The 144,179-nt window shown below is 44.4% G+C and overlaps 2 protein-coding genes and 1 long non-coding RNA gene across 11 annotated transcripts; 1 reads left to right on the forward strand and 2 right to left on the reverse strand.

Annotated features, from left to right (window-relative positions):
• Nucleotides 1-25,103: 25,103 nt before the first annotated feature.
• LOC308555823 lies at nt 25,104-83,050 on the reverse strand. Of its 4 annotated transcripts, none has more exons than XR_013998606.1 (5): nt 82,607-83,050; nt 38,335-38,409; nt 36,400-36,503; nt 30,761-30,901; nt 30,374-30,640 (listed from the first exon to the last, which is right to left on the reverse strand). It is a non-coding gene; the product is annotated as an uncharacterized lncRNA (long non-coding RNA). The 4 variants fall into 4 exon arrangements; XR_013998608.1 differs by having other exon boundaries at nt 38,335-38,413; XR_013998605.1 differs by lacking the exons at nt 30,374-30,640; nt 30,761-30,901 and adding an exon at nt 25,104-25,982 and having other exon boundaries at nt 38,335-38,413.
• Nucleotides 83,051-90,394: 7,344 nt separating this feature from the next.
• On the reverse strand, nt 90,395-93,149 carry HAND2 (heart and neural crest derivatives expressed 2). Its single transcript, XM_081136038.1, has 2 exons — nt 92,504-93,149; nt 90,395-91,175 (listed from the first exon to the last, which is right to left on the reverse strand). The coding sequence occupies exons 1-2, from the start codon at nt 93,056-93,058 to the stop codon at nt 91,077-91,079; spliced, it is 654 nt and encodes a 217-aa protein (XP_080992164.1). The 5' UTR covers nt 93,059-93,149; the 3' UTR covers nt 90,395-91,076.
• Nucleotides 93,150-94,308: 1,159 nt separating this feature from the next.
• LOC308556223 (uncharacterized protein) lies at nt 94,309-102,326 on the forward strand. 6 transcript variants are annotated; one of them, XR_013998695.1, is made up of 5 exons: nt 94,846-95,080; nt 95,762-95,845; nt 97,695-97,868; nt 101,052-101,091; nt 101,663-102,326. XR_013998695.1 is itself a non-coding variant. In XM_081135408.1 (4 exons), exons 1-4 carry the CDS (start codon nt 95,015-95,017, stop codon nt 101,833-101,835), a joined length of 363 nt encoding a protein of 120 aa, XP_080991534.1. In that variant the 5' UTR covers nt 94,846-95,014; the 3' UTR covers nt 101,836-102,326. The 6 variants fall into 6 exon arrangements, 2 of the variants coding, with proteins under 2 accessions (XP_080991534.1, XP_080991533.1); XR_013998693.1 differs by lacking the exons at nt 94,846-95,080; nt 97,695-97,868 and adding an exon at nt 94,309-94,825; XM_081135408.1 differs by lacking the exon at nt 97,695-97,868.
• Nucleotides 102,327-144,179: the final 41,853 nt, after the last annotated feature.

A 144,179-nucleotide genomic window follows, 5' to 3' on the forward strand; every position in this document is an offset into this window, starting at 1 on the left:
GACGCTCAACCACTGAGCCACGCCGGCTGGGCTGTGCCTCTCTTTAAATTGAACACAAAACCATCCCCAAAAGTCATCTCCCTACTTGTTTGTTTAAAATCAGCCCAGGGTAATACTAAATTATCTTCTCTATAATGCATTCGGTGTCTCAGAGCCCCAAAACTTAGGAGACATTGTATTATCTGTAATCTTACTGTGACCATAAGGTTTCACCAAGTGGCAGACTTACAGCTTCTTGTGGTCCCTCTTGTCATCTTTATCTTGAGAGGGTGGGCTGTGGTGAGACCACACAACGTTGTACCAAGGGTCCTGCAGCAAGGGGTGGGAAAGGAAGGGCTATGCCGCCGGGCACAGTTCCTACCCAGACCCCTCCGCACCCCCTGAGCAAGGAGCTTAAGCGGGGAGTGATCTGAGTTCAGTGAGGAAAGGGTGGCGTGTTCTCAGCCACGCGGACAGGACTCAAATGGAGCTTCTCCTTGTCAGCTGCGCCACCGTAGCTCCGGGGGGGTGTAGAGCTGGCCCGAGCCCCACCGGAGGGGGGCAGGCTTCCAGGGCTCGCGGTGGCAGGCAGGTGGACCCCCGCCGCTACAAAGGGGCACACCATCGGCTACTCTTTCTTCGTTGTTTCCTTCCCAGGGAGTAATTAGTGGACACCTCTCGGTGGATGCCTCACACTTGTTTGCTGTAGGACATTTGTTCGTCGGTGTTTTGGTGACTAATAGTTTTTGCCCACATTCAGAATGAGATGGAAGCAGCAATGACCCAACTGTGGAAATTATCTGTCTCCCTTGAAAAGAGCAAACTATCTTCCCTTTAAGTGCGAAATAGAAAAATTAACATTGCATGTGAATTTCTTCTTCCCCCAATTTGGAAAGTTGGCCAAAGGATTATTAATGACAACTATTGTAAAAATTCTCTCAGAATAGCCATTCCATAAATAAAATAAAAGACACATCCTCTGCAACTGAGGTTTATAAGAGTTCTGGGAAATGGCAAAGTGGGGTTTGCAATTCGGTATGTTTACTGCTCTCAGGGGCTGTGGCTGATCCCTCATGAAGCAAGGGCGCAGCTGGGTGGAGACTGAGTAATGGGGACATTGTGTAGCTCCTTCTTCCCCTGCGCTCGTTGTGGACCAGTGAATGTCCTGTCTCAGGCTATAGGCCAGCTTACTGGATTTAACTTTTGAGTGTCTCACATCATGAGAGCTCAGCATTTCTTGCAAAAAGTGGCCATAGATCACCAAGGCCATCATATCTGTCTCTGCGCTGATGTCGAGCTTGTCTGACAGATTCACATAAGGGCATTTTGATAGCCTTTTCTTTAAAGGGAAGAGAATTGACATTTACCGATTACTTACTCGATAGCCACACTGCCTTTATTTCTCACGGCAAATCTGTGAGGTTGATGTTATTTCCCCAAGGTTATGGATTGAATTGGGACTCAGAGACATTAAGTAACTTGCTCAAGGCAATAGAGTACCTTAGAAACCTAACACAAACATGCTCTCTTCTGATCAGGTTTATACAGGAGAAGTGAGGTGAAGGTTTAAACAGGAGAAGTGAGGTGATAGTGCTGTACGGCTGGATTTTAGGATTTAGACCTCGGCCTATCGGGCCCCCAACCCCGCTGCTCCTTCTGCTGTACCCTGTAACAACATTGCTGCAATTAACTTGCAAGAGGCTAGAGAAATGTCAGGGGAATTTTTCTTTTCTTTTTTAGTTTTGCTGCTGTGTATTTTGTTCATTTTTTAAAAATGTTATAAAAAACACATAACATACAATTTACTACCTTAACCATTTTTAAAGGTACAGTTCAGTGGTTTTAAATACATTCATAATGCTGTGCAATGATCACCACCATCCATCTCCAACTTTTTTCATCTTGAAAAACGGAAACTCTATTCCTAGAGAGTGCATTTTAAAAAATATATATATATCTTTATTGATTTCAGAGAGAGGAAGAGAGAGAGATAGAAACATCAATGATGAGAGAGAGTTGTCATTGATCGGCTGCCTCCTGCTGAGCCACGCCTGGCCGGGCTGCAACTCTATTCCTATTAAACAATAACGCTTATTCCTCCCTCCTCCCAGTCCCTAGCAACCACCATTCTACTTTCTGTCTCCATGAATTTGACTACTCTAAGCACCTCATGTAAGTGGCCTTACACAGTATTTGTACTTTTGTGACTGCCTTATTTTACCATAATGTCCTCAAGGCTCATGCGTGTTGTACTATATTGTCAATTTTCTACATTTTTAAGACTGAGTAATAATAGCCCGTGTATGTTATGGACCACATCTTGCTTATCCTTTCATTTGTCAGTGGACACTTGGGTTGCTCCCATGTTTCACCTGTTGTGACTGCTGCTGCTATGGGCATGGGTGTACTGGTATCTCATTGAGGCCCTGCTTTCAATTCTTTTGGGTATATACCCAAAAGTAGAATTGCTGGATCATCTGGAAATTCAATTTTTAATTATTTGAGCACCTCCATTACTGTTTTTTTTTAAAATAGTGGCTATACCATTTTACATTCCCGCCAACAGTACACAGGGGTACCAATTTCTCTACATCATCTCCAGCTATTATTTTAATTTTTTGATAGAAACCATCTGAATGGGTGTGAGGTTGTATTTCATTGTAGTTTTAATTTGTGTTTCCCTAATAATTAATGATGTTGAGCATTCTTTCATGTGCTTATTGGCCATTTGTATCTTTTTTGGAGAAATGTCTATTTTAGTCCCTTGCCCATTTTTGACTGGGTTGTTTATTTGTTGTATCATTGAGTTTTAGAAGTTTACTATATATTATGGATATTAATCTAGATATTAATTGATATATGATTTGCAAATATTTTCTTTCATTCTATGGGTTGCCTTTTCATTCTGCTGATGTTTTTTGAAGCAGAAAATTTTTTAGTTTTCATCATGTCTAATATGGTGTCACATCCAAAGAATTATTTGCCAAATCCAATGCTATAAAGCTTTGACTTATGTTTTCTTCAAAGAGTTTTATTATTTTAGGTTTCACATTTCGGTCTTTGATTTATTTTGAGTTAATTTTTATATATGGTGTTACATGAGGGTCCGACTTCATTCTTTTCATGTGGATACCCAGTTTTCCCAGCACCACTTGTTGAAAAGACTCCTTTCCCCCAATGAATGGTCTTGGCATCCTTGTCAAAAAATTAGTTGACCACATATGCAAGGGTTTATTTCTGAACTCTCTATTCTATTTCATGGGTATATATGTCTGTTTTTTTTGCCAGCACCACACTGTTTTTGATTAGTGTAGCTTCGTAGTTAGCTTTGAAATCAGGAAGTGTGAGTCCTTCAGTTTTGTTCCTTTTTTTTTTTTTTTTAAAGATTGTTTTGTTATTCAAGGTCCCTTGAGATTCTGTATATATTTTGAGACTTTTTTTCTGCAAAAAAAATGTCATTGAGATTTTGATATGGATTGCATTTAATCTGTAGATTGCTTTGGGTAGTATTGACATTTTGAAAATATTAGGTCTTCCAATCCACAAACATGGGATGCATTCCATTTATTATGTCTTCTTTAATTTCCTTCATCAGTGTTTTATAGTTTTCATTGTATAAGTCCTTCACCTTCCTGATTAAGTTTATCCCAAAGTATTTTATTCCTTTCGTGCTATTATAAATGGGATTGTTTTGTGATTTCCTTTTCAGATTGCCACTCATTTTTGTGTGTTGACTTTGTATCCTGCTACTTTGCTGAATTCATTTATGTTTTTGGATGCCATTTCAGCAAAGTAGTGCTTTCTGAGTAACTATCCTATGCAAGAATTCTGTTTTATGATGATCTATAAGAAAATATTAGCCTAGAACTCTCCCGTTTGCACAACGGAGAAGAAAAAAAAAAAAAATTCTTTTCCTTTAAGTTGTTTTCTTGCGCCACCTGGTGTTAAAACTAAGCAGAGCCTTTAGAGAAGTAGCAAGAACATACTGTAAATGTTTTATCCCTAAACTGAGGCTCTTTAGCACTGGAAAGGAACCTTAGGGATCATTTATACAGCTCCCTCATTTTGTGGATTAGTAATTTATCCAGTATTTACAGGACGAATGGCATCTAGATTTCTTGAATCCTAGCCTCCTCGGTTTTCCAACACATACCCATAGGCTCTTAAGTAAGCCTTCAAAAGAATCGGGCCAGAGTGATGATACCCCTTTGGAAGGAGACAACAAAGGGAATCTAACATTTACTGATTCCTTTTTTTTTTTAAATATATCTTTATTGATTTCAGAGAGAGGAAAGGAGAGGGAGAGAGAGAGATGGAAACATCAATGATGAGAGAGTCATTGATTTAGCCCGCATCCTGGGCATGTGCCCTGACCGGGAATCGAACCCCGATCGCCTAGATCCTAGGTCGATGCTCAACTGCTGAGCCATGCCCGGCCGGGCTACTGATTCCTTATTATGAGCCAGTTGTGCTAAATACACTGACAAACATTTCCTTTATTCTTCGCGGGTACTTTGTTCTTATTTCTGTTTCACAAATTGACAAGTAAGATTCAGACACATTAGGTAACTCCTTAAAGTTGTAATGTATTATCTGTTCACAATGATTTATTCCCTCCCTGCCCTTGCCACACTTCTGTGTATGGGCCAGATATATGCCCACCCGCAGTGACTCTGGGCTTGGCCAAGTTAACTTTCTTTGCTCGGTGAAATGTGAATGGGCCTGATGTGTGCCACACGTGAGGGAAGCTTTAAATTTTGTGGTTTGATTAGGCTCCTTCCTCCTCCCCTCCCCCTGAGAACAGCACGCCTTGGACAGTGCTTGTTCCTTCAGCCCTGGCCCCTGGAGTGAGAGGATGCCTGGATCTGAGCGGAAGCGGCTGAGCTGCGCCCATCAGAGCCACCTGGCCCGCACCTAACCTGCAGCCTTGACGAAATGTGAGCAAATAGTAAGTAGTTTTTTGAGCCGCTGAGAATTGGGGGTTGTTTGTTGTTCTAGCAAGAGCTGGCCAGTACAAGGTTTGAACGAAAGTCTGACTCCAAAATCTCTCTGGGACCTCGCTGCGAAAAGAGCCTTGCTCCCAGGATGGTGTCTAATTTCATTTCAGAGCCTATGTGTTGGGCCTTAAGTGGCTGACGTTCTTACCTACTTCAAGTCTTTGCTTAATTCTACTCTCTGGTGGATATTTGTCTTGAGCACCCATTTTAATTATGCAGCCTGCTTCTCCGGCTCTGCCTGCTCAGTAACTTTTGATTTCTTTTACCTTGGTTTATTTTTTTCTCTTTTTAAAAGCACTTATTACCTCCCAATATACTCTACAATTAACTTATTTATGATGCATATAGTTTAAATGTCTCCCCGGCTGAATTTTAAAAAGGAACATTTTGGGGGGTCTATTTTGTTTTTTATCATTACTTAAACAGTGCTTGGCACATAGCAGGTGCTAAAAAGTTTTTGCTGAATGAATGAATGAAAATAAGAAAACACTTCTGAGTGGAAACTTGTATTTTAATAACATGACCAGTAGAGGTCATAGATGAGTTCTTTAAATGTCTTGGACCTGCATGGCTCAGATTGTTTCTCCTCCATATGTGACCTAGTCTTAGGAGCTAAGCCCAAAAGAAAGAACAAATAGAAATAAAAATAGGATGCGAAATGGGGCAGAAATTATTGGCTTTAATGTTGTATCTACTTCTATAAATTTATAAGTTGCTTATAAGTAAAAGTTAAATTAAGTCAAACAATCAGAAAAGATAGTAAATGCTTATTTTTAATTGCAAAACTATTTGCCTGGATTAACAACACAACCTCCCAAAAGTGTGTGCGTGTGTGCGTGCGCGTGTGTGTGTGGTGTGTGTGTGTGTGTACAGATACAGTCTGTTACTATTAGGACTCTTCACTGACCTTTTCCTCTCCTCTTTTACAACAAAAAATGGCAAGTCAAGAATCACAAACCGTGATTCTGCCTGAGTGCGGATTCTACACCCTGGCTCCACAGCTCATGGCTAAGTGTCGTAGTATATAGCCGCATAGAGGGAGGGTATAAAGGAATGCTGACACCGGGTTGGAAGCAAATAATTGTCTTTAGATTGAATATTGGTTTTGATTGATTAGTTCAAGCATAAAAATTTTGAGAAGATACAAAATTTAATTTTATCGATTGTCTCCCACAGCATCAGGCACTGTGGTAAGTAATTTTACATGTTATCTCACTCCCTCCCTGCAGTGAACAATATCAAGGTTGAAACCTGGAACTTAGTAGAAGCTCAATAATCACTGAATAATGAATGAATGAATGAGTGAGTAAATATGTGTTAGGAAAAGGATCTGTTTCTTTGTTTTGGTTTGTTTGAGAGGGTTGATTTTATTTCCTTGATAGAACTAGCTTCAATTTAAACCTGAAATGTGGGTACATAGATATTCGATGTTCTTTATTTATTTCATGTGTCCATTTATTGGTCACTGGAAAGTATACATAGAATATGGGTCCCATCACCAGGCACTGGAAGGTAGGCATGGCTGGAGAGAGAGCCAGGATGAGCAGATGTTAATTCTGGTTCTGCTATGAAACTGACCTTTCCTTCAGTGAAAATAATAATTACATAAATCTTACCTTTTCTTCTTTACAACACGTCGCGAGATAAACATGGGATGCCATGTCTGGAAAGTTTTAGAGTGACTACATAGGAAAGTTGGGCAATAGTTGGAAGGTTAATAAAATTTTTTCCATGATGCCTCTTGGAGAGGAAGTGTGACTGAGTCACAAATTCCATCCTGTTACACTTGTTGCTCTGGCTCTTTGTCTAAATGAGTGGAGGAACGAAACTGGACAATAGTCTAAATATCATATACTCCTGACACCCGTTCTGCCTCCATGGTGGTGTGGATTTCCAGACTGAAGAGCTCCCATGTGTTGGAATATTAGTGATGATGATTTTCCTGAGCTTTGCGTTGGTCAACAGTCAGATGACACAGTTTTGTTCTGTTATGAGGCCTGTAGCGAGAGAACTGCAAGGGTAGATTCTCTCACGTGATGATATGAAAGCGACTATGCAAACTACTCAAAAATATTTTCAGTGTGGAGCGTGTTGGGTAGGGGGATGGGGAGGAGCAGACATTGGGAGAGTGTCCTCTGTGAGTTTACGGAGGTTCATTTTCACTCCAGCAGGAGGAAAGCAGGACTTCTTTCTCCCCCCTCTTTCCTCTCCTGCACTGCTAGGCATGTAATATATTCACTGCAAGCAAAGTCACCACACAGGACGTAAAGATGCCAAGTGTGCATGAACAAATTAGAGGTTCTTAGTCAAATCCAAACAAATATATACCTGATAATGGCTTTGGCTGAAATATATTTTTATATTTTATAGCATGTTCACATTTGCCAGTGGTTAGCGAAGATTAAGCTTGCCAAACCTTAATGTGGTACAAATGCCATGTTCAAGGCAAAGTAAGTGGACTGTTACAGGATCTGGCAAATCAAAAGCATTATCAACAGCTGTGGTTTTCAAATGCTTTGTGAGGCTGAATAATAAAGCACATGTGCATTTAGAGTCGGCATTACTTCTCCCATTAATTTTTTTAAATATAACTTATGATCACTGGTAGTTTCAGATGGCTTTATGGTTACAATCAACTTCCCATTAGATGTGATAATGGCCAGAAGGTAAAAATTGATCAAGTCCCTAATTAATTAAGAACTTATTGAGAGGCTGCTATGTTCAGAGTCATACACTTGGTGCTCATTGTGGCCAATGGCTTCACACCCCTCCCCATCCTCGCTTTTGCCAGGATTGTCATGAGTACAAGTGTTCACTTGAATTTCACCTCTTTCCATGGATCATCATTAGAGGACACATCTTTAGAAATGAGAAGGTCAAAAGGGAGAAGAATTGCCATAGAGATAATGAAGAAAAACAGTGATTCTAAATTGTCAAATAACTGGCCTCTACAGAGTAAAATTCTGTATATGTTCCAACCACCTGATTCCAAAAAACATTAGAAAAGTAACAGGATGACATTTTGCTTTATCTAGTGATTTGAATTGATAGTTTCATCATAAATATGACCATACATGGCACAGATCATTATTTATGAATATCTTCGCTTTTTATTTTATATTTTAAAAGTCCACTCACCATAATTACAACTCTGTACAATCAATTTAAAATGGCCTGTCAGAGATGATCTGAAGACTGGAATGTCTGCATAGGGCCAGAATTCACTGTTTTATGCAGAACAGGCTCAGAGGACCCTGTTTCTCCTTCAGTGCCACCTGCAAGAAGATCTGAGTGATCCTGGTTTACTGCCATGAACCTCATGACATTAGACGAGTTGGAAAAAAATCTAAATTATTGAAGTACTAATTGTGACTTTATTTTTTAAAAGTGATTTTATTAATTTCAAATATTTTTAACAACACACTTGATAGTTACCAAGTTGGTTTAATCACCAACATTGTTGCCTAGTAAAAGTAATTTGCTGATATTTTAATGCAAAGATAAGACTTGATCCAAGACTTGCAAATCTAAGCTCCTACAGGGTCTCGAAGCCCAAGTCAGCATCACTCTCCTAGAGGGCAATAACCTACCCAGGCTCGTCAGGTCTTTTTAATTGTAATAAAACAATGTTCCCAAGACGAGTTGGTTAATCTTTCCAGTACTTTAACCAGTCTTCCCTAATCAGTGTAGCACATTAACTTATATAGTTGATGAAAAAATTCTTTGCTAAAAAAGTTAAATTTTAGGCAGTCTGGGGAAATTATTCTAAATTTGAGAAACGGTTCAAATTATTCACAAGAAAACCTTATGTTTGTATTCCCCTTGAATGTGAATAAATATTTTCACGTCGTGTAATTTATTTCTCTTCTGGCAGCACTTTGCTTATAGTATTTCGCTGTGACTGTAATCTCTCTGATGAAAACCTGGCACACAGTCAGTCTATCCTGAGGGAGGCTCTGAGGGACCACGAAACCGTGAGCCCTCTGAGCACAGCGGGAATGGCTTCCTTAGCTGTGCTTATGGGGTTCCATACTGTTAGTGTTAACTATTTGGCTTTATGTCTCATTTCTTAGCAAAAATCAAATTTGTATCTTTTTCTTTAAAAGTCAAAACAGCCCGGCTTGTGTGGCTCAGCGGTTGAGCATCGACCTAGGATCCAGGAGACTGAGGTTCGGTTCCCGGTCAGGGCACAGGCCCGGGTTGCGGGCCCCAGCAGGAGGCAGCCGATCAATGACTCTCTCTTCATTGATGTTTCTGTCTCTCTCTCTCCCTCTCCCTTCCTCTCTCTGAAATCAGTAAAGGTACATTTTTTAAAAAAAGTCAAAACTGTAACAATTCAGTCTACTGCAAAGAAATACCTCCATTTTGTGTCAACATGTCACACAAAAAATATTAGCTGCTGCTTCTACTAACCTACAGTAGTGTCACTAAAGCAAAGAATGTAAACTTTGGATATGTCAGGTCAGGATGCATCTGATCGGCATAAAACATTGCTCTGAAAAGTAACTGAGGTAGGATTAATCTTCTGGCTCATCGATACGCAAGGCCACTTTCTATACACGCTGAGCCTAAGAAATGTGTGGAGCTCATCACATTGAGTGATTTTACAAACCAAAGCAGACAAGATGCTATGTAGAAATTGTCAGTTCATCATCTATTTCTGCCAATTTTCCACCTTCCTGTGCCAATCATGAGAAAGAAAATTATATAGACACGTTACGACTTCTCAGCTGACAAGAATTTACTGCTGTGAAAATACTTTCATGGTTCTGTAACATCATTTGAAAATTTTGAGGCTGAATAAACCCAGAAGTGAAAGTATATTTTAAAGGAAGGGAAAAAAAAAAGCAGAGTTATCAGTAAGTTTCCAATTTCATGACCATCCTTTTGGCTTACTTTTTTTTGGTCTTAAGACTTTTTTTTTTTTTCATTTTCCAAAAGAGTTCTGATTACTAATTAGGAGGGTTTAGCCATAAACACAGACTGCAAAACTGTTCAGAAAGATTGCTTTTCTTGAGTTTCATTCAACAGCAAGGAATTTTCTGGTTGTTTCCATCGGTAGCTGGCTTTCCAGCAGTTTTCCAATACAGTAATCCTGTCTCACTCCACATAATGTAAGACATCCGTTTCTGTGTCTCTCGCCCATCTCCTGGACCTCTGCTTGTTTCCCCTAAGGGAAGCATGCTGGGCTACTGAATTTCCCAGCCTGTACAGTGGTTGGTGCTGTTAGAGCTCTGTGTTCTGCATCCATTGGCTCAAGGCCCACTGAGGCTCCCAAGAGGCCTGGATTCAGAACGTTCATTCCTTAAGGCAGCACGCCTCCCTAGCTGTTACCTCACATAAACCTTTCCAATGCCATGCACCCCGGAATAATAGTGCTAGCCCCATTTTCTCTCTTCTCCCCTGCTGCATTCCCCGACCCTGCATCTTCTCCAGGGACCTAAGAAGGTGTTTGTTACACAATCGCTCTAATGATAATACAGTAATAGGTAAATTGATATTGGTCACATCTAAGAACAAGATTCCTTCCTTAGGCCCAGCTATCGACACTCCTGCTGACACTTCTACTCCATCGTTCCCATGCCATTGGGGGCTGGGGCCCCAAGGTAAAGGTTCCCCTAGGCCAGAGTTGCCCGATTTAGGAAATAAAACTACAGGAAGCCCAGTTAAATTTGAATGACAGATAAACAATAGAAAAAATAGTATAAGTATGTCCCAAATATTGCACGGGAGGTTACCTATATGTCAAAAATTCTTTGTTGTTTATCCGAAATACAAGCTTAATCGGGCTTTCTGTAGTTTATCTGACAGCCCTCTCTGGGAGCCTCGCTGTGTTGCGCAAGGATGTGAACCCCAACCCTGATGTCCTGCTCGCCCATCTGGGTGTTTGAGGTTGGGCCCTAAGAAATGGGGCAGAGAACAAAAAGACTAGTGTCTGACTCCCTCTTCTCCTTCCTTCCCCCACTTCTTGGTTTTTACCTTCTTCCACTTCATATCCTACTTTCTGTTCCAGGTATGCTTGAAACTCTATGATCTTTAGTTTTACTCATTTAAGTTGCTGCCATGAATGAAACCACTGCAGTTTCTCACACTAGTAGAACTATGAGTAATTAAGAATAGTTAGCATAGACCAGTCACATAAACATTTTGTCAAATATGAAGACAAAATTGAATGTATGTTTTTCCAGCTTCATAATGGAAGTATAGAAACTAAAATTCCACATTGGTTAATTCACACTTATTTTCTTACAAATTGCACTTGTTACAAGAATTATCTATACTTATGTCTTTATAAATTAACTATTTTGACATATATTCATATTTCAAATATCAGATATAAATGTAAACACAATAAAAACTAATTATAAAGAAAAAAACCTGTGATCTATTCAGTCAGTCCTCTTCATAGGGTTTGCTCAAAAAAACTTAGATTTCAAGGATTACTATCTTACTGTTGACTTGGAAATCCTATTTGGATGTCAACAACTAAATATTAAATCTTTAAATCATTTTGCATTCCTATTGCATTACTGTATCCCTTCCCCATTCCTTGGCAGATAGATGGATCTGGCTAAGAAGGATACCAAGAAATGCAAAAGAGAAACACCTATTGATATATTTGTGGGGTGAGAGATTTCATTCATTAAATTATACATATATATTTTTTCGCTTATTGTCTGTCTTTTCCCTTTCCTCTCACCCTAATCTAGAATTTAATCTCCATGAGAACACGGCCCTTGCCCTGGAAATAATACCAGGCACATAGTAGCCACCTAGTAAATATTTGTTGAATGAATGAACAAGCTCTTATTTTACAGTGAGGCAAACGAGACTGAGGAAGTTAATTTGCCTGATTGGCACAGCAGAGCTGGGCCTCATATGTAGATCTCACTAACAGGGGAGCCCCAGCACTTCATTACTGCCTATTTCTGCCTGTCTGCTGTCTAGCAGCTCATATAGCCCTCCTGGTGTGTTTCTTCTCTTGAAACTTTGGTTCCAATGTGAAAAAAGTAAAAACGCAAATTGCATTTCTTTACTTTGTTAGTTCAATAAAAAGGACTTCCAGACAATAGCAACAAAATTAAAGAAAAACTTTTTAAGAGAAAAAAAATCTCAAAAGCATAAAACCATCATGTTTATAAAGTACTACTTTCTGATCCTACAATAACAAACTCTGTTGTATTCCACAGAACAGAGGGCTGATCTGAGGGTGCCACATAAATGCCCCAATCTTGAGGTAATGATTTCTTGGTCAGGGCCACCGGTAGCCTATGAGATACCTTTGTGTGAATTAGAAAAAGGTGCACCTTTGCTGGCGGGGTACAGAGAGCTCCCCGGCACCCAGCTTGGCGGGCAATGCAGGCTGAACTTCAGCCCCCAGTGGCCGCTGTGGCCAAGGACCTCCAGGGAGTGAGGGAACGAACAGTCCACACCTCTGGAGGTGATGGCTCCTTTCTTGGCATAGCTGGCCCTGGGACTAGAGTTTGGTTAAAAGTTGGTAAATCTTTCTTTCCTCCTAGGTATTTGTCCGTCTGTTTGTTTGTTTGCTTGGTTGTCATTACCTGTGCTGTGGGTATCTCAGTGCCTTCCTCCCAACTTAAGCTGGGACACTCTCCCAGAAAAATCACTCAGAGATTTCCTTCTATTTCCCATGTCCAACCTCAATCAGGCAGGCAAATGCAGTCTTCCTAAGCACCCCCCCCCCATGTCTGGTTTCACCTCTCCAATGCTCCACTGATGTCCAGGGCAAGGCAACTCTTGCCTTTGGCACCAGTGAATAAATAACTTTATCTTTCCAATGGCTCTACTTAAAACTCTTGAACTTTCTGTGCTAACTCATTCCCAAAACAGAGAAGTGGTCTTCAAAAAGTTTTCCTCGGAGTAAACCATGTAAAAATACCTTGATTGTACAATTCTAGGTATACTGTGTAAGCCCATGTGCAATGTATGTTTTCTTAGACATATAGATAAAAGTAACAGCTTAAGTTTGGAGGCACCATGCATGATATAGTGGGAAGCACACAGGCTTTAGAACAAAACGGACCTGTGTTAAATGACGGTCCTACCACTTCCTACCCTTATGACTCTGGTTAAGGTTTTCAATGCCTCAGTTTCCTTGTTTATAAAAAGAGAATGAGACTTAAATTGTAGAGTTGTGCATTGATTTGCTAGGGCTTCCTAACAAATACCACAAACTGGGTGGCTTGAACACAAAAATTTATTACCTCACAGGGTGGAAGTGTGAAATCAAGGTGTCGACACAGTTGGTTCCTTCTGCGGGCTGTTGGTTCCTTCTAAGGCCTGTGAGGCCTCTCCCTGTATGTGTGTCTTTGTACTTGAATTTCCCCTTTTCATAAGGACACCAGTCCTTTTAGAGTAGGGCCCACAATTTAGCCTAAATACCCCTGTAAAAACCTTCTCTCCAAATAAGGTCATGCTTTGAGGTACTGAGAGGTAGGACTCCAACATTTCTTTTTGGGAGAAACTCATAACAGATTGCTACAAGAATTAAATCTATTAATGTATGTAAAGCACCTAATAGAAATCCTGTGTAATGAGAAGTGCTTAATAAAGAATAGCCGTTATAGTTATTAATTTCATCTTCTGTAATGATCTCATAAATACATGGTAACTCTCTGGGGTTAACAGACATATATACAGAGAGAGGGTCTATGTGAGGAAATGTGTAAATATCCAGAAAAGTCAGACATGAGAATCAGTTACTGAGAATAAAAAACCCTTCTGTTTATGTGTGTGCTTGGGGTGGAGGGGAGGGGAAGAGCAGGATGAATGGCGAATAGAGGTGATGGAATTTAATTACGCAGATTGGCTGCTTTTGAATTCATTAACACTCCACGTTACTTCACTTTGAAAACAGAGTCAAAGAGAGATAAAGATGGAATCAAAGTCTACCCATGGACAATATAATTTGTGCCAGAAAGTTAAAATCATCATGTTTTTCAGAGCAAAAAATTCTTCTTATTACACAGGACTTCTATTAGGTGCTTTAGATTAGAGAATCGGTCACTTGATTCCGATGACAGAAAAACTCAGACTCTAATTGTTGCACAAACAGGATTACTTGGAAAATGTTTACTGCAGTAACATCTTCAGGCCTTTCTGGGAGTTAAAAGTGATGCATTTCCTGTGGCACCTTTGGCTTCAGTGTGCTATTTGAAGAGAAATCCTCATTGGTAATAAAACTAGAAAGGAGGAAGTTATATTTGTTAGTTTATGAAGGGAGAGACGTCTCGTTTGATCTTGAACTTTTCCCGTCAGGACATCCGCCAGGGCGCTGGGTAACTAAGACAATGCAGCGGAATGCGCGGCTGAGCGGGTGGGTCCTCAGGAAGATGAAAGGTTATTGTGTAAGAATCTGGTCTCCATTAGGAGCACAACAAGAGGAAATATGTTTGATTTGCAGAAGGAAGAATTTAGGCTAGATCCAAATACTCTCTGTATTGATAATCAGTAAAATAGAGGCTCAAGAGAGGTGAAGTAATACCTAGGAATATCTGTAAAATTATGATAGAAATTGCATTGCTTATATATAGCTTTCAAAAATCATAAGGCCTTATGAATATTTTATCCAGTGTATGAGATTTGCATTACTCTATCCAATTTTCCAATATCACTCTCTTTTCTATTAATCCCTCTTATTACTATTATTCAATTCAGTAAAATATATATTTTTAAAACTGGATGGTTCAGTTTGAGTAAATTGATCAAGTTGAAAATGAATTTTGATGTTATAAATGCATGGCCTTATAATTTCCCCAAAGATTTCCGTTAAAGTCAAGCCAAAGAAAAATTGAATATGAAAAGGATTTTAAATATTAGATGTAAGGCCTAAATCTTGATTTTCCCAGGAAAAGCCTAGATTTCTTTAAGAATGTTTTATTTTTTTTCTTTTCTTTCCTCTACTTTTCTTTTTTGCCTTTCCTTTTCTTTCCTTTTCTCCTTCCTTCCTTCCTTCCTTCCTTCCTTCCTTCCTTCCTTCCTTCCTTCCCTCCTTCCCTCCTTCCCTCCTTCCTTCCAGCTGATTCCAAACAGCCTTCCCGTAAGGAAACATGTTTTGTTTTGGAGAGTACCAGAAAACTTCTGAACTATGGTTGTGAAAGATGAATAGCAGAAGGTGCTGCACTCTCCATATTGATTGTTTCTGTTGATTGAGGCCAGCAGATAACTGCACAAATCTTCTTTTCACTTTGCCTGAGAAGGTATTTTCAAAGTAAGTCTATAAGGAATCAAAGTGGTTATCAAGCAAGTCTATTTTCAGAAGTGATTTCACACACAAAGAAATCTTGGCAGATAACAAGAACAAGTGTGTTAGAAGTATAAATACATAAAAATAACAACATAGGACTTTCGTTTCTAGCAATATTATTGACCAGATAATCTGAAAACTCTCCTACTAAAAAGCACTTAGGTATACTGGATAAAAAGATAACAAGTATGCTTTTAAGTGCTAATAAGAAGTAAAGGAAGTACTTCAGAACCTGATCTTTTGACTGCTCTGGGTTTATTTTTTGCTAGTTGGGTTAAATATGGGTTTGGGTTTTAATGGTATGAAAATATAGGTGACAAATTTTGGGGTCCATGAAGGGCAGAAATTTGGATCTAAGACCCTCAAATAAAGAACACTTAAATACATCTGTGAAAGGGGGAGCTGAAATGCTTATACCATCCTAAAGGGAGGCTTAAAGAAAACTTTTGGTTAGCCTAATCTACTGGAGAAGGGGGAAGGGGGAAGGGAAGAAAAAAAACCCAAGAATCTGAAAAAAGCCTGAGAACCTCAAGCTGCCCTCACTCAAGTTTAGAGCTTGAATTCACACTGTTTGGATGGCCTAAATTATCCAACAAAACAGCCTAAAAACAGTCTGAGTCAGATAACAATACTAGTGCCCTCAATAAAAGTAATTAAAAAGCCTTCTCTAGAAAGACATATTTTTCAGCCCTGCCCAGGATTCCTATATATAAAGTCCCACCAAACATGAACTCACAATTCTAAATTACAAAATACCTGAAGAAATGATCCAGAATCATCAACAAAAACAACCAGTATAATTAGACCCGAAGAATTTCAGAAATAGGTTATAAAGTAAATTTATTTTAAATTGTTAAAGAGAAAAAGCAAATATTGCTGAAATATTTTCTAAGAGTAATTTTTCAGGTCTGTGAAGGGGTTAATTTGTGTGCTCTCCCATAGGTCCTTTTACCTCTGAAACAACTCAGGGCCACAGTTCTGCTTATGGGCAAGAGCGCACTCCATGTTATTTTCAGACAAGCCTCCCAAAGATGGGTTCAGTGAGCAGAACGGCTGGCCTTCAATTGTGGGACACAAGCGAAGGGACGTTTGTCTCTGTATTCTAGCTGAAGTCAAGCTCAGAAAGCAGACTGATTAATTCCAAAAGGGTGGAAAGAGGGAGAACCAAATGAAAGAAGCAAGACAAAGCCAGTGAATTTAGAAGGCAGAGGATGTGGTGTTCCTTAAGGCAAAAGAATGCAAATGGAAGCAGCCCTTATAGGTCGCCTTCAAAGGAGGCTGTGGTTGGCAGCTGGCTTGGGCAATATTCAGAAGTGTTTTGACTGTGAAGTGAAGCCAGATCCAGTGAAAGAAATCTAATTTCAGAAGGAGGCTGTGTCTGCTAGGATGTTAACAGAAGATTTTAATCCCTGTATAGTACATATTGGACTGCACTTGGTTTCTCCTGCCTTTGTCCCAGGAACTTCTGTCCTTTGCTATGTGGGTGTTGGAGACGAAATCACCAGAGTCTCTGCCTATATTCATCAGCTCCTGAATAAATGGGACAGAAAATGTTCTCGGAACTAGATTGGGCCTTTGTGTTTTAATATAAATTTAGGGTTCTGTCAGGTCTGCAGCTACGTCATGATGGAAGGACTTGTGCTGAAATCATGTGATGGTTACTTTCATCTATGATCAATTGTCTGGGACTTTTTGGTACCTGTTTTTGTGATTAGGAACGGAACAGACAAATAAGGAAAATCAATTCAAACTGTTTTTGCTTAAGAAATTTCCCAGTTTCTAAATAGGAATCAGCTTGTTTTTGTGAATGAAAACCAACTCAAAGGTAGAAGCCAGGTGAGCATAACATGATGGGAACACTTTATGATTGGATGCTGTGGCCTTATCAAATGAAACGTTAACTAGGAATAAAATAGATCCAGTCCCCAACCGAGCTGGGAAATCATCCGGCAGGTTTATTTCCTTCCTCCCTTCCTTCCCCCCTTCCCCCTTCCCCCTTTCCTTACTCTCTCTCTGTCCTGGTTGTTCCCTTCTCCCTCAGTGTCTGCCTTTGCAGACATCGTTTGTCACCCACGCGTCTGAAGCCGCCACGTGATGGCCTCAGCCCCACTCCCGGAGTTTCCCTCTGCAGCCCTGAGTCTGAGTCTGTACCAGGTGTCACAGTCTGAAGCCTCTTCCAGCCTGAGGCAGGCACGGAGGGGGATAGAAATAATCATAGTCCTGAAAGTTCTAGAAGGATAGGGAGTGGAGTTTCTTTTTATCTCCTTAAATAGAAAGAGAGCCACCCTTTGCCCCAAGAGATAATTTCCAGCTCCCCTCTGTGTTTCAGGGCAGCTGGGCGTCCCAGGACTCGCAGGATGGTTCTTGCTGGTCCATGTAACACCTCCCCTGTTTCTCTCGGATTTTGTTGAAGCTGGTGATGGTTGTGATAGGTCCTGGTTGGTGTTTCTTCTAGGGGGTGAGTGAGGAATTCTTCTGGGGGCAGAGGACGATGTCCCTTTTACAGATAGGAGAGAACATGAAAGAGAAATAGTTAGATTTAATACATTGCCAATAAAATTCTATTTTTCTTTCTATTTGACTTGTTTTTTTCCCCCTAGCTTTAGAAGCAGACAGGTTAAAAAGAGCTTACATTTAGACTTAAATAGTACTTTTTTGGGGAACAGCATTTACAGCACAGTTTGCATGTTCTGAGGAATATTATACATGACAAAAATAAGGAACTCATACTAAATACATTTTAGAAATAGTTCATTAAAACAAATAAAGCAGGTTCCTTTACTGCAGGGCTTTTCAGATCCTTTAATATGCTAATGACATTATGATTACAGTTTTTCAAAATTTATTTGACCCTCAAAGAAAGCATAGTTGAATGCCCCCGCTGGGTAGCTCAGCTGGTTAGTGTCATCTCAATACACCAAGGTTGTGGGTTCCATACCTGGTCAGGGCACATACAAGAATAAACCACTGAATGCATAAATAAGTGGAACAACAAACTGATGTTTCTCTCTCTCTCAAATCAATAAATAAAAATAAAAAGTAAAAAGCATAGGTGTGGAAATGAAAGCTTGTGGCTTTGTTCCTGCCTACACAAGTTTCTTGACCCAGAAGACTGTCTGATGCTGTGCTTGATTTAGATACCACCTCCCAGCTCCACACGTTCCCCTCTCCACTCTGCTTGTGATGCAGGGGCCAAGACTCGGGAAACCAGATTTTACTTTGGGGGTTCCCTGAGGGGGACTGGACAGCAGGAGGAAGGGGGAGGAATTTTCCTTCTTCCTTTCTGTCTGCTGTTTCTAGGCGTCGCCCTACCAGCGGCCTTTCCCTGGGCAGCAGCAGTCCGTCGCTGTCTTCAGCTCTCCCCATGCTCTCAGACCCTCACTGCAACCTCCCTGAGGTGCCAGTGGCCCAGGCAGTGCCCCTTTGTGGGTCAGAGCTCCAGATCCAAGAGGCCTCTCCTCCAGGCGCCTGAGGCACCAGCAGGGCTTGGCACTACCCCACCCTGAGACCTGGCTCCCAGCTCTGTGTGGCCCTGACCCAACTTCCAGTTCTGGTAACTCCAACCTCTTCCCTAAGCGTGGACACTGCCTCCTACCTATTGCTTGTGATCTTAGGGCTCCATTTCTCTGTTTTCACCCTCCAACCTCTGTAACAACTTTCCATATCAAATTCACTCCGTGAAATTACCTAGCATGGTGTCTGTTTTCCTAACTAGGCTTCGATGAAAAGAGAATGCCTATGGGAGCTCGTCACCACAGGCTTTGGTCATGGAGGCAGGATGGGTGAGTGGGTAGAGGAGGCAGGGGTGGGGGAAGGCTTTGGATTCTTTCCTTGAACCTAAAGCAGTGTGTTTCTAACTAGAAATTGAAGCAAGCTCAAAGGAATTTCAACTTGAAAATTTTACAGCATCGCTTGAGATAATAGGAGACATTGTGGGGCGTTATAAAAATAGAATTATGAAATCCTTTCTCATCCACTGACTTACATTACTCGGCAACTTTAGTAAAAAGGAAGGAGCTGTATCCTGCAGGGCTGTAGTGGCCACATCTATAAGCCACACAGTGCCGTTCGGAGGCAGTGGAAGGACGCAGTGTGACTTGGTAGAGTATTGAAATGGGGCTAAAATGCAAACAATATGTTCCAAACGGAATCTCCAAAGATGCATTTAAAACGATTTGGTTTTAAAAAGTAACTAAAGTAAGTCTCTTGTTCTCAAAATATGGCTGATCATTAGAATCATCTGGGGGAGCATTAAAATGATGAATTGCTGAGTGTGACCCCAGGACCCGGGAGTCAGACTTGCCTGGTTGGGACCCTGGAACTGGTACTTTTACAAAACCTCATGTGATCAAGAGATTCTGATGAATAACAGGTTTAGGGTCCATTATTATATAGAATAAAAACTTTTTTCAATTTTTATTTTTTATTTTTTAGAACTTAGATCCAGAATTCAGTGTTTTGGTTTTCTCCCATGGAAGGCCTGAGCTGGGAGCAGCACAGTGCTGCCAGTCTATCCTGGCAGGGGGAACACGGGCAGGAAGAGAAACAGGACCGGGAGCTCTCCTGGGAGGCTGGCATCTGAAGGGCTTGGACCCTCTCCACCCGGTGCCAGAGCCAACCGGCGGTCCCCAGAGCGGGCGCACCGGTGGTCTCTTTGCACCTTGACACCATCTCCGCCTGGGTGCGGGGCTCCGGGCACCTGCTCTCAGGATGCTGGGGCGTCCTGCACGGGGGCCTTTCCCCATCAGTGTGGCTCTTTCCAGGCGGCTGCCTCTGTGGGATTCTCAGGCAGAGGGGCCGGCATCTGACTTCTTCTTGTTGCTGTTGGTAATCCTCACCTGAAGATTTTTTTCCATTGATTTTTCAGAGAGAGTGGAAGGGGGGGGGGGGGAGAAAGAAGCATCGGTGTGAGAGAGACACATCCATGGGTTGCCTGCCACGTGCGCCCCGGGGAAGGATCGAACCTGCAACCCAGGCACGTGCCCTTGACTGGGAATCGAACCTGCTCCCCTTGGGTCTGCGGGCCCGATGCTCTAGCCACTGAGCACACTGGCCAGGGCAGGCATCTGACTTCTTAAGAAACAGCCCTATATGTTGACACCTACTGCCAGGAGTTTATCAAGAAAATGGAAAGGAAATACATGAAAGAATATAGTAAAAATCAGGAGCAAGGAAGAGTCTCGTTTAGCTTTAGCCAGGGTCTGTTTTCTTGCTTTGTGCCTTTGAAATGAAATATGGAGCAGAGGAGAGCCTCTTATTTTTAAAAATCTTGGATGAAAAGGGCAACTCTCAGGCCATACAAGCCCTCTCCCTGTGCGCCTCCTCACCTCACATCTGCAAAATTGAGGAAATCAATGCCCAGCTGGCGTGGCTCAGTGGTTGAGCATGGACCTATGAACCAGGAGACTGTGGTTCGATTCCCGGTCAGGGCACATGCCCAGGTTGTGGCTCGTTCCCCTCTAGGGGACGTGCAGGAGGCAGCCGATCAATGACTCTCAGTGGATGTTTCTATCTCTCTCCCTCTCCCTCCCACTCTCTGAAAGCAATAAAGATATATTTGATTTTTTTAATGAGAAAATCAAGAACTTTCTGCTCACAGCCAGGAGAAAGGATCCAGGAAAACATGGGAAATGTGAAGTTTAAAGTTTGGTGCAGCAGATGCTTTTACCCCATGGCTGGCAAAGGGACAGCAGAGAAACGGAGGAAGTCCCTGCTCCTGGGTTTGGCAGTAAAGGAGCTGAAACGAATCAGACACACTAGTTTAAATGGATTAAAATTTTCAAAATTCAACCAAACAAACATATAAATTTGAAAAAATTTTAAGGGGTGTAAAAGCTACTTGTTTTCTAGTTGACCCAATTGTCAATCACCCCGTGGTTTCCAGTTTGGGTAATGTCATTGGGTTACTCCGTGAGGAATAGTGGGTCCTGGATTTGATCAGGAAATTCACCGGCATGTGGCTTTTCCAGAGTGGAATCTGTTGACACAAAATATCCTCAGCACATTGGGTGATTCAAGTGCACTTTCATAATTTGCTCTCATTTTCCCCCCTTTGTTATTTCCACATTCCGCAAGAATCCATCACTCGTCTGAATTATGTGCTGTTTAGGACTGATGCTGTACCACCCAGTCAGGGAGGGCAACCTCAGCTTCTCATACTCACAGAACCTATTGTTCTGTCCCTTTCTGGCCCAGCGCTGTCACCGCAGCCCTATACTCCAGCTGGGGGTGGGCAGGGAAACGGCTCCCCAGAGGGCCATTCATCATGGTAATAAATGCTCGGTATTTTACTAAGTTCCATCAAAGTTCACCTCCACACTGAAGCAAAACAATCATTCTCCATGCATTCTTTTTTTGTATTAACACATACACTGCCCATAAAAGCGCATTAATTATTTGTGTATGTGTGATGGGTAAACTTGAGGCTGTGAGCGCATCTGTACACAAATTGTGTGCAGGCCTGTTTGTGTGTTTTTTAGCTTATATGAGCATCTGGCTACTATGCTAGGGCTTAATGCTTGGCTGGACCAATGCCTTTGTAGGCTTTATATAGATTCTACAGCTACTTATATGCTTCGATTTTCATTCATTACACTTCTCCAGTTTTCTTCCCAGCTTCCCAGGCATGTTGATTTTAATTGCTTCGCTCATTTAAGCATCTCCACAGACTACAATCGATTAGTTAGCAGCCTGAGCCTGCTGTTGGCTTTCCCCTCTCACCTTTTTTTTGCCCCCCCCCCCCACCAAATTAACCAGAAATGGTCATTGCTCAGTAATGAGGTTGGGATTCCTCTCTATGGAGTCCAGGAGGACATAAAAGGCAGGCTGTCTTTATGTTACCATCAACTCCTGCTTTCATCATCTCCTTTCTACTGTACGCACTCTGCCGACTTACTTTAAAAAAGAAGAAACACTACCCCAGCGTCCCAGAGCACGTAATTCTGTTATTGAATAACTTTAAAACAATTTATTATAAAAGACACCCAGAACAAAACAACAACAACACACACACACACACACACACACACACACACACACACACACACAGTATGCCTAAACAAAGTTCGGGCATCCTTTCCTTATTTTCAAACCTCATTTGCTCACTAGTACATTTAATAAGGCATATACCAACTTATTTTGTCTGGCAGTATTTAATACAATAACTTAAACCCCCCAGAATATCTAAACATTTAGCCACAGATGTCATCAAAGAAGGAAAAATAAAATTTGTAATAATGGCCTATAATTTAAAATCTAGATTTTGATAAACACGTTAAGAAAAACAAAAGGGCTTTAGTAACTCATTTGCCTTCCTTATTAACTCTATTTTTGAATTGACTGAATAATACCCCATTAGAGTGGGAATTTGTTGGATCATACATAAGCTGAAAAGAAAAGGGGAAAAAGAAAAGTTATGGCAGAAGCTAGGAATTACCAAAGGCTTATCTTGTTTGAGTTAGGATCTGGTATCTTTTAAGTAAGTTGATGACAATCTGTCCTTTTACATATTAAAGATAAATGACTTAGCCTGGCCGGTGTGGTTCAGTGGTTGAGCTTGGACCCGTGAGCCAGGAAGTCACCACTAGAATCCCAGTCAGGGCACATGCCCTGGTTGTGGGCTCGATCCCCAGTAGGGGGCAGCCGATCGATGACTCTCATCACTGATGTTTCTATCTCTCTCTCCCTCTCCCTTCCTCTCTCTGAAATCAATAAAAGTATATTTTTTTAAAAAGAGGTAAATTACTTCGATATAGTTCCTGCCTGGCTATCGTAATCTTAGTTGCAGGAAAAGACAATGTGAAACACAGATGATGAAACAGCAAAACAGGCTGTGGCCGCACACGTAAGGAAAGAGCAGTTCCAAATATTGTGTTCAGCCTACCTTCCCTCAGTTGACCCGTAAAGCCTGCCACGCCGCATTGTTCCAGAAACACCAAGACTTCGTGGGCATTTGGTAGAGAAATTTTAATTGGTTTGATCAACATTGTGGTTGTGTAGACCTAGCTGTTCTCAGGGCAAAAATAGGTAACCAGAGGTTGACAATTAAGCTTTTTGTAAGGGAATCTGAAGTGTACAACTAAATTCCACATTGAAATAGCTGTCATGTGTTACCTTTACATTATTTTAAATTCTAAACTTTGGAGGTGATAAGGAAATATTTTTAAAAATAATGGAATCTGAGAAATGTACTGACCAATCAATGGCTAACATATTAATTACAGGCTTTTTAATTAAAAAAATCTGGAAGAAAAGTTAAATAAGCATTATCTGGATGTTTGATTGACAGATTCTAAATATACACAGACTTCATTTATGTCAGACCCTGTTTTTTCAATGAATCTTTTATTTTTTAATCCACTATTTTCCTTTCAATGATTCATTTGGGACTTAATAGATTTACCTAACTTTTGCAAGTCTTGATCATGACATTTTGCTTTTTTTGATTTAAGACTTCTTAAAATTTTTGAGATGTTGCAGTGGACAATAATACCAAATAGTGAGACGAAGACAGTTGGTTGTTCACCAAACCAGACTCCTCTTACTTCTGGGCGTACACATGGTTTCCAAGGTCCCCACTGTGATTAGATGTGAGCAAGGAACTGAGTCCTGAGCCAATGGGATGTGTGCAGAGTGATACGAATGCTTCTGGGCCTGTTCCCGTAAGAACCTCCCATGATTGCTTCTCCAGGCTCTTCCTCTCCTCTTCTGCCAGATTAAATGCAAGGAAGTGCAGGGCCTTTAGAAACCATATTCTGAAAAATGGCAGAGTCATAAAATAGAAGGAACCTGGGTCCCCAAAATTGCTACTTGAAAGAATACTTCCCACTGATCAGAAATGGCCATTTATGTGGTCAAGGAATAAACTTTTTTGTGTTAAAGATATATATCCAAAAAATCTTATATATATATAAGATAAGTATATAGATATGTGTATATATGTGTGTATATATATATATATATATATATATGTATCAGAACATACTCCAGCATATAACAGCCTTCTTATCTGAGGCAAATATGTGGAGACAGATTTTTACCTCCTGCCACTATAGCTAAAGGATAATTCTCTCCCTGGTGGGAAGAGCATGGGCATGTGGCTCTCACCCAACCAATCAGATGCTCCTGTCAGAGTCTTTGATAGGAAGTGACAAGCTTATTTATTCTTGTTTCTTTGTTTTGAAGAAAGATATGTGACACTGTCTCCAGAGAACTGATTTTCCTCTTAGGTTCTAATATGGATACTTCATTTCTTTTATGGCTCTTAATCCAACTAATTAACATGTGAACATCTCTAGGGGAAGTTTCAGAAAGGCGTTTCCGAGATGTTAGCAGTAATTCTTCAAAAATATTGTGACATATCTGTCAAAATCAGGAGATTGAGGTTTTAACATGTGCCTAAGCAAACTTCTTACTTTCTCCCTATTTTTTGCTGACTGACAACTGGTAGATCCTACAGGTTTTGGTTTTGGTTTGGTTTTTGTTAACACTATATGGTGTGGGCCAATGATTTTCAGAATGTTTAGTATAGAGAATTCCTTTTCTAGCTTTTTCCCACTACTGAATCTGTGTAGATTGGAAGATTTTAAGATGTACTGAAAGCTCTTATTAAATGGTAATAATTTTTCTTTAAATATATCTTTATTGATTTCAGAGAGAGGAAGGGAGAGGGAGAGAGAGAGATAGAAACATCAATGATGAGGGAGTCATTGATCAGCTAGCCTGCAACCCAGGCATGTGCCCTGACCGGGAATCGAACCCTGATCACCTGGGTCCTAGGTCGATGCCTAACCGCTGAGCCACGCCTGGCCGGGCTAAATGGTAATAAATTTACTTTTGCAGATTTTGTAACTTCTCTCTTACTTCTCACTCTGGAATAAGTGGCAGAGTGGGGTGGGACTATTTCTAAGGGGATGGATATGGCTTTGACACGAGATGGTGGGACTTTGGAATTTTGACAGGCATGGAAAATTTGGATATTGTTGGACACTGAGAATTGTCAGTCATGTCCTAATCAGTTTCTTTCAATAACATTTATTTAGCCAGATATTGTGTGAGGTACTAAGGACACAGAAATGAGTAAGACATGCTTTTGTCTCCAAGAAATCATAATCTGGAAGGGGAGACATATACATGAAAAGACATCCAAAATCGTGTGGTAGAGTTGTAGTAAGTAGATATAAAAGGGAAAGGGCCCCGTATTAGGTTCCAAGGGCTGCTGTAACAAATTACCACAAACCGTGTAGCTTAAAACAACCGAAATATATTCTCTTGCAGTTCTGGGTATCAGAAGTCCAAAATCAAGGTGCGGGCAGGGCCATATTCCCTCTGAAGTTTCTAGGGTAGAATCCTTTGTTGCTTTCTCTAGCTTCCTGTGTTTTCTGACAATACTTGGCATCCTTTGGCTTATAGGTGCATCACCCCAAACTCTACCTCCATCTTCCCATGGCCTTCTCCCTTGGTCCAGGTCCAAACTTTTTCTCCTTGTAAGGTCACCAATCATATTGGAGTGAAGACCCACCCTAATCCAGTATGATCTCATCTTAACTTGACTGTGTCTGAAAGACCTTATTTCCAAATAAGGTCACCTTCACAGGTTCCAGGTGGACAAGAAGGTTGAGGGAACACTGTTCATCCCAGCATAGGTTTCTAACCCCGATGAGGACAAGTCAGGAAGATGATCGAAGAATGTTTCCAAAAGGAGATGATAGCTGAGCTGCTTCTTGGGGGGTGAATGGAAGCTGAAACAGCAATAAGATGGTTTATCACCTAAACATGTGTGACACCATATAAAGCCAATTAAAAAATACTTTCTCAAGGAGAATCTTTTATTGTGTTACTATTTTAATTAAGATGAGGTTCAGTGTTAAACATTTACTTTGCCTTTCCCCTTAGCATGCCTCCTTCACTGCTCTAATCCAGGCAATCCTACTTTATTCTCAGCTGTGAAATGTTTGGAGGCTATGTGCTAAATATTTATCACATTAACACTTCCTGGTGCAAGAATCTCTCTGTAATCGCAGCCCCTTTGGCTTCATTCTAACTGTGAAGAGGGAACACTTGTAAGCCTCACACTGCTGATTTTGGGTGTAAGACTATTCTCATTCTTAAGGAAGTATAAAAGATGACTACATCAGAAACAGAACTAACTTCATTCATTTAGTCACACATTCAGTTATCATTTCATAAACTTTTTTTGTATATTAACTGTGTGCAAACCACTGTGCCAGGTGTGGAGAAGATTAAAAAGATAAATACAACATATGTCCTGTCCTCAGAAAGTCAATTGTCTAGTAAGAGAAAGAAAACCTAAGTAGCCCAGCTGGTATGGCTCAGTGGTTGAGCATTGACCTATGAACCAGGAGGTCATGGTTAGATTCCCAGTCAGGGCACATGCCCAGGTTGCGGGCTCGATCCCCAGTAGGGGGCATGCAAGAGGCAGCAGATCAATGACTCTCTCTTATCATTGATGTTTCTATCTCTCTTTCCCTCTCCCTTATTCTCTCTGAAATCAATAAAAACATATTTTTTTTAAAAAAGAAAAGAAAACCTAAGTAATATATGCAATTTTTGGCACACAATAATTATTCAAAAAATACTTGCTGAGTTGAATAAGAAGTTCTGAAACATTATGGGGCTGAGGAATTATTTCCAATTTTAAACTCCTGAGAGTTGGAATCTGGGCTCTTGCCTGCCTGAATCTTTAAAACATACTGAAACCTGGCTGGGCGTGGCTCAGTGGGTGAGCCTCTCGGTTCGATTCCAGGTCAGGGCACATGTCTGGGTTGTGGGCTCGATCCCCAGTCGGGGACGTGCAGGAGAAGCCAGTCAATGACAACTCTCTTCATTGATGTATCTCTCTCTCTCTCCCTCTTCCTTCCTCTCTCTGAAATCAATAAAGATATATTTTAAAACAAAAACAACAAAAAACTGTACTGAATTCCTCAGGCCTTTGAGTCCTGTCCCCTTTGAAATTCACTACTTGACCCTGCTGGGATCCCTGCCGCTTTGCCTTATTTCCACTGTGACTCTCACCCTGTTTTGTGCAACTTCCTAGAGGGAACCGTTTCTCAGATGCGTCTCCCCGGGCTTCCTGCTAAGGGTTGCGAGTCACTGCTGGGGCACATACATCGTGACAACTCTTTTTCAAACTGCTGTGACTGCTTCCCATCTAGTTTTCACTTCATGAAACTCATGACAAATTGGAAGTCATCACCTCAACTTCAAACTGAGGAGTCCTGTGGGACAGATGGGCTAGGAATTTGAAGGGTATTTCTTCATGTTCTTATATGCTTTTAATATCGATCTTTTAGCACATTGCTCAGTGTATAATAGTGCACATTGGAAGTCTCAGGTTAGGAAAGTACCTAAAAGCGCTGGTTTTGAGGAAAATGAGAAGTAGTCACAGATTTCTTTCTAGGTCAGCGTGAGGATTTTGTGACTCCTTCCCACGTAAACCCTCTTCACTGGAGTGAGGCTTCTAGCTTTACCTCTCCACATGCATGCTGCAGACCCTTCTAAGGCGTTCTAACAGGTGAGAACAAGAGAGTGCAGGGACTGAATAAAAACACACATATACAACACACAGACACAAACAACAGTGTGGTGATAGAGGGAAGAGGGGGTGGGGGTAGGTGGAGATGGGCAAAGGGGGGATAAATGGACACAGAAAGAAACTTTGCTTGGGGTGATGAGCGCAAGAGGCTGTGTGCAGATGATGTTGTGTTGAGTTGTACACTTGAACCCTGTGTGATTTTGTGAACCAATGGCACCCCAATAAATAAATAAATAAACTAATTAACTAAATAATAAAAGAGAGAGAGAAGTACTGCAGAATAGGAGGAAAATGATACAGGACTTGTACCAACAAAGTTGAACAGCAATGATAAAATGCCACCGTAGTATTTAGCATCAACCCTGGCATTATGTGATCAAGGCTAAGGAAGACATGAGGAAGCCTTGGGGGATCTCCTGTAGAGTGCGCTTTTACTGTATTTACGTGGGGGATCTCCTTTACTAGTATTTACACTGGAATACTAGTGCCCATGAGTGGAAAGTGCTAGACCAGACCTTCACACGCTGCTCACCTGCCTTTCAAGAGGGAACCCCAAAACACGAGGAGGAAGAATCCAACAGTGGTCCCCTCAGACCAGCATTCTGTCTCGGTGTCTTATGAGAAATTTTAGGAAAGAATTCATGTACTTCGAAAATATAAAGTACTTTGAAAACATGTATTATATGAAGTTCTCATCTTACATCTTCATCATTCCTACGTTGTGTTTATTGCAGAAAGTATAGAAACCACTCATGCAAGTCACAGAATCCATTAGGATTTTTAAGGGACATTTCATAAGACTTTGAAGCGAGTTTCAAGGAGATTTGGGCCCACATGATAAATTCTTAAGACATTATTCAAGCTCCCTCCACCTTTTTAACAGAGACACTTCTAGGCCAAATTTTTATTTTATTTTATTAATTCCAAAAGTCATGCAGGATCATTTCTTAAAATTCTGATAATACAGAAATAAAACAGTAATGGTTCCCCCTAGTGCCCCTGAGGATACTAGTATTTATTCTCTCTGTGGCCAATATAGACATTAGATTTCAGGTGGTCTATGAGGTCAAAACCATTTTCATAATAATAACGACATTATTTGCCTTTTTCACTGGGTTGCTGTTTGCACTGATGGTGCTAAAGCAACGATGAGGAGAACTGCTGGTATCCTAGCATGAAACAAGGCCATGGCCTCCAACTAACGACAAACTGTGGTGATTGAATTTCGGCAGGTCTTTTCTCTAAAATGAAACACGTAAGTCAGTCACTTCAAGGAATGTTGCCAATGATAAAATCTGAGCTTTCGGGTGAAAATTTGAATTTTGGAAAATTTGTTTCTGCCACTGTGAGACTAATAGCTTCTCAATGCTTAGTGACATTTCTGATGAGGTCAGTGGTGTTATTACTTAATGTTATAAAATCATGCATGGGTAAGAGATTCATTCAAAGCACAAGCTAGACCAATGGATTTTAGTGAAACAGGACCACAAAGTGCATTGATATGGTTTCAGACACCACATTGTAAGTAACTTTAAAGAAATTACCACTTGTCCATTTGTGGTGCAATGTCAAAGAAGAATAGCTACAATTATCTGAAAAGGCTATTAAAATACTCCTCCTTTTTCCAACTAAGTATCTATTTGAGGATGGATTTTTTTTTTTCATATATTTCAACCAAAACAACATATTATAACAGATTACTTGCAGAAGAAGATAGGAGAATATAGCTTTTTTCTGTTAGTTCAGACTAAGAAAACTTGCAAAAGTGTTAAAACAATGCCTCTTCTCCCTTATTTTTTTTTTTTGAAAACAATTTAAGCCCAGGTTGAGTAGCTCAGTTGGTTAGAGTGTCATCCAGATACACCAACGTTGTGGGTTCAATCCCCAGTGAGGGCACATACAAAGAATCAGCCAATGAATGCATAAATAAGTGGAACAACAAAGGAGGTTTCTCTCTTTCTCTCCCTTCCTCTCTTTCTAAAATCAATAAAATAAAATAAAAATTAAATATTCAGCCATCTTATATTTAGTAAATATACAAAGTTGCATGTACACTATGCTCCTTCCTTTGGAGCAAAATAAAACTTAAAAAGAAAAAAGAAAACATATTGAAATATATATTTCAAGTATATTTAAAAATATAAATAACAAAATTTATAAAGAATATTGTTAATATATAATGAATAGTAAATATACATTTTAAGTTTCTCCATTTTAATTTCTAATTTGGTTAATATCAACAGGAATGACATGAACAAAACCTCCTTGGTGTACTCAATAATTTTTAAGACTTAACAGGGTGCAGAAACAAACACTGATTTAGAAGAATACTTAATGGCCCATAAAAATACTGGAAATACAACATGAAGGGGTAAGAAGCAGAAAACTAAAATGAATATACAGTGATTCCAATTACATAAAAAATATATGTGCACAGAAAAGGAATAGCTTGAAACACTACAAAATAACAATAATAACTTAGCTAATTCAACTTTCATTTTATTTGTATAGATTCCTTAAGTTCTCTATAATAAAAATATTTTTAAATTAAAAATAAAAATATTTATGTTTATTAAAAATGTCTTGCTTTTATCATCAGGAAGAATAAAATTTCAATTCCAACCACACGTCATACATTTGCCTTATAACAGTAGCAGCCTTCAAAAGAACATTGTATTTTCTTTTTATTAGCCATATAAAGAATGTAATATGTCTGACTGTAAGAAAATCAAGTTTTGAAACAGAAATCCAAACATTCCAAAATCAAGTGAGCGCATTTCTTCCTCGTATTCCTTTGAATACACTTATTCAGATGACGGTCTGGGGATGCTCAGTGAGGAGCTGCTGTGGAGAGAACCAGCCAGAGAAGAAATTAATCTTGTGTCTTTATAAAGATAGAGCATTCTCTCTCCCTCCCTCCTCCGCCAGCTTAAGCTAACAGGTCTTGTGGTCGTGGATGCTCACCCTGCGAGTTGTTCAGGAGGGCCGTGGGGCCTTTTGCAGAGGCGGAACACACAAAAGCACCCCAGCTACAAACAGAAGCAAGTCTATTTGTGGGTCGCAAGATCCTCTAGTAGCTAGCAGAGCTTTGCTTGGCTGTTCTCTCTAAAGGTGAATTAAAAGAAAGTGAGGAATTCATTTCACTTTCCTTTTCATCACCACTCTGTACATAACACAAAGCAAATTAATAAACACTAAGTAGGCATCTATGACATTGTACCTAGTGCTGGTTGGTGCCTGGATTGTTAATATTGACTTCTCATTCGCCTAAAGAAAAGCTAAGGATCTTCAGTTTCTTTAGGTTAATTTGTGTTTCCTAAACAGCCTAAAACCTGGTCTGCTGGGGCCACCAACTTGTCCCAGTTTGCCCAGGACTTTTCTGGTTTTAACACTAAAGCTCATGCATCCCAGGGACCCTCTCAGACCCAGGCAAACTGGTTGGTCACTCTCTCCAGCAGTGACTCAACTTTATAATAATGCGGCTTCTCTTTGTTATAGTTTGACCTGGCTTCTGTAGCCAAGCCCATAAGCCTAAGGCCTAAAAAGCTGGATGAAGACATTTTTGGGCCTGGCCATCAGGCCTCCTGCTGTAAACCTTTGTCCTGCAGATGAACAAGACAGAGGACAAAGGAAATGTAACTGCACAGAGACAGGGCCCCAAACTTATAACATGGTTATAATTTTCCCAGGAAAACCCTGGGACCCTAGCTTACCCATTAACTCCTTTTAAAGAACAACTGCTTTCAGGTTGAGTCCTCTCTTCTCTTGTGCCTTACTATTTATAGAAGACAAACCAACAAGCCTGCTATTTATAGAAGACAAACTAACAAGCCTAAAATGACCCTCCTAAGAACAAAGTTTTATGCCAGGCTTTGGCCCGCTGCAAAACTTGTGCCCCTAGAAAAGAACCCCCAGCCTTTATATCAACAAAATGAAGACTTATTTTTATTTTTATTTATTTTTGCATTCAGAGAGGAATGACGATGTCATCCATGTCCTGGACACATCTTAATTTGCGGATTTTTTTCTTATTCAACTCTCTTAATTGGATGAAAGTATGCTGTTGCTGATTTATGGATCTCCAGTTGTACACAGCTGCTCTGCAGTAGTTTAACTTGGCAGATAGTATTAAACCATTGAATTGTGTCATTTATTTGTATACGCATACAATAGCCTCCTTGTGCAGGTTCTTCAAAAATCCTTGCAGGCCTGGTTTGGACTAGGTATTTAAAGAGTCTCATAGAGCATCGATTTTCAACCTTTTTCATCTCACGGCACACATAAAGTAATTACTAAAATTCTGTGGCACACCAAAAAATATATTTTTGCCGATCTGAGGGAAAAAAAGGTATAATTTTGACATTCTCACTGGACGGCTACTGTTTGTGCTGGCTGTTGTCTTTTTTTTTTTTTTTTGAGAACCTAAGGGAAAAGAGGTCAGTGCCCCTGCCTAAATAGTCAGGTATGGCATGTTTTAAAAATTCTTGTGGCACACGGGTTGAAAATCTCTGTCACAGAGTGATTTATTCTTTTGGAAGCTTTTCAAAGTTTCCATAATGAAGAATGAGATGTCATTTCGCGCCCCTGATAAGTTCCCGGGGACTCAGAGGGACGGCTAAAGGGGGGAGGTTAGCAGAGCGAGAGGTCTCCGGCCTGCGCTTGGGACTCCAGCGCGGGGTTGCTCTGGGCGTGTAGGACAAGTTCCTGCTGACAAGAGTCGCACGGGCGTTATGACACGCCTCAGGGAAGCGGCTGGAAGAGCGGGCTGATCTAATACGAGTCGTTGCAGCATAAATAACTCGAGAGGCTCTGTTGACGATAGAAAATCTGGCATTCACAGCACTAACAACGCTATCTTCCCAGTCAGAGGGCCTGAGATTTGTCACTGTTGTCCTTTGTAGTCAAAGATGATACTGTTGACACTGTGGTTATCCCTGTACGCAAGTGTGGCTGAAAATACCCGAGTGTGACGGGCGATAAGGCCTTCCTGCAGAGTGGGACACGGAGAACCTTTCTTTGGTCTGTCTGCTGGCTTCCCAGCACATAGCTGGCCTTGTCAGAAAGTCCGTGTCTCTGTCTGCCGCAGACCCAGCTGCTCTGGTCACAGCATCTTGGTTCCAGCATCCCACATGTGTCTCCACTGCTTGACTGTCCTTCCTCTGGGGTCCTGTGACAATTACACCTCCTTCTCGATCTGCTTCCTGTCGCCCAGGCCAAAGCTAGCCAGGCAGGTAGTGCCAGGCCTTTTCTATACAGCAGCTTGTGAGCAAAGCACTCTGAGGTGGGCTCTGTTCCTCAGGAGCTTTGTTTATTGACGATTTTATTTTGCCACTTGAAAACTGAATGTTTTCAACTGGAAAGATCTTAGGGACTGAAAGAATTTTTCCCTCTTCCTTGGTGTTTCCTGTCTTAGAACAGGAAACAACAGATGAAATGCATTTGGTAAAGGTATGTCTTTCCTATAGGTGGACTAGGTGGACACTTACATAGTTTGTAACTTTAAAGAAGTGTTTGCACACCAGCCTATACTAAAAAAAAAAAAAATTAAGGCTAGAAATTACCAAAGTGTCATTGCTGAAGCCTAATATGGGTGTTCACAAGCCGTTGTAAATATCTTCCTGTGCCGGCTGCTCGGGCCTCTCCTTTGGGCAGCAATTAGATCAGGTCAGATTGCAGCACTGGTGAGCTCACGCTGATGACAAGCACTGCCTGCCTGCTCATTACTTTGCCTCTTTGGCAAATAAAAAATCTTTTTATGTGTGCTTTCAGGAGGGGGTTGGGAAGGATAGTAAAAGGGCTCTTTGATGGTGCCTTAGCCTTAAAATCTCCCCTGTGAGGAAGCACAAATTGTCTTGCATAGGGAAACCCAGAAATATCACTAGCTATTTAACGTCTGAGTGAATCATCAGGTCTTCAAGAAAAGTCTGAGCTGAGAGCAGCTTCATGCAGGGCAAGTTTTGATGAGATAGTGGAGAGATAAAAGGGATGAGAGCTCAGACTCAGCCCCAGGCACAGGGATTTTCCAGATGGGAAAAGCTTCACCCAGAGCATCCATGAGGAGCAAGGGGATATTGGGTGTCCAAGAAAGGACATCCGATCAGGAGAGAGAAGGGGCCTGAAATTAGGATGGGGAAGGAACTAAAAACACGCTTTGCCTACTTCACAATTTTGCTATTTGACTTGAGATCAACAAGATTGTCCAATCCGACACAATTTTTCAAGTTATTTCTCCAAGAAATGTCTCTAAATCAGCTTTAAGCTCTTCTTATTCCTCCAAAAATGCTAGAAGTGAGGCACAGATGCCCCAAGACTCCAGTCCTGTAGCACAGTCTCTGGTCTTCCAGTCATCCTACTTTTTTAGAGGAGCCAAGAGGAACGGGGTTGAGAGTAGGCAAGCAGTTAGTATGAAGGATGTTCTGTTATTCCCATTTTCTGGATGAGAAAACTGAAGTTCAGTGATTGGACCAGGACTGTGTAAGAAGTAAGTCTTGAAACTGGAATCTAAACTGTTACTCGTCTGCTAGGGTGAGCAGGTCCACAAATTAGCTCAGTTCAGACGGCTCCCTGAATAGCACTTCTAATTCTGTCTCGGAACAGTTGACCCTTAAACAACACAGGTTGGAACTGTGCGGGGGTCCACATATGCATGGATTTTTTCCAATAAATATATTGGAAAATTTTTTGGAGATTTTCTTACTGCTGTGAAGTACATGTGTCAAGTACATTAAGCTATCAGAAAGCAATCATATTGCTGTTTCTTCATTATCAACACGAGTCATTATTACCTTTTCTTTTTTGATGTCTCGTGTTAATAATATGTATAACATCTACGCTGTTTTGTATCATATAAGACAATACTGATGTAGGTACTGACAGATGATTCATCTTATAAACAGATGGAGCAAACTTATGGCATCAATATATACAGATAGTACTGTAAATATGTTTTCTCTTTCTTATGACTTTTCTTAATAACATTTTTTCTCTAGCTTACTTTATTGTAAGAATATAGTATATAATACATATAACATATAAAATATGTGTTAATAGACTGTTTATGTTATCGGTAAGGTTTCTAGTCAACAGTAGGCTTTTAGTAGTTAAGTGTTTGGGAAGTCAAAAGTTATGGGTAGATTTCCAACTGTGCGGGGTATCAGCGCCACTAACCCTTGTGTTGTTCAAGGGTCAACTGTATTTCAGGGTTATTCACTATATAAACATTTAGAAAATGCAGTCAGTATCTCTGCTTGCAAGATGTGCAGAAACATGAGAGACCCATGGAGAGTTGTCTCCCAATTGATACGTGGCAGTGCATGCCAAGTGCTGCACCAGTACCAGGAACACTAAATATTACCATTCCCCTTATAAATGAGAAGTGAGCACTGGAGGTTGAGCAGCCTGGGAAAGCAGCTGGACTTTGAAGGGAAAAGACAACGTAGACCAAGAAAGAGGAAAGAGCTTCTACTTATGCGGGCAGGCATGGAGACAGGAATGTGAGCACGCATTTGCAAACCTACAACAGACAAATTTGGTTGAAGGGAACGCTTATTTAGAAAAGCTGTAGGGGGGTTGGGACTGGTCTCTAGAGGGCCTGGAATGCCTAAGAAACTTTCCTACAGTAATGAGGAAGGACAGGACAGGGATTAGAGGCAAGGCAAAGAGACTACCAGGAGGTTATTGCAATGATCTGGGCATGAAATATTGAATACTTGAATTTTTTCCACATGGCAGGAAAACATACCTATATTTTTTCAATTTAGTTTTCTCTACTGTAGAGAACCAAGGCAAACTTTCTAGGTAGCTTTGTCTGTGTAAGGATTGATTTGTAGCATCATTAATAAATCTATTACCTTAAGTGGCTCTTTCATAGACTTACTCATTCAACAGGGTGTCATCCAAGTGTGTGTAGTGTTGGATTGTCTCATGCATTTTGGGATCAGGCCATTCTCTGGAGCTGTAAGGAATCGGTTGTAAAAAACCTCAGGGGAGCTTTCCTGGCCAGGATAAGGGAGGGCTTTGGTGTGGGAGTAGACTGAAAGAAGTGACACCTGTTGTACATGGGCTACCAGTTACAGTTTTAACCTTCAATATGAGAAAACTAGTGTAAAGTTCATGCCTCCCCCCCAAAAATAACCCAGGGTATTAACAAGTAAATGGCTTGAACAGAGGGAGCCCTTTGATAAAGTAAGTGCTAAACATCCGTGTCTTTAACCCTAAGATTATAGATTGAAATGTCCTATTGTGGTTTATAGTCTTGGCTTCTTGACCTTATTGTAAGAAACATGAGCAAGTCTCACACCTGCCTCTCCACAAATGGATGAAGTGCCACCTTACATGTTCCCAGGCTCCCATCACCCTCCAGGGGCCTCCCACAACCCTAGGTCCATAGTGAGACTACTAGATCATCACGGAAGTCTTTGGCAGACCACCGTGTAAGCGAACACCTAAATATTGGCCGACAGGAGTCAAACTTTCTATATTAAGAGAGTATTAAAAACAACTATTTCCAAAAATTTATTATGTACATGCTCATAAACACATTACACTTGTCATGGAAAATATACCTGCAGTAAGCCTTCCAGAAGGGAATAAATAATACTCACCTAATGAGAGGGCAGATATTGTTTTGCAGAAGTCATGTTTCCAGCATTGAGGGAGAGTCACAGTTTGCAGTCTTTTAATGGGAAGTCCCCTGACCATTGGCCACCTGTGTGAATAAAACCACTGATTGGGAACCACTGCACTTGTCCAAAGAACAATACCCCTAGGCCTTACTCAGACTCATCATTAAACTGTTCCTTGAAAGTAAGCCTGGAAGTTTTCACAGCCAGTGGCCAGTGTAAGCTGTCAAGGAGAGCTGGAGTGAATGTTGAGGGCTCATGTTGAGAAAAGCAATCTGTCAAAGGGGAAAAAACAAACAAACATCCAAGTGCCAAATTATTGATGGAAAATTACATACCTAATAGACTGATTTTAGACACCACACTTCTGAACGAATATAAGCCAAAAAAATATGATGCATTCAAAGGAGATACATTCAACCAGATTGGAATGGCGACACAAACCATGCCATGCTGGGAACAGGCCAAGAAACAGGATGCTTGGGAGGAACAAATACCTGTCCTCAAATACTCTGACAGTTGTCAAAAGGAAGGTTCTCCAAGGGCAAGGGAGGCGGAAACCATTGATAAAGGGTGGAGATCATGAAAACAGATTTAAGCTGAAAGGTGGGGTGAGCAGGGAGCACTTTTGAAAATAGAGCTCTTCAAAAATGGACTGGGCAGCTTGGGAGGAACTCAGTCCTCCGCTGTTCGAGACACTGAAGCCCCGACTATGCAACCATATTCAAGAGCATTGCAGAAGGAGTCCAGCCTCTGGTCATAGAATGAAGTGACTTCAAGTCATTGTCATCCCCAGCGTTCTGTGAGTCTATGTACAGGGAACTTGAATCTGAAATAGAGTATCCTCGTGAACCCTTATAACTTGACTTACAGTAAATACTGAATTAAAATCTGTAGAGTAATGAAATTCACAGTCGTGAAGAAGAAACATCCCAAAATATCATTTTAAGTTCAGTTGTAGATCATTGTGGGAGCTGATTTGGTCTTAGTGAATCTGAAGTTCTGACTGGGTCTCAAAAAAAAACAAAATCATCCCACGCTCCGAGCCTCCTCCTGGGAATTCCCTATTCCAATAGCAGCATTTCATTTGCTTGTCTGCTGTCACCTAGAACATGCACATGTGTGCACATACACACACAAATATTGCTATAATTAACACTTTGAGTCACTTTATTGTATTAAAAAACCAACTTTTGTGTTATATAATGTCCACTCATTTATAAACTTCTCTTACTGAAAGTTACACAGGTTGCAGGTGGAAACGCTGTATTCCCAGCGCTGACAAGATAATAGGCGTGTGTTGAGCAGCTAAGAATATGTACAAAATTAGGTAGGACTCAGAGAAAATACTGTAAGGGTGTAAGATAAAGTAGCAAGAGTAGGAAAGGTTGTACAGCTACAAGGAGAAGTAAAAGATTTTTGTTTGGTGTCCTAACAGATAACTTAAGAGAAGTGTTTCATCAGGGCAGAGGTAGGGGACCCAGCTGGTGTCAGGGTCCCTGCCTCCAGGGACTCTCAGCTTGGGGTTGGTCTTGTTGCTTTACAGTCCACAATTGACCCTGAATGTCAGAGGGGCCATGAAAGGGGCTCAGGGAGGCTCTTTTCTCCATCTCTATGTCAGAGGCCAGAGAAGCATAAAGGAGAATTGGGAGCCAATGCATTTGTGCCCTTCTTACCCAAACTAGCATCTGAATGTGCCAAAGGCCAGGAGAGCCTGAGCTCTGCCACTGCGCCTGTTGCTTAAAGAAGCCTCGTGCAGAGGAAGGGGTAGCCGGCCAGAGAGGGCTCAGCACTAAGCCCAGGCCATGGCCTGTGCAACCACAGAGGAAGGAAAAAGAGAACGCGTAGAAACATGCAGCAAATTCCGAAGGCAGAGTCACATAAACGGTGCTTCGTTCTGACATTGATAATTCTTACCTTCTGACGGCACAGCAAAGAAAAGAGTTTCCCCACATTTCAGGAGACTCGGAGTAGAGCCAATTCCTTGTGCTTCTTTCTTGTTATGAGAAAAAACACACAAATGTATCTTCTGCTTTTGACTTGAGTTTGTCTTTGTTTTGCACAGAGAGTCAAAACATTGGGTAATCATCCTTAGTCATTAAAAGAATAATGGATCCTTGGGGCCAGCCTGCAGACAGTGTCCCCACCCACTTCCCAGCGAGGTGTCTGTCCTTCCAGATCTGGGCTAGCAGGGCTTGCACTCAGGACTGAGATCTCCTGGAAACCTGTGCCTCGATAGTCCTTTGTTAGTCCACTTTAATTCAGGCTTTATCTACGAGACCTTGCCATTTGTAGTATTTTGGGCATCCTAAAACAGTAATCATAATCTTGTAGGAGATAAAGAGTCTGTGAAAGTTATACGTGCACTACACCTGAAGAGTTTGATTCATAGGTCCTGCCCATCCTGTGTTTGTGCCCTATTTTTCCTCTTGCTCCACTCCCCCACTCCACTGCACCCCCCAAATCTTCTCCCTGTCTCCCTGAAGGAATCCTTATTCCCTAAGTGAAAACATTTCATCTGTGTAAGGTCTGTCTATGTGTCTAAATCCAGGGTGGGCCGTGGGTTGCCCTGGAGTCTAGAGTACCTAGCAGGACACAAGAAGGACACTTGGGATATGGCATCCCTGACCTTTATGAACAAGGTCCCTGCTCTCCAGGAGTTTATATCCTAGTGTCTAACATAGGCAATATGTCAGTTTTTTTTTTCTTTTAAAAAGACCATATAATAATTGCTGCTTATAAGAAGTGATTTGAAGAAAATAAAACAATATTTAATAAGCATTTTTCAGGCTGTCTGAATTCTTGGCAAGGCTGAACTTGCCCTTTGCCTTGACAGATTCTATACTCTGCACTGGGGATGACACAAGTATTAGTCCTAAGGTAGAGAGATGGGGTTGAGGATCCTTTCTGATCCTGAGAGTTACCATAAACTTGCATTCCCAGAACAGTCTCTCAATGAACAAAATAACCACCAAATTAACCAGAAATTGTGGTTGTAAAAAGCACTACCAGAATAGTACTTTTCTTTTGTCAAAGTATCGTTTTAAAAATCTTAAAAATAAGTCAGTGGATACACATCCCTTAGGATGACTCTTATTTTAAAAAAAAGAAAAAAGAAAAATATTAAATGTTGTTGAGGATATGGAGAAATTGGAAATCTCATGCATCGCTCGTAGGAAAATAAAATGGTGCAGCTGCTATGAAAAATGATTTGGTGGTTTCTCAAAAAGTTAAACATAGAATTACCATGTAATCCAGCAATTCCACTCTTAGGTAAAAAAGAATTGAAAGCAGGGATCCAAGCAGATACTTGTAGACCAAAGTTCGAGCAGCAGTAGTTACAATAGCCAAAAGATGGAAACAACCCAAGTGTCCATCAACGGATGAATGGCTTAGCAAAATGTGCGATATATATACAATGGAATATTATTCAGCCTTTGAGAAGAACGTAGTTCATGTACATGCCACAACATGGATGAACCTTGGAAACATTATGCTAAGTGAAATATGCCAGACACAAGAGATAATATTACATGATTTCATTTATACAAAGTACTTAGACTAGTCAAATTCATAAAGACAGAAAGCAGAATCGTGGTTACCAGGCGCTGGAGAGGGTAGCGGGGAGTTATTACTCAGTGGGGACAGACTCTGAGTTTGGGTAGGTGAAAAGATCTGGAAAAGAATAGTGTTGACGGCTGCCAAATGTATTTAATGCTACTGGACTGTACATTAAAAACAGTGAAAATAGTGAATGTTATGTAATATATATTTTACCACAATTTATATGTGTGTGTGTGGGAGGGGGAGGGGGTGTATATGTGCACAGACATTTCGCAGAATGTCCTGACCTTACTTTTCTTGCTCATGGGGCAAATGGTCCATCTTCCTTTGAACAGAGAGGAAAATCAGCAGTAGGGGAGACTTGCCTCTAGCTTAGAGGCAGGCCCCACTTCCCCTTGGTTTAAAGAACATTTATGGGTGAAATGCCCAATATTAAGTTTAAAAAAAAAGGTGGGGAAGTAGAGACAGGTTAAAAAAGAAGAGGAAGGGGGAGGAGGGGAAAAGAGGAGAAAAATCTTATGAAACTTCAGAGCTCTAATACTTGCAATTAAATGGAACAAGTTTCTCTTTTATTTGGTATATAAACTTGTCCTAAGTAATGCACTCAAAGGGAAAATTCTCAGGCAGCCGTGCTGGGTTTGAAGTCATTTGTCAAGTTAATCATGATATATTTCCTTGCCTTGGGTAGCGTCAGCTGGAATATGTTACATTCCATGCTAGTAAGGGAATCCAAGTGAACAATTCCCGAAAAACAATTGTTCCGTTTACAGAGTGAAATCCTCCAAGTCCTTTCATTTACTGTTTACAGCATTTTTCCATGATCTTCCAATTGGGGAGATATAGTCAAATGGGAAAGTAAGGATTGGAACCTTACCTAGAGTTTTGGAAGCAACACTGTGTTGGTGCTAAGGGAGACCAAGATTTCAATCAGAAAGCAATGCTGGGTTTGGTACAAGATATTCATGTAGGGAGAATGGAAAAAATAACAAGCCAGACCTGATAAATAGTTGACAAAATCTTAAACTTAAGATTTAACTTAGTCCATTTCCCAAGTACGTGAAATAAATGGATGGTCTAATGATATAATTTCAGCATTCAGCCATGTAATATTTGACAAAATAATGTAATTAATACCCCAAACTGCAAAAATGTAGTTAATTGTAAAATATCAACTTGAAGACAATACATTTCAAATGTAAAAGTTTATAATTCTGAAATGTTATTATGTTCATTTACTTCTTTTGAACTAAAACATGCCAGTATTCTATTTGACTCCACAAACTTGATGTAACCATCTTACCCATGAATATCCACAAGGGAAAAATGAACTTGGCTATAAACTATTTCTCTAGTTTCTGAATATTATCAGCTATGAATTCTTCTCTCATCTCTTCCAAATGTGGGCCTAATACTAGCGCAAGAGGGGGGCATATGTATCTATGCATGAAAAGTAGGAAGCTGGGAATTTTCTGGATCATCTGCATTAACAAAAAATTTCTCATGGAATATACAATAAATTGAAGCAATATTTTTTAAAGAAAATGTATTTTTCTTAATTATAATTTATCAAGTTAATTTCCTCTATTCTTCCTTGTTTGGATGTGAATAGTCTACTGACAAAATGTATTTTCCTATTGTACTAAAGAAACACATGGCCCAGTTTTTCGGCATCAGCCTAGAATCTGGACATCTCTTATGTTGTGCAAATAGAACCACTAGAATTGAGCCTAAGTGGCTACTCGATGCACCAGATTCGAAGAGAATAAACCCACCCAGGAGCCAAGCAAGCACAGGCACAGAACACTTGCTCCTTGACACGCTAACTGTGGCCTTTTGGGTCCATGTGAATGGGAGGAGAACAGAAAAGACTAAATCTGTTGACAAAAATTGCTAGTCACCCAAGACCAGATTCTTTGCTTTAGATTGTTTTGGGAGAACTGTGCCAGCAATTTAGGAAATATAACTTGGACATTCGCCTCTAGTTCTTATAACCCCTCCCAGCTGGAGCTCACTATTAGCATTAACACACTCCTGTTAAACTGGTCCTCTGAGGTTTCCTTTCTCTAAGCTGACTGAATCTGCTCCCGATTCCATTGCACCTGAATCCTAAAGGCTACATGTGTTCTAATATTCCAACAATGCTGAGTCACGCTGAGTCAGTCAAGCCAGAAAGCTTTGGGAGTTGGTGGAGAAGGGCATTTTGAAATAATCTAAAAAGAGCACGCTTTTTAATTACAAGAGGGTGGAGAGTGAGGACATTTCTCCCCAAGTAATTAGACCCACATGGAAATGAGGCTTTGCAAAAATGGAATTATTAAAAAATACTGGTAGAATGATGTCTAAATGTTAAGTCAAACAGTGGCTCCCTACATATGTTAGCTTAAATAGGCCCACAAAATCCATCCACTTATCCATTTACTGATGAAAACCCTTGCTACATGTTTCCTATGTGCCAAGCACATGTCTGGATATTAGACAGCACTTGATGTGTAAGGGACATAAAGAAGAAGTACCCTGTGGCCCTGTTCAGAGGGCTGTTGTCAGGGATGGCCACAACCAGACACGGACAACTGCCTGTTGCCACCTAGTCTCTCTACCACTGACATTTTTTCACAATCCAAAAGGAGGAAACTGTGGTTCAGAATGGCCTTGGAAGTATTTCATTGATCATCCCTGTTTGCATTGATAGGTTTCAAAAAGAAATCTTCACAATGGATAGTCACACAGACTGGTGACACAATGTATGGCTTGTAAGTCAACTCATCCCTATTTTGAAACCCACTGATAAAGACAAACTTTTTGGCCCTGGCCAGTGTGGCTCAATTGGTTGAAGGTCATCCCATGCTCAGAAGGTCGAGTCAGGGCACATGCCTGGGTTTCTGGCTCCATCCCCAGTAGGGGGCATGCAGGAGGCAGCCAATCAATTTTTCTCTCTCTCTCCATCCCTCTCTCTCTAAAATCAATAAAAGCATATCTACAAACTTTTTGCCTCTAAAGACACAGTGATTTCACAGTTCAAGAACTTATTCCAACAAGGGCCATCAAATTGGGGACCGAGTCTGATGTACCTTTCCGCACCATGGTTGCTGAGTAGGTGTTCAAAAAAATCTTGTTTTATCTAAAATGAAAGGAGAAGAAGCTTTCTGCATGGGGACGAACATAGTAGAGACTCAGAAGCCTCCCCAGTGCAGTTGACCCATATAACTTAAAGTTAATTTTGCCACCGTGTATAAACAAAGTCTGCTCGGGGTATTTTTATTTCATTTAGTTTGGAAGTCACTCAAGGCAAAGTTCAGAATGAAGAAATTAGATACTATCTTGGATATTGGTGATGGGCCATAAAAAATAAATTAGGTCCTTTAAATAGTAAGTATAAAAAAACCTCCAGAATTATCCAGAGGGAAAAAATGGCGAAGCAAATTTTTAAATATGTTTTTCTGTAATCAATTGAATCCTTTTAGAATTGAGATAATATAATCGACTCAGAACTTTGTCATAAAAATAAAGTTGCCAAAATAATAATATAAAATAAATGTCAAGTACTTCATTTTTATGAATTTGTTTTTTCAAAAGAAAATAGAGACCCTGCCAATTTATCCCTTCATAACCTTCCAACTGTGTAAAGCATTAAAATAATACATCCTATTTAAAAATTATTAGGAGCCCATTAAATTGGCAAGTACTCAGGTTTCATGTAGTTAGGATCTTGCTTTGGTGAGAAGCAAATTCTATAAACTCCCTACTGGAATTAGATATTTTTGTATGTGAGCATCAGTTTTCTTATAAAGGGAAGGGAAATGTTGCATAAATAAGAGAAAATAATACATTTTTATCTGTTAAATTCTTCTGTTAGTATAAGACACCAACAAAACAACCCACAGGAAGGAAAAAGAAACCATCCTGCCATTCACGGATTCTCCCTTTCAGAGGAGTCAGATACACCGAGGGGAAGAATTCTTCTCAAGCCCCTTCAGAGAGGCTTATTGCTGCTGGCTTTATTGTCTACACGAAGACAGAGACCACTGTTAAGGGCGCATACTGTCACATACCGAGGCTCTGTGTGTGTGTGTGTGTGTGTGTGTGTGTGAACGCAACACACACACGTGAGCACGTGCACACATCTTTCCAGTAAATAAATGATAGCTTTCCCAGGGGGTCTTATTTTCTGTTGGGGGTCTGAGCATCTGACCCAGCCCAGGTAGAGAACTCAGAGCTGGGAACATAGTAGTGTCTGCCTCCTTTTTATTTTTTTTCCCTCTCTTTTTCCCTTATCATTAGTAAGCACCTCCATATATGTTTACCAGTTGGCATAAGTTATTATAAGAACTGATGGTAATAAGACTTTTCATTGGGAAAATATACTGGGCATTTCTTCTGTGCAATCGGCCATGCAAGTCATAAGGAGATACAAGATGAGTGAGTCCTACTTCCTCCCTCCTGGAGTTTGCAGTCTAAATGAGATCAGCTCACAGGCAACTGGGTGTTTCAGTCACACTGATTGTCAAATAGTCTTTGGTTGCTGAGCAAGTGGTCATAAACACTGTGAAAAAACAAACAACAGCAACACAAAAATCAGTCTCCCACCAAAACAGATTAAATAATGAAGACCCAAATTGGGTCATTTACCATTTTCTGTGTTATATATACTTCATATGAACATTTGCTTATTAGGGTGAGTTTTTGTTTTATATGACATTAAAGAAGCCATATGACCCTTTTCTTTATTTTTTTTAATACAGTTCAATGAAATATCAGAATTCAATGCCTTGATTTGTTATATTTTAGCATTGTGGGAATTTTTAGAAATACAATCATCCAAACTAATAGCAATGGAATGCAAGTTTTATTTAATAGTTTTTAAAAGTTAAATATGTTCATAGTTTAGTATCAAAAGGTGACTAAAATGAGAGAATCTTATGGAATATCAATGGTTTCTAGTACAGACATTTAAAAAAATCCTCTGTGAGCAATAAACTTTAAACACATTTCCCCCCCAAAGATCAAAGCATACAAGTTAGAATGAAATAAAGTCTTAAAGAGGAAGAAAATTCTGACATATGCTACAACATGGATGAACCTTGAAAACATTATGCAAAGTGAAAGAAAACAGTCACAAAAGGACAAATGTTGTACAGTTTCCCTTATATGAGGTACCTAGAGTAGTCAAACCCATAGAGACAGAAAGTAGAGTGTTGGTTGCCAGGGGCTGGGGGAAGGGAGGAATGAAGGGTTAGTGTTTAATGAGTACAGAATCTCAGTTCTAGAAGATAAAAAAGTTCTGGAGGTAGATGGTGGTGATGGTCAGACAACAGCGAGAATATATTTAATTCCAATGAAAATGATATTTAAAAATGGTTAAAATGGTAAATTTTATGTGATGTGTATTTTCTGGCAATTAAAAAACCAAAACTCACTCAGTGGTGAAGGTAGCCTGATGTTGAAAGCAAGTCTTTTCTGTCCTTAGTACCAAAAAAGGATTCCTCAGGCTGGGAGAAGAAACAGCGAGCTAAGAATGCAGCAGGCAATGATGGGTTCCTGAGAAAGGGTCATGAATCCTATTCTTGTAGAATGGGTGAAACCCTTCATAGATCTAAGACAGGGGCAACCTGGACCTCACTTCCCAGTTAATGCCAGAGAATGGCAAGAATTTGGGAGAGGAAAAGCTGTGGTTACTTGCTATGTCTCAGCCATCTAGGTCTTAACCTCACAGAATCCCCAGGCCCCAGTGGGGCTAAGAGCAGCATGGTAATTGCTGTGTCCCTAAGAGTGGTGGGGAAGTGGCAGGAAGAGTCAAGGGAACTGAAGGGCAAGCAGATGGATCTAAAGGGACCTCACAAGGATTGAATTTGTAACTAAGGACAACCCAGGTTGATGGACAACTCAGTGTCGCCTGAGTGGACAGACAACATGGAGAACCAGCTAAGCCTGTCCAGGGAATTGGGTGAGGTGACACCAGGGACAAAGTTCCTGAATTGACTGAATGAAGACTTGAAATAGTTGTGATTGCATCATAAAGTTACATTTCTTGCATCCTGAATCTCCAGCCTGATATCAAAAGCCATACTTACATGCCTTCCAACTCTCTAAAGCAGGGGTGGGAAACCTTTTTCTGCCAAGGGCCATTTGGATATTTATATCTTTCACAGGCCATACAAAATTATCAACTTAAAAATTAGCTATGAAAAAAACCTCCTAGATTTATAGAATTTTGAGTCCTACCAGCGGTTCCCTTGGCAGGGTCAGACCAAATGGTTTCCCGGGGCATATATGGCCCGTGGGCTAGACATTCCCCACCCCTGCTCTAAAGGCTATCCAGTCACTTGAGGCCTTCACGATAATCTCCCATGCTAATTTTCCACCTGTGTGAGAATTTCCATCATTATTGCCTTCAATTAGCATCACTGGCTGATGCCCTATCTATTGATTCTTTATTTTACCTGGAACAGAAGGAAGAAATTGGTTGTCCAATCTCTGAGAATTTGAAGTTGAAAATGACCGCAGTGCATGTAAGTAAGTTTGTTCAAATGAACAAGCAGATAAAAGGCTTGGGACACGGCCTCCTATGGCTCCTCCAGCCAAACTCTCTTCAGCAAGACGAATGAAAATTGTAGTTCAATGCCAGTTACTCTCTTATCTTATGTCCCATACTTGCAGCTTCCAGAGGGAGGAGACCCTGCTGCAATGAGCTGCTGAGTAAAATCATTGCCTGAAACGTGTGACCCAAAAGTGGAGTTCTTTATAAAGATGCGGCTTATAGCCTTTTTAGTAAAAGGGAAAAAATATCCACAGCAACGTTTTCTTCCCATCTTCTCTTCCCTCTTAGGTAAATGCTTTTCTTCTTCATTCACAAACTGTTTCCACAAGGTATCGGGGTGGAGGTGCATCAGTTGAACGTCTGCTGGTGGGGAGCTGGGATATTCTCCCCTCCCGAAGCAGCAGGGCCCACACAGAGGCAGCTTTCAATGGCAGGTGACCATTTTCTGTCTGGGCATGAAAAAAGGAAGGTGAGTTGAATGAATATGAGTAAGCTCCTGGCCTGAGATGTTCTGCACATGGCCTTGTTTTTGTTTTTCTTTAAAGGAATGATTCTAATCCCTAGTGACTGTTTTTGGCTCCTCCAAAAGCTTAAGATTTTAAGCTAATTAGAAAAACACAATTCATACTTAATAAAGCTTTTATCTGCTGATATCAACTTAAGATAATTTTTCCCAGTGTTAATTTCAAGTTCCCAGTACAGTTTCATGTAATAAGCTCACATAGAATCCCATCCCTTCATGTCACTAATTCTACTGCAGGTAAGTGTTCCCTGGGCTCTGCAGGCAAATCCTTGTAATCCCGGGAATGTGGTCCTTAAGTAACTAACCTCTTGTTGGAAAAAAATAACCAGTCCTGGTCTTCATCACATTTCTATACTCTACTGAGCCCAGGTTTGGGCGGGTTCCAGTGTTCCTGTGTCTAGAGACTTCAGCTGCCTGTAGGACTTCTGAATGTTCCTGTTTCCCCCACGTGTCTGTTGGGGAGCATCTGACAGTTTTTGCTCTCCCTTCTTGCTGGCTCTTGTGCTCCCTTTCCCCTCTCACGCTGGGAATTAAAGGTATGTGCTCCACAGTCTCAGTAACACTGGCTTTTAAGTGAGACCACAGTCCAAAATAACAAATGAGACTTTAAACAATGTTTGAAGTGGGTACGAGCCATGTTGTACATTTGAAGACTGATACTCTCGCAGAAGCCATTGTGGAAGATGATGAAAGGCAAATGAATCGCAGATGAGAGCGAAACGAAAACAAATGAAGTAAAGAAAATGAACAGACACCGATTTTAGAAATGATTTTCTCTTCCTAATTAGGCTTGATACCACGTTTGGTTACTGGTGTGTTTTCACTCATGTCTTTTGACCTTCTTGAAAAGGGTAACAAAAAAGTCACTTCAAGGCACCCACATTTCAGTTGCAATGTGGGGTATAATTAGTTCATGGTAAGAGTCTAGTAGCTTACACCTACAGTAATACCTGTCTTCTTGTACACTGCATGCTGCCTGGATCTCATTACTCATGACAATATGACATGCACTTCCACAGCACTCTACATTGCTCCATTTCTGAACTTGCATGTAATAGTCATGAAATGAGATGAGTGAATATGTGAACCATAACACACAGCTCTGGGAACCCACCAATGCCCAATTTACTAGCCCAGGTATACATGACTACTGTAAACCAGAGTGGTATACCCCAAATGACAAAGATATGAGCAGAGAATGAATGATTATCTAATGGCTTAATGCAGATGTTGGTTTGTTTTCATAATTTTGGGCTGAATATACACAGCTTGATGAAAACTTCGAAAAAATGTGTACAGTTTTTTATGAAAATCGAAAGCACAATGAGTTGTTTTTTTTAAAACTAACTTTAGAGAACTGGATATTTTCATGGCACCAAATTATTGCCTCACAGATGACTTGCTAATTGAAAAAGGGAAGATGCATCTTATAAGTGAAGAGAGTTGAGCTTGCCATAACCTTAATGCAGGGATCCAGCTCGGCGTCACCAATAGTGGGCAACCAGGTCTACTGGGCTGCTGATGTCACTCACTGTGAAGGAGATACTCTCACTTATGGACTATTCTTCAAAATGTGTAACTTTAATCTCGTCAAGACTTTAGGTCCAAAAGATATACAGAAGATGGAGGAAGAAGTTAAAGCACCACAAAAAAAGAAAAAGGATCCAAAGTGGAGAATTTGGGCATTCTATAAGGCAACTGGCTGGCCTCTTTGAAAAGTCAATAGCTAGAAAAGGGTGTATGTGTGTGCCCGCATGTGTGTGTGTAAGTGCTATTATAGATTAAAAGAGACTGAAGACATAATACAGTTGGTCCTTGAACCATGTGAGGCTTCAGTCCCTGGAGAGTTGAAAATCCATGTACAACTTTAGACTTTCTAGTGGTCCTGTGATATCTGCAGGGGACTGGTTCTAGGACCCCTCCCAGATACCAAAATCCACAGATGGCTAGGTTCCTTATTTAACACAGCATGGAAGAATGCGTAGAAGCAGGCCTCAGCACCGCAGATTCCAAAAACCCAGGGAAAGACTGTTTTGATTGGTGGTTGATTGAGTCTGTGGACATGAAACCCAGGGATACCTCTACGGCTATGATGTTACTAGACAATAGGAATTTTTCAGCTCCGCCATAATATGAGCGCCATTGCGTATGTGGTCCATCCTTGACTGAAACGTCATTATCTGGTGCATGACTATACCTCATGTGTGTTAGTAAAGAAGCGTTTTTCTAGTGTGTAAATTAAATATGGAAGTTGTAGCAACTCCCTTCTAAAGGTATTAACTATTTACCTACCCCTTGATCTGGACTGGTTTTGTGACTTGCTCTGACCAGTAGAATGTAGGAGAAGCAATGTTATATGACTTCCAAAGGTTGACCTTGAAGTCTCTGCTCTCATTCTCTTGCAATGCTGCTCCCACCATGTAAATTATCCCTGGCTCTCTTGCTGGAGAGAAGTGGCTCAGCTGACAGCCAGCAACAACCACCAAACATGCGACCGAGGCTATCTTGGACCAGCTAGCCTCAGTTAAGCTATTAGATGACTAAAGCTGCCTGCGTGATCCCAGATGAAACCAGCAGAAGAACCACCCAACTGGGCCGAGCACAAATTGAAGAATTGTGAACAAGTTAATGGTAGCTGTTTTCAGCCACTAAGTGTTGGGATGGTTTGTTATACTGTAATATCTAAATATTTTAAGAGGGTATTTAGCTTTTACCTAATTCTCAAAAATAATGAATAACTGAATTTGAATTAGATTATTAAAAGTTTTGTTTCCTTGCTTATTGACTTTAGAGGAAGAGGAAGGGAGGGAGAGAGGGAGAGACAGAGAGAGAGAAACATTTATGTGAGAGAGAAACATCCATTGGTTGCCTCCCAAACTCGTCCCGACTGGGGGTCAAACCCTCAGCCTAGGTATGTGCCCTGACCCAGAATCGAACCCACAAGCTCACAGCGTATGGGATGACGCTCCAACCAACTGAGCCACCTGGCCAGGGCTTGTCTCTACTCTCCTCATAAGCTATGTCATAGGTATAATATAACTTGGCAAATCTTCCCTTCAAACTGCATTTAAAGTAAATTCTAGAATTTTTAAACAGAAGAATCAACAGGCCTTTGAGTCTGTAGTTCAAAGACTTTTTCCACTTTCTGGAAAAAAAAAAAGTGAACAGTGTTCAGGCACTTCCTTCCTTCTCCATATTTTTTAAAGATTAAAGCCATTTCATCTGAAAATTCTATTAATATTCTGGTTTGTTATAAGTTGTTTAGACTTCCTTAAGACAGCTAACATTTGCTCCTAAGAGATCTTTCTCTTCAGTTCCTCCTTACCAAATTCTGCCCCACGCTTTCCAATCTAAAGAGTAAAATAGAGCCCTAGGGTATGACCACCGCCACTTCCCCATCGACCTAACATTGACAAAATGCCAGCACAGCCCCGCATGCATTTTTCTACTTGCTTTTGTTTCAAACAGTCCTCTCTGTCTAAATCCTTCTGCATTTAGTCCTTCTGACTCTTTCCTCGCGTATTATTGACAGGTTTTTTCCTTGTATCTATGCTAGTTTTTAGAGATCATCTTTCACATTTTGCATACACCATTGAAAACTAAATCTGGTCCCAGCAGACAGCTTCCTGAGTGAAGGTACTAAATCTTTTGGGCTCCCCTTTTCTCTTTTATTTCTCCCCCCCCAACACCCCTGCCTCGGACCATGTGCAACAGCAGCATCGGAATTTTACTTTGAGAAGCCTCCCCTGTTCTTTGTGCATTCTCAGGCTGGGAGGTCGTCAGGCTTTTATAATTTCCTGAGATATTTGAAAACTCAAACTAAGCAAGCGTGTGTCTGGCAGTGACCGCATCCCCCTGGAATTTTCTGACGGCCAGGTGGCCCTCTCCCAGGGTTCCCGTCACTTCTGATCAGAGTCGGCCAGAATTAGAAGCGGAGTGTTAATCCCCTTCCCCACGCCCTCTCCCCTCTGAGATGAGATTATCACGTCAGTGATTCCCAACCTGGCTGCACATTCAAATCACTTGGGGGCATTTACAAATGTCTGGGGCCCTCTCTGAGAGATTTTACTTTAATTAGAATGAGTGGAGCCTGCCTGTCAAAATTTTTTTTTTTTTTTTTAAATTCTGGGATTATTCTAACGTACAGCCAGAGCTGAGAACTCTAATTGAGGCAAATCACGCCTTTCTCAATGTTCTGAGGTTAGAAAGGAGACATCTGGCAGGTGTCTGGATAAAGTTCCCTTCATGAAGATTCTGAATGCTTCACTAGTCCATTAAGTTTCTACACAGGCGACCTAGTTCTAGCACGTCTGAACAGGATAATGACAGTCAGATCCATGCTATTACTTTCTGATTGTTTATATTAATCTCAGCACAGCTCTAACATCTCTAAACAAGGTGAAGCTGCACAGCCAAAAGTCCACTGAAAAGTTCAGAAGACAGTTTGGGGCATTTGCTTTTCTGAAATTCTAAATAAAGATGAATTACATTGCTCTTGATAGTTTTTCTTATTAGTAAAGAGAGTTGTTTGACAAAGGAAGTGTATTTAAAATGAAAAAATAAAAACACTTTTTTCCCCTTCTTTGGCCAGTTTTCAGGATACGAAATCTGTTACTCAAAAGGCAATTGAGATGACAAATGCATTAGATTTTTTTGAAAACTCTCTCTCACCACACATTGCACACACCACACATGTAGGTTTTTGAAAATTTTAAATTCTAAGTGGTAATCATTATCACCAAGTATGCAAATACAATTTTCCATGAAGCTATTGTTTTCTCTTCACAATAGAAATGGTTTTGTTTCTCATTAGCGGCAGAACTGATTTCGGTGCCATTCTCAGAGGTAAGCTAATTGTCAGCCAAAACCAGGACATTTAAGAGTGAGGGGCAGCCCTGGCTAGTGTGGCTGAGTTGGTTGGGCGCCGTCCCATGCACCGAAGGCCTCCTGGTTCAATTCCTAGCCAGGGCACAAGCCTGGGTTGCGGGCTCCATTCCCAAGTAGGCTGATTGATATTACGCTTTTACATGGATGTTTCTTCTCTCTTCCTCAAACCAGTAAACAATTGAGAAGAAAAAAAAAAAGAGTGAGACCACGTGACTTGGACTGGACACGTCTCTTCAAAGGACCTACCGAGGGCCTCGCTGCACCTTGGCATCGGAGCATATGCTGGGAACAGACGATGGGATTATGCAATTAGTAGGCACTGTTAGACGCTGCAGGCACGCAGGGGGAATTCAGCCTCCTATGAGTTAGGGATGACTGGGGGAACCGGAGGATGCGTGTTCCTGAATGCTTTCTCAAGGAATCAAAGTCATAACAGCGCTCTAAAACTCTAGCTCTAATCTGGTCTGAGTTAGCTGCGTAGAAACTGCTATCTGGGGACAGTAGGAGTCCAGAGGTATGCTCCGTAGGAATCTGAAAACAGACAACAGAAAGGACAAGCAATATTCTCATGTTGAAATACTGCAACTGCTTTCAATCACTCAAGCCCTTTTGGAATCACATGCATTTTTGTCAATAATTCAGTTTTGCAAATGTTTTGCAATATGGTTTCAGCTGACAAACTCTCAATAACGTATTTTTCCACTTTCTAAAGAAAGCACATGTAGAAAATGGTGTCAAATAACATTATAGGGTGTGTCTTGAAACTGTGGATACTATGAAAACTAGTGCTGGTTCTCTCTCCAACTCTAACTCAGGCCATCTTGAGCTGGGATTGCAGGAGCCTGAAAACAATGCACGAGAAGATGGTGGGATGAAAAAGAAAACTGACAAAACTAAGCTCACAGCGCAGTGAAGACAGCCGATCCAGAGTTTCCTAAAATTGGTTGACTTAACTCTCACTCCAGACTGAGAGTGATTTTAATGTCTCTTTCATTTTACTCAGACGGGCATACTTAAATACACACAAATGTTTCACCATCCACTGCCAAATATCAGCACTGAAAACAACATACACTTTTGTTCTGTATCAGGGCAAAAATGGCACGTCCATGCGAAAGTGTTTACAGAAGTTACCAAAAAATGCAAGTTACATTTCTGCTTCTACCAAAATCATTCCGTCTTTCTAAATAATTCTGTTGATTCTCCTGAGGGAAAGAGAAGAGTCCCACTGCTTCAAATTCAGGTCCACATATTAGGGGAAGAATCATTGGTTATGGCTGATTGAGAACGGATTGGGTGTTCCTTCTATTAGAAATAAGTACATTCATTTTGTAAATGGTTTTCCACAGGATAGCAAGCGTGTTCAGATCTCAGGTGGACTGCATGGATGGCTTTTTCCACCTTTCTTTCGTAGTGCAGGAAAAACCATACTTGGTACCTCTAATGTTTCGGTTTTGTGTGCAATACAACCAGTCTCCTGATTTCATCCTAAACTGGTAGGCAGGTGTTCCCACTTTGGCACAGTTCAACCAGGATTGCACAAGTGATTGGGGAGCAAAAGACGACATTGTAGCTCTTCACTTAGAGTCGGTGTGAATGGATTTCAAAGGTCAAACTGGATTTTGATAAAACAGCTTGAAAAACAATACTGTTTGGATTAAAAAAAAGAGGTTAATGAGGAAAATGCAATCCCCACTTGAATGCCTTTGGAATGCAAAGCCACATTTATTTGCATGTGTGGTATCTGGAAAAGGTCCAAGGAATTTTGTTTTTGGTGTTTTGAATTGTTTATAATGTATTTTCTTTTTATTCCATCTACTAACAACTTCCAGAAATGATGGAAATCAAAAGATGGAAAAATGTAAATGCATTTGGGTTCTAAGAAAATTACCGGTTGCAACATCAGCTGTAGCCACAGTTTATAAAGCAGGTGATTATGGGGACAATAAAGAAAAATGTTATTAAATCAGTAACAATCCCTTGAATCTTGCCAATTTCTGTGATAGCGCCTAAAAGTCTGACACCCCCAAAATATTCCAGGCCAAATTTTGCAATAAAATTTCACTAATAATGATGTTCATTTATAAGCATACAGTTTAGATATTCCAGGCTGCAGGACATGAAACACACTGGATAATTTCTTTGACGTTATGTTTTATTAAATCATTTACCAAAATAAAACAAATCTATTATTTTAAAATCAACCCTGGAAGTGTCACTAACTTTTCAATAGACCAGTTTTTCATCGCACTTCTAGGTTATTCTCTCGCACATTTCAGGGTCAGGAACTGCTTCATTAAGAACACTGGGTTTCAAAGCAACCCCATTTCCCTCAGGCCCAGAGGCCAGAGCCCAGCCTGCACTGGGAGCCACAGGCCATCACTTAACAAGAAGCCAGGCCCTCAGAGCAAGGGCCATGTTGGCAGAAAGTCAGTCCTATTAATATTCAGGCCTCAGTTCTCATTTACTATGGAGTCACCACCCTCTTACAACAATGTGGTAAAAAATTGCTTTTACTTAATGATAATAATTAGGATTACCATTGCTTAAACTTTTATTTCAGTGCCTTGATCTGTTACTTGAATGTTTCCCCTAGGCTTTGCGTGTGTGTGTGTGTGTGTTTATTTTTGTTTAAAATATTACAGATGTCTCTTTTTCTCCCCAATGACCCATTCCACCCCTTCCCACCGCCCTCCCCAGTCCCTCTCCATGCCATTGTCCATGTCCTTAGGTTGTGCATATAAGCATATGAATTCTTTGGTTACTCTCTCCCCCTCCACCCACCCACCCTCCTCCGTCTCTCTGAGATTCGTCAGTCTGATGTATGCTTCCATGTCATTGAATCTATTCTGTTCATCAGTTTATTAAGGTCTTTAGATTCCACATAAGTGAGATCATGTGATGTTTGTCTTTTGCTGCCTGGCTTATTTCTCTTAGCGTAACATTCTCCAGGTCCATCCACGCTGTCCCAAAGGGTATGTGGTCCTTCTTCTTTACAGCTGCGTAGTATTCGATGGTGTAAATGTCCCACAGCTTTTTTATCTACTCATCTACTGTTGGGCACTTGAGCTATTTCCAGATCTTAGCTATGAACATAGGGGTGCATATATTCTTTCTGATTAGTGTTTGCACTGCTATGAACATAGGGGTGCATATATTCTTTCTGATTAGTGTTTCAGGATTCTTAGGGTATATTCCTAGAAGTGGAATCACAGGGTCAAAAGGCAGCTCCATTTTTAACTTTTTGAGGAAACGCCATACTGTTTTCCATAGTGGCTGCCCCAGTCTGCATTCCCACCAGCAGTACACTAGGGTTCCCTTTCTCCACACCCTCGCCAGCACAAGTCGTTTGTTGATTTGTTGATGGTGGCCATTCTGACAAGTGTGAAGTGATACCTGATTGTGTCCCCTAGGCTTTTAAATATGCAAGAATAAAAATGAGACAGAAATTAATGATTTTATGGCTTCTCCTAATGTTTTTATTTCTGGCAAATTCTCTTAGCTACAGAGTGATTCAACAGTAACAAAATCCCTTCAGAACCCTGTTTTTCCCTTGCCCAAAGTTTTCCGGAGGCAGGACCCCCTTTGGAGTAATCTGCACCCCTTCCCTCCTTGCCCAGGGAGGAGCAGCAATTTGAATGGTGCATTTGGATGGAGAAACTGAGCATGTCCAGTCTGCCTTTCGGACCAAACTGCTACCAGGATGAGAAATGTCATTTATTAGGCCTCTAGAATCTCAACCACTTCACAGAAGTAAATTAACTAATACAAAATTAATATTTTTAAAAAAGTTTTAGCCACATGTCCATCCTAGATTCCTGGAACGAGCTCCACGTCCTTTGCTCTGGGCCCAGGCTGGAGAGCAGCTTCCACCGGCATCACTGCAGCATGTGGTTAGGGCTGAAGAGCAAGGGCAGTCATTTCCACTCACCCTTCATTGGCCGGGCAGTGCCCCAGAGTGGGATGTCTGCTCCTCCTACAGAGGGGGGTACCATTTGTTTGTGAACAAGGACATAGTTACTAGAGCCATCAATTCCTTCTGGACAAAAATTAGTCCAGTGACATATATTCAGTCTTGTCTCTGCTCAGGAAGAATTGATGAGCCAAAAGATGGGCTCCTGAATAATATTTGCAGGTTTAGGGCATTAAAGGGATGCGGGGGGGTTAGGCAGGCAGAAGAGGCGGCCTTATTTTCTGCAGCTATAGCATAGATCTGCACTGTCCATCCAGCTCTGGGTTTGCACTGAGCAAAGCAGACTTACCCAAGTAACTTGTTTACTCTTGGGCTGAACAATGAAAACTGAATATATTCCCTTAAGTAGGTTGTAGCCTCACTGAGGAGTGAATGTCCAGAAATTAGAGCACAATACAGGACAATATACAATTGAGTATCAAAATGGGCAAACAGACATGGAACCCTAGCAAAAATTTTTGCTTGAACTCTCCAAAAACTTGCTTTTGTCTTGCTTTGCTGCGAAAATCCAAAAGGGAAGTGGGTGGAAGTGAGGCTTTGTGGTGAGAGGTAGAAGGAGGTGTGATCCAGCATGTTCATCCTTCAGCCTATGGTTTGTGTGTAGTAGGCAAGCTTTCCTGGCTTGAGCTCACCAACCCCAAATCTCTCCCAGCCGAGGACAGTCATCTCACCACCTGTAGGGTTTGCACTACTCTGTACCTACACTAATCCAGACCTCAGGCATGAAGCACTCACACTCATTCCCTGTGCCAGCCTGGGTTCCATACAGCAAACACAAAACACTCTAGACTTTTCAAGCTCAGGGGGATTTAGCACACGCTTTCAAGTGGAAGCGCTGGAGGAGTGGAGTCAGGGGCAGCCATCAGAGCCCCCTACACCCACGAGGCTGGTGACTAGTCAGGGGACACCAATGTGGCCACTACCCACACTCATGCCTTTCAGAGCCCTCTTGTGTACCTCCACAGCTGAAAAAGGAGAACATCCTCTTTTCTGCTTTTCAAATCCCATGTGCCTACACTTTATTACAAGGACCTAAACTTCATTCTAAACTCCCGCTGCAAAAGTGACCAGGAATGATAGTTTATACACTTCTTGGTGCTGCAGTGCCAGGCGGTGGGGAGTCCTACACATGCTAAGTGCTGTAGACAATGACAAGCACGGCTCTTCAACAGGAACTTGACCAAGAATCACTCTCTTTAGTGGTCTGTCCAAGAATAAAGTGCCCCAGAACCTGTATTCTCTCAAGATGCAGAGTCCCAAAACTAACCACTGAGAGATGGTGGTATAATTGACCTTCCTCCAGATCTGATACCCTGGAAGCCTCAGTGTCAGCGGATTGGCTTAGGGGGGAGCAGGGCTCATGGGATTGAGATGGTATTAAGGCTCAGAACTCAGGAGTCTTTCATCTTGCCCTGCCAGTCACCTTCCCACTCCAGACCCTTCGCAAGATTTTATAAGCAGCTGCATCACTTAGAAATGCAAATTCTTGGGCCCCACCCCAGACCTGGTGAGTCAAAAGGAAGGGGTGGAACCCAGCAATCTGTGCTTCATCAAGTCCTCCAGGTGATTCTGCTGTACCCTAAAATTCCAGAACAACTTCTGCAGGGAATAGACATTTCTGGAACAACAGAAAATTCTGTTTTCACCCCTAGCAATGCCCACTTGATTATGAGGGGTGAAAACAGAATAAGAGTGCAGAGCTCTAGTCAGGCTAGGATAGAGCCTGCAGCTAGGTCCATCTCCCCCAAAGTCCAAATCCACACCTTGTTTCTCTCTAGCTGACCACATGGTACAGGAACCCAAAGCCATGTCAGGTGAAGAGAAGGAAGGTCACACCCAAGCTGGGTCTTGGCTCAGCTAACCAATCCTGATATCTGGAGTGGGGGGAAAAAAGATTGACATTCCTGAGTGAGGTTCTTATAAGGAAATAGGAGAAAGAGCCACAGAGCCATTGCCTTTTAATGCAAAATGACCTTCCCTCTAGTAAATATGGTTTAATCAGTGTCCTGAACCTTGAACAATGAAAGTAGTATTTGCTCTTCTTAGACAGAGAGGAAGCGTCGAAACAGAAGCATTCCTCTCTCCCAGCATCAATCACTGAGCTCCTAAGTTGCTTCCCATAGCTCAAGACTTTCCCCTGTTAAGATAGTGAGCCTCCGTTCCAAAATTTCTGACTCCGGCCAATCTTCTCCCACCCCTATTCCCAGCCTGAATGAGCAGGCTTCTGTTTTGGTCTTTGCTTGAGAATTCCCATTCTGATCTTCCTGAAGCCTGCTACCAGTCTTCTCTGAGGCCTGGGGCTTTATGTCATTGTTTACTGCCAGCCCTCTCCCTGGGGCCTGACGCCTGACGTGATCTCTTATCCAGTATTACTTTCATAACCAGGAAAGAACCGACTTTGCTGAGATTTTAACACCTGAATACCCACCTCCCAATCTCATTTTCACTGAGTGATGTTTTCAATGTCAAGTCTGCAACACTCAACGTAGCTCAGTGTAGGATATCAGGGGGCACCTTGCACCCCAAACCCAAAGAGCATAACCCTGATGGGAACCTTGTTAGAGAAACATGGATGTTTCTAAAACCACAGCTTTCAAGCTTATTTTCAATGTAATCCACGATAAAAAAGACATTTTACAGTGTGACCCAGCACATGCATATATGTATATGTGTTATATAAAGGGGAAAAAGATTTGTGAAACAATATCCTTACAATCCTTCGGACATTTCTTTTCTATTTCATTTTAAAAATGCTAGTGAAATCCCTCATTCTTGATTTCATGAGCTACTAATGGTTGATAACCTACAACATGAAAAACGCTGCTCTAACGTGCTCACTGTGATAAGTGAACCACTGGCAATAACGGCACACGTTCGTCATTACTGACGGTGCCGAGTGCTCTGCGTGTTTGCCAGTGTATTACTGTCATTTCAATTAAAATCTTCAAATTGCTATAGGCCATAATACCAACTTTATTCTCTTAGTATTCCAGTGAATTAGAAAAACGTTCCTGTTATTGAATTCCTCTTGACTTCAAGCTTGGTGATGATTTGCAACAGCAGCACATGTGGATGGCTCAATTTTCATCACCAGATTAGCAGTTCTTTTCTAAGTTTCAACAAACATTTTTGTTCAATGAAGGTTGGTTTAAATCAGGTAAATCAATATGATCGATAGAATTGCATAACGGAGTCTCTCCCTTCTCCCTGTGAAATAACAGCAGTTCAAAGACTTAACATTTCAAGGATAAAAAATGAGGTTTCAAAACTGAAACGTGTGCCTCACTAATAGATTCAGACCTCAGCTGTCACAGGAGGAAAGCTCTCCGTTCAGAGCGGGGAGGATTTCTGCCTCTTTCAAACCACTCACCTACTCTGTCACTTAGGAGTAGGAAGGCCACTGCGCACGACACGCGGAGACCTGCTCCGCGCCCTCGCCTGGCGCACATCCCGGCGCGCGCGTGCCCTCCCGGCCCCGCACTTCATCTGCCGCACAGCAGGCACAGGATGCCGGCAGATGGGAACGGCCCTCACCTCTCCTCGCTCTCCTTCCCAAAGCAAAACCCACCGTTAGCACCGCGAGGAGCCAGGAAACCTCATGGCTTTCATTATTTCAACTCCCCAAGCTCCATGTGGCACACAGGACGCCTCGTTTCCCTTTCGGCTGGCCGTCTTCCTGCGAGGGGTGCAGAAGAAAAAAGAAAAAAAAAGCCAAGCTCCGTTTCCAAGGGCGGAGGGCGCGGGGCGCAGAGCGGGAGCGCCCCCGGGGCTCTGCCCGGCCTCCCGCCCGCTCGGCTTCGCGCCGCCCCGAGCGCCTCCCGCCCCGCCTGGGGCTGCGGGTTGGCGCCACCTGGCTTCCTAAAGAAGAACCGGAGGCCGGAGGCCGATCGGGCTGAAGGGGAGCCCGCGCTCTCCCTTTTCCGCCGCGGCCATCGGCGCAGGGAAGAAACCCCGGGCGCGCCTTCCACTTCAGAGTCCCAGGACAGCGGGGGCCCGGCCCTGGCAACAGCGCGTTGCCGGTGGACAAGAGGCAATGACCCTCCCAGGAACTGAAAACACCAGGAACGTCCCTCGCTACTGATGTTAAAATAGCGGATTCCCCATTTAAATCTGGTCCAAAGTGCAGAAATAACTGCGGCGACTCCAAGCAGTATAAATAAGCACCGGTCAGCTTACGCATTGATCAGCTCCAGGTCCTTTACATCCATCACCTAGTCTGCCCAAACTTCCTACACCGACCCGTGGGAAAAGACAGAAAACAGCAGAAAGGGGATCCTAAGGTTCTGGCCTCCACTCGGTTGCAACATTGGAAAGGAGGCGGGTTGTAAAAGGAATCCCCTGCGCCTCAGTTTGTTCACATGCACGACAGGGAGAACACTGCCTTCAAGGACTGCTCCAAGTGACCGATGTGAAAATGAAATGAAAGCCTCGTGGGAAATGGCTTTCAACGTTACCAATCTACTAGGAAAGTAGAGTAACAGTCGCAGTAAAAATGGTAATGGCCTATAATTACCTGCTCAGCGCTCTATAAATTTACACTAAGTTTGTGTTTGTGTGTATGGATGTAATGAATTCACAAAATGACTGCTAATTGGAGGACACTGCTACAAACTGCTTTATCCAGAACCTGGACTAGTTATCAAAAGTAATTATTTACCCACCTATCTCAGCATGCCTTTTAAAGGCTGGGATCTAGAGAAAAGTATGTTTGAAAACTGCTTTTCCAGGTAACCATGCAGGTGCACAAGCAGACACATGGATGCATAGAATACGAACACATTAAGTGCATGTATGAAAATGTGTACACGCGTGGGCAATGTGGGCTCGCACTGATTATAGTAATGACTCATGTAGAGTGCTGCACAGTTAACAGAATACTTTTGCATTGACTTTCACTTAATCCTCACAATATTAGGGGGCAATGTTCCTCCCCATTTTACAGATGAATAAAATTGAGGCTCAGAAAAATAACTTTTTAAAAATCTTGATGATAAGAAGCTATAGAGCCAAAGCCATTTATTCTAATTCTGGACCATTTTCATCTTCAGCAAGCATGTGAGGGACACCTACTGCATGCCGGGCATTGAAATATGTGGCCACAAATATTAAAGGCTATTCTGCTGCCTTCAAGAACTCACACCTAGTGGAAAAGAGACAGAAATTACAATCCTGTAGGATATAAATTCCGCAATCAGTCTGGGGCTTAGTGAAGGCTTCCAAGAGGAGGAGACACCCAGGCTGAATCTTGCAGGACAAATAGAATAAAGTTTCATTGAGATGGAGAGAAGTGTGTACCAGGCAGAAAGAAAACACATGCAAAGACATGAAGGCAACAGAAACTAGTGTGTTCAATTTAGTTCAGCAGAGACAGGGCTTTGTATGTGTGCAGGGAGTGGCAAGAAAGGAGACGATAAAGATCATTATATGCTCAGCATTGGGTTTTGAGCATGGTGAGTTTTAAAAACCTAAGTACATCTACAAAGAAATGCCCTCCAGTAGGGAGTTGGATATGCAGGTCTAGTGTTCCAAGAAACACTGAATTATAAAGAAATATGTCATCAACATCAACTGAAAACAAGGAACAATAAATAATAATATTTGCTATCATGCATCGAGTACTTACTATGCATCTGGGACTGTGCAAATCACTTTTAGCAGATTATCTCACTTAATCCTCACAACCTCAGAAGCATTCTGATTAAGAATTGCCCAGGGAGAGGTTTCCATGTGAGAAGAGGAAAGGTCCAAAACAGGACCCTGAAGGGTAAGAGGAATGGCAGGAGAGCTTTCTACTATGTTGCAGGGCTATAGTTGCAAAGAACAATTTACACACCCATCCAGCCTTAAGCACAAAAGGCAACATGTCTACTCCAGTTGGTTGAATTCTCAACCCCATTCTTGCTCATTCCTGCCTAGGAAAACATCCTAGAGGGGCTGTCTGGGCAGCACAGCCCATTTCTACATGCCTACTGTCCCTCAGAACTGGTGCTAGGTGGGGTTTTTTTTAGCCCCCAAGTCATCAAGGTCCCCCAGCCTGAAGATGATAGAGGAAAAGGCTGCCTCTGGGCAGAGGAACTTCCTGTCCCACTAAACAGCCAGGGGAAAGATAGCACGATTGTTCTGAAACACTTTGGAGTCCAGCCAGACAGCATCAATCAGGAGAGTCAAGGTCAACAGGGCCAGGCAGGCAGGAGGCGGAAAGTGCCCTAGACTTAATTCTCAACATGGCGACAGTGTCGAGTCACTTTCTCACACAAAAATGTGCTCCCAGATAGCAAGAGCAACTTCACTATCTTATTCTGAATGGTGGATAATTCCTTAGTTAGCTCCTCCGCCTGCCCCCAACATTGATAATTTGGGAGTTTGTTGTCTCACTTAATCCTCACAACCTCAGGAAGTATTATGATTAAGAATTGCCCAGGGAGAGGTTTCCATGTGGTGTTTAGTGTGGGGGAAAAGGTCAGGTGAATATTATTCTGAACATCGGCTTTACCTTTTTTAATTAAATATTATTTTGCCTCTTTATTAAGCACGACCAGGGATGTTTGTCTCTTGCATTGAATTCAAGACTAAAAACAAATGAGATGTGCTGTTGTGTCCCTCAGAAGAGCCATTACCTTGTCCCCATGATCCTTGAGGGTCTCACACGATAGAGCTGGTATGTCTACCAAAGCACCACCACCCAAGTGAAATGGTACTGACTGTGTTTTACTTTAAATACCTCCTCCAAAACCATTATATCCTGCCCCAGATATTTTTGATATACATGAGAAAGGAGCCCAGCTGGGCGTACTCAGTGGTTGAGCATCAAGCTTAGGATCCAGGAGATCACGGTTCGATTCCTAGTCACGGCATATGTCCGGGTTGTGGGCTCGATCCCCAGCCAGGGTGTGCAGGAGGCAGCCGATCAATGAGGACTCTCTCATCATTGATGTTTCTCTCTCTCTTTCCCTCTTCCTTCTCTCTGAAATCAATAAAGATACATTAAATAAGTAAATAAATAAATAAATAAATAAATGTAGGATAGTTGGGGTGGCAGAAGAAGGTACCCTAAAAACTTGATCCGTGCTCACCTAACCCTGCCACAGAGAATAGTGGGTCCCATCTTTGCAGGAACACTTTTTTAAAATGTGTTTTTTTCTTTTTATAGAGGAAGGGAGAGGGAGAGAGAGAGATATTGATCAGCTGCCTCCTGTATGTCCCCTAGATTGAGCTCACAATCTGGGCATGTGCCCTGACCGGGAATAGAAATTGAGGGAATCAAACCGGTGACCTCTTGGTGCAAAGGATGAGACCCACGGGCTAGGCTGCAGGAACTTTTTTGGAGGAGTGTGGCACTGAGCAGGAAGCCCACCTGGGCTCTCCAGTGTGTGAACCAGCACACCAGCTCTTTGGGCTCCAGTGTACTCATCTGTAGGATGAAGGGGCTAAAGCATCTCTAAAGCATTTTGCAAGGTTACCATTCTCTGGGTACTTAATACAAGAACAAGCAGCTTCTAGTGTTGGCTCTGCTGCTTCTCCATCTGGTAAGAAGCTCATTGTATGTTGATACATATGATAACATCAGAAAATATGAGAACAGAAATAGGATTTATGGACCAACAGATGACCTAGATTTACATATATATTATTATATATTTAATATATTGATCTAGATATGGGATGTGATCTAGATATTAAATATATATGGAGAGAGAGAGAGAGAAATGGATCTTGACTAGTAAGAGACGCAGTGGGTTTGATGGCAAAGCCAGGTCTAAAGTCCAGATTTTCTAACTACTTGTCAGGTAATTTGCCTACTGGTCTTTGTGTATAAATCATATAAGTCACCAGAATGCCGGGAGATTTGATAAGATTGGTGTTTAATCAGCTCCATGTGTGGTGTGCTTCCTTCCCCCACCATCATCCATGCTGCATTACAAAAAGCTGCGGGTTCTGGAGACAGCATGAATCTTCTTTTAAATGGGAGCCCCAAGAATTTACCACTGCCTTTAATACTAATCCTACATGTAAATTTGCAGAAGGATAACATCCTGAGATCATTTTTCAGAGGTGATGAAAGGAATCCATTTAACGGAAGAAGAAGGAAGAGAGGAAATTATCCAGCTTGTCCTTCCACGGAGGGCAATGTGGGGTAGTGAGCCAAGCAGGCAGCAGGCATGGGAAAGAGGGCATGTCCCCAGCTCAGCGGAGCTGTGTGCCCTGGGCAAGTAACTTTACCTTTCTGGATCTTAGTTCATCTTTAGAGGAGTTCAGAAGTTGAGTTAGACCACTTTAATGACTCCAAATATTCCGAGATTTCATCTTAAGAAATTCCTAAGTCAAACTGCCTGAACTTTTAGCCAACTGTCCCCTGTCTCTCTGCTGGGCAATTTCAAAAACTGGGACAGTGATCTAGATAATAATAGTAGTGATAATAATGATGGTGATAATAATAATAAATAACAGCAGTTAATCTGGAAGAGGAACTTTGCAACGGAACCTTGCTTAGACGGTTGTAAAAAGGTGCTTTGCAGGCTGCTGCCCTCACTTAGTTCGCTCAACATTCATTCAGTAAAGATTGAATTGCCCCCTATATGCTGAGCAATAAGCTAAGGCCTGGGACACAGCCAGTGTCTCTTGACCACTTGAAGCACTTACCAACAGAAATATGTGCTTTTGCAGGTATAATGTCAAAAGCAACCCAAGTGTCTGAGTGCGATAATGCCTCCGCTCTGCCACAGCTGGCTCTCGGGTTCTGGACAAGCCCCTGCCCCTCGGGCGGGCGGTGCAGCCAGCCCATCTTCAGGTCCCTTCGCGGGCCACAGGCAGCCCCGAAAGGCCTCGGGAGCGCCCCGCCCAGCCGCCAACCGCCTCGCCCAACGCGGGGCGCCCTAGGTAACCCGAGCCCGCGGCCCCCTCCATTTGTGGGGAAGGAAAAAAGGGGGGAGGAGGGGAGAGGGATGGGGGGGGAAGAGAGAGAGAAATCCTGAGAAACATGTTTTGGCAGGCAAGGCCTTCGGAGACTACCATATGTGCTCCATATTGAGCAGCCCCTGGGCTTTGATGTTTTTTCTGAAACTAAAGACATTATTCTTTCTCAACTGCGCCTAAGCGCTACAGACATTAAAACAGCGAGGCCGGAACGCGCCGACCTGGCTTGTGTTTCATTCGGCCTTCGCCCAAGTGCTCGCCACCGGTGGGCTCCCGCCGGGCACCCCGGCCGCTGGCAGGGCTGCCGCCCCCTCCCGCCCATCCCCCTCCGCCGGCCGGGGTTCGTCCGGATCCCAGGGCGCCTTCAGCGCCAAGTTCGGAAGTGCTTTCCCAAACGCCGGCCGAAAAAGGCCCCCAGATGTTTCCTGCGTCGCGGAAACGGGCCCAGGTTGATCTGAAGCGTTCTTACGACGGCGCGTCGCGGGGCCCGCGAGCCCGGCCCCCCGCGAGCCACAGGGTGCGCCCGGGCCCGCGCACTCCCCGGGTCGCGCCCACGGCGGCTCGCGGGGCGGACGCCGGCGGCGCGCGCTCCCGGGTGGGGCGGTGCTTCTATCGCGCGCGCGCGCGGGACTGTGAATCGCCACTGACGACCCCGGTCAATTCACACTCTAATCCTCGGGAAGTTTACGCGAGAGTCACTCCTGCGCCGACTGTCAATTTCTCCTCTTTGGCTCCCTCTACCCACGGCCGACCCCACGGCGACCTCAACGGGGAAGCTCCATCCACTCGGGGTCCCCGCCGGGGGTGGGGGTGGGGGGACAGCGAGACCCTGGCTGGCGGCAAGAGAATCACCCGAAGGCGGGAAATCCCCACGGCCGCGCAGGAAGGGGGCGCGCACGCGCGACGCGCTCTCGTGCGACACGAGGCTTCGCCGACTGGGGCCCCTCAAAAGTGGGCGGGGCCGGCGCCCCCGGGAGGAGCTGCGTGCGAGCTCCCGCTGCTTCCGGGTCTCTCGGCAAGAGCTTCCGGGGTGCGCGCCGCCACGCCGCGGGGTCGGGCCCGTTGCTAAGGACGCACAGCTAACCGGAGGATGCGTCCCGAAAGAGGACAGTAACGACCGCGGGGGACAGTGACGTCGGGGTGGGCGACACCGGCGCCCCTGGAGGGCACGTCTGGCCTGCTCCCTGCCGCCTCAGAGACGGGGGTTCCTGCAGGAGCTCGGGATGCCCGGGGATCCGCGAAGCAGGGGCCCAGGGCGCAGCCCCAGCCTGCGGCCCCACCGGTGGTCGCCGAAGTAAATTCACTGGCCCGCGAGGCACGGCCTCCGGCCCTCTGGGCTCCTGCAGCGCCCTGTTCTTGGCCGTCTGGAGCGAGACTGGGCTCAGTCGAGGGGACTCCCCTCACCCTGGCCCTCGAGGCCCAGGGAAGGAGCACAGTCGGGGGAGGTCACCGTGTCGCCCTGACTGTGATAAATGGGTCCTCTGGAGCGGGCTTTCCCGGAGGGCTCAGCACTGGGTCGAAAGGGAGCAGATTTCCCTGAAGGAATCTCGAATGTGAGCCAGAAATAACTGAGTGGGCTCGCGATGGATACACGCCCGCGCGCCTTGCCTTACAACTGCCTCTCAAGTCCCCTGTCCTGTGGAGCGTCCGCTCCGTGGGCGGGACCTATTGTCTCAGGCCTCCTGTGTGCTCGGAACTTAGCAGGCCCTTTGGGGACCCGAGGCCAGAAAACGAGGTTCCTGCCAGGGAACGTGGTTCCGGACTGGAGATTAGCGCGTTAGCGGAAGAAAGGGAGGGCGCCCGGTATTGTGCTACAACTTTTATTTATTTTTTCCTTGAACGAATCAAAGGCACCTAGAGAAGAATATAATATTGTCCGCCTGGCCTTTGGGGCTCGGCTTCCTTTTCCTGACCCTTCCTCAACCCGGCTTTCCCCCCTCAGGAGATTTGGAGCTCCCCTTAGGGAGGGTGGGTGGGGAAAACCGCCAGCCCAGGTAAGTATGGGAGCCACATGGTCTCACGAGTGGAAAAAAGGAAATCGTCTCCAAATGCAGCCGGGCCGGTGGGGGTCGGTCGCAGCTGAAAGGGGATAGGAAACCTATCAGCCCCAAGGCAGCAGACTCCGTACCGGTGGTGAGGTGTGAGAAACGGCCCACATTTGGGAACACTGGAGTCGGAAGATTTTTGGCAGCTGTTAGATGACTTCCTGGTCTGCAATAAAGTTCACGTGACCAAGAGGATGTTTCGGTAATTCCGTTGCCTGGCTACCCTCCTCTCTCTCCAAGTCTGCACGTTTAAGATTGTGCTGGGTCCCAGCTGAATGGTGGTGCTGGCCACCTCGGGGCCCTGGGCGGATCCTGGCGCCCGGGACTGCTCCCGTCGGACAGGGGCGGTCCCCTGCCTCCCCAGCTCTCATCTACAAGGTGACAGAGAGGTCCCCGTTTTCGGAATGGGGAATCCAGGGGCCTCCATTTCCAACCAACAACCTGTCCGTTCTGGACCTCCCCAAAAGGTTCAAACTAATTTTTTTTTTTTTTTTTTTTGTATCCATGTAAATCTCCAGCCGTCTTCCACGCTCCGACTCCTTCCGGCTGCTGGAGCAGCGATTCTGGAACGGGATCTTCCACAATTAGGGTCTGACCGCTAGGGAAATACATGCAAGATGTTTACTTTTCTTTGTGAGAAAAAATTAACAGGAGCCTGGCTCGTACTGCGGGGCTCCCAGGGAAGCAAGGTGCGTTGAAAAGGGGCCCAGCATCGGATAAACTTGAACCCTTATCCAACTGGGGGAGAAGAGGTGGAGCCCGGGCCTACGAGGCTTAAATTCCCGGGTTCCTCGTGGCCAAGGGATCCCGCAGCGGTGCAGGCGCCGCCTCTCGGTCCCCGCGGCCGCGGCCCCCTAGTGGTGCCCGTGCGGACTGGCCCGCTCTGCAGATGCGCGGGACCAGGCCGGGCGCCATTCGCGTCGCGGGCCCCTGGTTTTTGCATGGTTCCCGCGCTGGCTTCGAGTGGCCGTCCTCCCGAGGGGTTGAACCTGGGCTTCTCCGACGACATGCAGCAGGAAGGTAACGGAACCTGCTCAAGAGCAAACGCAAAAACCCAAGATCAGACTTCGAGCGCCAGGAGTGGAGAGTGTAGCCGCGGGCAGGCTGGAGGACGCGCCGGCGAGACCCGGGGGAAGGTCTTGGAGTCCGAGGAGTCGGAGGCCCCTGGGGGCAGGGAGGCGCTCTGCCTGGGAGGCCACACCTCAGCGTGGGAAAGGGAGGAGGCCGGCCCATCGCCTTTTCCGCATTTCTAGGAAGAACATGTGGTTTTCCCGAAGAGGAGTGAAGGCACAGAGAGAGGAGGATCGCCAGCGCGAGGAGCGGCACTTTCAAACCCCTCCTTGGGCAAACATCCTTGTTTTGCAATCGCAAACTCAGTGAAACCGAGATGCTGGCTCGAGGTCACAAAGCCCAGAAGCCAGGACGTTGGGTTGGCAGTAAACGCTTGTCACTCAGTCTCTGACAAGCAGCTCAAGAGGGATCTCCTCGAGGTACCTAGTTCTACAAGTCTCTGGTCTGTCCAAAATCCTGACTGCTTTTGAAGGTGGTGTCATCCTTAGCAGAAGAGGCACTCACCTTAAACCTGCTGCTGGGGAGGAAGTGGGGAAGGGATTGTAAGTCTGCTTAAGTAGCCAGGAGCGTCTTCCATTTTACCCCGACCCTCAGCCCTGGCCCTATAGTCTAATTGTTTCATGAGACTGCCTCCCAGCTCCACACAACTGCCAGCTCTGGAGCTGACTCCACCTGCTAGCCCACTTCGCCCTGCCGAGTGGATGCCAGAGAAACAGCTGGGGATATTGTCAGCTGGTGCAGTTCCCTGATCGCAGCCATCACGCAGCCCAAGCGGCACTGGTTTTCTCATTTGGATCCATTTCTTTTGGTCTTGGCTTAAGGAATCATTCTGGCCATTACTAACTGTAATACGCTCACTCTGGCCCAAGTCGCCCCGGATGGCGAGGAGCCCAGAGGCTCCCCTGGGACTGCGGGCAAGGCACACCCCTTTAGTAGCCAGGTGGGGAAAGGCCTGGACCAGACTTGCCCGAAACTCCCAGGGCTTTTCCCATCCCTGCTACCTGGGCCTGTCTCCAGCTTTCCCTGCCCACGCCAGTGGGGAGAGTCCTCAGGGGATCAGACCCACTTAGTTCCCTGGGAATGTGCCCTTCCCCAGCAAAGAACCGCAGAGATACTGAAGGAGGGAACTGGGCTGTAAAAACCATGGGGAGAAACCCAGTGAAGTGGAGAAAAACATGCTTTTAGCTTTTTAAGCTTCAGTTCTTGAAAAACCCAGGCAGAAATCCAAGTGCTCTTCTAATTTTGTGCACATTTCCCTTTTTCTTTCCTTCTCGTCCTACAGTTTCTTGGTGTGTGTTTTTTAATTTCCATTTTGAATTTCTTGATTGTTAGAGTTTTCAGACTGCCAGAGTCCCTGATAAAAGAGGATGTTTCACTCCCAAATCACCACCATCCTGGCCAGAGTAAGACCAAGTACAATTGAAATGGACAGTCTAATCCCACTGCCATGGTCTCCTGGGCATCTCTGGTCAGCCTCTTCCACTTGGTGGTGCCACCAGCTACAAGTAGCAGCAAAAAAACCCACCAAAAAACAACAATTACAACAAAACCTGATAGCGATAGCACAGCATAATAGAGGAGAAATACACAAATACAGTGCTGCTTTCTTAACTTGGTTTTTTCTTGTCTGTCAGCATTGTCACTACTGAGATAATAAATAACTAAGAAAATACTTTGTGGGGGTTTAGGGACTTACTAGTTGGCTTTTAGAAAATCACCGTAGTCCCTTCCTCTCCCACTGCAATGACTGTAAGATGAATTCATATACCCTGGTAAGGTTTAAAATCCTATTAAATGACCACTCATTTAGCTACCTCTAGGTATGGAATAGTGCTCTGGGGGCAATTAGGGTCCAGAGGATTTTGATTAACCAGAACTTCAGGAAATGCACCTGATACCCCCAGAAATCCCCTCCATGACCAAAGGGAAAGAGAGGGCTCAACAGGGGTGACTATGGCCTTGTGGACTCTTTAACACAATCCGTCCTTAATGCCCACCTGGAGTGGGTGCCTGGGCAGCTGACTGCCCCCAAAGAGAAACATGTGGGGTCTTTCTTCCTAATTCTTTTTCTTGCTCAGGGTTAGGGTCAGAATGAAGAAAAGGGGAAAGGAGAGAGCAGATAGACAATAGATAGGCTCTGGGCTGGGAGTATGCATTTATAGGAGAGGAAATAGAAAAAAAAAATTCCCCAAGCAACTCCCAAACTACAATGGCATCCCCCCTCAGCCTGCACACTCTTTTTACTTGATCTCTGGCTTTGCCTGTTCTGTCTCACCTCTCCTACCTTCTGCAAATGCCTCAAATCCAAAATCTCGAGAGTATAAGCAAGCAGTCACCAGACAGTTTCTCTGCAGATGAGAAAAGTCCCTGACACCAAGAAGCCACTGCTGCAGGGCAGGGGGAGGTGGATGTGAAAGTAAAAATGTTTGGGAGGTGGAGTTCCTGGGGTTTCATTCCAAAAGTGGACATGGGATTTCCATGCTCCCCAGCTTAGGGGTGGGTGGTGCCTTTTATTAATGGGATGAACTCTAGCCTGACAAGCAGAGACATGACGGGTGGCTCTTGGAAGTTAGAATAAAGTTAATCACCTTCTAGGTGTTCAGGCTTCTAAGCCCCAGGCTTAAGGGGGAGCTTTGGGCTCAGTTTATATGTTAGTGGTATGAACAGAAACTCAAGTCCATAGAATCTGAGTTTAAATCTTCTCAACCCCGGTGTGCTGGGGCAAGAAAAGTGACACTGAGGGACACATGTGTTATACTTTGGGCTCCTCTGGTTAAGAGCATCCTGGTAACTTTGGCTCTCATGGATATTTTGGAGGAATAAGAATAAAGACTTTACAGCTTAATATGGTACCCAAAGCTACAAGTTCTTAGAATCCGAATTCCCATGACCCAAACCACCCTCTAAGAGTATATGTTAGAAGCTCAAGGAAGGCAGCTCATCTCCCTCTTCAAGTTCACCAGGACACCTGGCCCAGGCTGAAGGACCCCTCAGTGTGCCATCACTTCCCAGGATGGTTGCTAGAAGCAGAGGATGGTAGTGAGGAGGCCTGGAGTTTGTATGCTCCTGCCAGGGCCCTCCTCTCTGCACCTGTTTCCTTGCAGGCACACGGGGCTTAGAAATACCCTCCTTACAGTTTGTGAAGATTAAACAATATGCAGCCTGTAAAATGCTTGACACTTAATAGGCTCTCATTAAAAGTTAGTTCCTTCCTCCATGTCCTGGAGGTAGGGGGCAGGCAGATTTTATTACTCCTCTTTTCTTGATGAAGAACTGAGGTGGGGTCCTGGGGGAGCTGCAAAGGACCACCCTTAACTTCCCCTGGCTTCTCAGATTGAAGTTCCCAGGCCACCAGCCTCGGTTCAGCCAAGGCAGCTCTGGACTCTCCGTCCCTGCAGCGCCCTCTAGGAGCACCAGCACAGGCCTAGGCTAGGGCAGGGACCCTGGTGCACCAGCCCTGGCCCAGCCCACTGTGACTGGACTCTGAGAACCCACCCTGCCTTAGGTCCTCCCTGCCACAGGTTGGGGAGTGAGTGGCTCCACTCCACAGCCAAAGAACAAAGGATGTTTGGTTCAGAGAAGGGTGGCTTCCCTGGGCCAGCCTTGGCACTTTTTTTCTCTGCTCTGAAGGGTCTATCATGCCTGCCTTGTTGCATGGCTTTCACTCCTACCACCTCCAGGTTTACAGAGTCAGGGACTCTCAGAGCTGCTGCATATGGGTCAGAGGAGGTGTGGGGAGCATCCGGCTCTGCTGCCCCAGAACCCCTTAGTGCCCAAATGCTACCTGTGGGGTCTAGTGTTCCTGAAGAGAAGCCCGGAGGGGGTGCCAATTGTGTAGGTCATGCCTAACTCCTTGCTCAAGGCCTGGAGCAAGGCCTTGTTCATTTAAAAATTGCCAATCTAGCCTCACAATTACTAAAAGTCAAACTGTCCCCAAGTCCCTTTTTCCCCTACAACTGCCTCTTCCACACACACACACACAAAGTATCTATTGATTTCAGAGAGAGGAAGGGAGAGGGAGAGGGAGAGAGAGAGGGAGAGGGAGAGGGAGAGAGAGAAACATCAATGACGAGAGAGTCATTGATCATTGATCGGCTCCTCCTGCAAGCCAGAGAGTGGGGATGGAGCCGGCAACCCAGGCATGTGCCCTGACCGGGATGGAACCGAGATCCCTTGACCATGGGTGGACACTCAACCGCTGAGCCCACCGGCTGGACCCCTCCACCCTCTTGAAGGACCGGGGGTAAGACCTCCTCCGTACCTGAGCGCCCCCCTCAGCAGCCAGGGCCAGCACCGCCTTACAGGGCCCAGGCGGGTTCCAGGAGCGAAGGGAAGGAAGCCGACCCCCCACGCGGCGAGGAGCCGCCCGGCCCTATCACCAGGAGAAGGCGGACTATCTGGATCAGTCGCAAAGGGCTGGCTTGGCGCATGGAAGTAGTTAGCAGGTTCAGTGCTATTACTGCCTAACAGGGTGTGAAAAGTAATGTGAATGTGAAATACTGTGGGAAAAATGGAGAGTTTCCAAAGCAGGCCGCGAGGCCTCCGCCGCCTGGCCGGGAAGGCCCAGCGCCCCCGGGCCTCCCTGCGGCGCCAGGGGGCGCTGCCCGCGGCCTGGAACCTCAGGGAACGCGCGGGGGCGGCGGGCGGGTCGTTAGGAGCCAGAGAGCGGGGGCGACGCGGCAGAGCTGTCGGGAAGGGGGAGCCCAGCCGGCCGACGGGGAACCTCCCTCCTCCTGAGGCCGAGGTTGTGCCGAGGTTGACACCGGCCGGCTTCGTAGAACTTCATGGCTACCCGCCCACCCCGAAAAGGAAAAGAGAACGGCTTAGAGTCCAAAAATAGATAGTGATCCTATTGTAATTTAGATTGAAAACAAGATTTCACCAATTTTGTGGAACTGTCAGTCCCCTGGGTAAGGATGACGGGGTCCGCGGATGCTTTCCGCAGGAGGTGGAAGTGGAGGCGAGAGGACACGTTTATCCCAGCGACGGAAATGTCTCCATCGACGCTGGATGGAGAGCGCGCAAGCCCGACAGGCATTTCCACGTTGAGCTGTGAGGCGAGGAGCCCTCCTCTCGGCCTAACAACAGGCCCGACACGCGGGACTCGGACTCGCCCGCCGCCGGTTCTCCGCAGTCCCCGGTTGCCGAACCACGGGCTGACGACAGGGGGAGCCAGACCCCAGGCGGCGCCCCGCGCGAGACCCGTGCCCGGGGCCGGGCCCTCCCGAGGGCCCCAGGAAAGGCCTGGGGCCGGGCGCCCCTCGTGCGTGGTAGGACTACCCTGCCGCCCCGTCCCGCGCAGCCCGGAGCCGAGTTCTGGACGGTCTCCAGCCCCCCCAGATGCGCAGGAGCTTCGCGGCCGCCCAGTGCTGACTTCGCACGCGGGGCGTCGGGATGGAGTCGCGCTCGCGACCCGGGAGGCCGAGGCGCGAACGCCTCGCCCTGGGATAGGAGCCACCGCGTTTGCGCGGCGCGTTGTCAGTTTGGAAACGCTCGCGCATCACATTTCTCCGATTTCAGGGCCTCGTGCGCGGCGAGAGAGTGGCCTGGCTCTTTAGAACATTTTCCTACACCAGACTCGGCCGGAGCAGCCGGGCGAGGTGCAGCTGTTTGCAGATAGCGGTTTGGAAACAGCCCGCCGTCTAGGATTGTATTCTAATTCACAAGTACTCAGGAGTATTTAAGGGTGGGTGGCCGCCGTCTCTCTGGTTTTCTCATGCAAATAACTCGACGTTCTAATCATAAATAAAAACCCCAAGGCCTGCTTTTGCCACTGGCGCTTACTAAAGAGGAAGGGGGCGGGGGAGGGGTGCCTGAGTGTGTGTTGGGGGGGGGGGGTATGCGCGCAGGAGGGGCAGAAGCAAAGGCTACCACGGAGGAAGGGATGGGAAAGGCCAGGGAGGCGGGGGGTGCTTTCGCCTGAATAAACCCTGGAGAGCCTCCAGCTTCTGGCCGCGAGGCCCGAGCCTCGCCAGGCGCTCCCCGCGCTCCTCCCGCCTGGACGCGAGAAGAGCTCGAGCCGGAGCGCGCGCTCGCAGCCCCGCTTCCTCCCGGGCTCCGGGCGCCTCCCGGCCTCACCGCCGTCCTCGCCCGCCTTCCCCATTGAACTCACTTCCTCCCCGCGCCCCCCGCGAGCCCGCCGGACCCCCCCTCCGCCTTCGAGGGACGCGGAGCGCACGGGACGGGTGGCCCTGGGCCTTTTCCGTAGCCCCTGGACTCTTCCTAGGACGACGTCCCAGAGCTGAGAGCGATTCCGATGGGAGGACAGGGGAAGCCGAAACCTCCGGAAAGAGAGAAAGTGGCTTCTTGATCGGCGGCCCGGCTCCGAGCGCGGGGCCCGCGCGCCGGGAGCCCGAGGCCCAGCGGGAGGTTCACCCCGACGCCCCCGCCTCGGGCTCCGCGGCCGCGTCTCTCTCCTTCCCTCCTTCTTTCTCCCCCCGCCCCTGGTTCCCTTGTTCCTCCTTTAGTTTTCACATGTGTTTTAAAAATTCATATGTGGGCATGTTTAAAAAGCAATTTCGCATTTTAAAGTCGGCAGCAGCAGAGGGAGAATTACAAATCGGATTGGATTTAATTAGCTGGTAATACTCCTCTCATGCCCCCATAATTAAACAGAGATTCTAGTGGCGCTTCAGGGCCCACAAGTGATTATTACAAGCATATTTTACATTAACATTAAAACGCTGTCCCGGGGGTGTAATCCAAGAACTGGCTCGGCTCATTCGAATTTCGAACCGAGCGCCGATGCCAGAACACTGCTCCCCAGCTAGGGAAGGGTGGCTAGTGGGGGCTGTTGTTTAGTTTCTGAGGCTGATTTTTAATCTTGTCCGGTTCTGTTTCTGAAGAGTAAGAAAAGACAGCTGATGGCTTCCCAGACCCCTTTGTATCTGGCCCCGGGTACCTTCGGCCCCAGGCCCCACCAACACCCACGCCAAAAAAAAATAGTAATTAAAAAAATGTAACGCTTGAATGTGTGCAAAACCTAGAGCCGTTTTGGTGGTTCCCCATCAAACACAGAGGCACATCCAGCCTAAGCGGTATCTTCAGCCCCGACAGCAGACTGCAGGCTGCCCTTGCCGGCGGACTCTGTTTTCCTGCAGGAATCCAGAAGCCGGGGTTGGTGACCTGCCAGCCCTTCTCTTCCCCATTTCCTCTATGCACCAGTCTCCCTTCCTCTGCGATGCCCTGTGAATCATAGTCCCCTAGCAGGGCCACAGCGTCTCTCCGGCCCAGGGATCTGGCCGGCTGGATGCGCTCACCTGGGGAACCCACCCTTCTAGTTGTCCCCCATTCCAGCTCCACCGCCTGACAATTTCCAGGCTCTAACCGAAACGTGTGTCCGTGTTGTCACCAGATTCACTAGTGCTTTTGATGAGAGCTGCTTCCCTTTTGGAAACACATTTCCTCTCCCCAAGAGAGAAGAATCTATTCTCCTGGACTGGCTTAAACACCCAGGGCAGAGCTTCTGTGAAAACATTGGCCTCTAATAGCTGTTTTGGAGTCCAGTAAAGACTTTCAGGAAATGGAGATAGGCCTGCTCAATTAACTGACTCCCAGATTGTCACTTCTTGGGCTACCTCTTCTCCTGCTGGCCCCCCTACATCATTTTTTCCTTCAAAACTTTTCTACAAAAAAAAAATTCCTTTATATTTAAGCCCTTATCTTTCTTAAACAAAGGCTCTCTGGAAATAACTGCCTGAGGAGAGGACCCCCCCCCTCATTTAATTAATTAGTGGCACTTGCTGGCCAAGTACCAGGAGCATCCCTGACTCAGCCCTTTTGGTCTGTGAAGATGTGGTTAGAACAGATAAACTCTAAAGGCCAGTTCCTACTCTTCAATTTAATACTTTAAAGACAAAATTTGTCTTCTGTATTTCTGAATGATTGAATATATATATGTGTGTACGTGTATATATATATATTTCAGTAATGTTCTGTGTCACGATGCAGATGAGGGGGACATTTTAAACTTCTGATAGTGCCATCTCCTACTGGTTCCTCCCAGAGCAGCCTTCCTCTCTGGGCACAGAAAGAGCCACTCAGGGTGGACAGCACCAGGGGTAGGTCTCCTGAACACAACCACCATCCAAGTCCACTTATGGTCACATGATTCATTAGAGCCCTGAATCCTCACCTGACCCTCCTGAATCAAGCACCACCAGTGAAACCCTGTAAAACTGGCCAAGAGGCTGGCCAACATATGCTTGCATTAATTAGAGTTATGTGGGCCTTTGGTTCCCAGTCTGATGAACAGCTCCAGGGCTGCAGGGGTCCTTTTCACCTACCAATGCTCTTTGGTCCCACCAGGGCATCAGCCAAACACAGTGGATGATCTGAAAGCTAACCCCAACCCCCTTGGAGAGTGGCTTAATTGCTGTAACTAAGGCTAAAGCCTGGCAGTAGGTCCCTAAGAGGAATAGACAAGAATCTGTTCAAAGAAGGATGAGGGAATGAGCAGTGAGCTTTTGCTGTTGTTGCACCCAGGACTATTATGAGAGAGGGGCAGAAAGATGCCTGCCCAAAGAGAAGGAAAAAAATCATTGCTATTAATAGAAGGCATACTTAGCAACCCCCTCCATGAACGCGCGCGCACACACACCCACACACACACAACGGCTATAGTTTATCGAGAAGCTGAAAATGTTTCCAACCCATTTACAAGGATAAGGGAAGGCATGCTGGGAGGAGTGTGGGCTTGAGCCAATTTGGCAACTGCAATACTGGCCAGGTACCAGGAAGTCACAGAACACCCCAGATAACAGGACGGGCCCCATCCCTGGCAGGGGGCCCTGTGCATGGTACTTTTCCTACAAGGCTTGTTCTCTTCTCCATTCACATCTAACCCCTAGACAGAGGATAGTCAGGGTTAGTCCCTGTCCGGTAGCGAGGCCCTGTGGCCTCTCCTGGGGCTGCCCTGAAGTAACTGAAGGTGCCACCTGCTCTGCACAGGGAACAATCAACTCTGGCTTTATCTTGTCTCTTGTTGAATTATAAAGAACAAAATGCCTGAGGTCTGTCAAGTCTACATACACTTACTTAATACATTGCAGAATTTATCTCAGTTGTTCAATAATATGTGTGCACCCCCCCCTTTTATAACCCATACAAAATATCTACAGGCTACAACATGTGTGACACCTCTCTTATTATAGGCAGACATTTATTTATTACTTATTTGGTGCATAATAATTTATTCCTTTTAAATCTGAGTGTGTGTGTGTGTGGGGGGGGATGACACACCAAAAAATGAAGAATCTGGAAATTTATAACCTCCCTCTCTCCGCTTGTTTTTCTTCCTTCCCTTTCCCCATTGTTCCCTATCCTTTAAACTCAGCCACAAAGAGAAGACATTCATTTTGGAGTCTCACGGATTCTTTGTTCTGCATGTGCCTCATCTTCTTTTTCCGGATATTTTTAATTACAATCAGAAGGCACCTCACACTCTGACCAGATTGTATTTGGTGTGAGCCTCTTGAAGTTCTTCAAAGCCTCTAGCTGCCCCCCTCCAATCCCTCCTGATCAGCAGAACAGATAAAAGTGGAGTAACTTGCATCCTTAGAGATTATATTCCTATTTGCTTGTCCATGCAGTGGAAAGCTCTGGAAGGGTGTGCAAGAAATAAATAACAGGAGGGGCAAATGGACAGACACTGAAAGACAAACTATTCACACGTACATTTATATGCTTTTGAACTGTGAGAATGTACTGCCTATTTATTAGAAATTAATCGAATCAAGATCTATGTGAGAGCTGCTAGATGGTAACTAGTTTAGGCATAAGATCCCATACAGAGGAGGAGGGAGACCTAGAGGATATCTGCTGAGAATATGGGATTGGAAATATGTAATAAACTTTCTGTTTTATGCAATGGCTCATAAATTGGAAATCTTACTAGAGAGTAATGCTGTTATGCAGAAGCATAAAACTACAGGTGAGGCAAAATGCAGTCTACTCAAACGCTCCTCTCCTAGTCCCAGATGGGGGCTATTTGTCAGTTTAAAGCCATTTGTTCCTCCAGCTAAGTCTAGTCAATGGGAACAGACTTGCAGGACAGGCCAAGCTCTCAGTCCTAAGAGGTAAGTCTAGGCTGGAACACAACTGAAAAAGGATTGATGTTTCCTAATAGATGTTTAAAATGGACAGTTTTTTGTACAAGAAGGACAAGACCCTTACCTAGAAATGGCTGCCGCTCAGCACACTCCACCTCCATGCAATCTTATCCCTCTCAGGGTGGGCTGAACACTCCGACCTAGGATGTCTGCCCCTTTCCCTAGGCTTTAACCAGGTGCAAAGTTCTTGTTAGGCAAATTCTAGTCAGGAAACGTAATGTTTTAAGGCTAAATTTAAAGAGAGAGAGAGAGAGAGATTAAAAATCCCCTTGGTGATGTTAACTCAGAAACAAAGGGGATCAACTAAGCAGAGAGCTGAACAATAGACTCACTCCACCCCAGGTTATTAAATGGTTCCTGGGTGCCAAAAAAGGCTTTAAGTTAGAACTGTTGGGCTCTTTCAAAAGTATGCAAATAAACAACTCCACCCCACCAGGGGACGCAGCTCTTCAGCTCACACTGGTGTTTATGTCTCCTGAAGCTTTTCTTGTTGCATAGTCCCTGCTAGTAAACAACTTAAACCACTCTCATGGCAAAGGTCAAATTGCAAAATGAAAGGGACCTTTAAAAACTCTTGTTTAAGGCATGGTGTATAGAAAACCACAGGGGGAATAATCTCTGCTCTACCCACTTTGTTAATAAACAAATCCTCCCCAGAACAAAAAAATCGGATTGCCTTTTCCCATGAAAACAGGTGGTTAACGAGGAAACTTCCAAGGAGGCACTCAGTTATATTGGAAACTGGGAGAGATTTCAGAAGAGGGACTGGGAGAAATAACAGGCCAATGTTTGTGAGACTCGGTGGGGCAGGAGGAAAGGAAAGCAAGCTGAAAAGCCCTTGGTTTCCCCAGCTGTTTGCCGAAGTTGGAACATATGGTGCCAGGGTTTCCCAAAAATGACGAGGGATAGAAAGTAAATTATTTTTTCCCCCGAAGCAATGCCTTCCCACAAATAAAGGTATATCTTCAAGCCAAAGACCTTTTCTCCTTCCACAGGGAATGAGTGGAGGTCACTCAGAACCAATTCTCATCTTTTAGTAAAAATAACAGAGTGATTGTGGAAGCAACTGAAGGGGTCAAGGTGTTTTTGCTAAGAAACTTCAAGATCGGGCCTGGCCTGGAGTGGGGATATCCAAATGGGTTCTTCATATTTCACGTTTTATAGACAGTCTTTTCCCTAAAGGATATACTTTCATTAGGTCATAAATGCACCAACAGATGAGAGGGAAGGAGAGGTGTGTGCTGTGTGTGTGTGTGTGGTGTGTGTGTCTGCTCCGCTCCTGACAAGGGGCCGGGGTAGGTGGGTTAGGCAGTGGTGGGAGGGCTGCGGGGAGCCTAGGTAAGTGCCACCCACCCAGCGGGCAGAGGTCAGGGACGGGTGAGATGAGGCAGCCCTGGGTGAGGCTTCCTCGGGCCTCTGCTTTGCTTTCTTAGGTCCTATGTTTCCCGTGGGTTCAAGTCTAAGCATTTACTTGCCTAAAGGCCACAAGGAGAAGGGGACTGTGGTGGGAGAAACGTGTTTTTCCAAGAGAGTTTGTTAAAAATTTAACTCAGGAAGTTTATTAGTTGCGACCTCAGTGCCTAAGCCGAGGTAGGAGGGAAATAGGTCGCCTGGTGTTTTCATTTCCAGCTGGACTTCGATTCCGAACTGGAGCGGCTTACCTCCCCCAGCACCCAAGAAGTGCGACTGGGTGCCCTCAGAGGTGCCCTCAGAGGTGCCCTATCCAGGCAGGAGAAGCCGCTAGCCCCGTCGACTCCTTGTAGCGCATTTTTCAAAGGGAGTCGGAGTTGTGCGACCAGCATCAATTAGCCTCCTGAATCGAGTCCCGCAGATTGTTTAAATCCACAGCACTGATTTCACACTTAGGAGCCGGTAGCAGTTTTGAAAATACTGTAAAACACCCCCCGGGTGATATATCGTCTGTCTAAGCCAGATTAGCAAGACGCGCGCGCATACTCTGTGTTTAAATCACACCCTGAATTGCGGAGAAAATATTTCAATGGGGATCTACACGCGACAGAGCAAAACTGGAGCCATAATTATTTCCCTCTCTTTGGATTTCCTGTTTCTACAGAGAGCACCGGTACCAAGGACGAGTTAGGTAATGTGAGCTAACAGGCAAGCAGGTCGCTGTCGTTTAAGCCCAATCACAGTTCGTAGTTCAAGGGAAACTGCCTTTAATTGACACCGTGTATATTCCTCGCTCCTCTCGCGCTGCCCCGGCGGGGACGCCCCCAGGAGTATTTATTTCCAGGGCTTTTGGAAACAAAACAAGTAACCCGGTCTGCTGTGTACGAGAGCGCTCCAAGATGGACTGCCGGAGAAAGGCTTTTTGACCCCTGTGGAAATTAGTCATATTGACAGACGCCGGGGAAGGTAAATTACCCGGCGCGCTGACGTTACGCAGAAGCGCGCCCACCGCGACTCCGCCGTGGCGCCGAGGGGCCCGGCGCTCCCGGGGCTTTGCTCCCGATCCCTGCGCCGCCGCGCTCTGCTGCTCCAGGGCCTGCAATTTCACCGCGAAGGCGATGGAGACCGCGGTTTCAAAAAAACGAAAGAAAAAACAACTGCTAGAAAGGGCGAGAGAAAACCAAAGGGGGCAAGAAAGGGGAAGGGAAGAGAAAAGCCGTGCGCCCCGGCGCGGCCGAGCTGGGGGACCGCGGAGAGAGCGCGCGGAGTCCGCAGGGCGGGAGGGAGGAGGCGGGAGGGAGAGGCCCGCGGCCCCGGCTCCCAGGTCCACCACTTGGGAGGTCCCGGCCCCAACCCCGGCCAGGCCAAACGTCCCCCCGGGAGGCTCGCACTCGGGCGGGGTCGCAATTACACCTCGGCTCCAGGCGATGACTTAAAAACCAAGTGGCGGGACTGCAGTCTGGAAGCAAGGCCCTGCGGTCATCAGAGGGCCCGGGGCCCGCGTACAGGAACCTTTTACAAGGCATGTGGGTACAAGGGGAAAAAAATAAAAATAAGCCACTTTCATCCAGCGTGGGCCGTGAAAATAAAAGCTGCCTTTTAGAGGGTCGGACGAGCGGGAGTTTTGAAATTCAGTGTGTGTTTTGCTTTCATATAGTTTAGTGGTTTTACCTGATAACTTAGGGGAAAACTGTAGGGGAAATAACTGCTGATTTTTTTTTTTTTTTTTTTCGGGAAAGGGCTGTCATAAAGGGCACACAGGTTTGTTCCAAATCAGCTTGTGTCCCAGGCCTGCAAGCAACGACACACATCCGTATAGATCGTTATACAGACAGGGGGGGAATGCTGGCGCGACCGGATTATCGTTGACATAAAATAGGAGCTAGAGATCCCACCTCTTTTCTTTTTAAAACCGCGTCTTTAAAACTGAGCCTGCGGAGAGGGCAGAAGGGAAAGCGTCGAAAGCGTGGCGTCTGATTTCACCGGAGGCCGAGCCGCGAGGCTTCTCTAAGAGCAACAGGCGTGGGTGCGGGAGCCCGGCCGGGCGGGAAGGCGCGGCGCCCGGCTAAGCCCGGCCTCCCGGGAAGGGTCCGCGCGGCAGGCCCGCCCCCGCGTGGAGCAGGGGCCCCTCCGACTGAGCGCCGGGCCAGCGCCGGGGCTGCGGGGCGCCGGGTCCTCCGCGGCCTCGGGCCTCGCGTCTGCGGTATTCGTAGGTCCTCTTTGGGTGCCCTTGAGGCTCCTTTGTAAGCCGAAAGGAGGCTTTTCAAGCTGCCCTCGCTCGCAGGGTGGGTGTGGGAGTAGGCAGAGGAGGTTGCACGGGTATTTTGAAGGAAAAATGGCTTACCTTTAAGTTAAAACAAAACCAAACCCTCTCGCTCTTTCGCTCCCCTCCCCCAGGCCCGTGGGAACGCGCGGAACTCCACAGTTGAGAGGACTGGGGGGTAGGGGTGGGTGGGGTCTAGAAATCGAAACAGAATCGGGGTGCCGTGCCCCTTCCCTTCTGCCTTTCACCCCTTCTCTGCCGGCCACTGTAGCGCCCCAGGAGCCGACTCAGGCACCCTTGGGAGGTGAAGGAAGGAGGGAGACATCTCCGCAGCCTCCGAGGAGGCAGGGACGCAGGGCACTTGTTAATTGTTTAGGTAATGGTTTAAAATAAGTCCAAGGGTTTCTCTGCAAAGGAATTTCCAACCCGAGGCGTGTCCAGGAATGCGAAACTTGGGACGCAAAGTGTCAAATATTTATTGTGTAGAAAGCTGGGTGTCGCTGCGCCCCCTCTCACCTCGGATACGCCCCAGTCCAGCCTCCCGGCTCGGGCCGCAGCTGGGACCTCGGCCGCCCCCGGGCGCCGTCCTGGGTCGCGCTGGGCCCGTGCGAGCCGAGCGGCCACAGCAGACAGCCCCCCCCCTTGGGCTCGGCGCGGCCCCTCGAAATTGCCCACGCCGGCGGGACGGCGCATCGCGGGGGAACCGGGGAGGGAAGCGGAAGCCGGGCCGGGCACCCTCTGCTTCCGCCTGAGCCTGAAGCCACCCCACGCGCTGCACCCCCCCCCCCCCCAGCAGCAGCTCTCCCCGCCGGGGTGCTCGGCCTTACGGCCATCCCAGCTGCCTGGGGTGCTCCCAGTGCCCCCCCCCCCGTCCCGGACGCCGCGCCCCTACCCACCGGATCGCCTTCGGGGCCCCTCGGTGCTGTGTCGACGGCGCGGCGGTGCGTCCGGGCGAACGGGAACCCCCGGGCCGGCCAGGTCTGCGCTCCTGGCAGCCGGGTAGTCCTGTGGGTCGAAGATGCTCAGAGGGAGAGGAAGTGCAGAGAGAAAAAAAAAGAAAAAAAGAAAAAGAGGAAGGAAAAAAATTCTAACACACACACACGCACGCAAAACCAACGTGGGGTTGGACCTTTTCAATTTCACACGAAGCGACCTGCAGTATCTGGAGAAGGTTTTTGAAGACGTTTAGGAGGGAGGGTGAGTTTTCTGCTGAGAAACTCAATCTGCCATACAGTAGCGGCCCCATCTGGGATCTGTCACTGCTGACAGCACCACAGGGCACAGCCGTGATCTTCTGCACAGCCTGCACTCCCCGAAATACCCTCCTTAATCAAAGGATGTCTGCGCGCCCGGTCTCGGCGGAACGCGCCGGCGAATTCCAGCCCGGCCCGCCCCCTCCCCACGGGCGCAGCCGCGGCCCCTCTCGTCTTCCCCGCACATTAATTAAAAGCGGAAAAGAGACCGAGGCTGATGTCACTGCTCTCAGAAGATCATAAACGTAAAAGAGTCATCCTGTGAGAATCCCTGAAAATGACTTTAATGAATAATTTCAGAGACAGTTATGGCTCTGGGTGATTACTGAGCGAGAATATGAAAACCAGATTTGCAGAGCGAAGACGATGGTCAGGGGCCTGGAGGCCACCTTCCCGTTACAACCGCACCAGCTTGCCTTCAGCGCCAAGTTCTAGTTACAGACTCAGGTTGCAATTTCTTCTTTTAAAATAAAAGCAGCCAACGCATCCCCCCCCCGCACCCCCCCCCGGAATTTTCTGCTTGATTCTAAATCCTAAAGAGGAAGATGTCAGCCCAAGGCCACAACAACAATCCACCTTAAATAGAAGGCAGCCGTGCCCTGGCCTCAGTGGCCATTGGCCTCCACCTTTTCACCAAGTGGGTATTTACTGCCACCTTAATTTAGAATGATGTCTTTTTTGGCATCTTCTCGGCACTGTACTCAATGAAGGTTGAAAATTTCCTCTGCTCCTAAGTCCACTGTTTGTTCTAAATCCTTTCAGCCTGTGGTGCAGCAAACAAGCAGCAGTGAGTGACCCTGCCTCTCACAGAAGAGCCCGCAGGTCTCCCTAACCCTTTAGTTCTTGCTTAGCGATGGGCTGAAAGATGATTTGGTGCTACGACAAGGAGTGCTACAACACTCCATCTGGCCACAGGGAAGCATCAGGTTGGACCTGGTTGGTTCACGATTAGTTGTGCATGAAACACACTGTTTGAGAAAACTGGGTTCTTAGTCGGGGAGGGGGCTACTAAGTACCCTGTGATTCCTTATATTAATGGTCTAGCTGCCTGCAAGCCTGTCTCCTTTGCTTGGAAATATAAAATGGGATTCGCTGGGCCTGCAGCCCATGCTGATTCATTCCATCGAATTCAAGTAAAAGTCGATTTATGCTACACACAAGAAAGTAGTAGAGGCAAAAGCAATGTGGGGTTTTTGTTGTTGTTAGTCTTGTTTGTTTTTGAGTGGTCTGAATGATTCAGAAAACTGCTTATTTGCCTGAGCAGACTGCACCATTAAGGAAGATCCTGGAGAAGCCCCTTGCCAGCACTGTGAGAAAGTTCTTTGTGCAGCAATTGACAGCCTCCCGCCCGCCCCCCCAGCACAGATAGGTCCCTCCTCCTCCAATCAGTAAGGATTCAGTTGTCCAAAAGCCTCACTCTCTATTCCTATCCCCCAAAGACTCCCCCCAGCTCAATATTCCCCTCACCCTCTGACGGAGACAGGGGTCGGTGGAAGGGGGAGCCAAGCTCTTTCAAATGTGGCTTTTTCACTGACTTAAGAGGAAATGATCTTCTTCCGTTCCAGATTACATGAAGACACTTTGGAGTTCTCTGTATTGAGTGCCTTGAAGAACTGAGGAGGGGTGAACATTTGGGAAATTTTCTCAACTGGATTTCCTGTTTATTTTTGATAACCTTGTCCCCCCCCCCCCCCAAATAGATCTTCTTACTACACTCAGATCGTGGGCTATGACTTATTTTTCTCTCTAACTAAATTCACCGTAGCCTCTGACTAAACACTCAGCTTAGACTTTGCCTGTGTGCAAATGAACAGCATCTTCTGGATTTGCTTTGAGTCCTTGTATTGCCAAATTAAATCAGGTATAGGACTGATCCATGATATGGCCAATTCTCTCCATGTAGAGACTTTAAATAATATAGGCCTTGCCCTCCCCCCACCCCACCCCATCCTTGATAAAAACTACCCCAAATCATCCAGTGTTTCACATTGGGGGGTGAGAAACTGGCTGCAGTGGGTGTGTGTAGACTCAGGCTATGGTTCCCAAATACCCTGGGGGAGTTTTTCAAAATTACAGACTTTGGGTCTCCCCCCTGATGTGCTGAATCAGAATTTCTGGTGAAGGTGGAGTGAAATAAGGGCTGAATTTATAATATTTTCAAGTTCTTTGGGGAATTCGGATAACTAGCTAGGTGGGAAACTCCGATGTAAAGGGTTCTGGAGTTGGAGTCATCCCAGCGACCAGGACAGTGGCCCAGGGTGCGAGCGTTGGAGGTCTGGGGTGTCGTCCTCCGGTCCAGTAATCATACAAATACACCTAGTCGCTGCGCTGGGCTTCGAGACATGGTAGGGGGCAAAACTGCCAGCAGTCATCCCTGCCCTTGCCAGGTGTCAGTGTTTGCTCCAAGGACAACTCTGGAGGGGGAAGGGGCAGGAGGCAGAAAAGGGCGGAGCGCTTCTGCTCCTTAGATCCATCAGGTGTTAATAGCAGGTGCAAAGACCGAGGCTTGGAGAGAAGCCCTGTTCTGTAATTAGCCCTCCGCCCCCTAGGCAGAAACTCTCACTATTTTTGGACCCAAGGGCTGTAGGGACCACACGGGTGCCAATGCGGGGAGGGGTGGACCCCTAAAAGCAGCCTGGACCCCTAAGAGCCGCCCCCTTCCCCGCCCCCGGCTGGTTTGGGCACCGCAGCAACTGGCCGCAGCTGTTCGTGTAGGAGCGCAGCACCCTGGCACACGCAGAGCAGACGAGCGTCCGCTGGTCAGGGCGGGATCTGGGAGGCTTTTCCAGGCGGAATGCAGCAGACCAGAGAGTTGGAAAATTTAAAGTGTGTGTGTGTATGGGGGGGCGGGGCGCAGTAGAAAAGCTAACCGGCTCTGCCGCACCTGAAACAAAGAAAACAAAAATGTCTTCTGGCCTAAAACTGCAAACTTAGTCCCTGCGCGCAGGCGAGCGGCGAGTTCCAGCTGCCGGCCTGGCCCGCGGAAGACTTGGCCGCGCGGCCGCGGATTACACCCAGCGCGGCCGGGATGGCTCCGAGCCGTCTGCCCTGACGTCAGCGCGGCCGGGCCCGCCGCGGCGAGATAGGCAGCGCGGCCGGGCGCGGCGCTAATCACTCCCAGATGTCCCTAATAGCGGAGATAAAGACGGCCGAGCGGCCGGGAATAAATTTGTAATCAGGGCTCTCCCATCTGATCATCAAAGCGGCCCAAATGCCGGGAGAATTTGAAGGGAATGTGCGGGGGGGGGGGGGGAAGGGGGTGCGCGTCGAGTTTAGGGGAGAGGAGGGGGCGTGCTCCTCCGAGGGAACTGACTGGGCCGGGGTGGAGCGAGAGACCAGGGGAAGAAGTCTGACTTCTGTGCGCGAGGACGCCAGGGACGCCGTGCCCTTCAGCCCCCAGGAGCCCGCCCGCCCGCGGCCGCCGGGCGGTTCGAGGCCGGTGAGACCCGGGCGGGCGCTGCTCCCAGCGACGTGCGCCCCGCGCCGCGGCCGGACGGCCAGGCGGCCGGCTCGGAGCTGCCTGGCCGCCGGAAATGTGGGATTCGTTTCCTCTTCTGGAGTTGCCCCCCCTCCTCTCCAACCCTTTATAAACAGTTAAAAAATAATTTGTGTCCTCCCCCCCCCTCCCCCGTAGTCCTCTTGTCTACAGCAAGACTGAGCTCGAGCCACGGTGCTGGGCCCCGGCCTGCGGGCGACTCCAGGTCTTTCTCTCCGAGGGGTCCGTGGGCTCCCACAGACCAGGAGTCCTGTGCATCCCGAAGACTCCGAAGACTCTGTACCGCCCCCTCCTCGCACTGGGATCTAGACCGCGGGAGTTGGGTCCGGTGGCGGGAATAGGTTCCCTCAGGCCAATATATCCAGAAAACACGGGCATTGCCCAGGTTCAGCCTTCTACCGGGCACAGGCCACAAGCCTCCCTTCCAGATCATCTGCCCTTGGCATCTACCAACAGTCCCTTTGCCAAATCCAGGCACGTGGGTCGACCTGGGGGCAGGGAGAGCGCACGGCAACTGCGGAAGAGAAAATCGCCAGCCGCACGGGCGGCGTTAGACACGTTTCCTTAAAGCCACACCGGTAACTGAGAAGTTTCCCGCGCTTTGCAGAGCCGCCGAGCAAATGCAGTCCAGGCTATTGTGGTATCCTTTGCCCAGTTCACACACACACACCTCCATCCCTCACCAGTGGCTCTGTTCTCTCTACAAAAGTAGTCTCAGAAGCAGATCTCAGGCCTCCTTCCCATCCCTGTGGCTTTGCAATTGAGCTCACTCTTAACCTTCTACACCCCTTCCTGCAAAATACGTGTGCACACAGCATATTCACCCTCCTGCTACCATAACAACTGGGTGAGATACCAGCTTTGTGACCCTGGGGGGGGGCGGCCATAGAGGCATAGGTGAGGGGAAGGGATTGAGCCACCCCCCACCCCCAAGTCTCACACACTTGCTTCCCTGGGGTCTGGGAGGCTGCCAGGGCCACTACTGCACCCACCTTAAGGTGGAGATGACCAGACTGCCTGGTCCTGCCACACCTGAGGAGGGCACCCTAGGCCCACCCTGCCTAGGTGTCAGACCTACTGGCTATTCCACTTAGAGGCTGGAACTGCCCCTCCGTTCCCCAGAGAAGCCTCCCACCATCACCCCCCAGGGAATTTAGAAGGCAAGAAGAACCCCAGGAGATCTTGCTGTCATCTTCATGTCTTGACCTGCAAAAGCTCTTAAAGCTGCCATCAGTGTCCTGGCTTGGGGCAAAAGTCCTGGAAAATCGAGACTAGAAGCAGGAAGTGTGCTTAGGTCTCGCTCTGGGGAGTTTTCCAAATTACTTCCCAAGAAGTTGAGAATGGGTTTGTAGGAAGCGCACACACACACACACACACACACACACACACACACACACACACACAGCAGCCGGGCCAGAGCCCCGCTGGTGCTCTAGGGTTATCAGGCGCTGGGCCTGCGCGGCGGTCTGGGGCCGAACCCTGACAGCCAGATCTACCATCAATTTACCTTCCGCCGCCCCAGCTTCCCATTTAGCTTTTAACGTCAAATCCTGCATTTTTGTCGGCTCCGGCCTGTCTAGAGAGCTTGTGATTTCGCTGCAGGAGTGATTGCTTTTAACAAAATGGCAGCAACCACATTATCCGAGCAATTAAAACAGAGACCTTTTAGCCATCCAGCAAGGCAGGAGCTTGGAAACCACTTTTTTTTTTTTTTAAGGAAAAAGAAAGGGAGTTAAAAGAGGTAGAAATGTGTAGAGGAGAAAAGCATGGAAGCGCTCAAGAAACGTCTGCCCAGCACACCGCTGGCTTTCCTGGGACTTGACAGCGTGGGCCAGAGGTGCTGGGAGGCCGGAGGGACGGATAATCTGGGTGTCTTGCCTGTGGCAGTGTCCGGCCAGTTAGGGTGTGCGTCCGCTTAGGGGTTTAGGCCCCCGGGTTGTCGGTTCTGTTGGATGCCTGGCTTTGGGGTTCCTGGGGGTAGCAATGTCGATGTGCTCGAGGTGTGGGTTCTGGTGCTGCTGGGCCCGAGGAAGCGGCGCGGCGGGCAGGAGCGAGGCGCGGGCAGCGCCGGCCGGGCCAGACAAAGGGGACCGGCTTCTGGAGAGCGGGTTTACAAGCCTGGGTCGTGGCGAGCTGCCCGCAGCGACGGTGCTGCCGGGGTCTTCTGGCTCCCCTCTGCTGGTGTTTAATAAACCAGAAAAAGTGTTAAACCAGCAGAAACGCGTTAAGACCCAGATGGCGAGCTAGACCAGCTACCCAAGGCGAGCGCAGGCACACGTGCTGGGCGCAGGATCGCTCCTCTCCGGCTCCTGTTTTGAAAACCTCCCCGCCTCCCCACCATTTACTCCACCACTTCGGTAGACGTTTTCCATTGACCCCTAGGATCTGGTTGGTGTCTTTCTCTTGAACGGATTAAAGACACGAAAGGCGGCAGGAAGCAGCAGAGGGAGGGAGCCACTCGGTCAAACGCACGGGGATCCCGAGAGTAATAGAAACTCAGGGCGCGTCTCCTCCGCCCCCCCCCCCCCGTGCTATAAACAAAGGCAAGTGTCTGTAAACACAGCCCCGCGCCCACCGCGCCGGCCCAGCGCCGGCTGACCCGAGGGGAGAAAGTTCAGATCGCTTTGGCCGAGTTGTTCTAACCCCTCGCCCTCGCGTTGTCAGCTGCCCGCAGAAGAGACCCGCAGAGTCACTCGCTGCGTCTCCCGGGCGCTTGCGAATTCGCGCGCTGCAGGAGGCGGGCTCCGAGGGGCACCGGCCAGGCGTGGGAACCGCCGGGCTATCGGGGGAGGGTTCGTGCCCCAAGCCGAGGTGCGAACATCACCCCAGGATGGGTTCCAAGATGGAAAGCCTCTGGCAAGCCTCCCTAACACCAGATTTATATACGTGGCGTTCCATGAAACAAACCGCTTTTTAATACGTTTCACCTTTCTCCCCCCCCCTCCTGAACCCCTCCCCTCCTCTCCCCCTCCCCGGCCTGCCCAGTCCTTTGCGGAACACCAGTGTCTCTGGTTCCTGGAGCAGAGATTCAGGATCTAGCCAAGCCCACGGGCAAAGGAGGCCTCAGGGACTTTCCGAGCCGAGTCGTGCTGGGGACTCGGCGAGACCAAGCCTCGGACGGGACAAAGTCCCCGGGGGCCGGGGGCCGCGGGAGGGAGCCGCTGGCTCGCGGCCGGTAAGACTTCAGACCCCGCACGGTTAGTACTGAGCTCCCTGGAGCTCCTTGTAAATCTAGCCCCCACCTCCCACCCCTTTAAACCTCGGTCGTGCTCAAGATTTCTCACTTGACGTTACCTAAGTTTCTAATAATGGACTTTTTTTTTTTTTTTTTTTGAAGGCCTTCCCTCCCCCCCTGGCCTGCTCAGATGAGAATCCCCCGCCCCCACTGAGCCACTCAAAACCTCCCCCCCCCTTTTTTTTCTGTCTTTCTTAGGTGGAAGCCCTATATTTTGAATTAAAGGCTCTAACGCCTGGGATTCTCCTCAAACCCCCTCCACCGAAAACGCGATCCCCAAACAAAAAACGGAAGCCCCCAGCGAATGGCTTCTAGTCGATTTCAGGAAAGCAAGGACCCCTTCCCACTTTCCGGGGGAACCGGGAGACCTTTCTGCAGCCCCGGCCCTCCTCCTACAGACCACTCAGCTTTCTCCTGGGGGCTGGGGGGCGGGGGGCGAGGGGAGGAAGCCCCGGCGCTTTGGCAGGATTTTCACCCAGGACTCTGCTCTTCAAGGGACCTCCACGCCCGGGGGGGGGGGGGGGGGACACGGGTGCTCACGTGAATGATTGCTCGAAACCACTGACTCTTTCAAATAAAGTTAGAGGCAATCATAACTTAGTTTACTTCTGCATATTTTAAATATTATGAAAACAAATAGAACAGTTTTGTTTTCAAAACTCTTTTGAGGTATCAACTATTAAAAGATTGGGGGTTTTGTAAAAAAAACACACAGTGGTTTATTGAATACTTACAACGTTTACACCTTCAATATTAATTAAATTCCACTTAGTTTTAGAGGACGGAAGTGCACAAAACAAGTAGCGGTTGGAAACATCTCCGAATTAGGGAACAGCCACGGATGAAACGACAGCACTAGACACCGACCCCGACGCAAAGGCTAGCGGCCCCGTTTGTTTTCTGCTTTGAAATAAAGCTTTATAATCCCCAGGAATATTTATATCCAAAGGCCAAGCATTAAAGAGACACTTCACATACACACCAACGTCCGCTGTCTTTTATCTGCAAGGGGCTGGGGCGGGTGAGGCGGGGGCCACGCCGGTGTCTACACAGCCCGGAGGAGACATTCAAACAGAGAACCTGCGAGACGACGGGATCCCTTACCGCGCGGGAGCGTCCTCTTCATATTAAAATATGGAATGCTTTTCTTCAAATATCCACTATTTTTTGGAGGGGGAGGTGGGGAGCGGATGCCTTATGGGGGGGGGGCGGGCAAAGAGTGGGGAGGCAAATTGCACATAAATAAACCGGATGATTCCAAATGCAAGTAGTCCTCGGAGCGGAGCGCGGAGAGCCTGCCCGGAGTCCTGGGTCTGCGTCCGGCTCCTGGGCCCCGGCTCGCTCGCGCGCGCGCTCTCCACCACCTCCTCTCCTCTTCTTCCTCACTGCTTGAGCTCCAGGGCCCAGACGTGCTGCGGCCAGCCCGTCCGGCCTTTGGTTTTCTTGTCGTTGCTGCTCACTGTGCTTTTCAAGATTTCGTTCTGGGCGGAGGGGAGGGGGGGGGGAGAAAAGCGGGAAGAGAAATTCAGAAAGGAGACCTGGTGCCACGCCAACCCCCGCGCTCCCCGGGGGCTCCAGGAAATAGTGAGACAGAGGAAGGGGTGCGAAGCGAGGTGGTTTTAAGTCCTAGACCCTGCAGAAAAGCCACGAAGATCGCCGCTGCCCTAAGCTGCCGCCCAGGCCTCCCAGCGCCCGCGACGCTCAACGACCGAATCAGCACGTTTATAAAAACAATCGCCGGGTTTCGAGTCGTTTATGGAAGGGCTGGGGGCCCTGCGAGGGGGTCCGCACGGAATGGGGTTTCCCTGTTTTCAATCGCAACCCCTGATCCGTGCTCTCAGGAAGATGGGAAGAAGTCCCCTCGCCCCGGCTCGGCCCGCGGGCCAGCGGTTCTCTAACGCCCGGCTCGGCGGGGCCTCCCCTCCAGGCCTCTGAAATCCCCGGTTATTCTAGAGGCCACTCGTTTATGCAGCGACGAAAGCGCCACAGGCCTCAGCGAAGAAACACTCTATTTTCTAGGCCCTTTTGGCAACAGCCCTGCTCTGAACACCACCACCCTAAGGGCGCTTGGTAGGAACTTGAGAAAGCTGCTTTCAGTTACAATTTCGTGTTGCTGTTAACAACAACAACAATGATCACAGCGATAGTTACTGTTTGTCTTAAAATGTGCAGAGCCACGCAGACAAACCAAGAATTACCCATGAAATATACTCATCTGATAAGTTACATTTAAACTTCATCGCAAAGAGAAACTGGGGCTGCATTTTGAAGTTAAAAGTACTTATATTCTGTTTACCTTTCCGCCTTCCGGGGCACGGTAAGAACAACTACAACACGCCCTTAGAATCAGTGGCAGCCGCGTTCTCAAGGGGTGGAAATGGAATCAACAGCGAAATAGTTGGAGTTGAGGGTTTGGGGGGTGACTTATTTTTGAGATATCTGAAAGCATCGGACTGGAGGCCGGGTGAAGCTTCTACAGGACGCGGAATGAGGGGCCTGGGCCAGGGCGCTCGGAAGAGCGATCGAGACCCTGAGTCCGCGGGGTCCACCCTAAGTGCCTGGGGGAGCAGCGAAGACCCAGAGGGAAGATCGCCAGCCAGAAGCACCCCTCTTAACCTCCCCCCTCTTGCTGACACCCTCCCCCATCTCTGCCTCTTCGGGAAACCATCCCTAACCACAACCCGGTGCAAACAACCTAGGCTCAGGACGCAGCCAAAGAAAGAGGGGCGCCGCTGCTCATCCCGTTTGGAGAGAGACGGGGCGTGCCGGCCCCCTGTAACCCGCACCCCCACAGCCCCCGGATACTAACCAGCTCCTTCTTCCTCTTCTCTTCTTTCACATCTGTCTTCTTGATCTCCGCCTTGAAGGCCTCCGCCTCGCCGTTCTGGTCGTCCTTGGCCAGCAGGTCCATGAGGTAGGCGATGTAGCTGGTGGCCAGGCGCAGCGTCTTGATCTTGGAGAGTTTGGTGTCCGCGGGCACGTTGGGGATGCACTCGCGCAGTTCGGCGAAGGCGCTGTTGATGCTCTGAGTCCTGCGCCGCTCCTTGCGGTTGGCGGTGCCCCGGCGCTTCACCGGGCGCGGCCCCCCCAGGCCCGGGGGCCCGGCGCCCGGCGGCACCCCCCCGTAATGGGAGTGGTCCAGGCCCGCGGCGCCGCTGGCATACTCGGGGCTGTAGGACAGGGCCATGCTGTAGTCGGGGGGCGACATCTCCGGGTGGCCGATGAGCCAGCCGTGGAAGTAGGGGTTCTCCTCGTGGCTGCAGCGGCTGGCGGCGGCGGCGGCAGCGGCGGCGGCGGCGGCGGCGAACGGATAGCCCTCATGGTGCACCACCGGGTGGTGGGGGAAGCCCCCTACCAGACTCATTTCGCCCTCCGCGCCCCTCCACGCGCCCCAGCGTGCGCGCAGCCCCGCAGCGCCCTCGGCCCGGGCCCCGGCTTCGGCGCTCGGCGGCCTCCCCCACCCCCCACCCCCCAGCCCCCGGGCGCCCGGGCCGGCCCGGCAGCCGCAGAGGGGGGTGCTGCAGCCCGGGCCCCGGCCCCCCGCCTGGCCGGCCGGGCCCGCCTCAGCAGCGCTGCGGCCGCGGGCTCCCCATGGGGCGCGGCGAGCTGGTCCCGGCACCGTGCGCCCTTGGCCGCCGCCGCCGCCGGCTCCCGCCTCGCTTCACCGCCCGCGCGCCGGCTCCTGCTTCCCGGGCTGCTGCGGGGACGCCGAATCTTCGGGTGCTCATGCAAAAGCGCCCGGGCTCCCGCGAGGCTGCTTCCCGGAGTCGCCGGGCTCCACGCCGCGGCCGCGCTCCTGGCACAGAAGGGAACGCGGCGTCTGGGAGCGAGTCCGAGCCGCCTGCGGAGGAGCCGGCCCGGCTCTGCAGGGAGGCGGCGGGTCGGCTGCTCAGTGTGAAGCTACCTCCGTGCGACCCTCCCCTTCCCGCCCCTTCCCCTCCCCCCACCAGCCGGATCTGGGTTCTTGGGCGCTTATTGTTTTAATGAAATTTTTGGTGGTGGTTGTTTTGGTCCTGAATGTGATTTTAGCTGCGAGTAACGTGTCCTCGCTCCTCTCGGGCTCCCTCGGAGGGTTTTCAGAGAGGTCTCAGTGCATCCATTTTTTTCAGATCCTTTCCTTCTTTCGGGGGAAAGATCTGGGGCCCTGCGGGCGCCTCGGAGCGCGAAGGCCTTCGGCTCAGGCTCCGAGAGAGGTGCGCGGCGGCCGGGGCAGCTCCGGGGCGGCGGCGGCGGCGGCTCCGAGCTGGACGCCGTGAGGGGAGCGAGCGGATTTTCCCAGCAAGATCTCCATGTACAGCTACATCTTTAGGGCCGCTCGGGTTAATATATGTCGTCAGAGGCTCCTCACGCCAATCCCAGGGCGGCGGGGGCGGCGCCTCGCGCTCTCCGCAATAAAACTTTTTGATGTTCCCGTCGCTAATTGCCGAGGTCCTCTCCCAGGATTGGCTGCCCCTTCATAACCATAAGATAATTAAAACGAGGGGGGGAGGGTTAAAAAAACTTTTTTATCACCCAGAGGTTAATGCAAGTGTTTAACAGATGCTTCATTATTTAAAATATCTCCCCCCCCATCTCAAATATTGAAGAATCTCAAAACAGGTACAGTATCTCTCCGTTTTTGCTGGTGTTTTTTTTTTCTCCTGGTTTAAAAAAAAGGGGGCACGCAGATACTGCTTTTCGAAGCGTTTGGTAGGTAATGGAGGCAAGAAATTCAGCAGGCAGACCGGTGCAGTTTTGTGCGGGGCCAAGAGCTGGGGCGGCGGGCGGCGCGCGGCGGGGGCCCCACGACGGGGCGGCTGCGCCGGGGCGCGCGCGGGCTCGGCGGGGAGGCTGCCGCGTGGACCTGGGCGCAGGCTGCAAACTGCTGGCTCGTGGTCCGGTCACTGACCCACCACCTTACCCGGGGCCCGGACCGCCCGGTACGGCTCAAGTCACCGCGGCTGCTTTTGGAGACCACGGGTGAGGCCCCGCAGGGCCGGGCGGGCGGGTCGCAAACCCTCCTCGCTCCACGTTCTTCGGGGACAGCGGCCCCTGCGAAGACCTTGGGCGGCTTCAAAGCGCAGGCACCTCGATTCCCCGAATTCGTGGTGTGGCCAGTACCGGTGTTCCCCTGGTTTAACTAGCCTGTTTGGTAAGTAACTGAATATTTTTTACAGCGTGTTCAGAGCTTATTTTCCAGTTTTTATGAACAAACATATAAATATATCTCTACATTCCTGCCTCTCCCATAAAAGCGGGCATCTGTGGAAAGCAGGTTTAGTTATCGGAGGGGAACCATTAAACACCAGTTTAAGAGGCAGGCCAGGAGGACGGCTCGTGGATGTTTAGACTGCTGGCCTTGCTTGGTGATCTTGAACGCATTAGAACGGAAAACGGATCTCCACTTGTAAGTCACCGGGCCGCGGGGCACCCGGGCCGGCGCCCCCGCGGCGTGAGCGCCTCGGGGAAGGACGCGGGCGGCTAGTGGGACGCGCGGCGGTGGGACCGGACAGTGCTGGGGCTGGAATCACCCATCGGTCTGTGCCATCCTCGAGGGGAGGCTGATGTGTGCAGATAAGGGCGGTGGGCGAGGGTTCCACTGGATGGAGTGCGATGTGGGAAAGCGTGTCAACATAAGCCCTTCGGGCCATAAATTAGAGGGACGGGAGGGCAGAACTGCAGAAGCCCGTGCGGGCTGGTGGGCCTGGCCAGGGGAGCCCAGGGCAGACCAACGACTCCACCTGGTCACCCATCGCCCTTGGGAGGCAGGCCGAAAAGTGAGTCCGAAGGAGCCGGCGAGGACAGTCCTTACCTTGCCCGCGGGGTGCTTTCTGTGGGGTACAAAGTTCAGGGATGGAAGGCACGGCCAGGGCAAAGGAGGGCAGGGTTGGGGGGCGTCCAGCTCCGTTGCTGCTAGGGATTCGAGGCCGGAGCTGCCAGCAGCCACGGCCCGGAGCCCTGGGCAACAGCACTGAGAAATATATTTTAGGTTTGCTGCAGCAGGGTGGTAGCAGAGGGGAAGGAACTCAGAGAGGGATGGAAAGGCTGGCTGGGAGTCCAAGCAAGGCCCATTCCGTCCCCTCCGCAGGAGGCCGGTTTCCCTGGGCGCCCTCAACGGGATGTCTCCAGGCAGAGAACAGGGAGTGGAGAGCAGCTGAAGCCAGATTCCTTGGTAAGTGCCAGGGACTTGCATTTGGGCTCGGAACAGAACAGGGCTCTAGAGCTTCGAACCTCCAGCTTGGGTGGGTCTGCAGTTTTGAACACAAGAAGAGCCTTTTTAAGACCTTGTTCTTCTAGGAAAGAATATAGGTAGTGTGGTCTGGGCTCTGTTTACATTTTCACCGGGAGGCAAACCCTGAATGTGTAAATACTGGTAGTTCAATCCCCTGACATTTGATACATTTTAAAAAAAAGTCTGTTTATAAAAACACATCTAGGCCTTGGGAGCATGTAGACGAAGTAAGATGGTTGCACCCTGGCAGGGAACAGATAAAATTCACAGAGAGTAGTTGGTAGTCTGCTTTCAGACTCAAAGGGAGTTTTGGGAATTGCACGGAGGAAGAAGAGCCCGGGAGAGGGCTGAGTTGGAGATTGGGATGCTGTGTCCACCAGAGACAAGTGGCCTCAGTGGAGAAGGCTTCAGAACTTGCCTTGCCAGTCTCATGATCTTTTAATTAAAACTACAACAACAACAAAAGTGAGCGAGTCCCTTCATGGTCCCAGATAGTATGGCGAGTGATAAAAGAGACGGACAACAAGGGACAGAAAAAAGTCGTAAAAGATGCTAATCTGAGCATCAGTCCTCACTGACAGTGTCATTATCAGTTAATTAATGTGGTCCAAGGGTCTAGGGCTTCATTTATCTCAGAAAGCCAAACCCAGGGGCTACAGCTTTAGAAAGGCGGCTTGGAGGCAGGGGACATATGGGTGAACTCTCGTGTCTTCAGCTGGAGTTACTGCCTCAAACAGGCCAGACTAGCTGAGCTGCACTCTGAGGTCTCAATCAAACGCAGCCGCTGTCCCCCCTTAGTGTTCTCCTTGGCACATTTTCTCCAGGTGTAGTGGGGTGCTGGGTTAGCTTGCTGTTTTTGGAAAGCTGTGAGGCAAAGATGCCATGCCAAGTTTGCCCCCAATTCAGGTGTTCTGTGCCTTCTTGAGAGGGGTAGTGATGAAAGTGATGGTAGTGGCAGTGATTGAGAGGGAAAGTAGGGGGGAAAAAGGGAAGGAGGGTGTAGTTTCAGGCTTAGAGGTCAGCCCAGTGACCCCACCCTAAGGCTGTACTAGTGTGGCCTCTGGTGCACTGTTCCCCAAAGGGCACATTTTCTGAGTACTCAGAGGGCCCAGCTGCTGAGATGATGCTGGCTGGGGGCAGCCCTAGGGTGGGTGCCCACAGGAGGAGTCCTGGCGAGGGCATACCTCGCACCTCTCCTTTTCCTAGGCCAGGGGCTGCAACTTTTCTTACGTGGGTTGGTCTGGAGACTGCTTCACAGGGGGGCCACCGTGGTTTGGGGGAATGTTTGTGATCCCGTGTCCATGGTCTTTGTTGTAGCTGATGGTGTACTCCGTGCTGCGCATTACATCTGCCTCCAACTAAACAGACAGAACCGGGTTCAAACATTTATTTTGCGCCCATGTCCCTGTCTCTTTCCCTTCACTCCCACCCCTTCCCTGGAAAAGATTCAAAGAGCACGAGAGAGGCTGAGCACTCCCTTGCAAACACTTTGGTCTTGTGAGATACTACTTTTAAAATCAGTCTGGTTTAAACTAATTTTTTTTTTTTTTGAAAAGACTTCGGTGTGTTTTAGGGAAAATACAGATCTTCTTGAGGTATTTATTATTCCAAAGGCAAGGGCAGTTTCTATCTTGTGTTTTGCTCGTGAGAACTCAAAATAAACTGGACCTGAGACGAACCAGGCCAAAGGGCCATAAACACACATTTTATGTTTACGGGAATTATGGCTCAATTCCCTTTGTTGTTTTTAAACCTTGTTCTACCTTATTTTCCCAACCAACACAAGAAGTAGTGGAGCATTCCCTTACATATCTACAATGAGCTTATATAAAGTGAACCCCAGAAACCCATCAAACCCAGGAGGTGGCAGAAGAAGCAATGCGTTCTTGAAGATGTAACCCGGCCCCACCTGCTCCTAGGACGGTGCTTCCTGTGACACCCTGATGGCTCTGCATTCCTATCGGTACTAGGGTGGGATTGAGTCATTTTACACGCTAACCACTTCGTTTCAGAACCCTTAGGGCATCCAGAACAGGACATACTGCCTGAGTGGCGGCAAGGGTTTCTCTCTAGCTGGGGCTTTGTGGGCCCTCGCTTCCTGGTTTTCCTTTTCGGAAATACTTGTCTACAGACCCGGCAAGTGTCAGGGGCTCCAGAAGTGAGGTGTTGCTCACAGTACACATCTACAAAGCAGAATCAAGTTTGATTGGACTTTTATGTCTGTTTCAGATTTGAAGGGTAGGAAAAGCTTCCCTTGGGTTCTTATGAAGTTTTATTTCTTCGGAGCATTTTCTTTTTTGGATTTTGGGATGGGGACAGGGTACTGGATGAGTGAGCCCGCTTCCCACCTTTTCCCCATCCAGAGCAGTTCTGTGGAGATGAGGGTGGAGAGGGGCTGATCCGGCTGCAATGATCACTATGGAGGGGCTGATTGCTTATGACTCCTCCGGTCCAATTATTATTAAGAGATATTTAAGTTAGTGGAGAAAATTGGGACTTGCCTGGTGCCTAAATATCCTCCCTCTCTCTCTCCCTCTCTGTCTCTCCCCTCCTCCCCTCTGGTCCCTCTTCTCCCCTTGACTCCTTTCCTCCCTTCTAATTTGCCCTCCAGCAATGTTTGGGTTTACAAGGTTTTTGATGTTACTGACATCCTAACTTCTCTAAGATATTTTTTAAAATTGAGATATAATTGACATATAACATTGTGTAAGTTTAAGGTATACAACATCTAAGAAAAATATTAATATTCAAGATTACTGGCATCGGGAATTTCTGTTTCCTCCAAATAATCAATGACTGGATCTCCATGTTAGCTGGAAGATATTCAGCTGGTTTTGGAGGATTATCACTGAGAAGGGAGAACTGGATACTTTGCTAGGTATCCAAGTCTCTAAAGCTAAAATACTTACTCAGACTAAAGGGAACTGAAAATAATGTACGTGAAAGGGCCTCCCAAGAGGCAGTATAATGTATACATGGGAGGTGTTATTAATGTTATTATAGGGGTCCTAAGAGGTCCTATAAATCTGATCTTTGCTACTTTGTAGTAAAATATAGAGTTTAGAGCAAAAGTGGCATAAGAAAATACATCCCACAGGATTTATGTTAACTACTCATCCACATTCTTGTTTCGAGCAAATTGCATACATGCTAGCAATATTTTCTTCCAAGCAGGGAGGAAATCATTCAACATTCAGATGAGGGAGTAACTGTAATTTTGCATAATGCTCTGTGCAAACAGTAAGTAACAGACTTCAGCTAGCCTGCAATACAGTCTGGAGTTCAGAATAAAACACAGCAGTAAGTGGCAAGTTAAAATGCAGGGCTTTGGGCAAACCATTTATGTGACTGAAGGGTTTGCTTGTGCCTTGAGGGCCTGGCCATTCCCAGTTCTAACTGCAGTGCTGCTCGCTGCTCGTTCCTTCCTTGGGCTCCTTTGCAAATGCACATAGATGGATTTCCTTAGCCCTGGTAGTTTCTCCCAAACCTTTTCTACTTTCTTCTAGGGCCTTTGCTTCTAGACAAGGGACTTGAGCCAGGATGGTTAGGTTTCAGGTTAACAAAAAGAAACACTTTTATTGTCAATATTAATGGCAAACCTCAATTTTTACAAGGCTTGGGTTTAGCAGCGTGAGCAGATCAAAAGCAGCTTGGCCTGATTTCTCAATATTCTCTGGAGCTTAGACAATTAACTGCAATTTTGCTCCTAACGAAACAACACAAAATAGTTACAAAAATGTTAAAGTTAGTCTTTCAGCAGAGATTTTTACCTGCATACAACATGTCAGAATCTACTAAATTTGTCCACTGAACCCGAGTTGAGTTTTGAAGGAAACCTCCTTAAGAAAATGTGTGAGCAGAGTGTCTTCATTTGCAATGTCATGAGCCTCTTTCAGTGTGTGCATTCCACCCTTGCCTTTCTGGCCGGGTAAGGATCCGGCAGACTGAGGTCTCCTGGTAATTTGGGTACACCGAGTCTCCAGTTAATGATAGATAATCAGCCTTTGGGTCATTCGGTCATTCTCTTATTACAAACCCCTCCTGCTCTCTCTGATCTCCTTTCAAACTAAATTTCACACAAATAAAGCAAGACAGGGACAAGTTCTGAGAGAGAGAGAGACAGAGGGGGTGGGAAGAGAGAGAGAGAAATATTAGAAACTCCTGATACAGAACTCTAAACAAGGAAAGGCAAGCTAAAAGAGGATAGGAAAGAACATCTTATCAAAATGAACATGTTGTGTACAAAACATGAAAAGGAAAGGCTCTGGTTTTTGTTAAAGTGACAGAAAATAAAAATAAAAATAATTGCATGCAGAAAAGTTATAAACAGAGAAGGCAGGATGCTTGCTGGAAATGCGCAGCACTGGGAGCCTAATTTGTTGTTACAGATTATATATCTGCCTAATGATTGGAGAGGCACGGCTTTGTTCCATTTTCCAGAAGAGAATAATTTCCTTTTTAATACTTGTGTGAGTGCCCACTTAAGTTAGCATAGGCCAAAACCTCGAGGAACAAAAAATGGAATTGCATTCTGCTTGCAAAGCATCCAACTTAAAACGAAGGAATTGGTTGCATACAAGAAAAGCAGAATTCCATTCAGAACATATTTGGAGGCTTCTCTAAATCGGTGTGACTGATGCTTTTTTGTTTTGCTGAAAGATGGTGCAGATCACTCTTGGGGAAGTCCAACTGAAACCAGGCCTCCCCTGCCCCTACCCCAGGGGTCTTCTTTCTTCCAGTTTACATCTGCCCGTGACTCCAGAAAAACAAATTTCAGATTGGCCAAGCTACATCTCTGACCAGGTCCCTCTGGGAAGGCGTTGGTGTGTGTGGCTCTAATAGGAGTTCTGTGGAGAGCGCCCCCAGTGCCACTTTCCTGCCCCTGCCCTTAACAGTCCCTCTTGGCCCAGGTCCAGGGCTCTGGAAGGGTCTAAGTCTAGCCACTGGTGGTGTCGGCAAGCCCTAAATTTTCAATCTGAAGAGAGACTGGAACCTTGGCTCAGGGTTTGATCAACTCACAGCTCTCCAAGTTAGAGGAGCAGGCAGGAGATGGCAGCAGGTGTCCTAGTGTGGGTCTGGCACCCCTTGACTTGCCCGCATAGCTAGCAAACAACTCATCTCTCCCGCACTTCTGTGTTTCTTCTAGGCCCAGCTGAAATGCCGCCTCCTCCAGGAGCCCTTTCCAGGTATAGCTTCCTTTCTCTCCACCAAATCGAATCTCTTTTCAGCTCCTTTCTGGTGCTCCTGCTCTGTTCTCCCTGCAGATCTCTGGGCAGCTCCTGGGACCTTGGGTTCAGCCCAGTCAATGCGCTGAGCCCAGTAGGTGCTTAAGCAGCTTGTGTAAAAGGGGTGACTTAGAGCAATCAGGGGACACCCGCCTATCCCAATGGCAGTCGGGTTGGTTTTTATTTTGACAGCGACTAGAGCTTGTAGAGGAGTTGGCCGTCGTCCGTCAGGGAGCAGACCTTCATCTCCAAGCGCTCGGGAACCAGGAGAGCTTCCCCCCATCACGCGCGCTGGCCGGGGGGCTGCGCAGCCAGCTTTCGGCCTGAGAGGGGAGACCCACCTCCCGAGCTCCGGGCTCCCCACGGGCGAGCGCCTCGGTCTCTCCAAGCCTTAGTTTCCCCATCTGAACATTGGGGGGGGGGGGTATGACACCGAACTGGGGGGTGTTTCGGGAAGATTAAACGGGATCTGGTTGCGCTCAGCAAACCTCTGCATTCTCACCCCTGTTGGGTTTCTCGCCCTCTCTTCCAGGAGCCCGGAGGCCCAGCCGGACAACTGCGGGGGTCGCGTCGGGGGCACCACGGCACGTCGCGGGGATCGCCAGGGCCTCGACAGTGCGCCCCCAGAGTGAGGCCCGGCTGCAGCCGCGGCCTGGGGCTGTTAGGGGGCGGGGGGCGCGGCCGGAGCCGCCACCCCACACTTAGGCCACGGCGACGGCTGCGGGCCGCTCCGGGTTAAATTCTCGTTTTCGTCCCCCCGCCCTCCGCGGCCAAGGAGGCGGGTTCGCGGCGGCGCGGGCCCCGGGCGGGCGCCGCTGCGGGGCAGGAGGTACCCCCCCCGTTGGCCTGCGGGTCTCCGAGGGCTTTTCGCCGGAGGCGGACAGGAAGGGGTTAACCGCGCCCCTCCCCCGCCGCGCCCCGCGCCGCGAAGGCCGCCGCCGCGCTCCCGGGCTCCTTGGGGAAACCCTCGCCGCTATTTTCAACATTTCCTCAATCAAGTGCCTTTAAATAGAGCTGCACAAACAAATTGGCGGCAAAAGCGCAGATCTTGTCACGATGGAGACCAATCCCAATATTTCAGCCTTGTTTGCTTTGCAATTACGCGCTGGCTTGTGGCAGCGGTGCCACCGGGGCAAATCCGCAGCCGCCCGCGCTGCCCTCGGCGCCCCGGGCGGGTGGGCGAGGCGGGCGGCAGGGGGAGGGCACGCGCGGGGCGCGGGCGCGGGCGCGGGGCGCGGGCGGCCCCCTCGCCCCACCCGGGAGCCCGGGGCGCGCGGGGCGCTGTGAGAGGACTCGGGGCCAGCGAGGCGCCCGCGGTCACCGCACGACGCGCAGCGCGCCGTCCCCCGCGCCCTCGCCGGGCTCCCTTCCGCCCCCTCCGCTCTCGCGTCCCCGAGACCCGCGCCCGGCGCTCGCGGGCGGCCCCCGCACTTCCCTCGCGCGCGGAAACCGCCGGCGTGATTTGTTAGGTTCCCGCAGCGGCTCGTTCTCGGCTGACTTTCGGTGCCAAGTCCCTCTAAACCCGCGGGGGAAGCGGGCAGCGCCGAGCCCTCCGGAGGGGCCCCTGCGGGCCGCGGCGGCCCGGCCCCCCGCTCCTGCGGGGCGGCTCCCGCGTGGCGGTCCCCGCCGGGTGCGTGGGCCCCGCGCGGCCGCCGAGCTGGCCTCGGCAGGACGGCAGCGGACGCCCCTCGGGCCCCACGCCTTCCATTTCACAGACAATTAAACCTTGGCGGCTGCTTAACAAAAATGTAATATCCACTCTGCTCTGTACTGGGGAGCGCTTTTAAAGTAGAAAACAAATACTACGTTTCAAAAAGGAAAATATGACAATAAATCTCTCTTTATGGATTCTCTCTGCAGAAGTGGAAACAACATGATTTAAATCCTCGACACCGCCCCCTCCCCTCCCCCTTTCGGGCACAGCCGACCTTTCAGATACTGTCCTTTAACACACATTCTCCCTGCTGGGGGGGGCACCCACATTTGTTACATTCAGTTACTTTCCAAGATTTCACACCCCACCCTGGCCCACAGAGCCCAGGGCAACAAGGGCTATGAAATAATTAGCCCTGGGATGTGAAGTCTGTTTTCACACGGATTCAAAAAAGATGGGCATGACTCTGGTAATTAATGTATAATTTCGTATGACTTTCCAAATCACCACCCATCTCCCTCTCATGTCGACTTCTGAAGGAGGTGGGAAAGTTGAGGCAAATAAATAGTTTCATGAAACTCTGGGGTGCATATTAAAGTATGCTTCTTTAGTCCTTGAAAAGGAATAAGGCGTGGACCTGCATTTGTTTGCTGGTGGTCATAAAATAAATTCATAGCCATTCTTGCCAATAAGCGATCTCTTTCATACTTCAAAAAACTATATATCTTTTTTATAATCCCTCTTGGATTGTATCTTCATTCTTCTGGATCACGCTCCTAGAGTAATATTTTGGTTCTCAATTTTATTTAAAGCAAACCCCAGAGATGACGGTTTCCTAAAATTGTGCAATGACAAAGCCACAGAACGCTGTTTGGAGCCCAGAAGCCATGCATGCCCACGTGCACCCCCCACGGGGTTTTCTAGCTGGTGGCTTCCCTATTTCAAAAAATAGGAAGCAGTAGCTGGGAAGGGTACCATTTCCTAAAAATTCTCTCTTTACAACCCCCCCCCCCCCAAAACTGGTCTGGCATATTATTCAATGCACAAATTATAATATTAGTTTCATGTGTGTTAATCTGTTCAGTATTAAAACTGCTAGAGTGTCTTAACCACTAACATGTTTTACTACCACTGCTTTCAGTGGTGATCTCAGATAATTATGAAGATTTTGATGTTAATCCCACGTTAAGTGAACAACTATGAAAATAACCTTAAAGCATTATTATTCTTATATAAATGCCAACAAACACAATTATAGAGGGAACACGATTACTTTTTATCTGACATTATCCTATAAGGATATGGCTACATTCATTTCTTTTAAAATCAGGGCAGTTTTCAATTACTTTTTAACAGATTTTTTTTTCTTTTCTTCAAAACAGCATTTGCAAAGCCTATAAACCACAGCAACTTTGTACTGACAGATACAGATTTTTCCTACATTGTCATTAATTAGCCTCTTTGCAAACTCACTAAAATAGAATAATACACAAAAATATCAAAACGTAGAGAATAATTATTAGGTCTACATATTTATTAAGCCAAACCAATGTTATTAAAATTAAAAACATGTGCTTGGCATATAAACGTTTCTTTAAGAATTCTTTTTTTTTGGATGCACAGTTATTATTTTTAAAGCCAACTGAGATTTTCAAGTTCTGATTTTCCACTCTAAACAGGCATTGCATTGTTTTAAACAGTAGCTCCTGGAACAGTACCACCCTTAGTATTTTAGATTTCCAAACAACAATTGGAATTGGATAAATGCTTTCAGCTGGGAGCACTTTCCTAATACCTTTGTAGGTAATAGGATTCCCTGTTTGTGCTGGGTGACAAACGGACAGTGCATTGGACAGACTGCCTACTCTTTGCAGAATCTACAAGAAATTGGAGTTTTCATGTGGTTCATCTAAAAAATTTCTGTTAAAATGTGAAATCAGAGAATATAAATGAGTACCTTTTAAACTATAGTTAGGAAATGATGGCTTAAACAGGGATGCAAAATATAAGATAGGAGGAATGCAGAGACATAGCATCTGAAAAAAAAAGTTTTCTCAGGCAGAATCTGGCTCTTTGTCTGTAAGCAGGAGATGGATGAGTTGGAGCCACATCAGGGAATAGATTATTTTTTGTTTTCTTCAATTCAGTGATTTTAAAGTAGATTTTTCACTAAGTGAAGAAGCCCCATTAGGGAAATATATGTAAATCCTTATATAGGTGAAAATACTAGCTACCTTGATTTTCAATATTGGGTTAAAACATAAGACCTTTAACCCACCGTACCATTGTTCTTTCTAAAGGAATGAATGTTGTAACAATTGCTGTCAAAAGCCTTGAATTTTTTCAAACTTGTGTTAAATTGGAATAATAAAGTATATCCATGAGATGACTTCCATAAACTCCAGTTGGCTGAGAAGGAAGTGGAAAAAAAAAAAACTTTCAGGAAGAAACTAAGCAACTGGTTGGGAATCTGGGATAAATAAAGCAAGAAACTGCCTCCTTACATTCCTAGTAATTCTGCTTTTCCAACATTGTTAAGTTTTCTGCATCTTGTGCTGTTCAAGTAAAGATAACATCAGCAATAAAATGACAATCTAATCAAGTGACTATTTTTGCTTTATTACAATATATTTGCTTTTTTATAGTATATACATTATATTGGGGCTTTTGAAGGTATAGTTGTTTGATTGCTGAATATTTCTTTTTTCAGATAGTGATATTTAATGAAGTGTTTATAAATATCAATCTGATGGTTCATTAAAGATACAATAGTCATGGTAACAAAGTGGCATTTGAATCTGTGTGGCTGGAGCTGCGCTTTGTAGAACTATAGTGCTTTTAAGACCATGACCTAGGTATTTGTAATGAGGACATCTGAGAAAAGAAACTCAAGGGTCCTCAACTTACACTGGCAAGAACACCTCGTCATGTGGGGAACTTGTCTTAGAAACATTTCTCTATTGAAAATGCCATCTCTCCCCCCTCCCCTCAATACTTCCACTAGCTGTATTTTATTAAAAAGTCACAGAATTAAGAGTAGCTGCAACTCACTGGGCTTTTCTCTCCTTAAATACTTCACTATCAGATGATTGAAGAGTTCACTTAGTAGTCCCCTGTTTTATGTTCTCATTGTTAGCTGTCTTAATATGTCGCAATAATTGGTTCATGAACTGAATTTTTCTCATTGCCTTGGATCCTAGGAGTTTTAACTTATAACCTCAGATTCATCTGAGTAAATAGTAAGCCATATATATTTTATTGTATTATTAGTTATGTCTGGCTTCATGTCACTAAGGATTTAAAGTAGTCATTTGAAGAATTAAGATGATTTTTTCCAAGTTTGTTTGTAAAAATAATTCCTGTAAATGTAATTTTGTAATTTATTTTGATGTTTATTACATGACCAATGACATATTCTGGTAAAAATTTTAACGCCAAGATAAAGCACTATCACATTTGGAATGCGACATATTTTTAATTTTGAGCACGTCGTAAAGACATTTTAATGATACACAGAAATGGAACTATTATTATGTGTGTAAAGCAGCATAATATAGAGATTAAGAGCAAAGCCACTGGAGCAGAGGCACAGTTTTGCATCTTGACTACAACATTTATCAGCATGTGGTCTTGGGAAAATTATTTAACCATACTCCACTTCACTTACCATATCTGTATACGGTGGATAATAATTTTCGACTCTGTCACAGTGTCATGATGAGCATTTGGTGAGATGATTCACCTGAGGCTCGTAGGAGAGGGTCTGGCATAGAGTAAGTGCTCACTAAGCATTAGCTTTTCTCTTTGGTATAACTCTACAAGGTTAAGAGTGGCACGCCAGTTACCGGCCTGAGAGCCCCTGAGTAAGTGTGGGGATGGTGACAGCCCAAGGACATGGAGATCTGTGTGGGGACTCGGCATTGGCACCCAGCCCTCAAGGTTGACAGGGTGAAGGCAGTGGCTTCTGGCTGCCTTCAGAAGCTCTAGAAAGGTATGTGGAAATGGTCCTAGTGATAGCAACCTGTCGGGCTCGCTGAGGATATCCAGCTTCATGCCATCTCTTCCACATGTGCTGTGGTCTGTTGATGCCTGACACAAAGGCCCAAACTAGGAGAAATGACGCTGTAAAGAAATGGAATATCCTAGGCCAATGGTGCCTAAGATTATTTTTTCTTTTCTTAATACCAACTGTCAGGTGTGATTTATTCTTACCAAGAGGGTGGCTTATATCGCCATGGCCACCACTCAGAGGTTCAGGGGAATTTAATGCCTGAGCTCTCCACAGTCAAGCAACTTCAAATATTATGAGCCTTTAAAGACAGGAAAAATATGTTTAAAAAAAATAAATTGTATTTTTTAAAAAATATGTTTTTATTGATTTTAGAGAGAGAGCTAGAGTGATAGAAACATTGATGAGAGAGAAACATTGATCAGCTGCCTCCAGCATGTCCCCTACTGGGAATCCAGCCCCAAACCCTGGCATGTGCCCTGACCGGGAATGAAACCAGAGACCTTTTGGTTCATGGGCCGGCGCCTCCTGGGTCATCACGAGCTCCAGCTGCAGGGCTGGGGATAGAACTTGGTACGTTTCCTTGACCAAGAATCAAACCTGCGGCCCTTTGATCTGCAGGATGATGCTCTAACCACTGAGCAGCACATGAGCTAGTGCTTAATGTCAGATCTTTTAAAATTTAAATGCCACAGCTAAAAAGCTGTGCACTTTAAATGAATTACTTAACATCTCTGAACCTTACTTTCCTTACATGTAAAATCTACCCTTCCAAGTAAAGAGCTAGATTAAGGAATAATGTGCATAAAGAGCATAGGATAAAATAAGTGCTCAATAAATTCTAATTCCTTTCCTCCATGTCTCTCCACTTGATCCTTACATATTCTTTTAAAAAATATCTTGCTCTTTTTAAAACATTTTTTATTGATTGATTTTTAGAGAGAGAGGAAGAAGGAGAAGGAGGGAGAAAGAAACACCGATTTGTTGTTTCACTTATTTATGTATTCGTTAGTTGATTCTTGTATGTCCCATTGATTCTTGCATGTGCCCTGACTGGGGATCGAACGTGTAACCTCGGCATATCCGGATGACGCTCTAACCAACTGAGCTACTCGGCCAGGGCTGATCCTTATATATTCTAACACATGTGCTTCCTTTTAATCCATTCCCAGAACCACTTAGAAGCTTTGCTTCAGTTCAGTTTTATAGCTGGGCCTCCCCTCAGTTCAGACATTGAACTGAGGTTCAATGAATAGGGTCCCCCATTGTTTTTTATACATTTTTTAAAATGATTTTTTAAACTTTTATTGATTTCAGAGAGAGAGGAAGGGAGAGGAAGAGAGAGCTAGAAATATCGATGAGAGAGAAACATTGATCGGCTGCATCCTGCATGCCCCCTCCTGGGGATGGAGCCCGCAGCCCAGGCACATGCCTTGACCAGGACTCGAACCTGTGACCTCTTGGTGGATGGGTCGATGCTCAGCCACTGAGTACACTGGCTGGGCTCTCTCTGTTGTTTTATTTAACTGCACATCCCAACAGTAAAACATTTTAAATGTATTTATTTATAAATTGTGTATCTGCCCTACTTTATTGATATGTTATTCGCATGATAAACCCACGCAATGAACAAACTTCAAAAGGGTAAGATGAAGAATTAAACCACAGGTTTAAATGTTTTAGGGTGAGGTCGAGCAGTGTCAACAATGGATGCAAACTCACATTTCAAATAGTCTTAGTCATTGAACAGGCTTCAGTTGATTTACTGTGCGATTCCTGTGATGGATGATTCCACCTTGTTTTGTGGTGACTGAAGCTCTTAACAAGGAGGGGGAGTGGCTCAGCTCTACCATTTTCTTGTTGATGGCTCTTTCCTGTATTCTTTGAATTATCTTCAATCGAAGTATTTTGTGGGAGTCTTTTTAAGCCCCTTGTCCATTTAGTAAAGGTTAGTTTAGTTAAAACTGGATTATATGGTTTGCTTCCACCTAACTGAGCCAGATAAACCATAACACCTGCCAGTCCATGTGAGCGTGTTAGGGGGCCGCTGCCAACCCCTTTTCATTGGAGATTTCCCTGCTTCCCTGAGGACACCTTGTGTGCCCCAGGCAACTGTTGACTAGGACCAAGTGAGGGTGGTGGTAAACTCATTTCTTATTGTTTGTGTAAGAACAAATGTAAAGAGAATTTCTAATAGGGCCTTCGTGCACCCCACTTTTCTTAGTCCTAGACCCAGGAGCTGTGATTCCTGCCATTTCTCCGCTGTGATGTGCTACAGCAGATGAGTGAGACCCTTAGGCGCACTGGACTCTGTTTTCCAGAACTTGCCTTACTCTCTTTGCCACATAGTTGAATAGCTTTTCACTGTTTACAAATCACTTTCAGATATTTCTTTCTTTTGAACTCATTATTTCCATAAGGCAGGTAAAGCAGATTTGATTCTGTTCATTCTAAAGATGGAAAAGATGAAACATCAGTGGCATTGACTGGAGGCATGAAATAATCACCCAAGTTCACAGAGTTAGTAGGCAGCACAGTTGGGTTTGAACTTGTTTTCTGAAAGCCATGTCACGCTCTTTCTGTTTCACCATCTTAACTCACTTTTTAAACTGTATTTATTTTTGTCTGAACTGAGGGGGGACAGGTCATTTGTAATGTAAAAAATTACATATTTAAAAATAATGTTAAAATAACAAAACATATTAAATTTGAAAGCCTTGCTGCCAGATCTCAAATTGGATCTCTGGCTTTGGCTAAAAATCAACTGTGACAGCACCAAATGCAGTCGAAGATCTGGAGGAACTGGATCACTCATATTTTGCTGGTGGAATGTACAATGGGACAGCCAGCCTGGAAGACAGTCTCACAGCTTCTTTTAATAAAAAAATATATATATTAACACATTTTTATTGATTTCTTTTAGAGAGAGAGGAAGGGAGAGGGGGAGAGAAAGAGAAAGAGAAACAATGATCGGTTGCCACTGTCACCCCAACTGGGGATTGAACCTGGAACCTGGGCATGTACCCTGATCGGGAATCTAACTGGTGACCTTTGGTGCATGGGATGGTGCTCAACCAACTGAGCCATACCAGCCAGGGTGACAGTCTCTTAAAGAAATAAATATGCAACTACCTTATGACTCAGCAATTGTACTCCCGAGCATTTATTTAGATAAATGAAGACTTAAATTGACACAGGAACGTGTATGAGTTCTTATAGCAACTTTATTCATAATAGCCCCTAACTGGAAACAACTCAGATGTCCTTCAATGCATAAACAAACTGTTGACCACTTTGCTAACAGTTAAGCATGTACTGTTAATCAGGGTAAGTTCATGCCATAAAATACTGCTCAATAATAAAAAGGAATAAATTAATAAGCACAACAACCTGAATAAATCTCCAGAGAATTATGCTGGGTGGAAAAGCCAACCCCAAAAGGGTACATTTATATACGATTCTTGAAATGACAAAATTATAGAAATGGAGAAAATGGTTACTAGAGTTTAAGAAGCAGGGGGGGTGGAAGGGACGTGAGTGTGGCCATAAAGGGGCAACAAGAGGGGGTGGGGAGGACAGGAAGAGATCAACCAAAGAATATATATGCATATATGCACAACCCATGGACAGAGACAATAATGTGGTGAGGGCCTGGGGCGGAGGGGGGGGCACTGTGGAGGGAGGCAAAGGGGGGGAAATGGGGGACACTAGTAATAGAGTCAACAATAAAAAAAAGGAAGAACACACACACATACACACACAGACACAAACAAGGGCAACAAGAAGGATCCTGTGGTGACAAAAATGTTCTGTATCTTAACCTGTATTAATGTCAATATCCTGCTTGTGCTATTGTACTATAATTTTTCAAGATGTTACTGTTGGGAAAGACTGGGTAAAGGATGCACGGAGTCTCTGTTATTTATAACAGTTGCATGAGAATCTACAAGGACCTCAACATAAGAAGCTTCATAATTAAGTCACTGACCTGCAGCGACTTCCAAAACTGACAGGAAAATAGAGGCAGGATGGGACTGAGAAAAGGAGTTGTAAACTTTGAGCACGATTTTCAGCACACCACTCTAACTCTTCTGAATCTCTTCCTCCTGATTTTTATTATGAATTGTAATGCACATTTACTGAGATTTGGGGGAATTAAAAAATTCCCACATCTCTGTCATAGGACTTCGCCGGTTTGCAAACCACAAGGATTTTTGAATTCTTGGGCTGACTGCTTTACATGCCGGGTGATGAAACTAGATTACATCGAATCTGATGTTGCGATCTGTTTTTAAAGTCAATCAGGGAAGAGTTTTAATTGTCCTTCTCTTCTCTTTTTCCTTCTTTTTCTTCTTTTCTTATGCTGTTTGAACCCATATATCCCCATGTTGTACTGTTTAATCTAAAAACCACACTAAGGGTGCATATTGTAGACAGAATTACTAATGTCACTCTTAAAATGAGAAATGGAAAGCTGTGTTGGCTCCCCACACAGTAACACACTCTTGCAATATGCTTGGCTAACAAGTGTAATTAAACAAATCTATTGATGATTTGTTGAGAAGGTAAAGCCACAGCAATATTACGGAGGGTTGGTCTCGTTTTTCCCGGCCACCGGCGCAGTCGCGGGGCCCTCTGCGCACACCTGACAGCGCTGGAGAGTGATTTAGTCGCGGCAGAGGGGCTGCCGTCATGACAAATAGGGGTTAAATTGTGAGAATTTTAAGACATATTTTGGGGAAGGATTAAATAAATCAGGGAACTTGCTGACAGCAAATAGTATCTTTGAGTGGCTGATTTGAAACACAGAATCAGAGAATTGAGATGAATGCCAGGTGGTTGCTGGGAGCTGGAAAAAGTCCCAATGAGCTGGCTAATTTAAGTCTAGGCTTCATTTCGGCATCATTAAATCGTCTTTAAGTGATGACTCATTAATGATCACCTTAAGAAAAGATTCCGCTACATACAATGCTGGCATTAAGGTAAGCTAATCTAGGAAATATTATTTATAGTTTATTTAAAAGATTTCCCTCATAGTAGGGTTAGAAGGCCCGAAACCTGCTTCTTTATTCTCTCTCCCATTCCTATCACTGTGTTACTATAATGCGTCTTTTCCCAGGAGCTTAAAGTGCATTAACTTCTTATGTCAGAATGAAAGAGACATTTTCATTCTAATAATGCATTTAAGCTCTTATTCTCTTAAAATAGTGAATAATAAACTTTATTCAAGGATGTCATTGTCGGATGTTGAAATGAAGCCTTTTAACTCAACTCGCTCTCTCACCTGAGAGATGTCAGGACAGGCTTTGGGTGCCAGACAGCCTGAGAAGTATTTGTAGCGCACACGGGCATTTCCAGCTGCTTACCAGAAGGGCTTGCCGTGGAGGCAGAGGCTGTGGAACAGGTGAACACTGGGGAACAAAAATTTCCAGTCCCATGTGTACTTAGGAGAATTTAGCATGGCTGGTCTGCCTCCCTTTAGAGTTTTTCCAGACCAAGTAGACAAAGAAAAACCAGCAGCAGCAACAACATAACAATTAAAATCCTTTAACAAAAATACAACAGAAACTTTAATATGAATCAAAACAAAAATTGGGCTTTTATGAGGTTGACTTGAGGTCAGGAAAAGAATGATAAACTTTTGAGAGGAAGAAAGAAATCATCAAAGCCAAGAGAAGCTCAAAGTGGAGTTTAATAGGAGCTATCATATTGCACCCAAGCCTTGACCATTTCTGATGCAGCTGTTTTCGTTTTAAGATGTTCCTGTCCCTGTTCCCCTCACACAACCCTCCGCAGTGACCACAGGCACACAGCCAGGCACTCGGACCATTCTAGATAACTGTAAACCCCTCAGAGAGTTGCTGCAGGAGCGGTGCAAAAGGAAAGGTGAAATCCAATCTAGCCTTTAGCTGAATCATTATGTGAGGTTAAGCCCGGTGAACGGTGAGCACTATTAGGAGTCTCTTTGTACCTGTTAAATGCACTGATGGCATTTTGTGCCAATTATGTGCGAGTGGGAAAGTTATTTATTATGTTTAATATCAACAGACTTTGTTTTCAGTTCCTTGGACACCACTTATTTATTTACTTAATGCTTAAGGACAACAGTGGAGAGAAGTTTCTCACTCTGGAGGATCTTTTTGAACACTGCAATGATTCATTTGGTTGGGCGGTGTGCCTGATCTTCTCATTCACAATCAGCTATGGTAGAGGTGAGCATCTCCACAGGGTGATGAGCATTTTCCCATACCTCTAGGGTGGTGTGAGTGCTAGAAGTTGGTCAAGGCCCTGCTTCACCCTGCACCAGGAATTAGAGGTAATTAATAATAATAAAATAATAAATATTGGCAATTACTCTGTGCCAGGCCTGATCTAAGTATGTTTCCCGTATTAACTCATTTATCTTTCACAATTACTGACTAAGATACAGTTATTATCCCTATTTTATGGACAAGAAACTGAGGTCCAAAGAAGTTAGAAGCGTCACACAGCTAGTGAGTAACAGGAAGAAATGAAACCCACGCAGACTGGCTCCTGAATGGCTTCTCTTATCCACTATTGTTCATCCATCTGCCACATATTTAATGAGCATCTAGTATAGAGCAGGCATTAGGCTTTATGTAGGTAATACCTTAGTGAATCTAGATGTATGTCTCTGCCTTCTTTGAATTTACAGCCTACCGGGCATAAAGACTAATGACTGATTGTGTGAAGAGCTTGCTCCTGTGAGAGGGTGTTAGTCCATATCTGTATGGCATGTGGATTTTGGTATAAGCTCCTTAATAAAAGTGGGTAGCCTGACTCTTTCCATACAGTCTCGGTTGTCTTCTTTCTTCTGCTCCCCATCCGAGTGGGTAGAAAGGCCGGCTCACTTAAATGTGAGCTCTCAATGTCAGGCTCCTCTGGTGTGGGTCCCAGGTAACAGGCTAGGTGGGCAGGCTCTCCGCCTGGGTGTGACTGTGCTAGTAACGGTGGCAGTAGCGGGCAGTTGAGCCCAGGGTGACCTGAGAATGCACTGATGCGAACTCATTTTTGCTTTGTTTTGATGCGCAGCTGTACAACTCTGGAATATGATTCTGGCTTCACCAACTCACGGATGGCTTCCAGAGGGGGAGTTAAGAGATAGCCCCAAGGGCTCTATTCTTCTATAGAAAAGCAAGTCCAAGCAAGTTCTTCTAAATATATGGTCATATCTATTATCTTTGACATCTGCCTAACAATTCTGTCTGAATCTTTTGGGAACCTTAAGACTATTCCTCCTGGGATTCAAACTCAAAATTAAGTGGAATGAACTCATGAGGTAGATCTGAACCTAGTTTTTAAAAATTTTTAAAATTTTGTGTACTAAGAGCTATCATGGCCTCTGCGGTAAGGTAGATATTTTGAATGACCCATGCAAATAAGTTCACTTAGCCCAATTTAATGAAGCCTATATCCTTCCTGTACTGAGGGAGACACAGGCGGCACATATTGAGGCAGCATTTCCAGATCAGCCCATGTGGTCTGAGCAGACGTGACGAGAACAAGAACTCTGGCCAAATTTCCTCAGTGGCTCCTGTAGAGCTGCTGGTGACTCATTTTGCTTTCTCAGGTGCAACTAGGCAAAAGGCTGAGCCTCGTCTTTGAGATTTTTTATCTTGAACTCCATGGATCTCCCCTAGGGTACACCCCTTTGTGATTGTGGGTTGAGTTCCTGAGTTCAGGTGATTCATTCATTCATTCTTAGATAAATGTTTATTGAATGACTGCTGCATACAAGACTTAGAATAAATTAAACTTGAGGTCCTAGAGATCATTGATTTTCTTATAGATTTTAAAAACTTTAAACTTTAGATTCATGAGTTTTTAGGATAAAAAGGAAATAAGTCACAGATTGTTCAAGAAACAATGATTTATTCTGCTCTGGAGGAGAATATTGAATTCTAAAACATACTGATATCTGTAAACACATTTGGTAACGAGACAATATAATTTTTATGAGAACATATCCAACCATGAACACGGAGATCCAGCCTCCTTTGAATTCGTAAAACAAGTCAGAGTTTTATTCATGCTAATGATAATGGGAGTGACATATGTGCATACAGGGAGTCTGTGGTTGAAGGCCCAGCTGATTAGGAGTTGTGTTCTGTGGTTTTTGCCACTTGTGTGTGATTAAACCCTACAGAATAGAGTCTTTCCTCATGCATTTGGTTTATAGAAAACTAGTAACATGATATGGAATTAATGATCCAGTTTCTCAAAAGGGGAGACTATTGGTCTAACACCTTCCTAAGTTGTAGCTGTCAACATGTTTAGTTTGGTTCTAATGGGAGCTAGGCTGGAGAAAGGAAAAGTTCTGTAGGAAAAGTTATGTGATATTAATAAGAACCACATTCTGTTTGATGTTCTCTCAAATTATATGTGCTTTATCTTACTAAAAATTGAACCGTTCAAAAATAATAAATCTTTCTTTCCTATGGCCCACAAGTGATCAACATTTTGGATGATCAAAAAAATTTTGTCCTAAAGATGTCCCCACTTTTAGCTCAGCTTTATTTGCTGGTGCTGATTTATAGCCGAAAGCATCACTTCATATTTTTTCCAAGCATCAAAGTCATAATGTGTTTTACAAATACTCAAAAGTACTTAAAATCCATGAACCTCTGTATTCCCTTTTTTAATACTTCTATAAGAATGTATTCAAATTAGTTAAACAGATGGCTTTCTATTTTTGGGGGAGAAAAAGGCTAAGAATATTTCACCTCAAGATGTAGAACTTGTAGGTTAAATTTCATTCTGGAGTGCACTTTTACAACCAGGTAATTGACCTTTGAAAATAAGGGTATTTGAAGGAAACAAGGAAAATCTTAAGATGATCTCATTAACATTGGTATGGTGGGCTTGTCAGAAGCAGAGATGCAACAGAAGGTTGGTAATGAAAGACTTTAAAATATTTTACAAACATAGTTTAATTTTTCAAGTTTCCCTGTTTTCTCTTTTCATTATGATAACCTTAAGAGATAAATACTTTGAGAAGTGTTTCTTTATAAAAATAGAAATTGGCATAAAAATTTTGGGTGGGAGAATGGAGGTGTCAACATTAGTCATTTTTTAGGCAGTCATATTTTTTGGGTGCTTACCACGTTTGGAAGTCTCTTCAATGCTTGTAAAGGGATATAACAAATTATAACATGTAGAATCTGCCCTTTAAGCTTATAAGTTACTTAGGCTGAGAAGGAATGGATTAAGGAAAAGTTAAAAGGAAAAATAGAAGGAATAATAGAAAGAGTATTGAGGTAGTCAATGATTGTTACCTGAGACATTGTGTTAATAACACCAAGTTAAAAGAATGAGAGACTATTATGGGATGAAAAAGAAAGAGTTTCTCTCCTTACAACTTACATTAAACCTTGAGAGACAGACCAGTTTTGGAAAGACAGAATTTGGGTACATGAAGGCAGAAGAAAACCCTAGAAGGGAGAGAAGTTTTGTTTTGGAGACAGACAGATCTGGGTTTAAATCTTGATTCCATTGCCCTCTAGCTACGTAATCTTGGAAGGTTACTCAACTCTTCTGAGCATCATATGGAAAATAGATATAATAGTGACTACTTTATTATTTTTTAGGATTAAATGAGATAACATACATAATGTAAAACATAACAATAACTCAATAAATGCTAATGCCCTTAGTTGGAGAGAACATCCTGAACAAGCATGGAATGAGGAGAGAGCAGGCCATGTCTATGGGGAAATGAGAAGATTATTATGAATCTTGACATGAAGGATTTAGTAAGAGAAATGGAGTGAGATTATGTGGAAAGATAAATTAGAATCAGAGTCAGTCACTCACTTGTTTTCTCATTCAATAATTTATTGAGCTTCTTTTATGTGGGAAGCACTCTGCTAGGCATAGATATGCAAAGGCAAAGAAGAATTAGCCTTGAATCTCTGTTGGATACCAAGTAAGGAATTGAGATTTTTATGCTGAGGGAAATTATATTCTTCAAGAGGGGAGGAGCTTGAAAGTGGTATTTTTAAGTGGTTAACCGAAATATATTTATCCTGACTCAAGGTATAAGTTTAGTTGTTGTTTCCTAGTGCCTGTGATCCTGTTGACCAGGATCCTGTTGTAGCTCATTCCTACGATGGAAACTCCATTCAAATGAGTAAATAAGAAGGGCTTATGAGTGGAACTTCATCTTACCTTTTGAAATAAAACCTTGGCACTGAAACTGCTCATATTGCACTTGTGGTTAAACTTCTCATCTAATCTGGGATTTTCTACACTTAGTGAGTATTGCATTGAGCCTACAGTCATGGTGATCCTTAGAAGATGGCACCAAAATAACTGTCTATTCAGAGCTAAGAAGAAACTTAAGAATCTAGAAATTAGTATTCTTAAGTGTTTGAGTGTTTTGTGAGTGGAAGTCCCTTTCCTGTTAGTAATCTCTGTAACCAAAGATCCTGTGACCAAAAAAAAAAAAAAAATCCCAAACCAAACTAAAACATGGGTACGCAACCAAAAGTTGTAGATTGATTTTTTTTTTTTCCATGAAGCTTTGCTTCTATAAAGAGCTTCTGTATCTTCTAGTTACAAATTCTTGGGTCTTATTCTCACCTTTTCCTCTCTCAACTGCTGTTCTTATCTCTACTTTCCTTTTTAGCCCAAGGCTCAGTAGAATATAGATCAAATGAGATGTGGAGGCTGTTGCTGGAATCTTCTAATACATTCTGGTTAACTACTAATTTCGATGGCTAATTTCTTTATTTCAGGGTTGGTACCATATTGCAATTGGGTACTAAACTGAAATAAAATTCCTTTTAAGGTGATCATCGTTGGTACTCAGCTTGGAAAATGCCACGGGGGCAGAGGATACAAGATATACAAAATATGTAACTGATAACTCCCTCCTTTAGTACTTAAGTACCAGCTTTACGCCCATGGTTACACACTATTTTATACCTGGCTTTGACACCCACACACAGACATCTATCTACATAGCGTTCAGTCTATACTTTTTGTGTGTGGCTGTTTAGCTCAGGTGGTCAGGGTACTGAGCTAATGAGAACAAGGTCACAGGTTCAGTCTTTGTGTGGGCCAGCAAGGTTTGCTTTGTTCAGTGGTCACAGACCTGGCCCAGCCAGCTGTCTAGCATATGTCTGCCCCAGGTCATAAGAGGACATGGCAGGAGTGTGTGGATGGACAAGAGCAAATCCATCACCACCATTAGAGAAAGCCAAGCCAAGCACGTGTCCTACTAATGGGGGTCAATAATGTCTCATTTAAATGAGGTTGACATTTTAATACCTTTTGCTGAGAGGGCCTTTTGAACACCAAATTTAAACATTGTTGCTTTTTTAGTGTGAATTCATTTCTAATGAATAGAAAGCTGTACAAGACCTCAGATGGTTACAGATTTCCAAATATAGAGTAATGACTTCAACATTTAAAAAGTTGGTTTAGTATTAAAAAAGAAATTTCAGTATGGCTATTCAGTTACCTTCCCTTTTTCTTAAAATCTGTTTAAGCGAGTGAAATAAGAAAATAATTAATTCTTCAGAGAGTGATTGATAATCATTACCTTCATTTAAGAAAGCATTGTTATTAAATTTTCTGATAATTACACCATTAAAATGTTAGCAAAAAGCAGGTAAAATTAATTCTGTGCTATTCAACTTTTTGGCCATCACCCAGCCTACACATCCCATCTTTCATTTCTAGGCAAACATGTCCCCCAAATTACTTCATTATTTAACATCATGTCTTGTTAGATTTCAAACTGGATAAAAAATTCACTCCATTCCAAAGTGCTCTGCTGTAGCTGGGTCTTTGTGAGCATTGAGAAGGCATTTGATACCGAAGAGGGGAGGGCAGAGCACAGAAGGGAAATGTGGCGAGAGAAGAATAGAGAATGATATATTGGGGGTTCTTTTAAAATCTGCTTATTAAACAAACATTAGAACAATGATAATGCACTATTACATTAAAATACATATTAACATATAAAATATATTAAAAATATAAAAATACTTTTGATTAGATAATACATTTATTCATCCACAAGGTTAAACAGCAAAAAAATAAATATAAAATTATATATTGTGAAAAGTTTTTCTCTCTCCCTTGCTTTTCATGTCCCCAATTCTACCGCCCTCGTATAGCGGCTGTTACTAGTTTCTTATGTACTCATATGGAATTTCTTTATGCAAATATATCTTAATGCCCCCTCTTTTTATACAAAAGTTAACACATTATAAATATTGTTTTTAATCTTGCTTTTTTTTACTTAACAATATGTTTGAGAGACCTTTCCATATATTCATAGTAGCTTTATTCCCCCCCCCCCCTCAACAACTGTGTACTGTTACACTGAATGGGTGTACTATAACTTATTTATCTAGTTGCCTTTTGATGGTCCTTGATAGAGTTTCTAATATTTTCTATTACAGACAACAAAGTAATAAATTATTTTGGAATGTATTATGTAGAAAGCATTCTCATTTTTTTAAAAAACATTTACATATCATTCCATTAAATGAATTTATCATTATTTATCTAGTCCCCTATTGGTAGACATCACATTTCCACAGTTTTATTTTTATAGACAATGTTGTAATGAATAAACTTATAAGTGTATTATCTTATATCTGAGCAAGAAAATATGTACAATTAATACCCAAAAGTCAAGTTTTTAGTAAAAATAGAAACTTTAATGAAGTAAAAGTCATAAAAATTTATTAGCACTTTATACAATGAAATATTTTTATTTTCCAAGTTCCTTTTATGCCTTAGTCATTTTGTCTAGTTGTAGAGTATAAATTATTGTTTTACACTTGACAGTACAATATAGACATTTGAAGGTTATGGAGTCTTAAGCTATGGCAAGGATTAAAAATTTGAGGGAAATCTGACAAGGAAGAAGCTTTAGTGAAGTGTGACAGGGTAATTATTTTCTTTAGGCAGCATCAGAGCCATACAACAAATTTAAAATTAGGAAAGCCTGGGCACCTTACTTAATATTATAGAAAACCGTTTACACGAGAAGTGTGAGCCCATGATAACTGCATGAGTGAAACGCTTAGTTATGAATAATATTTTTCAGTATGGATAATTTTCAGATACTATTAGCTTTGAGAAAAGTAGGGAAAACCTTTCTGTCACTGAGTTAGACATTTTATGAGAAAACAAATTAGTACTAATAATGATGAATACTGACATGTACAATTTGAAAAAGTTACTATATCCAGGTAATTTTATTTTATACCCAATTAAGTATGATATGGAGAATTCTAACAATTATTTTAAATGAAGAAGCAATTTATAGAGGCAATAAGTAGAAACTAAGGTAAAATTTAGAGAATGTGACCAAAGAGCACTTTCTGTAGTAGTTCTCAACCTGCTTTTTACACTGACAACATGACCTTGTAGTTAGCATTGCTGTTGGACATCTCTTGTTATGTGTAATGAATAGGCACTTCCCTTTAAAGAAAGGACATTTAAGCAAGTCACACATGGAAGTTTGGGTAAAGGTGGGATGCATTAAGACCTGGGTTATTTTGGGGTTACAGCAATGGGAGCCATTCATTCATTCATTCATTCATTCATTCATTCATTCATTCATTCATAAATCCATTCATTCAGTTCACTGATTCATCCATTCCTTGCCAGGCCCCATATTTATTTGGCTCCTAGTGTGCTAATCATTGTGTTAAAACTCTGGAAAATATAAGAAGTACAAAGTACGGATCATACCTTAACAGTCTTGTAAGGGAATGAAGAAATGGGCAGAATACAATAAGAGAACTCATGGGTAGTGCCTCAAGGATGATATAAAGTGCTATTGCCGTTCCACAGAGAAGACGTTACTTTCAATAAGAGAGAGATGGTGGCATTGGTCCCGAAGTACACGTCCAGTGGGGTCACAGAACCACCACACAACAGATTTTACTGGCAGTTTATTCAAAGTCTACACTGATGAATTGCCCCTCTTTCCCTCGGGGTAAGGGCGATGCCCCGCGCGCCTGCATGGCCTGCTTCCATGTCCGCCGGGGCTGGGCGGGCCGCTGGCGCAGGATTTGGGCATTTCTCCGGATGCACACAGGGGCAGACCGCCTCAGCTGTTGCTCGCCACCCAAAGGCTCTTTCTTTCATGGTTGATTTTTTTTACTCTCTCATTTTTAACATGTATTTTGGTGAGGGCAGCTGCCCCTTTCTCAGGCAGTCTCAGCCTCAGCTAATTCACCCTGCGGCTTTAGTGTATTTGGTAATATGCGGCAAGGCAGCCTGGTACTGAGCTGCCAGGCATTCCCCTCACGCAGCCTCCTTAAACTTTCCGCTCTCACCCCCATTGTTAAGCCATCGTGACTTCATCCGGAACAGTTCTCCCAAGCTTTGCCACAGAATAACCGTGGAAAGGGTTTTGATGAATCTGAACCTAGGATGAGGGGTGGGAGAAAACAAAAATCATTCTAAGTGGAAGGAACAGGACAACCAAAGGTGTGCACACAGGAAGTTGCCAAGTGGTAAGGGGTGGGGAACAGAGCTCAGAGTAGCTGACTAGGCAATGGGAATGGGAATGGGGATGGGAATGGGGATGGGGATGGGGATGGGGATGGGGATGGGGATGGGGATGGGGATGGGAATGGGGATGGGAATGGGGATGGGGATGGGGATGGGAATGGGGATGGGAATGGGGATGGGAATGGGAATGGGGATGGGGATGGGGATGGGAATGGGAATGGGATGGGGATGGGAATGGGAATGGGAATGGGAATGGGAATGGGATGGGGATGGGAATGGGGATGGGGATGGGGATGGGGATGGGGATGGGGATGGAGATGGGGATGGTGGGTCTTAGACTCCTGCTTTCAGCTTGCTGCTCCAATCATGATACTTATGTATATACAGGGTGTCCCCTCAAAATGTATGTGCACTTTAACAGCTGATAGCTCAATTTTGAAAACGAAATGTATTTTAATAAACACTGCCTTTATAATTATTCCAAGTGTGTGTATACATTTTTTTTAAACCACATATATACATATATACATTTGTAAGTAATTATTTAAAATGTACATATTGCTCCCAGCTCGCGTGGCTCAACGGTTGAGCATCAACCTATGATCCAGGAGATCTTGGTTCAATTCTCTGTTAGGGCACATGCCTGGGTTGCAGGCTTGATCCCCAGTAGGGAGCGTGTAGGAGGCAGCTGATCAATGACTCTCTCATCATTGGTGTTTCTCTCTCTCCCTCTCCCTTTCTCTCTCTCTGAAATCAATAAAAATATATTAAAAAATATAGAATGTACATATTGCATTTGTAATGTGTGAATGAATAATGAATATTAAAACTGACACTTAAATGAGAGTAATATATTTAATTAAAATTAATTGGATTTGCTGCTACACCACTAAGGCAACGATAATAAAGATATCACTCTAGAACAGATTTGTCCAATTAAACATTTGGTGGTAATGGAAATGTTCCATATCTGTGCTAATACAGCAGCCACTAGTCACATAAGGCTATTGGGGTTAGTGCACATGAGGAACTGAATTTTTATTGTGTTTAATTTTAGTTAATTAAATTTGAATTTGGCCACATGTGAACTAGTGGCTACTATATTGGACATCGCAGCTCTAAGCAATTCTTGGCCCTTCTGAAGGTGTAGAATCATAGCATTTAAGAGCTGGAATAAGACCTTAATGTTTACAGTCTAATCCAAGGGCATGTGGGTAGTGATGAGCAGAGTTGGATGCCCTGACTCCCAGTTGGGTGGACTTTTGACCCTACAACACTGCTTCTCCATTTATGACAGCTGGGCTGTGGTCATACCCAGCTAAAGACAGTTGATTGGTAGACTGAAAAACTGAAGTCAAGCTTAGTTCTTCACATCAACCAACCAAGAGATAAGTGCTAGGCATGGTGCCAGGCATGGAGATCAGGAGGGAGGGAGTTGGGGGAGGGAGCTGCAAAATAGCATGAAGAATCCACAATCAACTTGGAAAACAGGAAATCTGTGTGTGTACATATAAAGCTGTCACTGGTACAAGGTAGTCTAAATGGGCTAGGTGAGCAAAAACCTAGACAGCACTATGAAAATTTAGGGAGACCACCCTGGGTGAGTGGTCAGGAAAAGCTTCAGGGACAAGACTTGACCAATATTAAAGTCTCTTACATGAGAGATAAAAGATGACATTAATGTCATCTTTACTTAACAGTGGTTGAAATGAAGTAAACTGATCCATAGTTGATTTTGTGTTCTTGCATCTGTATTAATTATACATGCTCATTCAGCCCCATAACTGGCTATATTATTCCTAGAGTTTTAAAATGTGAAAGAAAAGTTGCTTGTTTCAGGACTATTTTTCTGTAAAATGGTAAATATATAGAATTGATTAGTATTAAAGCTGTGTCATTAGATCACAGAAAGGTAAATAAAAGGCTGTGTATTTAAATTGAAAAAAAAAGTATTGGCCATGATTATCTTGTAAGTATAGCTGGGAAATCAAATCTTCACTTGGCTTACTCAAGTCTTAATCTAGTAACGCATGACAACATTTCCAGATTTTTTCCCATTGGCAGGCAAACCAAATGGGACCCGAGTGCTCATAGACCATTTCAAAGAGTCAACAGAGAGAAAGAAAAATGGAAAGTATTAGAAACATGATTGTGTTTGGAAAAAGAGATTACATATAAGTAAACTAAGGAATGAAAAGTCAACTATTACCTAAAATTGAAGTCCACATGGTGGGTGTTTCTTAAATTTTTTTATTTTATTATTTTTACCTTATAAAGGTAATATGTGTTAATGTATTCAGCCAGGAAAATAAAGAGAAGATTAAAAAGCAACTAAAAATCACTATTAATCTCACTGAGAAATAGCTGCAGTTAATTTTTTTTCTCTTTGCAAACACCTAATTTTAAATGTTTAGTAGTTAACACTGTAGAGAGCTTTATATCAAATTTTCACTTAACCTTAATTGAGTTTTGAATGGAGAAAGTTTTTGAGTGAAAACTTTTGCTGGGGAAGTCCACGCAAGATGGGAAAGCCATGCAACATTTTTTGTTGTTGTTGTTAACCTTCATCTGAGCGCATTTTTTCTATTAACATTTTAGAGAGAGTGGAAGGGAGAGTGGGAGGGAGAGAGAGAGAAACATTGATGCGAGAAAGACACATTGATTGGTTGCCTCACACACGCACCCTGACAGGACCTGGTATCGAACCTGCAACTCAGGTATGTGCCCTTGACCCAGAATCGAACCCATGACCCTTTGGATTTTGGGCTGATGCTCTAACCACTGAACACACTGGCCAGGGCCATGCAGCATTTTTTCTGCCTTCACAGATCCTTAAGGATATTAACAAATTATGTCTTGTAGTCAGTTGTTAATGACTTCCTAAAGTTTTCTTTGTTGGCATGCTTTGGTAAGGGGGTAAAACAATCTTGCTTGGGACTTTATTCATTGACTAGCTGTTGATATTAATCACTCATCAATCTGCTTCAAGTGCTTCTTGTGCCCACACGTGAGTCACTAGAGGCCGCCAGTTCAGAAAACATTGGATGTCATCAACTGTTTCTGTTGCTTATAGGGGTCCGTTCGCTTTGGCCTATGGGGCTTCTGGAGTGGACTTCAAGAGTCATCTTCTCTTTCCAACGAAACAAATTTGGGTAACTGTTATGTTTATTATATGGACTTTTTCTATGCCATGTCAGTGACTGAAAATAACTTCACAGGCTGTTTTGTTCTTGATTTGGCAATTTGGTAACTTTTTAGAGTTTTGTTCTTGCTGCAAATGATCTATTGAAAAAATTGCTAAAAATGCTTGATCCAACTTGGATAACCTAAAACGATACTCAGTGCTTACTAATCTTGAACTTTATAAATCAGTTTCTCATTCTCAGAGAAATTTTTTTTAAAGATGTTGTTTCCTGTACAATTATTGCTTCCTTTGATCTCACTCAACATTTGGTCTTTTAGATAAGGGAGACCAATAATTCCTTAGCTATAACTTCAGCAACACAGATAACTATCATGCATTGTGTGACATGCAATTCATTATTTAGTTGTGAATAACCACCATGGTCTTATATTAAATAGTTTATAGCTCATCTCTTCATGGCTCACTGAATTAATATAACACTTATGACTATTTTTGTGACCTGGAGGGATAAAACAACTCTCTACAAAATAAATTAAAACATCTTAAAGCATCTTAGAAGAAAATACCATGGTGAAGTCAATTTCCATATGTAGCTTAGTTGCTTTATTTTATTCTATCTAATAACGGGGCCTCCTTTCTTTGATGTGTCTAATAATTCTCATTATTGCCTTCTGGCTAAACTAGATGAATGCTTAGAAGCAAGATTCAGTCTTCAGAAATCTCACGATCAGAATTTACCTCCCCCTTCTTTATCCATTTTATAATGCACCGTTGAGCTATTTGCCTGGCATAAACATCTCTTTGGAATGTAATAGAAAACAAAAGTTTGGTTCAAGATCTGATCCCACACTTAAGGACAATCTTCCTACAGTTTTCAGTTCAACCAAATAAAGAATTGGCAATCTGGAGATGGCTGGAAGAGCAGTTTCCTAATTTTGAGTTTTTGGCAAGCTGGAATTCCACCTGCTAAAATGGAACAGTGTAGAGATTGTTATCCAGTGGGTACATTTGCAACTTTCTGTTTGGTGCTCAATAAAGCAGACTGTATTACTGTGCTGGAAAAATTTAACTTGCTGTTCATTTGAGTATTAATCTATCAAAATATTTCCTGGACTTATTTTACACACTAACAAAAGAGCTATTATACATTTACCATCAGCAAGTTCTTTAGTTCATGTTGATATTTTTAATTCCTTAATTGAATGGTTTTACTTCCTAGCTTAATGTAGACATTATTTTCAGATTATTAGTGAACTAAAAAAAAAGTTAATTTGTAAGTTGAATCAGATTTTTGTTACAAACTGAAAAGCCTTTGTGTAGCCCAAGAACATTAATTTCCCTGGACCCTGATTCTCCCTGCCACCTCTCTCCCTGTAACCCCTCTGCCCTCAGATGCAGCCGAGGCTCCCTCATTCCTACTTCTCTTCAGCAAAGCAGTTCCTCTGTCAGATAGTACATATTCAGTCTTTAGGACCAACTGATTCTCAAACATTTTAGGAAGAATGTACATGTTTAACATGGTAGAATAGGAGAAAAAGTGATAAGAATGCACTGTTTTCTAGCATAGATATCAGCATACATTTGAACTCAAGCTCCAGAGACTTTTATATTATTTTTCCCGAAAAATCATTTTTCAATGATAATACCTAGTAAGTTCTGTTCTAATGTAGCGTGAAAATCCAGAACAAAAGCTTACATTACAAAAGTCATGTCTGGGATGTATATTTTAATCTTCTCTTTGTATAAAAGTTGTAGCAGAAGAGGTTCAAAGTTTGTTTAAATTTTGAAACAAATTTTTCAAAGATGGTAAACTTAAAAAACACACAAACTGGTTTGAACTAATTCCCACCTTAAAAACATAAAATGGAAGTTGTTTGGCTTCTGCTGTTCTCCCTTGCTCCTATTGAAATTTAACTTGTTGGTGTGTGTGTGTGTGTGTGTGTGTGTGTAAGGTTTGTGAGTATGCATGAACTATTAAAACAAGAGAGTTTAAGGGAAGGAATGAGCACGGTGAAGACCTTAATAATTATCAGGTGAATTTGGACTATATAGAATCACATGGTGGTGGATTTGGGTACCAAATTTCGATTTCTTCAATAACAATTTTTAAAGTACAAAGATAAATCTTTACTTCATCTATGTAGGTCTAACTTAAAGTTCTAGACATAAGATACTACCAGTAGCAGTAAGCTGATCCTACCTAGGCAAGGATTTGTCAGAATAAAATTCTATACTTAATGACTTTTTTATTAAGTCTCTTCTTTGCACCTGCCCACATGGACTATTTGCCTTGTTGAGCTGTCAGCATGATGAGAGTTTTAGAATCAAGAGACTCCAGTTCAGAGTCTTGTAGTTGTGGGACTTTGAGAAAGTCACGTAGCTTCTCTGAAACACAATTGTTTCTTCTATAAAAGTTGTTAATAACACCACCTACTTACAAGGCTGTTGTGAGGAAAATAACTGATTATGTAAAAGTGCCTAATAATGTACTTAACACATAGTAGGTACTCTATACATTTTTGTGTTCACAGCATATGAAACACTAGTTATTACTGATTAGACATTTAGCTATATTTTGCAATATGGCATCAATCTTATAGTATTTTGGGGTCATCTCATTAACAGTCAATGTAGTCCAACGATAGTTATCTATATTATCATTTATTTGTGCTATCTGATCATACTCAAGTGAGGAAAGAAATAACGGACAGTGCACCTCTTTTAAAACTTAGTGGCTCCCCTGAGTGCTTCCTTTCTGGAGATCTTACTATGGGTCTAATTCTTCACCTTGTGGTGGCTATTTGCTCACATATTTTGGTTGTGGACCCTCTGGGGCCTCATGCAGCCTTCCCACACACCACACATCCATATACTCCTCAGAACAACTAGAAACTCATTTGTTTTCTAAAATTATAGTGACTCTCAAAGGCCTGGGAGATGGAAAGGGCTGAAGTAGAGAGACGGCTGCTTCCCTTAGTTCATCTGGCCTGCCACTTTTTGCCGTTCCCCTGAGAGAGCGTGAAGAGGCCCACAGTATGCTTTCCATGACCTCTTCTGACATCCTCTTGTCCTCTCGGTAGTAGGAAAGTCTCCACCTTCCATTTGAAAATCACCCTGTGGTTTGTCCAAAGCTCTAAAGAGAAAAGGGCCATGTCAAGGCCACTGCTCTCATTTGGAGGTTGTTCAAGGCATTGAATGCCATGCCCTCCATGTCCGGGTGCCCTAGTGGAGGCTGATGCCTCAGATGCTACATCCCTTGAGCTATAGAACTCCAAGTCCATGGTGGGCAGTGCTTCAAGGGATAAAGCTCTGTGGCTTTGAGGTCTTTTTGCCTTTTCCCTTTCTGTAAGCCACTCCATCAACATAACTGTTAAGAGAGGTGCTTGGAATTAGGTAGCCCTTCTGTGCCATGAGACCATTAGTTCCTGTCTTTGTTATTTAGAACAGGCCTAATAATAATACACACCCACAGAGCTCTGTGAGCTTTAAGTGAGATGAGATGCTGTGTCTATTATACTTGGCAGCTGCTCAAATACATGTGTGTTACTGCTATTAACCACAAAGGTAAGTTCTAATAAGGACTGGAAGCGCTTCAGAATCATGCCTCTTCTCCTAGTTAAGCAAAGACAAATGATGCTGATGGAGACTCAAGATGAGCTCGGCCATCCTGGTTCTGGAGCTCCCTGCCTTCTGCACGGTGGGTCCCACCTACACTTGTTCTGTGGGTTTGAGTCACTGCTGGTTCCAACATATGGTGGGAGCCCTGGCAGGGGGGGGGAGGTGGCTGAGAAGGGCAGGCTTTTCTTCGTTGGTTTCTCAATGAGCCATAACTCTTTCAGATTCACTGCTCACATATGGCCTCCAATCAGATCTGGCAGTTTGCATCCATGATGCAGCCTAGGAAAGGTAGAGTCTGGAAAACTCATAAAAGCTGACTCAAGGGTAAAGGAAAATCAATCTTCTCTTGCTTTGGACCAAGCTGATGAGAATCATTCTCCCTGATTCTCCATAAATTGGGACAAGGCTTAGGACACTAATCCTACTGTAATACTATTTGAAGACGAACACTGACATTTGTGACATTTAAATAACAGTTCAGCCCTGCTGTTAAACCAGGGCCCTAACTGTTTAACCTTTGCCCTTGTGTACTATTACCCTTGGTCCCGTGCACGCAAATGTATTTATTAACACATTGCAGCTTTCTGGTGACACACGCTTATTTTCAGTTTTGCTGGATACATTGCTTCATGTGAACTGCATTGCATCTGACACAAAATTCATTTTAAAACTTTTAAATGGGATACATTCTAAGGTGCTTTTTCTTTCTTAGGTTGTTTTTATACAGTTAAAGTTAAGTAAAAAGTTGAGGCAATTATTCAGAAACCTTCCCAAGGGAGGAGGAAAGTATATTTCTTCAACTAAAAGTATCTAGAGAAATTCAGGGCCATTTATTCACTCAACAAAAATATCTTAAGTGCTTTATATGTATTACATACAGTGTTAGATCCGAAATAAGGAAAATGTTGACCTTGCTATTAAAGAACCATGTGATTTTATGGCCTTGCTCACAGAGTTTTGCACCTTAATTTATATGCATGTGACTTTAGTCTTTGCTCCATTGCATGGGCAAAAGCTTTACTGATTTCAAAAGAGCTGATTCTCATTAAGTTCAAGTCCTGTTAACTAGTGAATTAGGGATAGGAGGCTATGGACCTTTTTTACTCACATATGGTATTTTTTAAAAGACAAGGTTGGTTTTAAAGTCAGGAGTAACCTCCTCTTCATCTTTTGGGTATTTTCTTAAACAGGAGAAAACACTTCCTGTGATATTCTTTATCATCACATACCATTTCTTGAGCATTAACAAATCTGCTCCACTTCTGATGAAGAATTGAATAGGGCCACTTTAGTATCAGGGTATTTCAAGGCCTGAGATTCTAGTCTGGCTTTATATTAAGTTAGTCACAGCCTGGTTGGCACCTGATAGACCTAAGCTGGACTCTATCAATTTCTAGATGTGTGAAATTCAGCAAGATGCTTAACTTCATAAGCCTTGGTTTCCTCACTGATAAAATGGGTTAATAGTCCTGACCTTGCTGAGTTCTTGGAGGATCAGAGAAAATAATTCTGGGAAAATAACTAACAGAGCATTGTCCCCATGCTTTAGAGAGCCTCATACCCCATTCTGGCCTTCTTGCAGCTCTGCCACTTGTCACACACAGATCAAGCCTTTCCCTTCTAGGCCACTGGTTCTAAACTGGGAGCAATTTTGCCCCCAAGGAGACATTTTGCAATGTCATGGGACTGTTTTGGTTGTTGCAACTTTGGGAGAGGGGCAATGTTGCTTGCAGTTAGTAGACAGAGGCCAGTGATGCTGACATAGTGCACAGGAAGCCTCCTCCTTGCCCCCACCACAAAGATTTACCCGGTGCAAAGTGTCGGTAGTCCTGAGGTTGGAAAATCCTTCTCTGGAAAAGATCTCTGGGTTCCATTAGATACTTCAGTGCCTCCCAAGAAATTCTCGTGTTTGCTTAGGCTGTATTGAGTTGGTTTCTCTTCTGAGTAGCCACAAGGACCTTGACTGAGACACCATCCTTCAAATCCCTCTTTTGTTAACTATCCTCAAGTCTTGGAGCCTTATACACTTCCAGTCTGGCCTTGTTCTCGAGTGCACTGACTGGCAGTGCAGGGCTGGAACCCACTGCCTTATGTCGCATATTTCCTGTCAGCAGGGCTCTTCACTCATCACTTGCAGGTGGGGATGGACTCCCAGGAGCTGTCCAGTGTCAGTGGTGGACCCTATCTCTTTTTAGTTGCAAGAAACAGGACCATCCAGGCCATGTCCTTCCATGTCATGTGCTCTCTTCTCTAGAAATTTGCAGTTTAAAGCTGTGCCTACATGCTTCTAAATGGATCAGAAAACAAATTTTCACCTGGACATGTGCAGCTGTTAGATGTAAGCTTGAATACATATCATTGCAGAAAAACTCGTAGGAGAATACATAAATGAGTGCCGAGATGCTAGCTCAGAGGACATAAATGGAGTTGTGGGTTAGAGTATGTCTGCATGTGTGCGAGTGGGCGTGGGATGTGAGTGTGTGTATAAACCTACTGCTCTCCACGAATTTTATGTATGTCTTCTCATTCAGTCTGCACTATAACCACACAAAGTAGGTATTATTATTATTTCCATTTTTACAGATACGAAACTAAAGCAAGCCCCTATTAATGGTGAAGGTGAAGTTTGAATTCAGGTCTCTCTGATTCCAAAGGTATGAGGGAGGTAGTAAGGAACTCAAGTTGGCAGATATAGAAACCAGTGGTTTTCTTATAGAAATGTTGGGAATGACTATTTTTAAAAATCAGTTTGTGTTATGCAAAAAAAAAAAAAAAAGGTTATAAGAAATTACTTAGAAATTCTGTTATGTTACTTAACAATTGTGGCCTAAGGGCTTATCTGAGACACTTTTTTTTCTCTATTTGCTTATCTGAGGACTTAAGCCAGCTACCACAAGAGCCTGTTGATTCATTAATACAAGCTATATTTTTTTTAAGGGTAAGAAAAGTCAAAATGGCTTTAGGTGTAGTTAATTAACTGGATCGCTCACTCTCTGTCTTTGCTGATGTCCTTTTAGTTTCCTCTCTATGGCTTGTCCATCTCCTCCTCATTTTTATCCAGGCTACTCAACCAATATTAACTAGCTTATTCATATAGGGTTGGCTGAAGTTTTTTTAAGTATAGACTCAGGGTGGTTGTCTGGCTAATCTGATCATCCATGCTAATATTATTGTTAAGGTGACTAAAAAAAGGTAAACAAATTCCAAATATCAATTCCTTCACCTCCTAAACATTCTATTTTTATGTTTCCAGGCTTAGCCTGGCCATAATTTTAAATTCAAAAACTGAAGCTAATTATAAATCTATGCATAAAAATGATGTTTAGAGTAAGTTTGTCGTGATACAGATAATTCTATGCCAACAATTTTATGGCTTAATTTTGTTTATTCCTAAAATTCCCAATCTAATGGGCATCTCCAAGATCATGTCAAATTGGGAAGTCTTAACAGTAATTAGATATTTTTTTCAAAATTACTTTGCCTTGTGTTTTAATCAATAACTAGCAACATTTAAAGTCTTATAAATTCTACCAGTTATAGGAGGAAAGAATAGGACTCATTATGGACCCATGTTCACAGTTAGAAAAAAAAAAGATGAATCTTTTCATCACTCAGCAGCATGAGGATACTCCAAATATATGGTATTTTTTCCCCCTTAGAGTTATTTATTAGCCAGAGGGGAGGGTGGACAGAACTTCTTTTGAAGTTAAACATCTTGCTTGGATGAGCAGATATGTTGCATCAAATCAAAGTAATAAAAAGACAAAATGCTTTATTAAATCTTCTTTATCACTATATTGTGCTCCAATGGGATGATCTAATTAAAGACACAGTTGAGCTTCTTTTCATCTAAGAGGAGTTCAGAGGCTTTCATTATTAAAAGGTTTGCGCAGAAACAAGGACATTGCTGTCTTGCTTCCAGGTTTCTCGGTGGTGTCTCCTTCCTGTTTGCTCTAGCTGCTGTGGATGTCTTGGCTGCCACTTCATGCCTGGAGACTAATTAGTCCTTTCCATCTTCAAAGTACCTGGAAGGCACTAACATGATTAATATTCATAATACCATTCTGAGGTAGGCACTGAAAGTGCTATATTCTTCTGCCAGATATGGAAGTGAAAGAAAAGAATTTAAAGTGGTATTTATTTCAACACTGATGAACACTTTGCTTGCTGGTTCTGAGCTTCCAAATTTTTAAACCGGTCCTTTACCTCTGTGCCTTTCCCCGCCCGGCCCATCAGATGCTGCCAATTCATATCGCAGAACATGAGACTTCTTCAAGTAACCAGATTAGTCACCATCATCATCGGAGAAATGTATACAAATTAGAGAAATCTCACTTGGTGACTCCCCTTACGTTGGGCCCTCTCCAGGGCCTCTTGATTTAACAAGCAATCACGAAGCACTGAGTCATTTCTAATATAATTCCTGAATAATATCATTCTTGCATGGAACTTCCTTCAGTTAGGACTAGATTAGGGATCAAAACCTAGCAGCTGTACATATACCTTCATGGGCCAGCCGAATTGTTTGACATTTTTTTTGAATGTGTAATTCTTGTGATGAGGTTTGTGCTCCTTAGGTCATCACAGTACCTCTACTCTCTTCTGCTTTTCACATAGTTGATTCTGTGTAACTTATGTCACCTGCCTAACGGCTGAAGGCATTTGAGTGTCCTGACTAAAGAGAGAAAGGAAGGATTATCTTATTTCCCAAACCAAGGCAAATTTGGTAAACTGGCAAAACTGGTAAACTTTTGAGTTTCTTTGACATCATGTCTCCCCTGTCTCAAAATGATCTCTCCCCTTTCTCTGTCAAGTTATTTTTTACTTCATTTAGCATTTTCAGAGGAAAGTAATCTAATAAAGGACTCCTCACTGAACTGTGAATGACTGACATCAACTTGATGTTTTTATCCCGGTTAGCGCTACTGGGAATTTAAAAAAGAATGGTGGAGGGGACCAAGGGGGGGGGGTAGGGGGACATCTGTAACACTTTCAACAACAACAACAACAAAATTGCTAAAAAAAATAAGGAGAGAATTGTAACCACACCTTCACCTCTGTGGGAGAGGCATCATGTCGTGACTGGAATCTCTCTTGTCACATTCTATAGTGATTATTGGCTTTTATTTTATGTGTGTATAAGGCCAGTTCTACCCCAAAGCCCGTTTTTCCTAAACTCAGATTTCTACGTCAAAATCTAGAAAACTGAAAGAAATCAACAAGCAAATGTCAAAAAGTGAGTCTAAAACACTGCTTATCTACTTAGGCTTCTCCATGTATTAAAGAGAGATTGGGAAGAGGACCTTCTGAGGTAGCAACCCAAAGAAAGCTGGGCACACCCTCTTAGTGTTTTATTTCCATTCTGAATTTCATGCTGACCTGCCTGGCCCTGGGAGTTTCAGACCCAGAAAGAGGGGAGATTTCCAGCAGTGATGAATGATCTTGGACAGAGGAGCTGGTCAGATAACAGCAACTATTAGCAAGAAACGTGAAACATTCCAGTTGTGACTTATTCCAGAATAGACCTGCAGGCCTGAGAGGTGAAAGCACAGGACATAGCCTTGCCAGCTCTCCCTTGCCCTCCATAGCTTTATGTGCCACGTTCACTTGACCTCAGTTAACTCAACCTAAGTCCTCAAAGGCCCAGGCAGAGCAAAGGCAATTCACTTGCTGGGGCACGGACATTTCAGTTAATTCCTTTGGCCTTCCATTTTTAATTTTTATAGGTTTTCAGCTTTAGCCTAACAATAATTTGTGATCAAGGTTAAATTAAAGTTTATTTTATCTTTGGTCACATTTTCACAACGAATTTGAACTTAGGTCTCTTGTTGGAGAAATATTTACAAAGAAATAACATCAAGTTGTATGGTATAAATGCCATGCCATTCAACTATGTAAATAAGCAGCCGAGATGTTTAATTGAAAATAAAACACTGGTAAAATGTAAACATTTTTGTTCCAGTTGCTCTGAGTGTAGGCGTCAATGGCACCGATGAGCGCAGTAACTAATGGTGGAGGTTAGTTTGTAACAGGGCCCGGTAACTCCAGTGAGCCTGAAAACCTTTTTAGTAACCACTATTTTCTTCAGTGCTGTTCAGCCCACTGCTCAAAACACAGTCATTTGTTCTCATAGCAGTTGGTCGCTTGATAACTCTGCCCACTAGCGCTTTAATGTACAATTCCATGTACCATCGGGGATTTGATTTCTTTACTCATTAAGCTTTTCGGTGGCTGTATATTAGATATCTCTTCAGATTGTTTCATTTTGTCAGACCACTGAAAATACACCCAGCACTCCAAAGCATCAAATTATTAGTGTTTCGAATTTGCTTATCTATTTACATAGCCGTAACTCTGTGTTGTATGGATCAGCCTCTGTACCCCAAGCAAAACCTTTACGGGTCATAACTTGACAAGAGTAATATTGGAGAAAGCTTACAAACCTGGTATGGTGAAAGAGATGTGCGAGTACTGTGGAGAGAGTTGTCTAAATATATTTACTTTTTGGAGAGGAGTCCTTTATTCCAGATTTATGGGCTCTAATATTAGAAGATGAAATTGTGGTCGAAAATTGGAGAAAGGTGGAGGATTATTTCAATGATCCCACCCACATTTTATTTTTAAATTACATTAATGGAAAGGCTCCCATTACCATTCTTGACAATCTGTATCTAGAGAGGAATTATAACTTAATTATTAAGAGCAAAGACTCTGGAGCCAGACCTATTGGATTAGGTATGAAACCTTAAGCAAGTTACTTAACTATTCTACCCCTCTGTGTTCTCATCTGTAAAATGGGTATAAATATAATACCTAGCTCATTGGACTGTTGTAAGAATGAAATAAAGGAACATATGTAAAGTAATTAGAATAATGCCTGGCACAGCTAGTGTGATATAAATGTAGTTATTATTTATTTATTTAGTAAATATTTATTAAGAGCTTTTATTATTTAGCATCTCTTAATATGAATCAACTTTATATTATTATTATCTTATATGGGGAACAATTGTTTTATTTTACTGACTTATTATTTTCCAACTTTACTGAGGTATGATTGACAAAAATTGTATATATTTAGGTTGTACAATGTGATTTTTAGAAAGGTGTAAAACAGCATGATATTTAATATGCATATAAATTGTGAAATGATGACCACAATCAAGTTAATTAACACATCCATTACTTCTCATAGTTACCATATTTTTTGTGGTGCAAATACCTAAAATCTACTCTCTTAGCATTTCAATATATAATACAGTATTATTAACTGTAATCACCATGCTACACATTAGATCCCTAGAACTTATTCATCTTATAACTAAAAGTTTGTGCCCTTTGACTAACATCTCCCCATTTCTGCCACCCCCTTGGGAAACAATTTTTGAAGGGAGTAAACCTGGTTACAAATTCTCCCTGTTTCATTCCCCACAGTGAGGGTCAGTTTTTGAAAAGTTAAAAATCTGATGAAAATGTGCTCATATCTGGTAAAATCCTTAGTATGAACACTTTTTTTTTTTTTTAATTTAAAAAGTAGCATCTGGACTTTAGTAAGCAAATATGCAGTGAAGTATTTTATTCACCTTTTAAAAAGTTGATCTTTATTTTATTTAAATGGTAAAAATATTCCAAAGGATAATGTTCCATATTGGGTTGCATTTCTGCCATCATTAGTGAAACGTTTATGTGCACGTAATACTTTTACATTAAATATTTGTGTGAAGAAAATTAAGCTATGAGCTGACAGAGTCACCTAGAAGAAACAAATGGGAAAGATCTGACTCAGTCTCACCAAACATTGGAATCCAATTTGGAAATACTCTTTTTAGTTGAGAAAGTGGCTGATTCTTGTTTTTTAGCAAAAAGTTCAAAGATCTCAGAATAGATTATTTTGCTCTCTGTTACAGTCAGTCAAGTCTCTCTCTATGATCAAAGTCAGACAAAACCCAGGAACCATTTTATAACCTTACTTGCTGCAACAAAGGCATGGGTGTGAGGCACATCTATTTGGTTTCCCATCTGAGACACTAAATATCGAAAGCTCAGGGTGGACTTAACCAGAAATAGAAACTTAGTTCCCAAATTCAAAGGCTTTTTAAAAAACAAATGAAACCAGCACATTTACAGTAAGCCCTTGTCCTGTGTGTGTGTGTGTGTGTTTGTGTGATTACATTATACAACTTCCCTTTTATTAGTCCCCGATCTCCTTTTGGTGAAGCTGCACAACAGGCTAAGGGGGCCAGACCCTCCCTCTCTTCCCCAAGGAAGTCATGTGACTTAGATTTGGGCGATCAGGCTTCGCCTTCTGGGACTTTGAATCTTGAGCACCTGGGTCAGGGGGCGGAGGACGGATGGAGGGCACGTTCCCGGGCAGCGGAGGCGGGGAGCGAGGAGCAGCCTGCTCAGCCTGCTCAGCCTGCTGCTCTGGTGCTGGATGCTCAGATCTGCTGGGCCCCTGGCTTCCCAGCCATTTGCCCATCCTGGTCCTCAAGCCTCCCACCGATTCCACCAGCCTCCAGGTACTTCTTCATCTTCTTTTTCGTTAATCCCCACCCGAGGATATTTTCTCTCACTGATTTTTTTTCCATTGACTTTTTTTTTTAGAGAGTGAAAGGGGGGAAGGAGGGAGGGAGGGAGAGAGAGAGACACATGGATTAGTTGCCTCCTGCACATGCCCTGACCCGGCCCTGGGATCTAACCTGCAACCCAGGCACGTGCCCTTGACTGCGAATCGAACCTGCAACCCTTTGGACGTGAGCTATGCTCTAACCACTGAACCACACCAGCCAAGGCCTCCATAAACTTCTGTTCAATCCCCTTCCCCAATTTTTTTTTCTTATGATCATCAGAGTAGCTTTCTATTTTGTGCAAAAAGAACTGTCCTTGATGCAACAATTTTCAAAGCCTGGATAGAAATAAATGCTAATATCTTACACTAAATTATCAATGTACCTAATGGTAACCAGTCTGAAGGCAACTTACCTTTAAATAACGTTTGATTTGAAGCCATTAGCTATGGTGAAACTGTATCAATTATATGCTTCTGTAGGATTGCACAAATAATATTTTGCCCAAATGTATTTTAAGCCAATGATGGCATACATTATAACTTGGTTCTGTATTTCAGTGTTTTTGCTGTGATTTCGGGATTAAAATTTTGACATTATTGGAATGAGCTAAACTAACGTCTTGGGGAGGTATGGGAAGGTAAATCAACAGACACGTAATTGGTTTCAATCCTGTGCTTTCCCAAAGTGAAATGCCTGCCATGGTGTTATTAGCTGAGATACCGTAGATAGTTTTACATGTCAGAAACAATTAACACATGTCCTGCGGGTCTGATTACTAGCGTTAAGGAAGTTCTGCTCTGCATAAACCCCAAAGCAAAGCCTTCAGGAAAGTTAAAGGTCCCCGTTCTACCATTAAAGTGGAAAAGTAATGTGCCTTTTTTTTGATTGACTATAAACTTCGACTTGTGGGACTTTGTTCTTAAAGGTGAAAACAAACATGAGTAGGAGACAAGTTGTTTTCCTTAAAAATTCTTAAACCTTTAGTTGAAACCATTTATCAGAAAATTTCTTAATATAAAACTAAATCAATAGTGCCTTATGGTGATCACAGGAAAAAACAAGTTAAAAAGCCAAAGTGGATATTTTCCTTAAAATACAGCACGAAAGAAATTTTATATGTTTAAGCCCCTGCCCAGAAGGGTGATAAATTTGATATTTGATATGTGAAATCGTTGTAGGAATAGCAAAAGGAGTTGGATTTATAAATGATTTTAGGAGTAATTAAGTGATTGAAAGTAAATTTATGAGACATCCTGATTATTACATATCATAGATGCTTGAAATACAAAGTAATTAGGTGAGATTCACATGCACACAGTAAATTAAAGGTTTACTGGTAATGTCCAATAATATGCATATTCTCAATTACATGTGAACAGAGATTTGGTAGAGTTGAGTCATAAACCCGGCCTTCTGCTCCCAGTTTTTTCACTAACCAAGTAATTAACCTGAGGCCAATTTACCTCAGATGTAATGTGAAGAACACGGCCTCATAGAGTTCAAGCTTCCTATCAGCTCTAAAATTCTACAGGCCTAAAATTATGCTTTTTTTTTTTTTTTTTAAGTTGTTTGATTGTTTCTCTTCTCTCAGAATGAAAGAGAAAAGAAACAGAAATAAATGTGATGTCAAAATGGACAGGCCTCTGGGTGGATTTGGGGATGCAGGAATTTCCTTGTTCACATCATTCCAGCCCGAAAAAGAGAGCTGGGGCAGGCATTGTCTCACTAGGGCCCATCACGCAAGACAAAGAATGAGCGTCTTCACACCGCAGGGAAATCCTGTGTGACAGTGGAAAGTGCTGAGCTCTCAAAGTGCAGAAGGCAGTGACTGCCTCTGTCACACACAGCCCGTGGCTTTGGACCAGTTGGGTAGCCTCTGGGGGCCTCTTAGCTTCCAAAGAGGAGCTGAAGTGCACCTTCAACATTCTTTCCGGCTCTTCTATTCTTTTATTCTGAGAAAGCAACCTTTTGGGTATCAAGTGATGATCCGATTTGTCTACTAATCTGAGGTGCTCTTTAGTCTGCCTCAAATATCATTCCATGTTGCAAAGTAGAGATAGCTCCAAAATTGGGACTAGCGTTGCCATTTTACATCCCAACCGGGCAACTTTTCCCTTGAATAAAAGACATAAAGAGAGCTAAGCACGTGGTCAGGAAAACGGAAAGGTTGCAGGCAGATAGAGAGATTAGACATTTTTCTATCAAAGGCAAGAGAGTTGTCAGAGGAAAGCTGGAAAAAATAAAAGGGAGAAAGAGAGAGCACAAGGGAAGAAATGGGGGAGGAAGAAGGAAATAGAATAAGTGCACCCCCCTTGGGCCCTAGGGTCTTTGAAGTGACGCCAGAACCACAGCAGAGGATTGTGGGACAGGAGGCCAAAGGAAAGAGTAGATGGAGGCCTTTTGTTCAGAGGTTAATAGTTGTGTGTCAGAAGTGCTTTATCAGAGTAAAATGCTCTGTGCGTGTTTGGGTGCCTTTTAGAGGAATAAACCAATTCTGTGGAAGTTTCCCAAGGTCCTCATGAAAGAAGTGTTCTATTTTTTTAAAACCTAAAAAAAAATTTTAAAAATAATAATAATTCTGCAATCAAAGGCTCTGTTTTAATTAGAAATAACAAGGAACTATCGAAAAGGTGTGGTGTTTCATATTTCGAATTATTCAAAACAAACGGGTTGTCTTTTTATCTGGGGGCCAAAGGGGTGAGTGAACAGAGCAGCTGATAGTGATCGCGGAGCCTTTTAATTGCTCACCAGGATCTGCTCTGTTTCTACAAGTTCAGCGCCACGGAGCACTGTAAATTATGAATGAGAGAAGGATCTTTCTGATTCCTAAGTGATTCCAGCCAAAGGTCAAAACCAAGGTAACTTCAAGTTTGCTTTGGCAAAACCTGCTTTCTTATTCGGAGCGCTGAGAGGGTGGTGTAAAATTAGCAAGGGTTGCTATGGAAGCGTCAGGAAAGTTTACCGAGTGTGAGGCGGGCGTGCAAGTGGCATTTCCTTGAATGAGTTCGCCAAAGTGCTCCAGATCCGTGAGTTCCAGGGAGATATGTATACGTACATTTAGTAAGACAGCCACACATTTTCCTTTACGTTTGGCAGGTTCCTGTGCGTGAGAGTGACACGGTCAAGTTTAGATTTGAGTAGCTCTCCCCCAGCGGGCAGCCCTGCAGCCTCCCAGATGATTAACAGGACTCGCGGGAAACCTCCCCCTCTGACTGTTTAACTTACCAGGACTTTTAAAAGCAAGGCTGATAAAATTTCTAAATTCGTCACGTCTCTAGCAGTGGATGACACTCATCCAGCCGGTTTCTAAAACTCGTAGGGTCTGTGCTTCTGTGAAGCAGGGTCACTGAGGACAAATCTCATGCGGAACAATCAAGTCGTAACTAACCTGTAAGTGTTTCCTTGAAGGTGAAGACCAGAGGATGGGAATAAAAAGTAGCAGGATCCTTGCTCTGATCTTTTCCTGACGTTTCCCAAATCCACAAGGCAGAGGGGCCGGTGCGGGCTGGAGAGTGAACTGCTCCATCCTCTCAGGCTGGCTGAGGGGCGCGGGGCGCGTTGGGCTCTGCGGGCACAGAGGGGAATAAACGTGCACACACATTATGCAGTAATATTTGATTTGACCGTGGGTTTATTTTTAATAAGTGTATCAAAAACACTGATCTGCAGAGAAGACTTAAGAGCACAGATGTAATCAATTACCATATAATTGCAAAATGCTGAGATGCAAATTGTTTTTGTTTGATGTATTTTTAAAAATTCTCTCATTTTTCTGGGCTCTTGAAGTACAGTTGTTGTAAAACAATCAATTCAACGCCATCTCAGGATTATGAAAACTGTCTAACCTGTGAAAAAAGATTACATTTCCTGCTCTTTTTACTGTTGGTCAAAATTTCAAACAGAATGCAATATTATATATATATGGTGACAAGCAAACTGTATTTCTCATAGGACGGATGGCTAGTTGTCCTTGTATAACCAAGTATCCTTCTCTGAAAGCACAGGTCAGGTGACGCCAGGCTTTGTAATAGCTGTGGGTACCTTGAGCATGTCTCAAATCAACAATGACAGAGGTAGCCTGATAGCAATTTATGAACCACAGTCCTCTGGGGAAACATATTTCCAACCATAACTTCATCTAAACTGTTTATCGGCTCAGCTTGCTCGAATGTATGACGTGTCGAAAAGTTTCTCTGACGTTAGGCTTGTTATAGTCCTTTGATTTATGTACCTAAGCAAAACGTAGTAAATAAAAAGATTGTTTGGTGGTTTGGTATTTTAAGGAAATGATTAGAAACATTTGCCAATGCTATTCATTTGATAGGTTTTTTTTCCTTTCCAAATTAAAAAAAAAGTGTTTCCGTCCTGTGAGTGACTTCACAGTAAAAGAGCCTTAAAGGATCGTTAGAGTAAGCAGAAATGCCGATGGGTTTGCTGTGAAGGATTCAGAAAGCTCTGAGCTAAATGTGTAATGTTCGTATAAACCATTTGTCCCTCTGCTTGAGTTTTCATGCCCCACAGTTCACAAAATGTTCCTTTTGTAATCTCAGGGACCCTTTGTGATGGTGAACCTGATTTATCTAAAAATGGTCATCGTATCTTAGTTGGTTTTTGTGGAAATGCCCACATGGAAAGTACAAAGGATTATTCTCTTGAAAAGCATCCTTGAAATTCTTGGGTATATACAAAGCATTTTTATTTGCTTATGAATAGAAACATTGATTTTTTAAGATTTTTGATGATGGAATATTATAGAGGTATAAAATACACCAAAAGGCAAATTATAAGGCAAACTTTTTGAACCATATTTCATTTAAATATTTTAGTCCAGGATTTTTTACTTTTTTTTTTTTTTTTTAAATATCTTTTTATTGATTTTAGAGAAAGAGGAAGGGAGAGGAATACAGAGATAGAATCATTGATCAGCTGCCTCCTGCACGTCCCCTACTAGGGATCCAGCCTGAAACCAGGGCATGTGGCCTGACCGGGAATCAAACTGGTGACCTCTTGGTTCATAGGCTGATGCTCAACCACTGAACCACACGGGCCGGGCCAAGACTCTACATTTTATTTCAATTTGAAGTTTTCCATTCTTATAATTATTTAACCAGATTTTCATATTAGGCAACTCTATGGGCAGAATGTATATTTAAAAAAACCCTAAAATGAGACTATAAAAGTTGGCCAAGGATTCCAAAGGGTTGAATTTTACATTTTTAAAAGGTTAATAAAAAAATTGTTATAAATGGAATTCACTCACATATTGAAGGGAAACAAGGAACCTAAGAGAGGTGGACACATTTTAATTTAAGGGTTGCTTAAATGAGAACTCTTTCTGTTTCCAATATATCTTTTTCTGAGAGGTTAACTACCAAGTTGATGGGCACCATAAAAAAAGTCACAGACGCAGAAGGACAAATGAGTACACAGATATCTATACCAGCATTGTTAACTTGTTAGCGAATCTGTTTCCTTGAAAACAAGATACAGTAAATCTGTGTATATTTAATGGAAAGTGGCCACATTTACTGGAGAATTAGGAGAAACACTCCCCGGTGGAGTCAGAAATTCTGATCTGCTATCCTTCAAAGAAAGACTGTTTCCTAGGCTGGCCAATATTCCTATGGAGCAACCTATGCCTATTGATAAGTTATCGAATTCCTCTCCGGAATCAGCTGGTCAGGAAGGATACAGAGGGGAGGGAGGGGAAGGGAGAGGGAGCTGTGATAGTGGCTTTGTCTGATCGCCAAGGTAGGGAGGGGGTGGAGAATTGAGAAAGAAGAATAAGAGAGGTAAGAGACAGGAAGGAGGGGGCTGGAGTAAGGGAAAGAAGTCAAACAGAAACAAAGCAAAACAAAGCAGGGAGATGATAGCTAGATAGGAAAAAGCATCTGTGTAATGGAACTTCACTCCAGACCTGCAGACACTTTACAGCGGGGATTTTTAACCTGGATTTCAGGGACTTCCCCAAGTCCCCCAACCCACTGAAACTGTTATGCATATTTTGTGAGTATGTTTATGTACATTTTTTCCCCCTGTGGAAAGTGTTTTTTTCTTTGATCTGATTCTACAAGGGGTCCCAGACTCAATAAAACTTGAGAACTACTGCTTTAGTAGGACTGTACACGCACAGTGAAGACATTGGTCTTTGAAGGGATCTTTGAATGTTTGGGACTGACTGTAGATGGTCAAAGAATATTACTTTCTACTATCAAAAGTGGTGTCATCTGAGAAGACTATTCATTCTTTCAGACCTTTAGGATACTAGCTATTTAGACAAATACCATTGGTTAACTACTTGCATTGAACGAAATCAACATTCTTCAAATAGTGTGTCTTGGGAGAGTGGAGAAACAGTGCGGCACAGGGAAAAGGGTTTTAATTTGGAGCCGGATATTTCTGGGACACAGATGCTGTCTGGAATGCTAACTAACTGTGTGAAACTCAACAGGTAACATCTCCTTCTTAAGTCTGTATTCTCCCCGATAAACGAAGCTGATGATGGTGACTTAATAGGGCTCCTGTAGAGATGAACAGAAATGGTACGCTGGCTTACGTTTATTGGATGCTTAAATATCTTCCATGCACTAAGATAAGCATTCTGTATGCTTTATGCAATTCAGTCTTTACAATAATTTTATGAGATGGCTATTATGTTTATTTTCATTTTACAGATGGGGAAACTGAAGCATAGAAGGAGTCAAGAAATTTGCTCAAGGTCATGAAAGTGAGAAATGGTGGAGACAGTGTGTGAACACGGGCCATGTGACTCCAGAGACCAGGCCCTTGATCCATTAGACTGAAGCAATGTGCCTGGCGGGACAGCTGCTTAGCTGCTGCTGACAATGACAAAAGAAATCCGGCTACTTCAGCGGAGCGGGTACCATGGCACTGCTCGCACTGAAGCTGCTCCTGTTTCTGGAATGTGTTGTTATCTTATATTTCCTTCCATGTTTAACTTTATACTATTCTGTTCCTACTTATTCTCTTCTTCCCTTCCAGGTGACTCCCTGGGTTCTTCTGGTTCCGTCATTCTTAGAGAGAATGCATGAGAAAAATCTTGATGTGGGTTTCAGAAGAAAATGCATTTTCCATCACCTACACAAAGCAGTTTCCTAGAAACTTCAGGAGAGGCTACACCTCCCCAGATACCTGGCTGCCTATCAGAATGAGAGCTCAAGTTTAGAAAGAGTTATCTCAGCAAGATAGACCCCACCTACTCTACACACCATAAAAAAGCCCTGGAGATGTCACACTGTTCTTTTTTTAGCTAAGCTACTGCACATGGACAATTATATAATGTAAGTATCATATTATCTGGTACTTTACATTCAAAGAAAGATCAAAACTTTTTTTTTTTTTTTGGAATGTTTTCCTTTGTCCTGAGGGATCTAGGTATTCATTGATGTGTTTAGTGTAAGTAAATCCTAGAAAAGCACACATATAAAAGTTTTTGTTTTGGATAATCAAACTTCCTCTCTTTTTTATTCTTTCTTAGTGCTGTAAATCAATGATGGTCAGCGCTGGTCTGAAGAGAATTTTATTATC

This window comes from Miniopterus schreibersii (assembly GCF_964146895.1).
Source record: "Miniopterus schreibersii genome assembly, chromosome: 4".
In the NCBI taxonomy this organism is placed as follows: Eukaryota; Metazoa; Chordata; class Mammalia; order Chiroptera; family Miniopteridae; genus Miniopterus; species Miniopterus schreibersii.

Bases quoted from the DNA above. Each gene is read 5' to 3' on its own strand.
- HAND2 (XM_081136038.1), bottom strand. From the start codon at position 93,058: ATGAGTCTGGTAGGGGGCTTCCCCCACCACCCGGTGGTGCACCATGAG. The intron at 91,176-92,503 runs GTTAGTATCCGG...CCCTCCGCCCAG, and splicing joins AGAAGAGGAAGAAGGAGCTG to AACGAAATCTTGAAAAGCAC.
- LOC308556223 (XM_081135407.1), top strand. From the start codon at position 95,238: ATGTGTGCAGATAAGGGCGGTGGGCGAGGGTTCCACTGGATGGAGTGC. The intron at 95,451-95,761 runs GTGAGTCCGAAG...TCCCCTCCGCAG, and splicing joins CTTGGGAGGCAGGCCGAAAA to GAGGCCGGTTTCCCTGGGCG. The intron at 95,846-101,051 runs GTAAGTGCCAGG...TGTTTCTTCTAG, and splicing joins AGCTGAAGCCAGATTCCTTG to GCCCAGCTGAAATGCCGCCT.